The sequence below is a fragment of the Cydia pomonella genome, chromosome 11 (assembly GCF_033807575.1).
Source record: "Cydia pomonella isolate Wapato2018A chromosome 11, ilCydPomo1, whole genome shotgun sequence".
Taxonomy (NCBI): Eukaryota; Metazoa; Arthropoda; class Insecta; order Lepidoptera; family Tortricidae; genus Cydia; species Cydia pomonella.
Genome location: NC_084713.1, coordinates 21,950,877 through 22,075,972, shown reverse-complemented (window position 1 = coordinate 22,075,972; position 125,096 = coordinate 21,950,877). Strand labels below are relative to the sequence as shown.

At 39.3% G+C, this 125,096-nt stretch overlaps 4 protein-coding genes and 1 long non-coding RNA gene across 7 annotated transcripts; 3 read left to right on the top strand and 2 right to left on the bottom strand.

Annotated features, from left to right (window-relative positions):
* Positions 1–11,892: 11,892 nt before the first annotated feature.
* On the bottom strand, positions 11,893–29,436 carry LOC133522523 (ubiquitin domain-containing protein 2). The gene is made up of 5 exons (XM_061857885.1): positions 28,924–29,436; positions 28,567–28,847; positions 15,526–15,615; positions 14,393–14,500; positions 11,893–12,360 (listed from the first exon to the last, which is right to left on the bottom strand). Exons 1-5 carry the CDS (start codon positions 29,006–29,008, stop codon positions 12,214–12,216), a joined length of 711 nt encoding a protein of 236 aa, XP_061713869.1. The 5' UTR covers positions 29,009–29,436; the 3' UTR covers positions 11,893–12,213.
* Positions 29,437–29,488: 52 nt separating this feature from the next.
* On the top strand, positions 29,489–30,365 carry LOC133522528 (alpha-ketoglutarate-dependent dioxygenase alkB homolog 6). The gene is made up of 2 exons (XM_061857889.1): positions 29,489–29,634; positions 29,716–30,365. Exons 1-2 carry the CDS (start codon positions 29,602–29,604, stop codon positions 30,355–30,357), a joined length of 675 nt encoding a protein of 224 aa, XP_061713873.1. The 5' UTR covers positions 29,489–29,601; the 3' UTR covers positions 30,358–30,365.
* A 428-nt stretch (positions 30,366–30,793) lies between these two features.
* LOC133522502 (cytosol aminopeptidase-like) lies at positions 30,794–68,320 on the top strand. Its single transcript, XM_061857857.1, has 13 exons — positions 30,794–31,046; positions 33,930–34,042; positions 37,779–37,911; positions 38,806–38,939; positions 39,845–40,007; positions 48,125–48,324; positions 49,092–49,197; positions 50,990–51,097; positions 52,624–52,729; positions 58,163–58,312; positions 60,236–60,309; positions 63,568–63,740; positions 67,162–68,320. Coding segments are annotated over exons 1-13 (1,623 nt in total). The 5' UTR covers positions 30,794–30,884; the 3' UTR covers positions 67,163–68,320.
* A 431-nt stretch (positions 68,321–68,751) lies between these two features.
* On the bottom strand, positions 68,752–113,678 carry LOC133522529 (calmodulin). 3 transcript variants are annotated; one of them, XM_061857891.1, is made up of 4 exons: positions 113,401–113,678; positions 101,981–102,155; positions 73,177–73,419; positions 68,752–69,624 (listed from the first exon to the last, which is right to left on the bottom strand). In XM_061857891.1, the coding sequence occupies exons 1-4, from the start codon at positions 113,401–113,403 to the stop codon at positions 69,596–69,598; spliced, it is 450 nt and encodes a 149-aa protein (XP_061713875.1). In that variant the 5' UTR covers positions 113,404–113,678; the 3' UTR covers positions 68,752–69,595. The 3 variants fall into 3 exon arrangements, with proteins under 3 accessions (XP_061713875.1, XP_061713878.1, XP_061713874.1); XM_061857894.1 differs by lacking the exon at positions 113,401–113,678 and adding an exon at positions 112,840–112,972; XM_061857890.1 differs by lacking the exon at positions 113,401–113,678 and adding an exon at positions 104,077–104,181.
* Positions 89,683–91,286, top strand: LOC133522538 (uncharacterized). Its single transcript, XR_009800068.1, has 2 exons — positions 89,683–90,529; positions 90,853–91,286. It is a non-coding gene; the product is annotated as an uncharacterized LOC133522538 (long non-coding RNA).
* Positions 113,679–125,096: the final 11,418 nt, after the last annotated feature.

The following is a 125,096-nucleotide window of genomic DNA, read 5'->3' as shown; positions in this document are numbered from 1 at the left end:
ACAACTTTCCTCTTAACCTTAGGGACAATGCACGTGGGAGGGTCTGCCATCTTGTGGCCTAATTCGGAAACTTATATTGACACTTTACGCCAAAGCAAGTGTACTCTACAGATCGCGGACGCTCCCTTGCGCGTAGGTTCTGCCATCTCGTGGCCTGAATCGGAAACTTGAACTTGACATTTACAGTTTGCACCAATGAACAAGGTGCTGCCCTCTGCAGTTCATACACGTACACTATACAACCAGTATATATGACAGTACAATTCGCGATTTCCTACCCAGTCAACCTGGTCCGTTTCACCACCTGACAATTCCGTACACGGCGGGAAGATCTCGAGAGATTTTTTTTTAAGAAATATGAACCTTATGTCATTCTATTTTAAGTTCAAATTTCTTCAATTTTAAATCTCGAGTTACCAATTTCTTCCCGCCGTCTACCGAATTGTCGCCTGACATTGACAATTCATTGCACATTACTGGCCTAGCAAGTAAACATTGACGCTAATATATGTACCGTCGTTACTCAGAAATATACAATAAATAAGAAATATTACGCAAAATTCTGCGTAGGGGGCGCCACTAGCACAAACAGTAAACAAACCGCCTTGATGCATCAATGTCATAATCATTCTTAACAAAAGATCTGTGAAATTTTGACAAAGTTTACGGCATAGTATTTATAAGTTACTCTATGGTTTAAGATACGTGCTAGTGCTGTACTCTGGCGGCAGAACGTTGCAGTAATACTCTCTATTGTCAGTGTCAATAGTACCAATTTTATACTAAAAATAACAGATTTATCGGGTAAATTGGGAACAAATCGAAGTGATATTTTAGTATTTGATATTTAAAAACAGAGCTTATTTATATGAATTTTACAACAGAATTAGCTATAAGGTGTATTCGGATAATTCCCAAAAGGGACTCTTATTATGATGGGAATTTGGGTAATTTTAATTTGATTTTCGGAATTATTCGACACACGAAATTACCCCAATACACCTTAGAGGTACTTAGGCCTGTTCATCGAGTTTACAGTATACGTGTCTCCCTCTAAATAATAAACTTGTCCTTTTTTGACGCAAAATATAATCGAATATTTAAATCTTGAACTTGTACAGTGGCGCCACAGGCGGCTAGCAATGGTACTAAAATTAAAGTCATATTACAATTGCAATGTTATTTTGTACGTAAACGTGTGCAAACCATTTAGAATGAGACGCTTTTTACATTTACACGAGTTATTTGATGACGGATATAATTTTAGACCCAAAAAAATATTTTTTTCTAAATTATTAGTTTAGTGCGTCCATAGTTAGTTTTTTTAGCATTAGTATTTTTATTGAAAAACACTTGGAAAATAAATCACGGCAGGTATCTGTAACGATTATAAATCATATAGTCATACATATACGATAATGTCGATAATTTACGTTCTTTCATAAGTAATAGTAACTGATTTTTCAAACGCGTTTTTCAAATAAATTACATGTCAGGATTACTTGCTAAAAAAACGAATTATAAACTAAGATTCATTGATTGAATAAGACAAGTAATGTCTAAGACAAAAAAAAACTTAGACATCTCTACAATCAAGAATTTTTTGCTGGTAATTTAGAAAACTTTTTGTACGACAATATTTTTTTTTACTCAAACGGCGGTGTATGAAAGCTTAAATACATGGAACATATACAATCCTTATTATTACTTCATAGTGAATTTGTTATCTATCTATCTACATCTATATTAAATACCGGCTTAATCCAAACCTATGTATTATTGATATTTGGAGGTAAGATAATTATTGAATATGAAGAAAATTAAAGGGGGTACAGAAATTTTAATTACATAATTAGCCAAGCGGACACCATATTAAATCGTTTTAAAATCCTTAATACTAAAATGACAGTTCTATTGGTTTTACTACAATCATCCTAATTTACTATCATTTTTTTACTAATAATGACCAGAGATCGGACAAATTTGCGTCATTGCTCGCAATAATGTGGACATGACTCCAAAATTAATCAAATATGTAATCATTTAATTAGTTTCATACTTGACTTAAATTTTAATTCCTAGTCAATAAATACCAGAGTTTGTTAAAGTATAGATTTATTAAAGAAAATAATCAGTATTTTTTCCAAATTTTCTGCAGTCAGTCTATTTCTTTTTACATCAAAAATATACTTAAGTGCTGAAAAACTCCGCTCGCACTCCACTGATGTTAATGGGGCAAACTTAAGTAGTTTTATAGGAATATTATTATTCCAGTATAATTCAGAGTTTATTTTCTGTTCCTTGTTTAGTTTATCCCGATTTTGAGGTTATCGCCCACAACTTAGAACAGAAAATAAACTCTGAATCATACTGGAATAATAATATTCCTATAAAACTACTTAAGTTTGCCCCATTAACATCAGTGGAGTGCGAGCGGAGTTTTTCAGAACTTAAGTATATTTTTGATGTAAAAAGAAATAGACTGACTGCAGAAAATTTGGAAAAAATACTGATTATTTTCTTTAATAAATCTACACTTTAACAAACTTTTGTATTTATTGACTAGGAATTAAAATTTAAGTCAAGTAAGAAATTAATTAAATTATTACATATTTGATTAATTTTGGAGTCATGTCCACATTATTGCGAGCAATGACGCAAATTTGTCCTATCTCTGATAATGACAGATGGATCTGGCAAATCGGAACAGTCGAACTGCCATTAAGTGTCCGGGATATAAAACAGACCTTGCGTCGTTTACATAAAGTTCATAATGTTAAAAATTAACATCGGAGTGGGATCTTGGCATGTGCTCATGCATTTTTGACGTTCCACGGTTAAAGGTACCTTATGGCGGTTGGCGCTTACGTTGCGTAGCACCGCATTAATAATTGAGTATTGGAGCGTCGTTGATAAGGCTCGAAACCGGTTTTAAAAATTGTCTTGTATGCATATAAGTCGATCCCAACAAGGCCTAGTTTATCCTCTGGGTTGGAAGGTCAGATGGCAGTCGCTTTCGTAAAAACTAGTGCCTACGCCACATCTTGGGATTAGTTGTCAAGCGGACCCCAGGCTCCCATGAGCCGTGGCAAAATGCCGGGACAACGCGAGGAAGAAGAGAAGATAAGCATATAAGTCGATGAAGTCTTCAGTTTGACATGAAATGTTTCTATTATTTCGATATTTATTCCTTGATTACATACTGTTTTAGAAGCACGTATTTTCAATGTTATCCTGCTATAAAAAAAAAAAAAAAAAAAAAAAAAAAAAAAAAAAAACGACAGTATTTCCCATGTAGTTCCCCTATGTCACAAAAATAACGGTCAATACCGGTTTATTTCGGTCTTACTCTGAACTTTCATAAGAACGCGAACGTTTCAAGGACTTTATAGTAACCTAAATAAACCGGTTTATTCCACGAGCGACGAGACGGCTGGCCGGCCCAATAGTGTGCTATGTAAACAAAGACACAGAAAACGGTTTTTACAAGCTTTTATTTACTTTCACCTGACCTTTGTCTGTTTGTAATCAAATCTTGCAAGTAAAATTTGACCCACTTCCCGGTTTCCGATGAAGCTGAAAATTTACATACATATGTAAGTCGGGTGACAATGCAATATTATGGTACCATCGAGATGATGGTACAGGAGGTGGCCATAGGAACTATGTGATAAAACAACGTAACCTAATTGTGTTTGGGGTTTTTAGAATTGTCTCGATGAGTATTAGTTACTTGTGGAAAGAAAAGTACAGTCAGCGATAAACGCTTGTACCAAAAATGAAATATTTGCCAAAAACGTATTATTGTTCTAAACCGATTAATCTGACAAGAACTTTATGGAAATGTTCTCCTAAAAACCGGTATAAAAATAACGGTTTTACGAACGAAACGGAAATAAAAAGGTTTTGCACCAAGTCCATAATAACGGTTTGGAAATTTAACCGGTTTCCTAGCCTTGGTCGTTAATAATAGCGCAAGCGCCAACCACCATAAGGTACCTTTACCCGTGTGGAACGTCACTATTTGAAATGAGTACCGAATGTAAATAAATATAAGGTTTGTATTCCATTCTACTACGTGTCAAAAAGGAGTGGTTTACAAACTCAAATTTATAATGATAGTAAAATTAAAGGATTTGTGGCGTTACGCTTGGCTATACACATTTAGCACCATGCAATATTCTGTACAGTATAACCATAAATAAAGAAATACTAAGAAACCGAATACAATACTAAAGCCGCAAAATATTAAGTAGATGATCTCATTCGGCACCATACGTACTAAAGGCGGTTTTAGACTTATTTAAACCAAATGTAGGGAAATGTTACGCGGGTGTAAGCTCGTTAAAACAAATATAGGGAAATGTAACGCGGGTGTATGCTCGTAAAAACCAAAGGTAGGAAAAAGTAACGCGGGTGTAAACTCGTAAATAAAATGTAGGGAAATGTAATGCGGGTGTAAGCTCGTAAAAACCAAATGTAGGGAAATGTAATGCGGGTGTAAGCTCGTAAAAACCAAATGTAGGGAAATTTAATGCGGGTGTAATCTCGTAAAAAACAAATATAGGGAAATGTAACGCGGGTGTAAGCTCGTAAAAACCAAATGTAGGGAAAAGTAACGCGCGGGTATGCACGGAAAAATTAAATGTAGGGAAATGTTACGCGGGTGTAAGCTCGTAAAAACCAAATGTAGGGAAATGTAACGCTGGTGTCTTGTGCCGTAAAAACGACCGCATACACGCAGAGAAATACACCGCCCCACCCTTTAAATTGACTTTCAAACGCATAACAAAATTGTACAGATGTAGTGCATAATTGTTTTCCATCGTATTTTCTTAGAAACGTTTATATTTGTCATGCTGCTTCAGTCAGCGTCAGCACTTTTTGTACCGAGACTGACTGAAATAGCAAGACACGTTCGTACGTTGTGAAAATACGATGGAAAATAATAATGAACTACATCTGTACGGGACGTACAGCGCCATCTAGTTTATCTTTGAAACTTGCTGCTACAATATTATTTTACTCGCCTTAGTATTTACTTCTCTATGGTATGACAATAAAACCCTGAAGATATGGCGAATCTGTCGAGTTTTTTTATTGCATATCTAAACTATTCAGGTTAACGTACGGATTTAAAGTATGTAAAGTCAATGTTCGCATACGTATATACATACCAACTACATAAGCGGTTGGGCGAGTACTTTAAAATTGATTATTTATATGTGACTTTAAAAAATACATACATATGTGAGGGTTACTGGTAACGAAACATGGCGGAATTCAACAATATTTGAAGTCACTATTCATCGTCATATAAATAAAAAGGTGCATTGGGATAGCTTCTCAAAAGTTACCCCAATCCCAATATATAGTAAAATAAGAATTTAGTCAACGGACATTTCTGTATCTGAGAACTGGATAATAACGAATAACTATTAAATTAAAATTATTAAAAAAACTCCCTTCCCATTTAAACCAAAAATAAAAAAAATATGCCAAAAATTTCTTACACCATTTTGGAAAAGAGTCGACTCTTCAATCTGCTAGATCGATTTTTACTAAACATAGCTAAGAACCACCGCAAGGAAACGTTAAAAACGCATCGAAATCGGTCCATCCGTTTGAGACCTACGATGCCACAGTCAGACAGACATTGTCGTCAAACGTATAATACCCCTCGGGGACAAAACCCTACACGAAAAATAAAAATGAATAGATATTACGGCAAAGTTTCTTCAATCGTTTTTCGAGACATTTATATCATAAAATGTACAAAGTATTTTGTTCACATGTCAATGAATAGTGACATAATTATAATCTTAGTATAAAATCTTATATATTGTTATTCTGTATTAAGCCTCTTCCCTTTCTCTATGATATAGTCATATGAATACAACTTTAACCTAACAATTTATAGCTAGATATTAAAATTTCACTTATTATAATTTTATATAATCTAAACCATCAACTTAAAATTTAGAATATTGATTAATTATATGTAATGTTAGCATGTCCACTTTACCGAAAATCATCTCGTTTACACTACATTACTTTGGGATAGTTCTAGACGACAACCATGCTTACAACGATTTTTAATTCATAGACCATAAATTAATTATAAAATGGCTGTAAATCTTTTTAATAACAGTATATATTTGTTACAGTCAAGAATTACCCCAAAACACTTTAGAAGAGGACTGTAATATTCGATAAAGTTAGCACACTAATTTTAATTAAAATTTGGACGTTTGTAAAGTGTGTGTTAATATGGCTACGGAGCATGCAACATAAATTGAAATATGAAATGCGTCTAAAATATTAACTATCACTGTTAATGGCCAAGTTTTGGTATAATGTAGAAAAAATATGATTAGATTATCGATAACATGCCAGTCTTGACATCCAGAAGCCATAGATAATATCGATATTAAGATACAACGATTAATCGATCTACAGGAGTCTACTGTTTACCAGTTCGCCGGACGATATCGGCCTGTCAGTTATTCGCAAAAGCTGACCATCGCGAATAACTGAGAGCCAACTGGTAATCAGTGAGCCCCATTAAGTAAGATAGCGATAAAATAACGTATACAAATATTATGTACCTGCATTTTTTTTTGTTAGACATGTTATCTATACTCAGTTTTTCGATGTCATACACTGAAATATAATTTGTACTAATATTGAATATTTTTAATAGGCGAGGGCATAGAGTCAAAAATATCTAAATACGACCCTATACTACTAAGAATAGTCCTATTTGGTTATTTCACGTTGTTATTGTTTCTATCCCTTGACTAATTTCAAAATAAACAGTATTGTGACAAAGTGACGAAATTTAAATAAAATAAAACCTGTCACTTTAAGAAGCTATAATTTAAAAAGCTATAATAAATAATATCATTGGGTGATTTTAAAAGCTTTCAACTTGCCATTTGTACATAACACTTTAGTCGGCTAACACACACTATACATATAAATAAATATACAAATATTTGTACGAATCACAACAATACATAAAATGTTGTTTCAAAATGTCAGCCATAAATAATAGATGACCTATTTTAAGATTTTTATTGGTCATTTAGGCGCTATTTTTCTTAAGTTACCATTAAAAGCGCCTTACGCGGTTATCACACTGTTGCACCGCACGCCCCTACGGTGTGTAAGCGAAACAGCAATGTCCCTTTCGCACACCGGAGCGGCGTGCGGATCGCATCCAATGTGAAGACTGCCTTAATTTAGAGATCATTGCTCGTTAACAGTTAATCAAAATATTGTATTAAAACAAACATTGTATTTTTTAAGTTAGTTACAATTTAAATAATTAGGAAATCTTCGACAGCTATATGTTGCATTGGGGTAAGTTCAAAAGCGGGACAATATTGAAAACGGCAAATATCTATAAACCAGTACCCCTAGTGTAACTTTGATCGACATCATAACGTGACGAACGCGTTTGCGTTAAGTCTCATTTTGTATAGGATTTTGAGTTTCCAAAACGTCCCGCTTGGCGCGCTCTTTCTAAATCCAATACAAAATGAGACTAAACGCAAACGCGTACGTCACGTTTCGAAATCGAATTTATTTACACTAGGGGTACAGAAGCACTTCATACTGCACCGAGTACAAAGGCATCTTGCTTACTGTTGCCCGTAAAAAGTATGATACATATTTTCGTCTATAAAAATTCTATTCCCAAATTGCATCTAGCCTGAACCAAGTAATAGGAATTAGTTGACGTTCATTATATATTTACCTTCCATATTTACAATCGTTACAAAGTTAATAAATTAATATCGATACATATACAATATGATTATTTCACAGTATTAAAATTTATTAAGTCTATTATATTTAGAATTGCTGCAATTTATAGAGTGGCAGTTTATCTTAATATACAATTCACATTTAAACTTTGTTTTATATCTCAAATATAGTCTGTCAATCAACTTTGTCAGTAGAAAAAGGCGCGAAATTCAAATTTTATATGGGATAAACTTTACGCGTCTACATTTTTAAATTTCCGCTTTTTTCTACTGACGGAAATGGTTTCACAGACTATAGAATAACTATTAAATTAAAAATTTAAAAACCCCTTACGCATAAAAATGCCTTACATAATTTTAGAAGAGTGCTGATACTCTTCAAACTGCTGGATCGATTTTCATCAAACATAGCTAAGAATCACCGCAAGGAAACTTGCTTTCACGTTAAAAAACCGCATCGAAATCGGTCCATCCGTTTGAGAGCTACGATGCCACAGACAAATACACTGACAAAAATATTAATATTACACCCCTGTTTTTTGCGCCGGGGGTTAAATACCAGATTTGGTAATATAATAGATCGGGCAATGAAATTATCAATCTAATGTCTGAAATATAAACCCATTGTTTTATATTTTATAATATTGGGGCTTCAGCGTTACGTATAGGCGACGGCGTATCTGAACAGAGTCCTAATTAAATTCAAAAAATTTATTCGATCCCTAGCGTTTCCGAAGAAAAAGTGGTTTACTCACTTACTTTTGAGGTTCGAAAAAGTCTAATCTAAAAAAAACGGGGTATAGTAACAGTGTGGAAACGGCACCAAAAATGTCTAGTTCCTATTAAAATATGAAATTTAGAATGGCACATCCACACTTTTTGCCATGCCTTGGTGTAATTCCTATTATAGTAACATCGAGTTGTTCTGATGATGGAGACAGGAGGTGGCCATAGGGACTATGTGATGAGACAACGCAGCCAAATTGTGTATGGGATTTAGAATTGTCTCGATAAGCACTGTGTTAAAAAAAAAACCAAAATAAATACCAAAAAGTTCCTTTTTGGTACAATCTTATTTATAAATCTTAGTGTGAATTGCCTCAGGACTTAGGTTTGAACTTATTAATGTGAAAACTTCTTTTTTTTGTACTATCTGCCTGTCTATTTTTCCCCAATAAAGAAAATAAAATGTATGTACACAGTTGGCATATATTAGACGAATTCCATTGAAAATAAAATAGATAAATAATTGACGTATAACTCGTCAAGTCCGATTCGCTCATGAACAGCATTTTTTTTTTAATTTTGAAGACCTAATAAATAATCTGACTCTAAGCACAATTTAAATTAATAAGTGTTCTATATCAACAAACATTCAGGCCTCTGGTGACATTCATCCACAGAAGTAGACATAAATACATTATCAACATGCTTGTAACGTTCCAATGCAAAAGAACCCAAGGGGCCCTTTTGCCTTGAATAGACACAAATTGTATTTACGTACATACGTAATAATCCCTTTTGTACAAAGGAATTAAAAATATATATACACCGTGGGCTGATAAAACCCGACAGATTTTAAAGGTGTATTCTTGACCGCATTTAGAGACTAAAATGTGATACAAAATTTCCTGAAATCGGTCTTGTTTTAGAGATAATGACAATTTTTGTAAAAAAATGTTTCTGTAATAACTTAGTGAAAAACGCATTTTTGGGTGCGACGCTGCCACTATGCTATGTGACTTGGTTTAGATATACCTGTTGGCAGACATAAAAGTTTTATAAGAAACTCGCAATTTTTTGTGTAAATAAACAAAACTTTAGTTATTCGTTGTGACTAATTAGTTTTCTTTTCGCCAAGATGTAAGAAGAAATAACGTGTCGTATGAAGAAAAAGTAAAAAATTTTTTTGTGTCAGATAATTTTTTTTTTTTGCCGAATTTTCCTAAACCTTATATAAAATTTTTTGCTCCTCATGACTACAGGAATGCGTGGTTAAAATCTGTCGGGTTTTACCAGCCCACGGTGTATAATTATGAAATACTAGTTATTTTATGAAGAAAAAAAAAAACAAATTCAGTCAAATGTAGGTATTAATCATTATGCTTTCAAATGCTATGTAATTATATAGAGGTTGTTTTTTTATATACGTAGCCATACTTTGTATGGTAACAAAGCAGGTCATATAATGAAAAACTGCTGCTATGGGGCTAACTCCGAAAAACTCTAAAAGACATCTGTCAATATTTTCTGCGACACGATTTTTTATCACGGTTTCGGGAGTTGGTAACATAGTAAAAGTATACAAGTGCCTACATATGTACAGTCAACCAATTTGAATCCTAGGCCACTATAGAACCTTGTCGCTTTAACTAGTCTATACATGACACGCATCACTCAATAAGCACTGTCGTAGAAGTCATTATGACATGGTTCTATAGTGGCCTAGGAATCAAATTGGTTGACCGTACCTCTCAGAGAATGGCTATACATATCGAAAAACCCTGAAGCATATAGTCTTACGAATTTTTACAAGTCTTCAAAATAGTACTTAACATTTTGAACGCCACGCCTATCGTACGCGGCGCGTAATCGTGAACCTTGTCGGTACGCATGAAGGTTGATATTGGGCTGTAGCCGCGCGCGTCATATGACGTCTTTGGCGGTCAAAAGGTTAAAACTGTTGGTTATCACAATAGTCTAGTATCCCAACCTGTATTGCCAAGAAAATTTACGATATATCACTTCAAAGTAGATTGCCATTCGATAATAGGTCATAACACTTTGAGATAAGATGACAAATAACCACCTGGGGCCGTCGCCTACATGACAATCATTTATCGACAAACGCCAATGGAGAAAAGAGTATCGGGATGACGGAATACGAACAAAAGTCATGTGATTTACATATACATATTGTCACACGGTTAGGCCCGAAAAATAATTTGTTTTGAGCTTCAAAAGATATTTTTCATAAGTCTAAAAATCACAAATTTTGCCTTAACAATTTGCCATGATAAATTACACATAATATATACTGTCAACGTACTATTTATTTACAAGGTTTATGACAAATTGTATAGGCAAAAAGTTGTGATATATACAGTACCGTAATTTTTTATATAAGCTTTTTAGTCTAGCTAATTAGCTCACGAAATAGGCAGAAATCAAAACTACGAAACAGTTCCATCGATATATTTGTGACCGCAGCCGGCAAAACGTCCCTCTTCGTCGCTTGCCATAAGGACGCCTTGTCAGGTTATTCGTATAAAGATAAAAGTAAATCTCGTCCTTATGGCAAGCGACAACGTAGGACGTATTGCCGGCCGCGGTCACATTTGTGCAAAAATTAAAAGTGTATTGCACTCCGGTTTTCCACTCGGCCAAATTTAAGACATCTTCGTGAATAAAAAATTGTTCTGAAAAAAAAAATACAAATGGTAACATGACTAAGATGGCTCAAAATTTGGCAGTGAAACCGTTTAAATGGCGCCCTAGAATTGAAAATTAACGTAAGGCTAACAAACAGTGAAGTTACAGTAGCCAGAATTATTGAACGTGTATGGCCAGCCAATTTTCACATTATTCGTTACACCAATCTTACATGCGTCTTACAAAATGTAATTTTAAACGGTTGGCGCATGCGTTTAAAAACCACTAGTTTTTCTAAAGCATTTATCTTCATCCCTACTTTTTCTAGAAGTTCTTCATAATGATTGGTTAAAATAAATACGCGTTTATTTGCAATGGTTTTTAAACGCATAGCTTGTAAATTCGCTTGTAATATCAACATTGAAGTTATAAATCCTGGGCACGAAATTAAAATTATTTAAGCTCTTTTCATAATCTTATATCACCTAAGATTTGAATTTTTTTATTTTAACATCTTATCGTGTAAATGGCGGTACATGTTATGAAAATATTCAGCACAATAAGCTTTCACAGTTTCTTAAATCATACTAGATATTTTCGTAAACTATACAATATCATTTACTGATTTCAACACACTAAATCGACCTTTCGCAACATAAGCGGTAGACTTTATATCTAGGTCCAATGTTGGTAAAAAGTTATCGCCGTCAGCTTCGGGTAGGTTGAAGGCTTGGCCGCGTGAAGCTGTAATTTTTACTAAGTAAAGATGTAATATGAGACTAAAACTGGTTAATAACGCAGATTCAGTCTCAAAATCCAGCTATTTCTATTAAAAAAACTTCGCGCAATTTTACCAACTACCTGACATAAGTGTACCTGTCAGTTAAATCTGTCGAGTGTTAACTTAGTCAGCATCAAATATACAGTAACAGCCAAAGTGGGAAATTAACAGACCTTTGATACCATAGAAATAAACCCGATATATCGTCCACTTTACCGTATTTGATGGTGAGTGTACATGTAGTCCGGGAGTGTGGGAGCCCTACCTCGTCGAGCCGGGAGCAGCAGACTAGCTGGGCGGCGGCGGCGCGGCGCTGACGATGACCTGCACCACGTAGCCCGGCGTGACGCCCGCCTCCTCCACCAGCAGCCGGTCGCCCAGCAGCTTGCCGCCGTAGAACCAGCGCTGGCGCCACGGCTCTATGTCTTCTTGAGCCTGGGAGGAAAATATAATACTATTTTTCCTACTCCTATACTGTTATCTGTCATTTATGCATTCATTAACACGAATATAAGAGCATACATAAAAGGTTTCAAGAAAAGTCTATATTGTCTATTCCTCATAAAAGCTCTTGTGCTTTTATAAGCTATAACGTTACTGCGATTAATGGCTACCAACCTAACAAAACCAAAACGAATACAGTTTTAAACTAAGTGCATTGCTGCCAACTTACAAAATATTCATTTGGTTGCATAGTAAAAATAATTACTTCATAAGTCAGAAACACGCATGTGACACCCGTAATATAGCAACACCCATAGGCTACGAAGACCGCTTAGCGTTGCTTGTTAGTCTCCGTAGGCTACGGTGGCCAAAATTGAAAAAAAACTGTCCAAAAATTTAATTTAGCAAGTAGCAAGTACCAGGGCCTCATGAGTTACGAGGAGGTGTCGCCGACCGGCCGGCCGCGGCCCGGGGCGGGCCGGGCGCGGAACAAGGTATGCTCGCGCGTCTTGGCTATATACTTTTGCTTTGTTTACCTAAATTAAGATTTATTTTTGTTGACTCGTAGGAAAAATATTGTATGCAACGTTGTATAAGTAGGTCAAAAAATGCTCGTGGCGTATTCCTTTACAATGTTCGCCTACGCCTTCGGCTCCGGCTCACATTGTAACTCACGCCACTCGCCTTTTTTGACCCTTCTTATACAACTGTTGCATAAAATACTATTATACAATCGTGATATAATAGAGAGCTTTTCAGTCGAGTACCGTGTTTTGGCAACGAAGCTTGCTGAGTTGCCAAAGTCAAGTACGAGATTGAAAAGCTTGATTATATCACCATTATATACAATATTTTTTTTACGAGTCAATAAAAATAATACTTTAAACTAATAAAAACATAAATAAAACAAGCCAAAAGTATCGCGAGCAGCCGCGATACCTTCATACTCGTACGCGCCCGGCCGCCGGGACCCGGCGGGGTGGTCGGCGACACCTTCTCGTAACTCATGAGGCCCTGGTACTTGCTCCTTGCTAAATTCAATTTTTAGACAGTTTTTTCTTGATTTTGGCCACCGCAGCCTATGGAGACTAACAAGCAATGGTAAGCGGTTTTCGTAGTCTATGGATGTTGCTATATTAAAGGTGTCACATGTGCGTTTAAGACTTACGAAGCAATTGTTTCTACTTTACAACCTAAAATATGTAAATAATTAATTTGAGCTATCGTTTTGTTTCGTCCTCTTGACCGCGGCGAGCTGTGATTGGGCTATTTCATTATAGTTGACTAAACCGTTTCGAAATGAATATTATAGTTGAGTTGGGAGCCCATACATGAAAAGTACCCAATTACAATTTGGTGTACGAAATCTTAATTCAATCATTACAGTCGACGAATAGAAAAATAATGTTTTGACATAAATTACATTTTTGATACAATCTTTTTAACTGTACTTTTCTTTCAACAGCAACTAATATTCACCGAGACTTTCAACAAACACAATTAAGTTGCGTTGTTTTATCAAAGAGTTCATATGGCGACCTCCTGTGTCCATCATCAGATCAGCTCGATGATACCATAATATTGCATTGTCACCCAACTTACATGTATGTAAAGTTTCAGTTCAATCGGATAACGGGAAGTGGGTCTAATTTAGCTTGCAAGATTTGACCCAAACATACATACAAACTTTGCAAGTTAAATAAAAGCTTGTAAAAACTGGGCAAGTGCGACTCAGACTCGCGCCCCAGGAGTTCCGGTCTTACATCACGCAATCATTTACAAAGTTTAGGGTTCCGTACCAAAAAGGTACAAAAAAACCCTTATGTTGCGACTCTGTCTGTCCGTCTGTCTTTCACATTGCTAAATATCTCGAGAACTACTTACGCTATTGATTTAAAATTTGGAGTATATAAGAAGAGCTCAAATTAAACATTATAAAACATTTTTTTTTCTATAGTGAAAAATGGAATTATGAAGGAAAATATGGAATAAATACCATTGCCCGCTCCTTGTATGTACTTACGTGTAGTTTGTTCTTGCACTGCGCTATGCTGTGCCTGGCGGTGGCTGCGAGAGTCACGTCGCGACATGTGTGCGAGAGACGCAAGCGCAGAGCCACCTCCGCGCCGCCCTGCAAACAGAAAGTGACACATTTTAACAGTATATTACGTAAACAAGGATTTAAGAGGCTGTCAATACCTAAAGCGCGCACACTGTCTATTTGTATTGGAGTAAATGAGATAGCACTGTCGCATGTTACTGGGCCTGGGCAAGGGAATAATAAGAAAAATATTTAAATAAAAAAAAGTGGATTATTAGTGTAATATTTTACTCAACAGCGGTTTAGATATAAATGTTTTGAAATTGTAATTTTAAGACCAATCTTTGCAATTATTTTCTATCGAGCCGATTTCGTTCAATCGTGTATCGAGTACAACCACGGTCTTTGAAATATAATTAATATGAACATATATTTTTCTTACTAGACTAAAACAAATAGTCTTTCTTAAAAAACTGTTTAAGTAACATCAATTTCAAGGACATTGGGTGTTGACAGCCTCTTAACAGCAGAGTGTGATAGAATCAAGCGCGCGAAGTGGAGTCTTGCTAACCAATGATCATCTCAACTGCAACGCAGAGCATATAAGGCAAATCGAAGTCATTACACTTTTTTTAACACTACGTACCGACGTAGCCACCGGGCCACACTATGAGTAGGGTCTAGTGTTGTTTGCCTGCGGTTTTCTGTAAGGTGGAGGTACTTCCCCAGTTGGGCTCTGCTCTAAATCTGGAATGACATCCGCTGTGCTGTGCCCTACCACACAAAGCGAGAACCAATTCACAGTGCCCATACCTCTCTTTAAAATAGGTACGCCATTCAGTATGTAACCGCTTCAACCATGTACATTCAACCGCAGAGATACTCCCTGCATAATTGCATACAGAGTTTGCATGCACATTGAAAATATTTACAAAATTTCTATAAGAATAAACATGTGGTTTTTTAGAAAGGCCGATTTCCGATTGCCACTCGATTATGTTTAAAAAAGTGAGCGAGGCGAGTCCGTTTAGTAACACAAGGCAGGTAATACTAGAACAACCTAAGTAAGTCTTTATTCATTGAAATGTAATTTAGGAATTAGAGGAAATACTGACCTCCACTGGCTCCGACCACTCTGCGGGGGAGTCGCGCCCGCTCGCCTCCTTCACCATGTTTATGGGGGGCGACAGGCAATAGATCGGGACCTGAAGATAAACAGGATGGTTTTTAATTCAAAGATGTAATAAGTCCCCAGCCCGCTTTTAAACTTATACATTTAAGCTCAAACTCAAACATTTAAGTATTTAGAAAATAAGTTGTTACAAATGTGTAGCTATAAAATACAATTACGAATATCGATTCAATGAAATATTATAATTAGAGCTTAAAGAAGTATGCAGTATCGCTTTGGGCCAGCGAGGTAATGTCACTATAATTAACAATAGTTAAGAATCAATAAATTAATTAATCTAAACAAAATGTAAAAAACAAAATTGTATGATATAAATAGTAATGCAAATAAAATTAATTTTAAAATCAAAATTTAAAAAACGTCTAAATAGGTATTAATACATTAAGATATCACATTTGAAAAAAATTCACTCATACAAAACAGCGGTTGAGATATACAGTCTACACGCCCAATCTCCAAGTCATAAGAGATCTGTGCCCAGCATTAGGGATTTAATATATTCGGCCTATGCCCCTCCGACTGAAGGGTAAAATTTATAAAGCCATCATAAGACCTGTCGTCATGTATGGATCAGAGTGTTGGGCCCTAAAAGTGACGGATGAAAAGAGATTGCACGTAGCGGAAATGAGAATGTTAAGATGGATGTGTGGTGTTACAATAATGGATAGGATAAGGAATGAGTATATAAGAGGAAGCCTGAAAGTTGCACCCATAATAGATAAAGTAAGAGCGAATCGCCTAGCGTGGTATGGGCATGTGATGCGGAGGGATGAAAGTCATGTGACGAGAAAGGTATTACGAATGAATGTGGAGGGATGGAACGGGAGAGGAAAACCTAGAAAAAGGTGGATGGATTGTGTGAGAGATGACATGAAACGAACGCGAGTGAATGATGAGATGACGGGTGACAGAAAGATATGGAAGAAAAAGACATGCTGCGCCGACCCCAAATGAATGGGATAAGGGCAAGCGAATGATGATGATGATGCCGAATAATTATTGTAATTTTAAGACGTAAATAAATAAATAAAACCGATAGTTCTATGGTGGAGGCGGATCTGCGCGAGCTTCGAGTCGACATCTGGCGAGAGGTCGCACAGGACCGAGAAAAGTGGCGCTGCGCTGTCTTGTGTCGGAGGCCAAGTCTCATTTTGGGTCGCTGAGCCAACGGAGTAAGTAAGTAGTAGTAGTGATAGTTCTATTGGAAGTATTAGAATGAATTAAATTATTTTCAGAAAATATTTTACTTTACTGTTCTACCTTAGGGATGGCTAGAGGGCGCCGTAAGCCTTCAGTAAGAAATGCGTATACTTGGAGAAATTCGACAAATGCCGCCGTGACCCCGGTGGCTGAGTGGCTCAGGCACCTGCCGCGATAGCAGAGGGCGTTGGTTCGATTCCAGCCTGGGGCACTGGAGGCCTTGGTCACTTTTTCTTATAGTCTGTATCTTTAGGTATTTAAAAAAAGGTAAACAAACAATTTGTACATTTTCGGGTAGTTTTAATATTTATTGGTTAACCAACCAAATACAAAACCGCCTGGATCTGTCACTGAACGACCTGACTTTAAACCTACATTATTTGATCATGTAATGTTTTCATCTACCCTCAGCTGCCTTAAGGAGCCATTTGAGGGTAGATTTTGTTTACCTTTTTTTAAATACCTAAAGATACAGACTATAGTATATGACATTTATTTCAGTTTATAATTCGGTAGTTTTCTAAAACACGAAAAACTAGTTCAACACGGAAGACCTGTGGATCTATATTCCAATCCGCCTATATGCGAGCGTAAAAACATTTGAGATTAATTAAACGTTGAACTCTATTGGCGTTCACAAACGTCTGTCAAATCTAACAAGACGCTGATAATTGTTCATCGTCATTTGACATTGTATTTGCTAGAAAGAGACAAAATTCAACACAGGTTTGCAAGTTTTATGAATAAAGGTCCGACCATAACGCTGCTTAAACTACGGAACCCTAGAATCGGGGCACCGTTGCGCAACCGAAGCCAATGACCTCGTGTTTGGCCAGAATACCCCTCACCGCACCACCCGCTGCAAAATATCGGACGAGCAGAACAATGCGTTCGAAATAGAATTTCGGTCCGTCTAGCAACTCGAGTTACCCCGCACTGACTATACGGACGAGAGAGGGGTAATGGTAGGAACCTAGGCGGGAAGGCTTATTTTTTTATGAATTGAGGCATAATATTATGAATTTGCAAAAAGAAAGAAAACCGTATCATTTTATAGTGTTTTGTGAGAAAGATTGTAAAGTTTCATATATTTTCGATAATAGTTGCAGTAGCAATAAGGATACAACGGAAAAAAAATAGGGATGACTTCAAGATTTTTTTTCTTCGCTTATTTAAATTAAAATAGATTTTCAGAAAAACCATATTATTTCTCATATCCTGTAGATTGTTATATATATATTTCTGATCAGAAAGTGTCATATTTAATATAAAAAATGGTTCACAGTAACTCAGTTTTACGGTATTTTGAAGGAGGAGGAGCCTTAAAAACCGGACAAGTGCGAGTCGGACTCGCCCACCGAGGGTTCCGTACTTTTTAGTATTTGTTGTTATAGCGGCAACAGAAATATATCATCTGTGAAAATTTCAACTGTCTAGCTATCACGGTTCATGAGATACAGCCTGGTGACAGACGGACGAACGGACGGACGGACAGCGGAGTCTTAGTAATAGGGTCCCGTTTTACCCTTTCGGTACGGAACCCTAACAACGGTGACGCTGCGGAATCGCAGTGACGTGCATCGTAAACGCACGTCAACGTCAACGGTACGCTTACGATGCGTCACTGCGATTCCGTAACGTCAGCTTTTTTTAAGCAGCGGTGTGGCCGGACCTTTAGGAAGTAGGTAAGTCATATATTCAATTTATCAAAATCAATAACACCTACGACAAAATTATTTGTACGGCTGACCTGAAAATGGAATATATAAGAGACGTAATCATAAATAATAGAATGAGGGTCACCCACACATTGTCTAGGTAGTAGGTAATGGCAACACAGACAATACCAAACGAGGTTGGTCGATTTTATAAAAATAGATGAGAATATATTTTACAATATTTGTTAGATTTTTTTATTGTTTCATGCTAACCAATATTGTAAAAAATATTCTCATTTATAATCTTTAGATTTTTTCTTTTTCATACAAATTTAATATTATTTTCAATGTACGCTCACATCAGTGTGTTTGACGTTGCTTGTCACGCTTTAAACGTAACAAAATTCGCAATACATTGCGTCTTAGAATTAACTTCAATGTTTAATAAAAATTAAAACATAAGTTATTTTTACAAGTTTCTGAACAAATGTTGGTGAGTTTGAGGAGTACAGCCTACAGTTTAATTTATTGCTCCTGTTGCAGGAAACACCCCGTATTATATTGATCCTAGATAAAAGTGTTTCAAATGTTTTTTGTATACAATTTTATGAAGATTATTTACGTTTAAGATATTTTTTGCTATGGGCCACCGTTTACGTGGTATTTACGAAAAACTAAAAAAAACTTGAAAATTGATTATAATTAACTTTCCCGTTTTGATATCTTTTTAAATATTGATCCTAGCGAAAAGTGTTCCACATGTTTCATATTTAATTATTCATGTATAAGATTTTTTTTAGCTATAAGTTATTCTTTACAAATTATTTTACAAATTATTAATTATTAACGATAAACTAAAAAAAGGAACCTTAGAATTGATTAAAATAAACTTTCCCTCTTCAATATTTTAAATATTGATCCTTGTGAAAAGTGGACTGAATCATTTTTGTAGAACATTTTGTGTAAATTATGTACGTTTAACAACCTTTGTTTTGCTATTGGCCACCGTTTACGAGTTATTTACGAAAATATAAAACTTACCACAGAATTGATTTTAACAAAACTTCCCGCTTTTGTATCATTTTAAATATTGATCATAGCGAAAAATAATACGGTATTTCTTGTATATTATATAGATTATTTGCGTATAAGAAAATTATTTAGCTATGGGCCACCGTTTACGAGTTATTTACGAAAAACTAAAAAGGGACCTTTAAACTTTATCTACAACTATGCCAAATTTCGCTTATACATAAATTATTTCCTCCGATTTTCCTTTGTGTGGTGGCCTATTAGGTCGGGTAAAGGAGTCCCGCATTTTATACCCAAGTCCCGCAATTTGATCGCAAATGTACCGCAAATCTGTGCACTAAGGTTGGCAACCCTACTTCGGACCGTTAACATCTGCTGAGGATGCCTCGTAGAGAGGCGAAACACGTGTCGAGTCTTGTACTTTCGGTGGTGGATTGTTATTTTTATTTGCGTAAGTATTTATTTTTGCGGTGGGAGGGCGGGAACATTAATTGCATGTAAAAATACGCAAGTAAGTATAACGGGTTAGCACTGATTGACTAGCACGTTATCTTTTCAGGGACTAGCTAAGTAATATTTTTTGTTTCAATTAAGATGGATTTCCGCAAAGTAACGCCTGATTCTATTCATTACGCAAATAAAATTCGAACCCTGGAACTATGAATACACACTGAGAACATTTTAGAAAGTCGAATTATAAGTTATATTAAGTATTAAAGTCAGGATGGGAATAGTAAGCGATCCGCGTGATCGCCACAATGAGTCACCGCCGTCACACAAATTATCTCGAATCGATACCCGATCACATTCGTTCACCACAATCATTTCTATTACTCTGTTATTATACGTAATTGAGCAGAATACTTAGCTCGATGATAATAATGTCGGTTATAGTAATGTTGACCTAATATCATGAACTTTTCTCACTCCACCAGCCCACATAACACAAACACCTACGTAATATGGGCAAAACAGATAGCCCCATATGCAGAGCGTGCATGGAAGCAAAGGAAACAACAAAACATATTCTCCTAGATTGTAAACAGGTGGAAGTATACAGGAGCAGATACCTAGGGAATTAGGGACTCCGTGCACACTAAAGGAGGTAGTTAGCAACCTGAAGACATTGCTAGGTGGTTGGAGGAGCTGGGGTGGTAAGAGTACCTCGTTTTCCACGCAGCATAGGCACAATGGTTGTTGATTTGCGGAAAATGGCCACCAAATCTAACTAACTTCACCAGCCCTTTAAAAACCTGTAAACCTTGATCGAAGCACCCGGATCCCTTTGTTCGACATAATTATTGAAAGTCATTATGTAATGATAGCCACATTATCATTAGTCATAACTCTGAAACCGTTTACTTTTCCGGAATTTCCTTAGGTTATCCTATAGATAGGTTAGGTTTGTTTTATGGCAATCCTGAAAAGTAACGCGCTTCTGAAAAAAAAAAAACAAATTATGACTAGCGAAAATGCGGACAAACAATACAGTATGACTTCAAACTTTATGGGAAACAAGAGACCCCGAAGCACCATATCATACTACTCGTATCCACATACTGTTCGGTCAAGGGATTTAATTTCAGTTCCATTTTGTACCTTGTACCAGTGACCCAGTGACTTTTGGACCCGGGTACGTCCTTAAACTACTTCCAAAAGAGAGGTATGGGCATTGTGAATGTCATCTCGCTTTGTGTGGTAGGGCACAGCACAGCGGATGTCATTGCAGATCTAGAGCAGAGCCCAACTGGGGAAGTACCTCCACCTTACAGAAAACCGCAGCCAAAATAACACTAGACCCTACTCATAGTGTTGTGTTCCTGCCGGTGAGTAAGGTTGCCAGAGCTCAACGAGGGGAGGGGGAGGTTGGTGTATTAGGGTTGGCAACGCGCATGTAACTCCTCAGGACTTGCAGGCGTACATAGGCTATGGAGACTGCTTACCATCAGGCGGGCCGTATCTGCCAAGGTCCCAAATGTAGTAGACCTAGTAGTAGTTTTTTTTTTATACAGGAGGCAAACGAACAGACGAATCGCCTGATGTTAGGCAATTACCGTCGCTCATGGACATCTGCAACACCAGAGGGATTTCAATTGCGTTGCCGACCTTTAAGATGTGAGTACGCTCTTTCCTTGAAGGTTTGAAGGTCGTATCGGTCCGGAAATACTGCAGGCGACAGTTCATTCTACAGTTTAGCTGTGCGAGGCAGGATGTTTCTGGAGAAACGGATTTTCAAGCAAAAATGTACTCTTCTACAATAGGTTAAAGTCGTAAAACATTCGCTAAATGTAAATAGCCAAATAGAGGTTATTTTGACATCTTTTTAACCGACTACAAAAAAGGAGGAGGTTCTCAACTCGACTGTTTTTTTTTGTATGTATGTTACTCGATATCTCCGAGAATCGTGAACCGATTTTCAAAATTATTTTGTTTAATCGAACGGGTATAACCCCGAGATGGTCCCGTTGGCACCAAGTCGGGGTCTGATGATGGGATCTTGGAGAAATCGAGGGAACTCTTGAAATGTTATAGGTACATGTATGGCGCTTTTGGTAACATTTGAAGTCGGTTTTATTTTTTGTTAAAAAAAAAATATTCTAGTGAAGATACAACCGTCCCTGTTTGTGAGCAATAAGTAAACATTGTTTATCGCAAAAACAACTAGTCTAACTAGTTATAAATTATAATCATTTGTTTATAGTTAATTAATTACCATTTAAAAACGAGGTATTAGAATAAGTCACCCTTGAAAAATATATGAATACTTACGCTTGAAGCTGAAGAGTTTTATTTAGGGGAAAAAAATGATTACAGGAGATAATTAACTTTTTACAAAGAATTACAAAAGATAACGTGGAAAGAATGAAGTCTTATCGCTTTTACTGCACTATTAAAATTGCTGGGCAGTTCATATGGCCGATCACAAAAGGGCATAAATTTAGTAAGGAATTTTATTCTCTATGGGGGGAAGCGGTGGTGGCCGAGTGGATATGACGTCCGACTTTCAATCCGCAGGTCGTGGGTTCAAATCCTGGCTCGTACCAATGAGTTTTTCGGAACTTATGTACGAAATGTCATTTGATATTTACCACTAGCTTTTCGGTGAAGGAAAACATTGTGAGGAAACCTGCACACATCTGCGAAGAAATTCAACAAAGGTGTATGTGGAGTCCCCAATCCGCATTGGGCTAGCGTGGGGACTATAGCCCGAGCCCTCTTGCACATGAGAGGAGGCCTGTGCCCAGCAGTGGGACGTATATAGGCTGAATTATTATATTATTATATAGGGGGGCAGATCCCCCCTTTTGGCGACGCCCCTGTCGTCTCTTTTAATGGCCGCATCAGTGAAAAGGCAACCTTAGATTCAGGCAGGCAAATAGTGACGGATCCTTTGTTCTATGGTAAAAGGTGTGTTACGGACGTTACGGCATATTTGATCATTTTGGCTGTCACATCTATTAGATATGCTGACTCTACAAGATTATAAATAAATAAATAAAATAAAATAAAATGTTATTTATTCAGGTATTAACCCATTAAATTACAATAAAGCAACAATACAATAAAATAAAATATACAATTAAAATATACAATTAAAATTAAGACTAAAAAAAATAAAAAATTAAAAAAATAAATTAAAATTAAGTATATATAAATATACTGTCTGTACAACTCGCAACAGAGAAAAAAAACACTCTCAACAGACATCTCAAGGTAATGAAAATAAATAGAGACGCCTCCTGTCCACACTGTGGTAAGGAGGAAACTAGCTTCCACCTACTAGCAGAATGTATCATGTACGCGGCACTGCGATATAATAATACATTCGGTAGAGACTCACTAAAAGAAAACGAACTAAAGGACGTCGAACTTAAAGATATCCTTCTGTTCTGCAGGAAAACAAGAAGATTTGAGGAGATTGGTATGGGAATGCCGCCGGGACAGTAACCTGCAGCTCCAACTTCAGGGAACTGGGCTGAATGAACGCAACACGCGATCGACAGCCCGCCTGCTTCCGGCCGGGCGTCCCTACACTACATCTACATCTACATATATAAATATAGGTACATACGAATACACGGAGTAAATCTTAGTTAAAGGGTCTTAAACGAGATAAGAAACGTGTTACGTATTCATATCGATAAATACAGATATTGATGGGTACAAAGATTAATATATTGAATATATTAGAGCTGTTATTCAATTTTATTTTGCATTCTGACGTATTTTCGCGCATAAAGTAAAAGACCTAAGCATACTCATTCTTGTGGTACAAAATACCACATTGGTAGCAAACAAGCATACAGCTCGCCTGATAGTACGCGGATACCGTAGTACCCGGACATTAGCAAACCAGGGATGTCACATCAAATGGGATTCAAAAAGCTATTCTTCCCTATTAATATCCAATTCAAATCAATGGCGACGAAATGTTTAGATATTTATGAGCTTGACTGCATCATGAGTCAATTGAGTGTCAATGACTTATGTCACAACAATGGCGCAGACCGCTTTAAAAGGATACAGGATGTTATACTAATGGAACCCCAATGATGGATTTAAATACCTACCAAACACAATAAGCCTCTTCTTCCTCGCGTTGTCCCGGCATATTGCCACGGCTCATGGGAGCCTGGGGTCCGCTTGACAACTAATCCCAAGATATGGCGTAGGCACTAGTTTTTACGAAAGCGACTGCCATCTGACCTTCCAACCCAGAGGGTAAACTAGGCCTTGTTGGGATTAGTCCGGTTTCCTCACGATGTTTTCCTTCACCGAAAAGCGACTGGTAAATATCAAATGATATTTCGTACATAAGTTCCGAAAATCTCATTGGTACGAGTAGGGATTTGAATCCGCGACCTCCGGATTGCAAGTCGCACGCTCTTACCGCTAGGCCACCAGCGCTTCCTAAAAACGTAAAACGGGACCCTATAACTAAGACTCCGCTGTCCGTCTGTCACCAGGCTGTATCTCATGAACCGTGATAGCTAGACAGTTGAAATTTTCACAGATGATTGTATTTCTGTGCCGCTATAACAACAAATACTACAAAGTACGAACCCTCGGCGACCGAGTCCTACTCGCATTTGTCCAGTGTTTTATGACATAGGAGGCAAACGAGCTAGAGAATCAACTGATGGTAAGTAATAACCGTCGCCCATGGACACCTGTAACACTAGAGGGGTTGCAAGTGATTTGCCAGCCAAGATGGAATTACAATTACATTAATCTTTTCTTGAAGGTGTAGTTTAGTGAAACTACATCAAGCTATGCTTTTGAATCCCAATTAAAATGACAGTTTGGCCAACCTCCCATCATCCTGCTTTTTTTTTACTTCATAAGGATGTTGGTTCAAAACCCTGATGTGAATCGCTTTGCAATAAAGGAAACCCTTTTCAGGAACTGGAAGTAGGGTTGCAAATATTAGGATGAATGCCATTGCAATAGGGAGTATTACTGACGACCAGTTTGGCCTAGTGGGTAGTGACCCTGCCTACGAAGCCGATGGTCCCGGGTTCAAATCCTGGTAAGGGCATTTATTCGTGTGATGAGCATGGATATTTGTTCCTGAGTCATGGGTGTTTTCTATGTATTTAAGTATTTATAAATATTTATATATTATATATAATGCTTTGCCCATTGACATAAGACGTGCTCAATCCCTACCCATTTTTAAAACACGTCTAAAAGAACACTATTTATCTCTCTCTTAGTCATGCTCCTTACACTCATATCTTTTTCTTACCTGGTCGTTATTTTTCTCTTGCTTGATTACTCATTATGTATTTATGTATTTTGTGTAGGTATATGTAGTGTATTATTGTTGCCTATATAATATATGTAGTTTATGTAGTTTATTTCTCATTGTTTGTAGTTTCTATTTACTTATTTTATAAACTTTACACTTATGTGGTTTTGCACTGCCCAATAACTTTATTTCTAGCTACTGAATCGCTATCTGAAGGTTGTCTGGAAGAGATCGCTTTTTAGCGATAAGCCCGCCTGTTGTTACCTACTTACTTATGTCCTTTTTTTTTGTTTGTAACATGTATGTTTCTTTGTAGTGCACAATAAAGTATTTTATTATTATTATTATATATATCGTTGTCTAAGTACCCTCTGTGGGACTTAGTCAATTTGTGTACTGATGTCCTATAATATTTATTTATTTATTTACTGCTATGTTCTGCTACCAGAGAGCAGCACTACCACACATTTTATAACATATCATAGAATAATTCATACATACTATGCTTTAAACATTTTTTGAGTTTTTGCCATGACATTGATACAGAGACCTACCGCGAAAGGCGCTCTCCCTCGAAAGGTATGCCCTCAGTATATGCTAGAGGCGCCCCCTACATAGTTTTCAGTGATATCCCCTATTAATTTACATATTTGTTGGTAAAATAGAAAAAAAGGTAGATTGGCTTCGAAATTTTAAAACTCCAGACAGAGACTTTTATATTTTTACACAATATTTTTCAGTATAATTTTCCTTATAATATCAAAGTGTTATTATTTACTTAGCCAACAAGTGTGTGTTATCTACACAGGATTTAAACTGCAAGTAATTGCTAATTAAATATGTTATTTAAGTATTATTTTCTAACTATGTGAGTAAACATTTATATTTTATATGTACACCCACAGTCAGAAGTATGGAAACACGGTTGTTTTCCTTAATTTTCTGTCTTTGTTTTATAATTGTAACCTAAAATTTACATTAAGCAACCACAGAAGGTAAAAAATATTCGCTAAATATCAAAACATCCTAAAAAGTTGTCAAAAACAAAAAAATAAATTAGTAAAAAGTAACATAATTACGAGTATACCCTTTTAATTGCTTTCAAAAATGTTGAACGGCAAATATTTGAAAATGTTCTACTATTATATTTACCATTTTGTTTGTAATGAGTAGTATATATTACATCGCTTAAAAATCACACTTTTCTATTAAAATATAAGCTTGTTTCCATACTTTTGGCCTTGGGTGTATGTACATCTCCATGTGGTATTAAGATCGATCTTAGTTTTTTCAAAAGATTAAAAAAAGGAGTACACAGGTTTTTAGCTGTAGTTTTTTGCTGACCTGCATCTTGCGCTACTCCAAGTATGGACTCGCGGGCGAGAACATAACTCATGCTAGACGGAATGGGGTCAATAACTTAAACCCATTCTTGAGAGAAGATCACACTCTACCCAGCAGCGTGGTGCTTATAGGTGATGATTTTTCTCTAAGCTAGGGGTTCCAAATCTTTTTCAGTCCGTGGCTCAGTTAGTTTAAAATTTAGTGGCCAGTAAGGCCAACCTAGCCAGGCTATTCGAAGTAGATAAGCTACATTGTGAGGAGGTTTACCCCACGGCACCCTCTTTACTGTCTATGGCCCACCAGGGTGCCAGGCGCAGTTCGGGAACCCTCTAAGCAATTGCACCTAAAATTTTTTTACAAGTGGTATCACTCCATTGTCCTTGCAATCATTGAAGGCAGTGTATTGAGCAAGGGAAGAATGTATCATCTGCGCCATGCTATATGGGGATGTGATTTGTGATTATTTTCTGTCAAACATTGTTTTTAGTAAACAGTGAGAATTCTGTACAATACCATTATCTAATCTGTGCTTTAGAACTCTATTTTTTTATTTCTATTGTTTATCGAATTCACTGCCAACGTTTTCGTAGCGCTACACGCGTAGCCGATTCTAGCGTTTTCCCGCTTTGTAGAGGAAAGCGACTACGAACAGAGCGCCTGCCAAGCGGGTTCCCGGCACTCAATATGTTATACTGTTATACCTTCATAATATGTATCAGTTACATAGGTAGCTACATATCAATGGTGGGTTGCACTATACATAATTGAAATCTCATTAGTAATAAATGAATAGTGTCCTCCTAAAGAGCACTTGACAACACAAAGACTTCTGGCAATCATTCACCGCATCCTTAGCTACTTTGGTCAAGTTACGCGCAGGGAAGACAATGCCATGGAGAGGCTGGTTATTCAGGAAAGAGTGGACAGCACAAGGCCCCGATTGCGGCTCTCAATGCGCTGGACCGACCAAGTAAAAGCTCTCATCGGGTCACCTTCATATGTGTGCCATGACCATGACTACTCTGATAAGAGTATTCAACTGAGAAGAAGATGAAGAATCAGCTTATCATACATGGAAATACAAACTACGTATGATTGCATCGTTTTGGTGCATCAGGTCCAAGACCCATTACAGAAACAAACTAGAAAAAGAATGATCTGTATGCACTTCTGATATTTAATCCAGGATAAAAATAAAAATTGCATAATTCATAGCAATGTAATAATTAATTAAGTATAATAAAGAAAAGGTTTCTACCAAAAAGGTATTAATTTTTTGATGTTTTATAAGGATTACAACTTACTGGAATATCAAGGACAGTAAAAATATTGTCATATTATAAGTTGGGCAAGTTTTGACCTTAAAAAGTGAATGTCAGTCATATAATTGCATATTACTAGAAATTATATGTTTTCAATGTTAGCATCACCATTAACATTATTTAACATAAATTAAGATGTTACCCTTGAGTAGTTTTCATGGCAAGTTCAACCAGAATTGTTTACATGATCGGTTTAATTCAACAAAACATTAGATATCAATGGTTTAAGCATAGTTTAAGTGTGTGAACTTGTAAATACCTTTTAATTACTTTTATGTACCACTTTTTATGTAAAATAAAGACATAGAATTTAATTGAATAGTAAATCAAACAAATAACCATAGAAATTGTGTTTTGCACTCTCAAAATAGTAATAATATGTTGCACAATAGAAATACTAGCAAGGTTATATATTCATAATAAATTTCTATTCATAACTGACCTAGATCAATTAGGTTCACATTTCTCCTGTAGACATAGCAAAAGATAAGGGGTATTCTTTTTCTATTAACATTTAAAATCATTACTTATATGGACACAAGCTGTTAATGTCCATAAGAGATCTGTTTTAAAATCTGTGTATGACCCTACACTGGCTTCTCACACTGTCAGATCCACTATCACTACCCAAAATGAGATAAAAATATTAGACTCACCTGATATCTAGTCCCCCACTCATCATAGCACTCTGTGAGATAGCCATTAGGCACGGATACACTAGCGCCGTCCAGGATCGCCTGTGCCAGCTGGAAATCCATAGCCTCCGCCGCCACGGCCGCAGCTCGCAGTGCATCCCATATCTCCTTCCGACCCTCAAATGCAGGCGCCGTGTCCCAAAACTCGTCCCGCTTACTCCGCAGCTGGCCCTCCGTGAGCGGCACGTCCGATTTCCACCTGATCGTCTCATGGCACAGCGACTGGTTCTTCCTTAAACCACCTAAAAGAATGCCTCCGTTTAGTCACAGTTCACACCACGCATTAGCCGTCACCACGGCGACAGAACTACTACCGACCGGAATTAGGCCGAGACACGGTGCCCGAAGACTCCTCGCCCACGGGCCCGCTTCTGCTCCTAGTTATTCCGATGCAGCCGCCCATTTTGATCACATTCTACAATAGCCCATTTAACAAATATTTACAAAAAAATATTAACAAATAACATTTTATCTTCTACTGTCAAAGGACTATAGCTGTATTGGTTTTGTTATTGCACCGGGTATTTGTTTTATAAATTATGCAATATGAACAGTATCATTATGATCTAATATTTATAATACTAAATTTCATGTCTCATTTCTTGAATCAAATCATATTAAATATCATACTACACTTTCTTTTATTGATTTTTTTTTAATTTTTGATAAATCTAAACGCACCATCAACGAATGATGTTAATATTAATACGAAACCGATATACAAATTCATTAGTAACGATAAAAATAATATGTAAATTCTAATGGCGAAATATCAATGGCCGTAGAAATTAGCATCTCAAAATCACATTTTTTTTATGCAATTTTAGACGGAATTGACATGAAAATAATGGCAACTCAAAATATGACATGTGTTTGACATTGACAATTTAAACCTGTCGATTGTGTTTTGTGTTGTGTTCAATTTTATCTAATTTTGGGATGGTTTTAGTAATTATTAATTTGATTGATTATACGGTTTAATTTAGTATATGAAATATGCATATCAAAGAACAGCACAAGATTACATCGGTAATGGATCTCAGTTTTACATATAAATGCGAAAACAATGTATAAAATACATAAAAGTCATCAAAACTTATCTCGTTCCAGGCTCCTCCAACCGCTTACTATATATCCGAATTCATATCAGAGGATGAAGAAAAGTCTATACTGTCAAATATCTACGCGTCGCCGAAGCCAAAATGGACGCAGCTTAGTAACAGAAGACTTCAAAACTGGGGCGGAATTCCACACAGCAAGGGCATGATCGCGGAGACAATTCCAACATGGCTGGATTCCTGCTTACAGACCATTCATAATTTGAACGTCATGGGAGGACACAGACCTAACCATGTTTTAGTGAATGAATATTTAGCTGGGCAAGGAATAATGCCACATCTAGATGGTTCTTTATTCTACCCAACTATAACAACTATATCTGTGGGTTCTCACACTGTTTTGAAGTTCTTAGAACCATGTGAAGGTTCTGAAATGACTTCAAGACCTGTGTTCTCATTCCTATTGGAACCTAGAAGCTTATTAGTTCTTCAAGACAAGCTTTTTAGTCATTATTTACATTGTATTGAGGAGGTCTATGAGGATACTTTGGATGATTCAGTCATAAATTTAGGGCTGTGTTCTGACAGATATGGTAAAGGATCAAAAGTCAAAAGGGACACAAGGATATCACTGACAATTAGACATGTGCCTAAAACTAGTGCTTTTAAAATTAATATTGGAAATAAAAGATAACATTTTGATATCTCATTTTATTAAGTTTTCACACAATTGTAACCTTATTTGTTGAACTTGGTTATACTTTGATCAATTATATTTTAATTCTAAGAATTTATTAAGGTGAGTTCATTTCCATTTTCAACTTATCCATCATTTTATTTTTAAAAGCCAATCCAATGTATATGTAGTTGTAAAACCAAGTTTATTTACTTTTATTTAAATCTATCATTACTTATGTTACTGTAATATTTAACTGAAATTGTACCATTTCACGTAAAAAAAAAGTTAGTATTTTATACATTTTTGAATAATTTAATACCACAAATTGCACTATATTATCACTCAAATACATATGGAAAACATTGTTATCATTAATATTATTTATTTGTATAATATTGAATCATCCTCCATGCTCCCCTTCTAGATTCAAAATTACAAAAACATAAATCACCATTCCCCAAAATCTAGTTGGCTTAATTTTCTTGCTATACACAATGTGTATTTAACTTTTAATTTACATTATTTTTGTATATTTTTTTGTCATGGGCTTGTCTAAATTATTGTTTAGTTCTAGATATTTGCGGAATGGGGTGGGTTACTTGGGCCGAAGGCTGTTGGCCTCCGAAGCCAGCCACTCACCTTGTGAAAGCGGTGGTCATAAGGAATTGGGAACAAGTGGAGGCAGTGCAGGCGCCGTCAATTTGGTAAGGAATCTTGGCATATTAACAATACCAATATTATGGGCACTATGAATGTCATCTCGCTTTGTGTGGTAGGACTGGTAGGGCACAGCACAGCGGATGTCATTCCAGATCTAAGGCAGAGCCCAACTGGGGAAGTACCTTCACCTTACAGAAAACTGCAGCCAAATAACACTAGACTCATAGTGTTATGTTGCCAGAGCTCAACAAGTGTTAGGGTCGGCAACGGGCATGTAACATGTCTGGAGTTGCAGGCATCCATAGGCTACGGAGACTGTTGGTCATCAGGCGGGCCATATGCTTGTTTGCCACCAACGTAGTATAAAAAAAACAAAAATATTCATATTCATTACTCGTTAGGGAGAATACATGCCTTCATAGCCTGCGTTGACATTTAAGTAGGTGCTCATTCAAATTTAAATTACATTTTTATATAAGGGATAAATACTTGTTCACATACCTTTGTCCACCAATGGGGCCCTAAGCGCTAAAACAACCAGTGGTGGAAACCCAAACCGTAGCCAAATGGCAAAAAACGGAACCCTTATAGATTCGTCATGTCCGTCTGTCTGTCTGAATATGTCACAGCCACTTTTTTCCGAAACTATAAGAGCTATACTGTTCAAACTTGGTAAGTAGATGTATTCTATGAACCGTATTAAGATTTTTACACAAAAATAGAAAAAAAACAAAAAAAATTGGGGGTTCCCCATACTTAGAACTGAAACTCAAATTTTTTTTTTCATCAAACCCATAGGTACGTGTGGGGTATCTATGGATAGGTTTTCAAAAATGATATTGAAATTTCTAATATCATTTTTTTTTCTCAACTGAATAGTTTGCGCGAGAGACACTTCCAAAGTGGTAAAATGTGTCCCCCCCCTGTAACTTCTGAAATAAGAGAATGATAATACTAAAAAAAAATATATGATGTACATTACCATGAAAACTTCCACCGAAAATTGATTTGAACGAGATCTAATAAGTAGTTTTTTTTAATACGTCATAAAAAAAATATAGGTCTTCAGAAATGATATTGAGGTTTCTAATATAATTTTATTCTAAACTGACTAGTTTGCGCGAGAGACACTTCCAAAGTGGTAAAATGTGTTTCCCCCCACCCCTGTAACTTCTAAAATAAGAGAATAATAAAACTAAAAAAATATATGATATACATTATCATGCAAGCTTGCACCGAAAATTGGTTTGAACGAGATCTAATAAGTAGTTTTTTTTAATATGTCATAAATGGCACGGAACCGAACCCTTCATGGGCGAGTCCGACTCGCACTTGGCCGCTTTTTTGTTGCTATTTGTCATGACTTTAGTTTTGCTGTAGTTCATTTCTAGTCCAACTTTTTTACTCTCTATATTTATTGTCTTGTACTAACCGTACTAAATATTAAATGAATACTGAAATAGTCCCACTTATAGGTATAAGAAGTACCTTCTATGATCTGAGGTTCCATTGGACTGAAGCTATAATTTTAAAAGAATGAATGAAAAAGAGTAAAGACGGTGCCTAGCGTCAATTTTTACTTGTTAGACCAGTAATGTATGGTGAATAGTTCAAATATCAAACATTTATTCAGCAAATAGGCCACAGGTACAAAATAAAAAATAAACAGAAGGTCTGTTCCCGCCGTTCTTGAAAATACATACCTAAACTTGCCCGACTCACTAGGGTTCCTTATGTATTAATTTCGAATTTAAAAAAAGAGTAGGTAATATAAGTTTACAGACATACATTAGTACATTACGATACAAGTGCGAAAAATAGGAAATTCAAAACGAGTGGCGATAAATTAAAACACGACCGAAGGGAGTGTTTTAAATCGACACGAGTTGCGAATTACCTATTCGCACATGTATCGTACAACGTTTTACAGTACATATGGCCCTTTAAATGTTCGACACAGTAACGTAATATGCTAATTTACGCACTAGTGCGAAAAAATAGCACCATATGTACTGTAAACATCTTATCATGTTTACATTCCTTAGAGACTGCATTTTGACGTACAGTCAACCAATTTGAATCCTAGGCCACTATAGAACCTTTGTCGCTTTAACTACTCTATACATGACATGCATCACTCAATAAGCACTGTCGTAGAAGTCATTATGACATGGTTCTATAGTGGCCTAGGAATCAAATTGGTTGACCGTACATGATAGTAGGTACCTACGTAGCGGCGGGGATGTCAAGTGAGCAACGCGCACACAGCCCGACTAAGCTCTGCCCGAGAGTGCCCGAGAACGCCTGTAAATGTAACGTCTGTGTGCGTGCGGCGAAAATGGCACTTTGTACTGAGCGAACTCTCTGGTCCGGCGCGCGTCGCTGCTATTTACTTTGTGCCACAGAGGCACTTTTACATGTCCATTTTTACAAATAATAAAAATTACAAAAGACAATTACTAATATGGAATCGATCAAATAATACATACTTTATTAGAGATGTATACTGTCATAAAAAAATAAAACGAACAAATATTGAAATTCTTTAGAGATGTATTAGTCTGTAAGTGTCAGAGATAAAATATAAATAAAAACATTAGATTATCCTTAGGGCCGGTACAGACGGACTGCAACTTGTATGGGAACTGCACGTCGACGTTGCAGTTGGAGTGCAGTCGGCATGCAGTTCCCATACAAGTTGTAGTCGGGTTGCAGTCCGTCTGTATCGGCCCTTAGAGATGTAGAGGGTCTCCAAGACTTTAATTCTTATCTAAATAATTAAAAGACAAGAAATTAAATCAGACAAGAACCTTATGAAGTGTTTCACGTTAATGCCAAGTTGCTGTCAGTTGACAATATGACAATTGTCACATGTGAAACTGGGGCCCAAGATATGTATGTGTGAATTGCTTGTGTTTTGGTTTCAGAAAGCGGCAGTATGCGGCGTGTATACGGATAAAGACGGCCGGTTTGAGCTGACTGACTTCGCTAAGGAAGTCGATGCGGGGAGCAGTAATAAGCTCACCCAGCATCTTAACGTGTAAGGCCTGCCATATTTTAACGCGTAGAGCTTGTGCTATTACAAGAAATAGGTATTTAAGGCCACTCCACGCGTCTCTCGAGCGTCGGCGTCTAGTCAACTCTCTGGGCTATAACCCCGAAAATCGAAATTCGTCAATTGCGGGCATTTTTTTCTGTAGGTAACTCTAATCACGTCTTAGTGAGAGTAAAGAGGAAAATCCCCGCAATTTGCGAATTTCGATTTTTCGCGGTAGGCCCCCAGCTGCTCGACGCAACGTTGGTGCAACTGCGCATCGACGCCATTTTTCATAGCGCTGACTAGACGCTGACGCTCAAGGTGGTCCTTAATTCTAACTTCTATCTTAAATCCGCTTTCTTGTTCCGTAACAACGATTCATGAACGAAAATGAGTTGATCTGCATTTAAAAATCTTCTTCCTCGCGTTGTCCCGGCATTTTGCCACGGCTAATGGGAGCCTGCGGTCCGCTTGACAACTAATCCCAAGATTTGGCGTAGGCAGTAGTTTTTACGAAAGCGACTGCCATCTGACCTTCCAACCCAGAGGGTAAACTAGGCCTGGTTGGGATTAGTCCGGTTTCCTCACGATGTTTTCCTTCACTGAAAAGCGACTGGTAAATATCAAATGATATTTCGTACATAAGTTCTGTAAAACTCATTGGTACGAGCCGGGGCTTGAACCCGCGACCTTCGGATTGCAAGTCGCACGCTCTTACCGCTAGGCCACCAGCGCTTCCATTAAAAATATTGGTCATTTTTCTAGGACTCGAAGACAACTTAACACCGAATTTTGACAATACTAAAGTGGTATTCATATCATTGACATATATCTAAGAACGTGCCTTTCGGGCAATAAGAATGGGGCCAGTACAGCGGTGTCACGCACACGAATTCGAGTCAATCGTGCAGTCTAACGCCACAACGCATTGGTTGATGAGTTCGCATCGCGCGCGCGATTGGTCGCAACTAGTTGCGTTAGACTGCACGATTGGCTCGAATTCGTGAGTGACACCACTGAAGTAGCACCAGTTCTTAGTGGACGTAAGGCGTACTTACATATACAAGGTGCCCGTGAGCATTGCGAGACATTTTAGCTAAGCATTCCTGGTAATATTTAGAAACTAAAATGTCATATAAAATTTTCTGGATTAGGCCTAGTTTCAGAGATAATTAAATGTTTTTCCAAATCATTCTTTCGCCATAAGTCGGTACAAAACACATTTTTGACTGCGGTATTGCCACTTTGAGATCTAGTCTGGACATACCTATTGATTGACATCGAAAAATTAAAAAAATGTATTCGAGAGGCTACCCCCAAATAAAAAAAAAACTTTTTAGTTAATTTTAGGTTATGTGTTTATCAATAAAAATTACATTTTATGTACAGGAGTGTTCAAAAAAAGGGAAAAAAAAAAAAAAAAAACTTTTTTTGTCGAATTTCACAAAAAATCATAAAACATTTTTTGCTTCTGTTGCCATCAGGAATGCACCGTTAAAATCTCTCGCAATGCTCACGAGCACCTTGTATGTCAATTATCCATATAATATAAAAAAATACAAGTTTCTAAGTTAGTCCTGTAGCGTGTTTATTGTGTATGGTAATTGATAAAGCCATATAAAAACTCTGTATATTACAAAGCTTTTATTTAACTTGACCTGTGGTGGCAGCATGGTTCCAGTTTTATCGCCTGGCACTATGCCCGTCACTTTCGCACTTACATACTTGTTAGAACGTGACAGGCATGGTGACAAATAAGGTCCGACCGAGAACGCTTTTTTTGTCTCGGCCGAGACCGAGACCGAGACCGAGATTCAATTGGATTCTCGGCCGAGACCGAGACCGAGAATTTATAAAATAGAAAAAAAAGACGAATTTTGCACCAAAAATGTTTTATAATTGAAATTCAACGATTTATCAGAAAAAAGTTATCATAATCAATCCTTAACGCTATTAAATATGTAGTATTTTTAGGGTTCCGTAGCCAAAATGGCAAAAATGTAACCCTTATAGTTTCGTCATGTCCTTATGTCTGTATGTCTGTGCGTACGTCACAGCCATTTTACTCAAAAACTATACGATATATTTTATAACCTTTGGAACGTAGGTGTACATGTATTGTGTAAGTCGCTTCTTAGTTTCGAAAAAAGAATTGTAAAATATATTTTCAAATATATACTTCATATAAACGTAACAAAAATTAAAAAAACATGTGGCTCATCATTAGATAGGTATTTAAAAATACATAGAGGTTGCTAAAAACGTTTTTTTGATTAAGTAACTTTTGGAAATAATCGCTCCAAAAAAATTGTGTGATCCCCTCTAACTTTTGACGACGACAGGTCTGGCCTAATGGGTAGTGACCCTGCCTATGAAGCCGATGGTCCCGGGTTCAAATCCTGGTAAGGGCATTTATTCGTGTGATGAGCATGGATATTTGTTCCTCAGTCATGGGTGTTTTCTATGCATTTAAGTATTTATAAATATTTATATATTATATATATCGTTGTCTAAGTACCCTCAACACAAGCCTTATTGAGCTTACTGTGGGACTTAGTCCATTTTTTGTAATAATGTCCTATAATATTTATTTATTTTGAACTGGGAGAGCAAAACCATTTAAAAATATCTAAATAATAAAGCTTAATAAGCAAATAATTTTTCAGGAAAATTATTTTGAATATGGTCGGTTAAGACATTTAAGAGTCATAAAAAAACTGATCTTCTTATTAAAACGACGAAAGTGCCACTAACGGCTTTTTGTATTGTATGAAGGTACGGAACCTACCATTATGGGTCTGACACACACTTGGCCGGTTTTCAGTACGGATGTGGACAAAGAGAGGTACAAATAACAATAATCAAAATAAAGAGTTCTATATTATAACCAAAATATCCGCCACAGGTGTCGTTTTGTACTTACCTACTGCTTTGCGTTTTGCCGTTAACACAAATATATTCAGTATCAAAATATCCAGTGTCATCTTCTACTCACAACAAAAAACATCCCGATAACAATATACACTTATTTATTCATCAATAACCACAAAACGAAAAGACCCAAATGAACTAGTCATTACTTGCAACCGCGCCTCTCCGATCCCAACACTTAGTATTTGATAAGTAATTGGCTTAAAATGTGGGTACGAAACCAATCAAAATCACAAAAAACGTCACACCGAGCGGGCGATGCAACCAACGGGTGGCTAAGAAACGGGCGCACGTGCGGGGAAAATTCAAATTCACCAATGATAACTTATTGCCTATTCTCGGTCTCGGCAAGAATCTCGGCCCATTTTGGCCGAGAGCCGAGACCGAGATCTCGGCTCGATTTTTGGCCGAGAATGCCGAGACCGAGACCGAGACCGAGATCTCGGTCGGACCTTAGTGACAAATGATAAAGAACCGACCATAGCCCTACTGTTAGTATGTATGGGACAAATCGTGCAGGATAAATTTGACCCACTTCCCGGTTTCCGATGAAGCGGAAAATTTGCATGTAAGTCGGGTGACAATGCAATATTATGGTACCATCAAGTTGATCTGATGATGTAGACAGGAGGTAGCCATAGGAAGTCTGTGATAAAACAACGCAACCTAATTGTGTTTGGGGTTTTTAGAATTGTCTCGATGAGTATTAGTTTCCTGTGGGAAAAAAAGTACAGTCAGCGATAAAAGCTTGTACCAAAAATGAAATTTTTGCCAAAAACTTATCATATTGTCTTGTTTTGTTATATAGGCTGGGTCCTGAATTTAAAGTGGGGCAAGCGATCGTGGTGTCAGACGTAGGCGAGTATGAGGCCGTCGCTCTCACCAGCTTCGGGCCCAAGGACGCCGGCGAGGATGAACTTGAAGGTCTTCACGAGGGGAAGGTATGGATAAAGATCGTTTATCTTTCAATCGTTATGCATATGACAATGCACTTGCGATTGTTAAAATGGAAACCTATTGTAACAGTTAGCTACAACTTGTCTGTTGTTTCATTTGCGAAACTAATTTTACCGAAATCGTTTTTTACGCGTTGGTACATATTTATTACGATGGAGTTGTAGATGAGACTGCTACATAATGAAAGGCATTAAAATATGAGCGTGGGTTTAAGAAACGAACGATGTGAAGTGAGTAGTTTCAGTAACGGCATGTTATTGCCGGCTTTGGGGCATCGTTGCTCTCTGACGGAACTCGCGGATATGTGGTGGCGTTTCCGAAATATCTTTATCGTTCATTTTACTTGAAAGTTTTGCTATAGTTGAGTACCTAGTTCAAAAAAAAAACCACAATAAATTAATGTTATACTTTCAAACGAATTCAAAGGTTATCTGTACGTCAAATGGCGGTAAAAGAAAACTTTTTTCACCATTCATCCGTATTTTTTAAAAATTCAGAGACAAACTAGAGTCGGGGGCCGATTGCCGTATCTTTCGATACCAACTAACATGCAAGATTTGTCAAAGTTGTTTGAAATTGACATTTCATTTCGAATAAAAAGTCATCTCGACTGAAATCAGAATAGAGGTCAAATCAAATTGTTTTTTTTTTCTCAGATATGTTCTAAATTGGAATGTAATTAAAATATCGATTTCGATATTATTATTACGCAATAATAACATTTTCACAGATAAGAAATTTGTTGTAACGAAACAGTGTATCTTAATACTGACCGTTATTTGCTTATTTTCAAAGCATCATAACTCTATGACGTATCATAAACACTCGTTTATGATACGTGTGTAGGTGACATGTAATACCTGTGTGTATTATTGCAGGAGAACGTGCGCTGGGGCATAGGCGCCGGACATAAAGTCCTGAATCCATACGGTTTTGCAAATCGGCAGATGTTCTACGACGTGGGCCTGCACCCGGACGCCACCGGTGAGAGCTTCACGCTCGCCGAGTGGAAGTAAGTTAATTACTATACACTAGTGTTCTAATCTGTCGCTTCACCTTTTAATATAGACCGGCGTTTTTTAGTCTGTGGTCGGGACGGGACCACAGCTTAAAAATCTTATTGTTTTTAATCTGTGGTCACAGCGCCTCTTACCATAGAAAGTTTTACGAGCTGGCTGAATTGCAAACCATATACCAGTGTTTTAATCTGTCGCTTTCGTCTCTTACTATAGACCAGTGTTTTTTAGTCTGTGGTCGCCTGTACCATGGGAATACTCTGAAAACTTTCTGATACCTTCGTATGGCTTTTTTAACGCCACATCTGCCGCCAAATAAGAAAATCTCATTCCGATATAATCAACCGGCAAACCGTCAGTCCACCTGGTTGGATGGTTAGTTTTTTTTCCTTAACTGACTACCCTCTTATTCCTCTTAGGGATAAGTGCGCCTTTTGTACTACACAATTGTTTTATCTGATGTAACCAATATTTCTTTTTTTTTTCGTATAATAAAGTGTCTACTTACTAACATACAACGTGCCCTGTTTGTTGGTTAGCAATCTAACTTTTTGAGGTCATACCGGCCGACGACATAGCCATAACTAGTTTTCATTGTTCGAGTAAATCACAAAATATGAAAATATGCACCAGATAACAATCAATCACCATGGAATCAACAGATGTCTGTTAAGATACTTGCAAAGGAATCCATACCTACAGGGTACTTCCCGTGAACTCAGAATCTTGAAATTTGGTACGAAGCAACGTCTTATAGCACAGATAAATGAAAAATTTCGAAAACCGTAAATTTGTGTACGGAACCCTCGGTGCGCGAGTCCGACTCGCATTTGGCCGGTTATTTTTTAACTGAGCTAAGCTAATAAATATAATCTATTCAGTATTGTGTTTAAAATGACAGGTTCGACAAGTTCCGACACCGTCCGCCTCTCCCGCCGGCGGGTCGACCCGCGATCGACTCCGATGAAGCGCAGATTGGAATAATTCGAGGCCAGGCTCAAAACTGGGCGAGATATTTATCAGACATGCCTGCCAACAAAATGACTCCCACTGATGTTGCACAGGTAATGACTTATATGTATCTTATGTTATGTACGATAAGTTCCGACACCGTCCGCCTCTTCTGGAATCGACATCAATGAAGCGAAGATTGGAATAATTCGAGGCCAGGCTCAAAACTGGGCGAGATGTCTGTCAGACATTGTCGCGTTATTATTTTTTCCACCGAGCTAGGATAAAATAATACAACGATTAGATACAATTAACTACTTTATTATGCACGACTAACAGGTCGCGGATCTACAAAAATTACCTACGTTGAACAGTCTGTAAAATTAAACCTACGATTATATTCACACCCTTGGAATTCCGCACAACAACACTTCCCTTGTATGTGGGTACGCGCAGCCGGTGGTAGGTGCAATTGCAGGTAGCAACGCAGACACGGCGGCACGAGCGGGCGAGCTGATAAGCGTCGTAATGTTGTAGGCACTTCCCGCCAATCGGGATTTTGACAAAATGTCCGGATTCAGGTACCGTATCCCTCAAATGCCAACAGCCGGAATTGTGTTCCCAAAAGTGGGGAAATAACAAAAACACAAAGTTTCACTTCCACAAAGTGACTACGTTTAACAAATATGGAATACAGATATTATAAAAATTATCATAAAATCCGGGGAATTTAAAAGGTATGTGCACGAACACAGACACCGCGAAAACGCGACGCGGCCAGAGGTCTGTGTGACATTTTGTCGAATGCCAGCAAGCGGCCGGCTAGGATGCCGGGGGAATAGCGGTCCGACGAGTGGACGACCAATCATACGCGGTTGCTCCTGCTATTACCTTATTTGGAGCGCGAGTGTAGCTCATACCGGTTGCTAAGTGCTTCTGTTATGGGTGCGTTCTGAGACAGCGTAGAACTATTAATTTTATTATTTATTTTGACTTCAGTATGTTATTAATTAGTTAATAACGCTACAGATTCCGCCCGCCTCTCCAGGATTTTAGTTATCTCTCAATAAAAGTAAAATCCGGTTCTTGTAGTGCTGATACTACTGCCAGAAACTATTAACACATCTAACCTTGGTTAGTCCATTTTAGGTCCTTAATATGCCAAAGTCCCAGATCATTGCCATATTTATCTTGCAAGCGATAAATAAGTGGTGATTTTTTTTCTGTGACCTTGCACTCAACGAATTTGGGTGCTAACTTTTTACAAAAAAAACCATCCTTATCACTTTGGTAAAAGGTTCGCTTCCAGACCGTGTCGTTAATATAAAATTCAGATCGTTTTCGCCGTAAATTATATCTTGTTGTGTTTTTGACAAACGCATCATAAAGAGATGTTTGTACTTCGTTAAACACATTAGAAAGGTAACCTATATTATCACAATATACATCCCTAGGAAGGAATATTATTTCGTCATCCAAGTTTGGGTTGACGTAATGAGAACCACACGTAACTAATTCTCTTCCGTGAACAATGAAGGAGGGTGTATAACGAGTAGTTTCGTTTGTAGAATTGTTCATAGCAAACTGTATTTTTCGTAATTTGGTATCCCATGTTCTATGATCATCTTCAATAAAAGATGATATGCAGGTAACAATCGTCTTATTATACCTCTCCACAGTGTTCACCTGCGGACAGTATTTAGCCGTGAAAAATATGTTTGGAACTTTGTAATGGACGAATAGGTTATTAAGACTTTTAGAAATGAACTGGCTACCGTTGTCTAAAAGAATAGTCTGCGGAACACCATGCACTAAAAACCATTCCTCCTCAAGAATCTTAACAACAGAAGCAGCCGTCGCTTTACGAAGTGGAAACATCATGCAGTACTTTGAAAAGCAACAAACAATTACAAAGAGAAAAGTGTTTTGCTTCCGGCTTCTTGGCAGAGGTCCGATAAAATCGATTGAAATCATTTGCATCGGTCTAGAACACTGTTTAGGTCGACCCATTTCACCCAGAGTGGTATGATTAGGCGATTTAATAGCCAAACAAGTCGAGCATTTAGACACAAAAGACACAACATCCGCATGCATGTTTGGCCAGAAGTAGCATAGGGCCAGACGTAAGTACGTTTTATGAATGCCTAAGTGGCCGCCAGTAGGTTCACAGTGATAGTCATGAATGGCTTTTTCACGTAGTTCGTCAGGTACTACTTCTTTCCAGGCAAACTCAGATGTCAACGGAAAGCGATTTTTTGATAACCGAAACAAGGTGTTGTTGATAACTTTGAAATTAGGTAAGCATATGGGATTATTAAGGCAAGTGTTATATTTATCTTTGTACCAGTTATCTGCAGTTGAACTAAAAGAGTTAGCGGTGGAAATACTGTCGATAGGTGGGAGTCTCGATAATGCGTCCGGGATAATGTTATCAGAACCCTTACGGTGCTTTACTATAAAATCAAAACAAGATAATCTTATGCACCAACGGGCCAATCTACCGGTTGGGTTATCAAGGGTAAGGAACCATTTTAGAGCTGAGTGGTCTGTGTAAACAGTGAAAGTCTTACCATTGTCCAAGTAACAACGCCAGTGTTCCAACGCTGTTAAGACTGCAAGGGTCTCTTTCTCCGTTATACTATAGTTCTTTTCAGCTCCCGACAAGGCTCTGCTCATATAAGCAACTGGTCTTTCTTTACCGTCTTGTGTTTGTGTTAGCATAGCTCCTATCCCATAACTACTAGCATCTGCATGAACTTCGAATGCCAGCTGGAAATTTGGACAAGCTAGGACAGGTGCTGTAACTAAGCATTTTTTAAGATTCTTAAACGAGGCGTCCGCTTCTGGCGACCAGCTAAAAGGCGGTGCTTTCTTTTTATTCGAAGTAAGTTTATTCAGTGGGCCTGCTAAAGTGCTAAAGTTGGGTACAAACCTGCGATACCACGACGCTGTTCCCAAGAATCGTTGTAAATCTTTTTTACAAGTCGGAACGGGAAAATTTTCAATCGCGGCCACCTTATCGGAGTCAGTTCGTAGCCCTTGAGAGTCGACTACGTATCCAAGATATTTAAGTTGACTACGGAAGAACTGACATTTGTCGATATTTATCGTCAAGTTTGCGGACTTTAATTTGTCAAGGACGCGAGTCAATAGTGATATATGTTCTTCAAAGGTAGTGCTAACCAAAATAATATCGTCAAGATAGGCAAATACTTTTAAATCAAATTCGGGACCAAACATCATATCTACCAGGCGTTGTTGCGTAGCCGGGGCGTTAGTTAGCCCGAAAGCGGTAGTTTTGAAACGAAATGTACCACGGCCGGGGACGTAAAACGAAGTCTTATCCCTATCTTTTTCAACAATGGGTACCTGCCAGAAAGCTTTTGAAAGATCGACACTAGAGAGGTACTTCGCGTCTCGTAGATTATCTAAAATCTCTGACATATAGGGCAGATTATACGCGTCCTTCTTAGTGACCGAATTTAGCTTTCTACTGTCGAGACAAAATCGAGGTTCTCCGTTCTTTTTCCTAACAATTAGCACTGGGGACTGCCACGCACTTTCAGACGGCTCGATAACGTCAAGGGCTAACATTTCATCCACCTGCTCAGTTAGGATGCGTTGCTTTTCAGGGGACATGCGATAGTAACGTTGCCTGATGGGCGGTGCATCACCTGTATCGATGTGGTGGGAAATCAAAGAAGTTCGACCCAGTCCCCTTACGGTCGTGGATTGTTGTTTAAACAAATCAATAATGTTTTGAACTTTATCACGCTGCGTGCTATCCATGCTTTCTAAACCCATAATATGGGTGGTTGTATCAATACTGTCAAGTAAAACCCGCGAGGAATTAGTAGTCTGAAGAATGTCAATAGTGCCAATTAAATTGGGACATAACTCAAATTTCCTCCAAAAGTCCAGTCCTAGAATTAAGGGATTTGTCACCGACGGAACAACATAAGCGGTTATCATATGCACTGTATTGTTGAATTCAATAGGCAACAACATATAGCCAATGCAATCTAAGATGTGACCACCGGCAGCCTCAAACTTTTCAGAGTGATCCGTATGTAGGGTCAGATTCAAGTCTAATAGTTCTTTGTGCGCATTACTACCCAGAATAGTTGCCGCAGCACCTGAATCTAAGAGACCGACAGCATTATTATTGTCAATTTTTATTTGAATGTAGGCCCTGTTATCACCACTGGGTTTAGTTTTCAGAACTGAAGCGACCTTGTAAACACAAAAGAAATTTTTAACGACTTTTAACCAGTCATTCCATTCAGATCTATCGAAATTACAAGACCCAGATGCACTACAATTCTGATTGACTAGTTTTTTGGAAGGCTGGAAGATGGTTTTTGGCAATCTGGACAGTCGTAGAAACGGACGTCAGGTCGACCACAACGGAAACACAAGATAGTCCGTTCGGCCTTACAATTCCTTAGAGAGTGAGAGTCATCCCTACAACGTGGGCAAAATTTATTTTTTGTTGTAACAGCATGCACGGGCTTGGGGCTGCCTTCATTCTGGGAACCACTTAAATATGACGAGGACTTGTTACCGGTGGACGCAAAAGGTTTAAAGAAACGGTTTGAACTGCTCGAGTGCGAGTAAGCGAAATCCGGCGCCATAGTATCCTGTGTCACTCGTGGTGGTTCACGGAAATGAGAGAGGCGGGATTGAATATTTTCATAATTTTTGCAAAGCAAGCGTAAGGTGTCAATGTCCGCAACGGACTGCACGGATGACAATACTGCGGCATAGCAAGGCCTAATATTGTGTAATAGAATCTCCAGTTTTTCAGCCTCTGTAGGTTGTTTATCTAGTTGTGAGAACATGCCGGCCATAATAGCTAAATAGACAGTAATGTTCTCGCGCTCGCCCTGTGTTCGAGCTCTTATCTCCTCGCGAAAAAAATAATCGTAATTTGGTCGGCTAAAATCTTCCTTCAAGCGCTTACAAACAACCTCCCAAGAAGAAACCTGATCCTTGATACCACGGAACCAATGAAGAGCATCGTCACTGAATATTTCTGTAGCAAAAGAGAGTATCTTGGATCCAGGAATAGAACGGGCCGAAGTAAATTCATCGACTCTCTTTATAAAAGCTCGAACACAAGTCTTTCCATTATATTTTAGTTTAGATAACTCTGTAAGAAACCCTTTATCGCAAGAAACAGAGATAACTCTTCCTTCAAGGGGGACGGAATCTGAGAAAGCACTAGCAGACGACAATGGTTGGGAAACTGGTTCAAGGTTATCCAAGTTCGCGCCTATGTCCTCGGACTTATTAACGCTGTTATTGAGATTTTGAACAAGTTCAGGTGATAGCGAAGTATCGATACGGCCCAGTCTAAACGTTATATGTTTGTGCAGATTCTTTGCTCGTGCAAGCTTATTTTTATCAAAGGTGGCCGAGATTTGTTTTACCATATCCTCCAGACGCAGCAACGATTCATCGACCCCCGAAATATCAGTCTTGGAATCAAATGGTGACTCTAAAATATCGTCAGAAGGTAATAAGGGGGCAAGTTTTACTATTTGCTTTCGCAGCCCCTCAACAGTTGCAGAAGGGGTTTCGCCGCGAATAGCTACCTCATAAGTGAGTTCGGGCTTCTGTAGCGAGAGAAACTTAATTTCGGACATTTTGATTTTTGGATAAGTGTGAATAAAAAAACCTAGCACTCCGTTCTGTTACAGTAGTATATTAGTTGATGAGCTGTATTTAAAAGGGGAAAAAATAATGTTACGGAAGAAATAGATCAAGAATGAATAGAGAATGAGAAAATGAAATGAAATAATGATGCGCAACCAAAAAGAAAAAAAATAAGAGAAAAACAGATAAAAAGCCAAATTAGTGTATAGAGTGTTTACAAAGGCAAAATAAGGGTCAAAAACGTTATTGTTGCAATGACTTAATAAACTACTCCACTCTATACCCTAATTATTCAACACAAATTGCAACAAAAAAAAAAAACCTTAAAATACAACTTCACAATTCTACAACGCACACACGCAAACCAAGCGTGAATCCCAAGTGAAAAAGTATTTATTAAAGAGTAATAATTATGTAGGAATACAGAACTGTTCAACTTCCACGCTATGGGCGCCACTGTCGCGTTATTATTTTTTCCACCGAGCTAGGATAAAATAATACAACGATTAGATACAATTAACTACTTTATTATGCACGACTAACAGGTCGCGGATCTACAAAAATTACCTACGTTGAACAGTCTGTAAAATTAAACCTACGATTATATTCACACCCTTGGAATTCCGCACAACAACACTTCCCTTGTATGTGGGTACGCGCAGCCGGTGGTAGGTGCAATTGCAGGTAGCAACGCAGACACGGCGGCACGAGCGGGCGAGCTGATAAGCGTCGTAATGTTGTAGGCACTTCCCGCCAATCGGGATTTTGACAAAATGTCCGGATTCAGGTACCGTATCCCTCAAATGCCAACAGCCGGAATTGTGTTCCCAAAAGTGGGGAAATAACAAAAACACAAAGTTTCACTTCCACAAAGTGACTACGTTTAACAAATATGGAATACAGATATTATAAAAATTATCATAAAATCCGGGGAATTTAAAAGGTATGTGCACGAACACAGACACCGCGAAAACGCGACGCGGCCAGAGGTCTGTGTGACATTTTGTCGAATGCCAGCAAGCGGCCGGCTAGGATGCCGGGGGAATAGCGGTCCGACGAGTGGACGACCAATCATACGCGGTTGCTCCTGCTATTACCTTATTTGGAGCGCGAGTGTAGCTCATACCGGTTGCTAAGTGCTTCTGTTATGGGTGCGTTCTGAGACAGCGTAGAACTATTAATTTTATTATTTATTTTGACTTCAGTATGTTATTAATTAGTTAATAACGCTACAACATGCCTGCCAACAATATGACTCGCACTGATGTCGCACAGGTAATGACTTATATGTATCTTATCTTATGTTCGACAAGTTCCGACACCGTCCGCCTCTTCCGCCGGTGGGTCAACCTGTGATCGACACCGATGAAGCGCAGATTGGAATAATTAGAGGCCAGGCCCAAAACTGGGCGCGATATCTATCAGACATGCCTGCAAACAAAATGACTCCCAATCATGTTGCACAGGTAATGACTTATATGTATCTTATCTTATGTATCTTATGTTATGTACGATAAGTTCCGACAGCGTCCGCCTCTTCTGGAATCGACATCAATGAAGCGAAGATTGGAATAATTCGAGGCCAGGCTCAAAACTGGGCGAGGTATCTGTCAGATATGCCTGCCAACAATATGACTCGCAATGATGTCGCACAGGTAATGACTTATATGTATCTTATCTTATGTTCGACAAGTTCCGACACCGTCCGACTCTTCCGCGGGTGGGTCAACCCGCGATCGTCATCGATGAAGCGTAGATTGGGATAATTCGAGGTCAGGCCTAAAACTGGGCGCGATATTTATCAGACATGCCTGCAAACAAAATGACTCCCACTGATGTCGCACAGGTAATGACTAATATGTATCTTATCGTATGTTCGACAAGTTCCGACACCGATCGCCTCTTCCGCCGGTGGGTCAACCCGCAATCGTCATCGATGAAGCGTAGATTGGGATAATTCGAGGTCAGGCCTAAAACTGGGCGCGATATTTATCAGACATGCCTGCAAACAAAATGACTCCCACTGATGTCGCACAGGTAATGACTAATATGTATCTTATCGTATGTTCGACAAGTTCCGACACCGATCGCCTCTTCCGCCGGTGGGTCAACCCGCGATCGACACCGATGAAGTGAAGATGGGACAGATTCGATTTCAATTTTCATTGTACTTTTAAGTGCCCGGCGGACACACTTTCGACTATTTGGGAGCTAGCAGACGAGTATTTTCTTTTCTGAATCTACATATAAATTGCTAAATGTTGCTACAAGTCTCATCTTTGTATCAGATGACGAAAATTCCACTTTTTTTTTTAAGGCGTAGTACTTTTTTCGTGCTTTCTGCCAATTCAAGTTTTTATACTATTTTTTCCAAACTTAACATCACTTTTATAAACGTGTGCCATGGGGCTTATCCTTGTTACTATACTTTGGGGCTATACTGTTTTCCTGGAGCCAGCCGGGGCCAGGAGGGGGGAGGGGGGAGGGGGGTTGGCTATCTCCCCCCTGGATCTGCCCTTGCTTTCATAAGCTTTACAACCCAAACAATAAAATTGACTAACCTCTCTTTCAGCAAGCAATAGATGTGCTATGCCCGCTAGGAGTCAGAGTAACTGCCCACGAGAAGAGCTGGATTGAAGCAAATAATATGCAAGCGTTCCTGACCGTAGCGAGGGGTTCCTGCGAACCCCCCATCTTCCTAGAATGCGAGTACAAAGGGCTGGATAGCGGCAATGTTATCTTGATGGCGGCTAAAGGCGTTACTTTCGATAGGTAAGCTAACATGTATGCTTTGCTTACCGTATCTAGGCGTTCCTGCAAAGCCCCCATCTTTCTGGAGTGCAAGTGCAAAGCCCTGGATAGCGGTAATGTCATTCTGATGGCTTAACATGCAAGCCTTTCTCACGGTAGCCAGGGGTTAATGCGTACCCCCAATATTCCTCGAGTGCGAGTACAAAGGCCTGGATAGTCGATAGTTAAGGTAAGATGTACGCTTTCCTTATTGTAGCGAGGGGTTCCTGCGAACCCCCCATATAGTATACAGGCTTGGACAGTAACACTGTTATTCTCATGGCGGCTAAATGATATACATTTGATAGGTAAGCTAATGTTAGGGATTCCTGCGAACTCCCTATATTTCTGGAGTGCGAGTGCAAAGGATTTTGTCAGCTAAAGGCGTTACCTCGGGTAAAATAACATGCACTTTCATTTTAGTAAAGGGTTCCTGCGAACCCCTCATACTCATCTCTCTAGGGTGCTAGTGTCGACTAAAGACTATAAAGGCCACGTCGAGCTGATCTGATGATGGAGACAGGAGGTGGTGATAAACTCTGTGATAAAATAACGCAATATAATGGTGTTTGGAGTTTTTAGAAATGTCTTGATGAGTACTTGAAAAGTAGTCAGCGTTAAAAGCTAAGCTAACCACAAATGAAATTTTAGCCAAAAACATTTCGATTTTCTATTGTCAATATTGGTTTGCCAGACTAGATGCATGTTTTTAATTTGTACGTAAAGCAGCCTCTACGTGTTTGTTGTAGCGGCGGCCTCTGCCTCAAGAAGCCGTCGGATATGATCGAGAACAGAGGGAGTATGGCGGGCGCCGCTGCTGCGCTCGGTGCGATACGGGCTTTAGCTGAGCTCAAGGTACAGCACAAGACACTATCAAAATTTACTTTATACCAACCAGATCGGTGTATTTCCATCTGTCCCCGAAGGGAACACATGGGAATAGGTTTATTACCACCTGTCCCCGCCGGGCACAAATGGGAAATATACCTGATATTCTATGCCCTAACTTAAGTTTGTATTTAACCTTTTCGCCGCCATTGACCATATAAAGTCAGTACAGTCACGTCTGAAAATATCGATACGAAAAATGTGCCAAAATTATGTATGCACTACCTTAATATTTTGGCAATAAAGTCGTGTATACATAATTTTGACACTTTTTTCGTATCGATATTTGCAGACGAGACCGTACATTTGTGCCCCACACGCCCCGACTGGATAAGGGTTGTTTACGTGCAATTTTTGACATTTGATGACACTTTATTACGTCATTTACTTGGCAGCGACAAGGTTAATTAGTTAATTACATAGACATTTGGGTCAAAACCCTTTTCGATGTCTTGTTTCTGACCACTCGGTCACACTTGTATTGGTGGCTTATATCAAATAAATAAAAAACCGGCCAAGTGCGAGTCGGACTCGCGCACGATGGGTTCCGTACCATTATCTATAAAAACTTTAATATTTATTTTATTCCGTTTTTAGGGTTCCGTAGTCAACTAGGAACTCTTATAGTTTCGCTATGTCCGTCTGTCTGTCTGTCAGAGGCTTTGCTCCGAAATTTGTGAAAAATGTGTGTGTAAAATGGGGGGGGCCTCTAACTTTTGAACCATAGGTCAAAAAAATATGAAAAAAATGTTGGAAGTAGAGCTTAAAAAAGACATTAAATGAAAACTATAGCGGATATGATCAGTTTAGCTGTTTTTGAGTTATCGCAAAAAGTTTCCCCTTCATAGTAAAAAGACGTACATGCACCCAAAGTTCATCCCTTGGTTAACAATCTACCATACTTTAAGCTCCAGTTTAGCTTATTGTGACGGAAGAGTAACTATGGAACCCTACTCTGAGCGTGGCCCGACATGCTGTTGGCCGGTTTATTTGTATTTGTTGTTACTCCGTCACATTATTTGGGGACAAAAACAAAACAAGGAAAATAATTTCGACCCATTTCATTGTTGTCATCAAACATATTTTACCATATTTTTGCCAAAAATATTAAATGCTAATTATGTTTTTAAAGTTATTGGAGGTCACCTAAGACGATTTCCGCTTAGCAGTACGGGATCAAGTACTTGCGTTGGTAACATATCTCAACTTAGAAATATGTTTGCTCAATGTTTTCTTTGCCGAATTTTCAATTGACCGAACCCATTATTTTTTCAAAAACAGTTAAATTTTCCAAAATTTTTAAAAAGGGCACCTGTTTAAACCTTTTTTGTAAGGTAAGTTAGATTAGTGACCCCTCTAAAAAATTCAACGGTTTTTAGAAACAAGTGCGAGTCGGACTCGCACAGGAAGGGTTCCGTACCATTATCTATAAAAACGGTCACCCATCCAAGTACTGACCCCGCCCGACGTTGCTTAACTTCGGTGATTGGATGAGAACCTCGAGATTGGAAATAAATATTTATTTTATTCTGTTTTTAGTATTTGTTGTTATAGCGGCAACAGAAATACACAATCTGTAGAAATTTCAACTGGCTAACTATCACGGTTCATGAGATACAGCCTGGTGACGGACGGACGGACAGCGGAGTCTCAGTAATAGGGTCCCGTTTGACCCTATGGGTACGGAACCCTAAAATATTCGGGGTTAAAATTTTCGGAGATGAGACATGTAACAAAACAGCTGCGTCGTACGTTACAGGCAAAAGTGAACGTGACATTAGTGGTCCCTCTCTGCGAGAACATGATCTCAGGCCAGTGCATGAAAGTCGGCGACATCGTACCCGCGCTCAACGGGCTCAACATACAGGTATAGTCGTTTGTTTCGTAGCTGGCCCCGGCGGCTAATCCTTTGTCTATACTCTGTATCTTTCGGTAATATAAGTGTTTTCAATTTTAATCTTAGTAATGTACAGTTGCAAAGATGGTTTTGGTAGTATGTATAATTGTTTTTTATTTTTTTTGTGTGTAAGCGGTGGTGGCCGAGTGGATATGACGTCCGACTTTCAATCCGGAGGTCGTGGGTTCAAATCCTGGCTCGTACCAATGAGTTTTTCGGAACTTATGTACGAAATGTCATTTGATATTTACCACTAGCTTTTCGGTGAAGGAAAACATCGTGAGGAAACCTGCATACATCTGCGAAGAAATTCAAAGGTGTATGTGAAGTCCCCAATCCGCATTGGGCTAGCGTGGGGACTATAGCCCGAGCCCTCTCGCGCATGAGAGGAGGCCTGTGCCCAGCAGTGGGACGTATATAGGCTGAATTATTATTATTCTTATTATTATTATTTGTATGTCTTTCCATATCTCGGGACCATGGGGCCCCGGACCTTTGGGAGGCATGCGTGGGGCCGAAGCCAACAGCGCAGAGGCCCTTTTAGACAATTTTGATGTTGTTATTATTATTATTATTTTGCGTTCCTTTTTATGTTTGGTTCTTTGTCTGTTTTCTGTTGCGTTGGCGTATGTGCCGCCACTATCATAGTTTTGAGTCAGGTCTCCACTGAAAACCAGCGGCATTATGCTGAGTGAGGATCCTATTTTAGCGTCCAATGTTTTTCTTTCTCTGTATGTTCTTTCTTTTTTCCAAATGTAACGTGTTGTGGCGTTAAATAAATGTATTTTCTTTCTTTCTTTCTTCTATTTAAATAAAAGCAAACAAAATCTACCCTCAAATGGCAGTTGAGGGCAGATAAAAACATTACATGATCAAATAATGTAGGTTAAAGTCAGGTTCAGTGGCAGATCCAGGCGGTTCTGTATTTGGTTTAACCAATAAATGTTATAAGTACCCGAAAATGTACAAATTGTTTGTTTACTTTTATTTACCTGCAAAAGAAGGGTCGTATAATTCTTATTGGCACCTGAGCGCGGGCTAGTCCAACGCTTTTAGGGTGCGGCAACGCGCATGTAACTCCTCTGCATATATGACCGGTTTGACCTAGTGGGTAGTGACCCTGCCTACGAAGCTGATGGTCCCGGGTTCAAATCCTGGTAAGGGCATTTATTCGTGTCATGAACATGGATATTTGTTCCTGAGTCATGGCTGTTTTCTATGTATTTAAGTATTTATAAATATTTATATATTATATATATCGTTGTCTAAGTACCCTCAACACAAGCCTTATTGAGCTTACTGTGGGACTTAGTCAATTTGTGTAATAATGTCCTATAATATTTATTTATATTTTATTATTATATATAAAAAAAAATTAAAACTAAACACTATTTAGGTGACAAAACGGCGTGGCTCCGTTGAATCGTCTGCTCTCGTGTCTGCTTCGGCAGATTGAAATGATTAAAACTATGTAACTTGTTACTGGAATTGTGCAGATCGAAGACACGGACATGGAGGGCCGGCTGATGCTGGCCGACGCGCTGGTGTACGGACAGGCCAAGTACCGGCCCTACACCGTGGTCGATGTCGCCACATTTACACGTAAGTTGCCCATCCTGTATACTCATCCTGTATATAGGTGGACGCTGGTGTACGGACAGGCCAAGTACCGGCCCTACACCGTGGTCGATGTCGCCACATTTACACGTAAGTTGCCCATCCTGTATACTCATCCTGTATATAGGTGGACGCTGGTGTACGGACAGGCCAAGTACCGGCCCTACACCGTGGTCGATGTCGCCACATTTACACGTAAGTTGCCCACGCTGTATAGTCACTCTGTATATAGGTGAACGCTGGTGTATGGACAGGCCAAGTACCGGCCCTACACCGTGGTCGATGTCGCCACATTTACACGTAAGTTGCCCACCCTGTATACTCACCCTGTATATAGGTGGACGCTGGTGTACGGACAGGCCAAGTACCGGCCCTACACCGTGGTCGATGTCGCCACATTTACACGTAAGTTGCCCACCCTGTATACTCACCCTGTATATAGGTGGACGCTGGTGTACGGACAGGCCAAGTACCGGCCCTACACCGTGGTCGATGTCGCCACATTTACACGTAAGTTGCCCACCCTGTATACTCACCCTGTATATAGGTGGACGCTGGTGTAGGGACAGGCCAAGTACCGGCCCTACACCGTGGTCGATGTCGCCACATTTACACGTAAGTTGCCCATCCTGTATACTCATCCTGTATATAGGTGGACGCTGGTGTACGGACAGGCCAAGTACCGGCCCTACACCGTGGTCGATGTCGCCACATTTACACGTAAGTTGCCCATCCTGTATACTCATCCTGTATATAGGTGGACGCTGGTGTACGGACAGGCCAAGTACCGGCCCTACACCGTGGTCGATGTCGCCACATTTACACGTAAGTTGCCCACGCTGTATAGTCACTCTGTATATAGGTGAACGCTGGTGTATGGACAGGCCAAGTACCGGCCCTACACCGTGGTCGATGTCGCCACATTTACACGTAAGTTGCCCACCCTGTATACTCACCCTGTATATAGGTGGACGCTGGTGTACGGACAGGCCAAGTACCGGCCCTACACCGTGGTCGATGTCGCCACATTTACACGTAAGTTGCCCACCCTGTATACTCACCCTGTATATAGGTGGACGCTGGTGTACGGACAGGCCAAGTACCGGCCCTACACCGTGGTCGATGTCGCCACATTTACACGTAAGTTGCCCACCCTGTATACTCACCCTGTATATAGGTGGACGCTGGTGTAGGGACAGGCCAAGTACCGGCCCTACACCGTGGTCGATGTCGCCACATTTACACGTAAGTTGCCCACCCTGTATACTCACCCTGTATATAGGTGGACGCTGGTGTACGGACAGGCCAAGTACCGGCCCTACACCGTGGTCGATGGCGCCACATTTACACGTAAGTTGCCCATCCTGTATACTCACCCTGTATATAGGTGGACGCTGGTGTACGGACAGGCCAAGTACCGGCCCTACACCGTGGTCGATGTCGCCACATTTACACGTAAGTTGCTCACGCTGTATACTCATCCTGTATATTGGTGGACGCTGGTGTACGGACAGGCCAAGTACCGGCCCTACACCGTGGTCGATGTCGCCACATTTACACGTAAGTTGCCCACGCTGTATACTCATCCTGTATATTGGTGGACGCTGGTGTACGGACAGGCCAAGTACCGGCCCTACACCGTGGTCGATGTCGCCACATTTACACGTAAGTTGCCCACGCTGTATATTCATCCTGTATATTGGTGGACGCTGGTGTACGGACAGGCCAAGTACCGGCCCTACACCGTGGTCGATGTCGCCACATTTACACGTAAGTTGCCCACGCTGTATACTCATCCTGTATATTGGTGGACGCTGGTGTACGGACAGGCCAAGTACCGGCCCTACACCGTGGTCGATGTCGCCACATTTACACGTAAGTTGCCCACGCTGTATATTCATCCTGTATATTGGTGGACGCTGGTGTACGGACAGGCCAAGTACCGGCCCTACACCGTGGTCGATGTCGCCACATTTACACGTAAGTTGCCCACGCTGTATACTCATCCTGTATATTGGTGGACGCTGGTGTACGGACAGGCCAAGTACCGGCCCTACACCGTGGTCGATGTCGCCACATTTACACGTAAGTTGCCCACGCTGTATACTCATCCTGTATATTGGTGGACGCTGGTGTACGGACAGGCCAAGTACCGGCCCTACACCGTGGTCGATGTCGCCACATTTACACGTAAGTTGCCCACGCTGTATACTCACCCTGTATACAGGTGGACGCTGGTGTACGGGCAGGCCAAGTACCGGCCCTACACCGTGGTCGATGTCGCCACATTTACACGTAAGTTGCCCATCCTGTATACTCACCCTGTATGTTGGTGGACGCTGGTGTACGGGCAGGCCAAGTACCGGCCCTACACCGTGGTCGATGTCGCCACATTTACACGTAAGTTGCCCACCCTGTATACTAACCCTGTATATAGGTGGACGCTGGTGTACGGGCAGGCCAAGTACCGGCCCTACACCGTGGTCGATGTCGCCACATTTACACGTAAGTTGCCCACCCTGTATACTCACCCTGTATATAGGTGGACGCTGGTGTACGGACAGGCCAAGTACCGGCCCTACACCGTGGTCGATGTCGCCACATTTACACGTAAGTTGCCCACCCTGTATACTCACCCTGTATATAGGTGGACGCTGGTGTACGGGCAGGCCAAGTACCGGCCCTACACCGTGGTCGATGTCGCCACATTTACACGTAAGTTGCCCACGCTGTATAGTCACCCTGTATATAGGTGGACGCTGGTGTACGGGCAGGCCAAGTACCGGCCCTACACCGTGGTCGATGTCGCCACATTTACACGTAAGTTGCCCACGCTGTATACTCACCCTGTATATAGGTGGACGCTGGTGTACGGACCTATACTATGGTCAATGTGGCGTGACCATCAGGATTTGACATACCTACACATAGGACTAACAGGTAAAACATGCTGGCGCCATCTATACTTCGACCGGCAAACCCTATTCCAAATGTACCAATCTCTGACGATCAAATACAATAGGGAATAAACTGCGTAGGGGGCGCCACTACCACAATCCGTCACAATCTTAGGGTCATCGAAGGTCGAGTTAAGGAACGCAATCTCCTGCAGAACTTATGCAAAAGCGTCCAGCTGTCAGCTATAAATAATAGTTCCAAATCTCTCCAGAGTAGCGTTAGAGTAGCTAAGAACCTAGGCGTTGTTGACGGAGTGAAGTGCGCTGTCTATGATTTGATTTTTTTTTCAAGTATTCTAGATATTGTAGCACCTATTTAAGGTTTTTGATGACACTTTTTGGTATATGGAGATTCCATTCCTTATCTCCACCTTCCGTACTTAGGGTATACCGCGAGGCAAGAAAATCGATTTTGTTATGTAACCTCCTTATAGTCCCTATTGCACATTGGACCGATAAAGAGACAGATAACTTAATTTTGATGTTCGCGTTTCCCAGTAGGCCCTTTGTAAACAAACAGCCTTGATGCATCAGTGTCATATTTTATTATCTGTGAAAACTTGTCAAAACCAGTTTAAGCACGGTTGCGGATGGTAGAGGTAAGGAAATAAATCTCCATGTACCAAAAAGTGTCTTGAAAAAACCTTAAATAGGTAGCGCTACAATACCTAGAATACTTGAACAAAAAAATCAAATCATAGACAGCGCACTTTACTCCGTTAATAGCGCCTAGGTTCTTAGCTACCCTAGCGCTACTCTGGAGAGATTTGGAACTATTATTTATAGCTAACAGCTGGACACTTTAGCAACAGTTCTACCATAAGAGATGTCACTCCTCTTAATTCCACACTCCATAAGCCACAGTATGTATAAGTTACTCTATAGTTTGCGATAGATGCTACTGTTGCACTCTGGCGGCAGAACGTTGCAGTAATATTTGACAGTGCGATCGCATTTTACTATAATTCGATTTTATTACTCGTCGATTGTAATCGTTGAATTAAGATAACTGTAATTGGGTACTTTTCATGTATGGGTTCCCAACTTAACTATAATATTCATTTCGAAACGGTTTAGTCAACTATAATGAAATTGACCAATCACAGCTCGCGGCGGTCAAGAGGATGCGTGCATGCGTGTTTCTGACTTATGAAGCAATTGTTTCTACTATGCAACCAAATAAAAGTTTTGTAAGGTGGCTGCAATGCACTAAGTTTGAAACTGTATTTTGATTTTGTTAAGTTGGTAGCCATTAACCCCTGGAACGCCGAACCGTCAAACATGCTTGTACCCGTCAGATGCCTAGTGCCGGATTCGTCCCATCCCCCTCAAACGCCGGATAGGCTCGCGTATGTGCACCCGTTGACTGCCGCAACATAAACTGCATTAAAATGCAAGTAATATAAAACTCTATTTGTAAGGGTTTAGATCTCAAAATTGTAAAAAATATGATGGAATAAATTTGGTGACTGATAACGCACAAGGCAGTTGAAACAGTTTGTACAGATCCGGGACTAAGCATTTGACGGGTACAAAAATTGAAGACCCTCCGGCAATTGACAGGACTGGGACGGATCAGGCACTAGGCGTCCCAAGGGTTAATCGCAGTAACGTTATAGCGATTTTAAAGCACAAGTGCTGTTATGAGGATTAGACAATATAGACTTTTCTTCAAACCTTTTATACACCGTGTTTTTATTGAATTTCGTTAATTTCGGGGTATTGGTAAGTACGTTTAAGGAAACTAGATGGCATAGTTAATTTAAAAAAATAATATATTTTTTTTGTTTTTTTTTTTACTGTTTTGTATTTTTATAAAAAGTAACTAAATGTTGCATATAGCCTTGTTGTAACACGGGCATTACATTTAACTCCACCAAACAATTGAAAACTGAATCAAACAATTGAATTTCGTTAATTTCGGGGTATCGGTAAGTACGTTTAAGGAAACTAGATGGCATAGTTAATTTAAAAAAATAATATATTTTTTTTGTTTTTTTTTTTACTGTTTTTATTTTTATAAAAAGTAACTAAATGTTGCATATAGCCTTGTTGTAACACGGGCATTACATTTAACTCCACCAAACAATTGAAAACTGTGACATATCAATGTCATTTCGAACGTCGATTGTCCGAGATAGTACTTACGTTTAGTAGCAAGTGTATGAACTCGCACTAAACACTAATTAATAAGTAAACAGGCCCTAAGGCAAGTGTACACGCTCGTAAGGGCCTTATAAGATAAAAATTAATGAATGATTATCTCCGAAATGGAGTTAATTAGAATATCGGGGTCTTTGAGGAAGATACTTAATTTAAGCTCAGGAATGCACCCTCGAAATTAACGCAAATCAAAAAAACACGGTGTATATGTTCTTATATTCGTGGTCATGAATATATAAATGACAGATAACAGTAGAGGAGTAGGAAAAATAGTATATTGAACGAGCTGCCGTTCCAGACGGCATCAAGCTGGCGACGGGCGGCGGCTGCTACGGCTGCTTCGCCAACCGGGAGTGGCTGTGGGCGGGCGCGCGCCGCGCGGGCGCCGCGGCGGGCGACCGGCCCTGGCGCTTCCCGCTGTGGGACTACTACCGGCGGCAGATCGTGGGTGCGTTACATAATGCACTCATTTTTAGGGTCCCGTAGTCAACTGGGAACCCTTGTAGTTTCGCCATGTCCGTCTGTCTGTCTGTCCGAGGCTTTGCTCCGTGGTCGTTAGTGCTAGAAAGCTGAAATTTGGCATGGATATATAAATCAATACAGCCGACAAAGTCGTCCAATAAAATCTAATTTTTTTTTGTTTAGGGTACCTCCCCTACACTTACTTACCTACACGTAAAGTGGGGATATATTTTTTTTACTTCATCCCTACAGTGTGGGATAACATTTGAAAGGTCTTTTAAAACTAATAGGGGTCTTCAACAATCATTTTTTGATAAAAAGAATATATTCGGAGATAATCGCTCCGAAAGAAAAAAAAATGTGTGTGTCTCCGCCTCTAACTTTTGAACCATAGGTCCAAAAAATATGAAAAAAATCGTGGAAGTAGAGCTTAAGAAAGACATTAAATGAAAACTATAGCGGACATGATCAGTTTAGCTGTTTTTGAGTTATCGCAAAAAGTTTTCCCTTCATAGTAAAAAGACGTAATATCCACAGTTCATCCCTAATAATCTATACTTTTAGCTTATTATGACGGAAAAGTACAGAACCCTACTCTGAGCATGGCCCGACATGCACTTAGCCGGTTTTTTGATCCTATATTCGTTAGGCCAGATAACTTATATCTGTATTAAAAATCAACTTCATAGTTTTATATATGTAAATAAATATTATAAGACATACACAGATTGACTAAGTCCCACGCCTAAGCTCGAGAAGGCTTTGTTGTGGGTACCCAGACAATGATATACAAGGTGCCCGTGAGCATTGCGAGAGATTTTAACGGTGCATTCCTGATGGCAACAGGAGCAAAAAATGGTAGGTATGACTTTTTGTGAAATTCGACAAAAAAAAATTTTTTTCCTTTTTTTTAACACTCCTGTACATAAAACGTAATTTTTATTGATAAACACATAGCCTAAAATTAACTAAAAAGTTTTTTTATTTGGGGGCAGCCTCTCGAATACATTTTTTAATTTTTCGATGTCAATCAATAGGTATGTCCAGACTAGACCTCAAAGTGGCAATACCGCACTCAAAAATGTGTTTTGTACCGACTTATGGCGAAACAATGATTTCGAAAAACATTTAATTATCTCTGAAACTAGGCCTAATCCAGTAAATTTTATATGACATTTTAGTTTCTAAATATTACCAGGAATGCTTAGTTAAAACGTCTCGCAATGCTCACGGGCACCTTGTATATAATATACAAATACTTAAATAGATATAAAACACTCACCCAACACATGGGAACACAGATTATATAATATAAATTAATTCAAATTGTATATTTTTTAAGAGTAGCTCTTTTTTTTTTAGGTAAACAAACATTCACTACAAGAGAGGCTTAAATATAAAGTATTTTAAACACTGTTTACAGTATGTGTGACCAACACTGTTCACCACTTATTAATTAAGTACAATTAGTTAGATTATTCGGAGCATTTTTTTTACAAGTTTTACAACACTGGAGCTTAAGGCTCCGGGAGGCATTGACATTGATAAATTCATGAAGAAGATAAAATAATCTTTAACGCTTTACGTTAATATTGAATACTTACTATTTTTTTCGCTTCATATCAGTAGATGTTACATTTAGTTATTGTCTCTAAGTACATCTATTACAAGTTTAGTAGTAATCTTTAGGACATTCAAGGCCACCCCACACTAGCGTGTTTTGAGCGTCGGCGTCTAGTCAGCGCTATGGAAAATGGCGTCGCTGCGCAGTTGCGTCAACGTAGCGTGCAGCAGCCATAGAGTTGACTACACGCCGACGCTCGGGAGACGCTAGCGTGGGGTGGCCCTCAATCCTGGCGCGTCTGGAAAATTTAAGGCAACTATTATAAATAGTTTATCTGTATTTCAGACGATCCTTCCGTGGACTTAAGAAATCGAGGTTCAGGAAAAGCAACTCCCTGCATCGGCGCAGCTTTTCTACAGGTATTTCCTTTATTAGGACAGTCAAGATATTAAATATCGATACGGACAAAGTACCAAAAATATGTATACACGACCTTATTGCCCATACATTAAAGTAGTGTGTACATATTTTTGGCACTTTGTCCGTGTCGATATTTAATAACTTGACTGAACTACGGACAGATTTGATTTGATGATATTATGGAGGCATTGAACAGTCAAGGGGGCTGTATGACTCGAGTAAGTCGCAGATGATGACTTGATAAGTAAGATGGTGACTTGGTACATACTAGTTATGTATTCTGTAGCATTAGTTTATGAGACTGCTAGTTTAACAGCCCAGACGCGGTTTATTTATTTAGTATAAATTTTATTTTGACACTTGGAGAGACTTTACACCTCCAAATTTCATTAGTACTCTGACATTGGGGACCTTTTACATCTCCAGATTTAATGTGTTTTTAACCATAGAGACTATACATCTCTATTGTATTGTATTAATTATTTATTTTAAGATTATTATAATGTAATGTTTACCCAGGTATTGGCTGTTGTATTTATAAATGTTGTTATGTATTTTTCATGTCACTATATGATGTTACTATAAATGTTGTATTGACTTGTAAAAGAGCCCTTGAGGCCTACTTGCAGAATAAATTTTTGAAAGTAAAGTAACGTATGTAATAAGTAAAGTTTTATACCATTTTTTTTTCTGAGTCAAACAATTAATGTATAGAATCGGGCATTACTTTGCGGAAATCCATATTGATTAAAACAAAAAATATTTACGATGCCCGTTAGATGGCGCCACTTTTTGATATTTAAGAAACACATATTAGTGAAAGAACAAGGATCAAAGTCAAATGGCGTTCTAAAAGTTTTATCAATTATAGTCAAAAATATTAAATTATAAACTTCAGTATTTTAAAAGTTTATGCTACTTGGTTTGTATGTATAAGCAAAGAGAATTAAGATGACCAAGAGTGCTCACTTTATATTATACAACGGTTTTGTTACCAAAAAAATACTATAGGGACCGTGCGCGTTGGAGGGTCTGCCATCTTGTGGTCTGAATCGGAACCATAAACGGGCACATTTACACGTCAAGTGTATTCTTGTGCATAGTAGGTTCTGCCATCTTGTGGGCTCCATCGGAACAATAAACATCACATTTACGCTTCGCGCTAAAAATCTGACAGCTCCTGTGCTGCCTCCTACAGTTCATGCACGCTCCCTATTATTTTCGTAGTATACATTGAGCATTAGTCTTTTTGTTTGTCGCGACATCTACTGTCGAGTAGCAGTACTGAGAGTTCCGCTACTTGACGCTAGATGTAGACTACGAAAATAATAGTATATTTTGCTTACTGTGGGACTTAGTCAATTTGTGTAATAATGTCCTATAATATTTATTTATTTTATTTTATTTTTGCTAACAAAACCGTTGTATGGAGTGAGCACTCTTTGTCTTCTTAATTCTCTTTGGTATAGGTGACATAATTAAAAAAAAAACTAATCAGTTCACAATCCATAACTCCCGCGGGAACAACAATATAGGCCCTTGTCCTTCAGTTCACCTGCTCATGCACAATAGGATGTTTTTCGAGCAAGTGTGATGAAATAGTACATTACGATACAAGTGCGAAAAATAGGAAATTCAAAACGAGTGGCGATAAATTAAAACACGACCGAAGGGAGACACGAATTGCGAATTTCGTATTCGCACATGTATCGTACAATGTTTTACAGTACATATGGCCCTTTAAATGTTCGACACAGGAACGTAATATGCTAATTTACGCACAAGTGCGGAAAAGGAGCACCATATGTACTGTAAAAGTAATTTTATACAACTTCATACCTCATACATTGATATAGGTATATCGAGGCGATAAATCGTGTCATTACCGTGGTCAACGACTTGAAACATGAAAACGCCCATTATAACTTAACTAGCCCTTTCTAGTACTTTTTTTTAATTCAGGAGAAAACTAAAATACCTATCCAATATGACGACCAGTTTGGCCTAGTGGGTAGTGACCCTGCCTACGAAGCCGATGGTCCCGGGTTCAAATCCTGGTAATGGCATTTATTCGTGTGATGAGCACGGATATTTGTCCCTGAGTCATGGGTGTTTTCTATGTATTTAAGTATTTATAAATATTTATATATTATATATATCGTTGTCTAAGTACCCTCAACACGAGCCTTATTGAGCTTACTGTGGGACTTAGTCAATTTGTGTAATCTTCTTCTTCTTCTTCCTCGCGTTGTCCCGGCATTTTGTCACGGCTCATGGGAGCCTGGGGTCCGCTTGACAACTAATCCCAAGATTTGGCGTAGGCACTAATTTTTACGAAAGCGACTGCCATCTGACCTTCCAACCCAGAGGGTAAACTAGGCCTTGTTGGGATTAGTCCGGTTTCCTCACGATGTTTTCCTTCACCGAAAAGCAACTGGTAAATATCAAATGATATTTCGTACATAAGTTCCGAAAAACTCATCGGTACGAGCCGGGGTTTGAACCCGCGACCTCCGGATTGCAATTTGTGTAATAATGTCCTATAATATTTATTTATTTTCCTACTCCTCTACTGTTATCTGTCATTTATGCATTCATTAACACGAATATAAGAACATACATAAAAGATTTCAAGAAAAGTCTATATTGTCTATTTCTCATAAAAGCTCTTGTGCTTTTAATCGCTATAACGTTACTGCGATTAATGGCTACCAACCTAACAAAACCAAAACGAATACAGTTTTAAACTAAGTGCATTGCTGCCAACTTACAAAATATTCATTTGGTTGCATAGTAAAAATAATTACTTCATAAGTCAGAAACACGCATGTGACACCCGTAATATAGCAACACCCATAGACTACGAAGACCGCTTAGCGTTGCTTGTTAGTTTCCGTAGGCTACGGTAGCCAAAATTGAGATAAAACTGTCTAAAAAATTAATTTAGCAAGTAGCAAGTACCAGGGCCTCATGAGTTACGAGGAGGTGTCGCCGACCGGCCGGCCGCGGCCCGGGGCGGGCCGGGCGCGGAACAAGGTACGCTCGCGCGTCTTGGCTATATACTTTTGCTGTAATTTGTTTACCTAAATTAAGATTTATTTTTGTTGACTCGTAGGAAAAATATTGTATGCAACGTTGTATAAGTAGGTCAAAAAATTCTCGTGGCGTAACTCACGCCACTCGCCTTTTTTGACCCTTCTTATACAACTGTTGCATAAAATACTATTAATATAGATAAATAACTATCCTTTTTTCAGCAATTCGTCTGCGCCAACTGGCTCCACTTTGACATAACGGGCGTGGGCAAGCTGGCGCACGCCGCGCCGCCGTACCTGCGCGCCGCGCGCATGAGCGGCCGCCCCACGCGCGCGCTGGCGCTCACTCTCATGAACATAGCCGCGCACGACGAGTGCCAGACCGACACCCATTAGTATGTAGACACTATGTATATCTTTTTCTAACGCCCAGGGGCCCATTTCTCGAATCTTATACTGAATTTGAATTTTTAATTTAACTCCTCATGTAAATAATTATGTAAATATTTCTACGCCGATGCATGCCGGCAGAATATGCTGATCTAATACCTTCTACTAAACAACAGTGTATTTACCATATTCTTGGAAATAAAGTATTGAATTGAATTGATAGTCTAATATTATCATGGTAACCCATTCGACTTGACAGTTCGTGCGCTGATAGTAGTCTAATACCATTCGAGAAATGACCCCCGCATTAGTCTAATATTATTAGTGGGTTGCTATGGTTACCCATACAATTTCTCAATTCATGGACTAAAATATAAGTCTAATGTCGAAAGTCGTCAAAAAATGGGCCCCTGCATCGCTATTTCTGCATCTTTCTGAAGGTTACCTGCATTGTGAAACATCTAGTTGACAGTCAGACCAGAGTAACGCAATAGGGAACGTGCATTAACTGTAGAGGGCAGCACAGGAGCCTCCTGTTTATTGGTGCGAAGTGTAAATGTCTGGTTTAAGCTTCCAATGAAGCCCACAAGATGACAGACCCATTTTAGGGACCCTAAAAAATTCATAAAAAAGCATTTTTTTTTTTTTTACTTAATAGGTAACTTATTGTTGGTGCAATAAAGAATATTTACTTACTTATAAATCATTGTGATTAATGTGAAAATAACTACTTAAATAAAAATCTAAAAATAATAACTTGATATTTTTGGATTTCATACAAAGTTGAAAAATTTCAAAGTGGTTGAGCACCCCCTTGTAGTTGAGATAAGGTTACAAAACTTGGCGTATTTTATCAACATAATAACTTAATAAGTAACAAAATAAGACAGTGCACCTTCTTCTACCTAGCTTGATTTTTTCCCAGCTGCCATATTCGAACAATGATTTTTGTTATTATTTTACTTTGTTACACTTAATAACTTAATCATTTGTGATCCGAATGTGTCCAAACATTCATGTTAAATTTATTTTATTTTGTGCTATTACTATCGTGTATATCAGTATGCCTCACCAAACCCAAAGCACGAAGTCAATTGTGCTATCAATAACTTAAAACAAGACTATTAGTTCATTTTATACGAGTAATTTGTCGCATTCCCAGGAACACTTAATGATTGATAGCCAGTGTTCAGAGTAAAAATCTTTTACAGTACATATGGGGCTACTTTATAGCACTAGTGCGAGAAGTAGCATATTACGTTACTGTGTCGAACATTTAAAGAGCCATATGTACTGTAAAACGTTGTACGATACATGTGCGAATAGGTAATTCGCAACTCGTGTCGATTTAAAACACTCCCTTCGGTCGTGTTTTAATTTATCGCCACTCGTTTCGAATTTCCTATTTTTCGCACTTGTATCGTAATGTACTAATCCAAAAAGTTTAAAAAAATGTTATTTAAGATAACATTCAATAGAATTACTTTTGCGAACCAACTCGCCACATTTGAGTCATGTCCATTCATGTTCATATTAAGTTTAGGTATGGTTAAAAAGTCTTTTTACTATGAAGGGAAAACTTTTTGCGATAACTCAAAAACAGCTAAACTGATCATGTCCGCTATAGTTTTCATTTAATGTCTTTCTTAAGCTCTAGTAATGTACTAATCCAAAAAGTTTAAAAAAATGTTATTTAAGATAACATTCAATAGAATTACTTTTGCGAACCAACTCGCCACATTTGAGTCATGTCCATTCATGTTCATATTAAGTTTAGGTATGGTTAAAAAGTCTTTTTACTATGAAGGGAAAACTTTTTGCGATAACTCAAAAACAGCTAAACTGATCATGTCCGCTATAGTTTTCATTTAATGTCTTTCTTAAGCTCTACTTCCACGATTTTTTTCATATTTTTTGGACCTATGGTTCAAAAGTTAGAGGGGGGGGGACACATTTTTTTTTCTTTCGGATTGAATATCTCCGAATATATTCACTTTATCAAAAAATGTTTCTTGAAAACCCCTATTAGTTTTGAAAGACCTTTCCAACGATACCCCACAATCTAGGGTTGAGGCGAAAAAAAAAATTCACCCCCACTTTACGTGTAGGGGAGGTACCCTAAAAAAAATTAAATTTTTAGATTTTATTGTACGACTTTGTCGGCTTTATTGATTTATATATCCATGCCAAATTTCAGCTTTCTAGCACTAACGACCACGGAGCAAAGCCTCGGACAGACAGACAGACAGACAGACAGACGGACATGGCGAAACTATAAGGGTTCCGTTTTATGCCATTTGGCTACGGAACCCTAAAAAAGCGGCCAAGTGCGAGTCGGACTCGCGCACGAAGGGTTCCGTACCATTATTTATAAAAAAGGCAAAAAAAATATGTTTGTTGTATGGGAGCCCAACTTAAATATTTATTTTATTGTTTTTAGTATTTGTTATAGCGGCAACAGAAATACATCTGTGAAAATTTCAACTGTCTAGCTATCACGGTTCATGAGATACAGCCTGGTGATAGACGGACGGACAGCGAAGTCTCAGTAATAGGGTCCCGTTTGACCCTTTGGGTACGGAACCCTCAAAAATGACAGCGAATTGAAGTTTTTCATACAAAACTTGTTTTGATCTATTACGTTTGTATTATAAATAGCAGTGGCAGCTTGGTTCCATTTTTATCGCTTGTCACTATGCCCGTCACGTTCGCGCTTACTTGTTAGAACGTGACAGGCATGGTGACAAATGATAAAGAGCCAGCCGACCATCTTAGTCCTACTGGATATATATAAACTATTACAGCAGCGGTATCATGGTCCCATTTTTATCACCTGTCATGCGTCACTTTCGCACTTACATACTTGTTTCAGTAAACTGCTTTAAAAGTGATAAAAAATATTAAACAAGTACCAAAACAACCTTATAGCACTAGTGCGAAAATTAGCATATTACGTTACTGTGTCGAACATTTAAAGGGCCATATGTACTGTAAAACGTTGTACGATACATGTGCGAATAGGTAATTCGCAACTCGTGTCGATTTAAAACACTCCCTTCGGTCGTGTTTTAATTTATCGCCACTCGTTTCGAATATCCTCTTGTATCGTAATGTACTATTAAATAATAATTATTGATTAATGCACTCTATATTTCTACAGTTTTATTAGTATTGAAAGCTAACCAAATTATGGTGGTTACTACTGGGAAAAAAAAAACCCACCTTTTACCACTGGTAAATTCCCAGTAGTTACCACCAAACCGAGTTGGTGGTAACTAGTGGGAATAACCCGAAACGACATGGTTATATATTTACCTTAGTGGCTTAGGAATCAAATTGGTTGACTGTAACTTTTAATGTCAAACACTAGAGTAATGTTTTATGTAGGAATATTGTCTTTCACTAAAGGTATATTTTGTTTCACAGGATTCGGGAGTACACAAGCAAGCTTCGTTTGTCAACACACTCTTCTAGGACGGATATTTTGTATTGTATATGTAACTTGACGCCGTGATGTGTGAATGGCTATTAAAAATAATATAGTTGTCTTACTATGTGCATTTTAAATATGATTTCTAGCTCGACTCAAAAGCATAGCCTACGTTAGTCTGCTCGATTTTTTTCTACTACGTTGGTGACAAGCTAGCATACGGCCCGTTTGATGGTAAGCGGTCTCAGTAGCATATTTTCGCTAGTTTCTAACAGCAAGTCCGTAAGTGCCTTGATATTTTTGATAGACATAAGGTAGAAGTGCTAGTGCTCGACACTGCACTAGTACTCGACATGGGCACTTTATGTCAAAGTGACAAGGAATAAGTTCGAATACAGAAAAATCTTCGTTGTTCAAATTTAACCTATATTTCCATGAAATAAAGTACCTATGTCGGTGACTAGTGCAGCGTCGAGCACTAGTACTTCTACCTTACTCGATGTAGACTTCGGAAATTTTAACTTAACGACCTTTACACTGAAAGCTTAGTTTTGAATTGCCGAACCTGCCGAGGCCAGGTGGTGGGCGAGAGTCAGGATTGCAGGTGTACCTAAATAAAAATAATTAAAAAGCGTTCCATATTTTTGTGCCTAATTGATACTATTTAGTACCTCCTTTAAAAATAGTAAAATAAGTAAAACTTGGAAATCACAAATAAAATGGCTTAATTTAAAATAGAATATGAAGGTACAAAAATTTGATTGTTATAGAATTTATTAATAATAGCGGGATCATTGCGTCATAAAATACACCCGCCATTCTGACTGTCAGAATGGCGGGTGTATCGTTTTTTTGGTAATAACTTAGTACCGGGAGGTACTAATACAAATTAGGTACAAAAATATGGTGTTTTGATGTTTATTTTTATTTATGCTCACCAGTTTAGCCAGTCACTTGCAGTTCGAACCGACGAAAACGTCGAGCAAACTGGTACGTACACTACAACATTATTTCTAGCAAGACCTTATAAACCTTTTCACACACCACGACAAGTGTTTACTAGTTGTACTCTCAGGGATCGGACAATGACAACACACGTTACAGCCATTCAGAATGTAATTGTTTTATGCAATAAATATAATTTGGAAATACTAACAGAGTGTTACTTCATTACATAGATTTGAGAAATGTACACATGACAGTCTACAATAAGTACAGTTTCGTGTTCTATTTAGAGGTATATAGAAAAAGGTCTAGTGATCAGGAGGCCGACTAGTGTTTGTAACTTACAGATACTAAAATGACAGGTGGATGTCAAATTTACAATGTGATCTTAAGTCAAATAGTGATATTTATGATAATTTATTTTCTATTTCGCAGAACCTTTAACTGCAAATAACGTATATTTTCGATTAAGACGTAAATACACCTTTTGAGATTACTATCGATTATACATCACTATTTATGCAATGTAAAAAACAGGCAAGACTGGATAGTCATTTCAGTATCTGAAAATTATAAACAAGGTTATCTGTATAGGTAATAGGCGAAATCATTTGAACCCGGTCAGAAATGAAACACCGATGCTTATTGACCTAAAAATGAAGAAACATTTATTTTCAGTATGTCTTTTGTATAATTTAATAACAGAATGAGTCAAGTGTGTCGAGAGGATAACAGAGCGGAGTTTCCATTTCGATAGAATAAGTTTCACCAACAATAGAAATATAATATTTATCAAGTCATTTACAGTTACAAATGCAGTACCAATAAATCTAATTTCGTTTACCGAGTTAGTTAAATTTAAACATTTATTATGATCGCGAACGCACAGGGAGCCGAGCGCTCGCCGCTACGGACTTACGGGCACAGTATAGTATATTTTTTTGGGATTTTTTAGTTTTTATTCATCACGTACTTTATAAATATCTCATACTTGAAAAAAAAAATGACATTAAAATGTATCGGGTGCGGCGACACAGCCGGCCGCAACAAGCACGCAGCAGGCACGCACGCGGCGGCCGGCGTGCACGCGTGCCGCACGCCGCACGCACGCTGCACGCGCGCCGCACGCACGCCACACGCACGCCGCACGCACGCCACGAGCGAGCCGCACGCACGCCACACGCAGCCGCCGCTACCATCACATTGCGACGTTTCACACCTATTCGTTTCCCTTTGTACCGCTACAGTTAAAATTGTTTCTTACATAGTAAAATTAACGGAATAGTTTAAAATCTAAATAAAGAGGAGGCGGAGGCGCCGGCGCGCCGCGCCTGCGTAAATAACATTCGACTGAAACGATGTCAATTATTAAATTTATCGCAAACACTAGAGAAATGCAGGTCCGATACGATGGTAATATTGTGTGTCATGAAACAAAATGTATATTTGAATTCTCTGCTTTTTACACACACACTAGCCGGCGGCTCACTTCGACGTCATCATGGTGACGAATTCTGAAAACAAACAAACATTGCATCAGTGGAGGCGGACTTGAAGGCCGAGCGGTGTGGCGAGGCATGTTAGTACGAATAATTAAACACGACAGATAAATTAACCGATACGATTTGAGATGCACTAGAAGGGCCGCTAAGGACAGTCCGATAGATAGATAATATAGTTTCAAACCCTTCGGATGGACAGTGACGACAGGTGTGCTGATGTACGAAACGAACAACATACAGACCGGTAACATTCGCCTGGTCATGCCACTACGGGGTCGGGAGAAATACCACCCTCCGTGGTATTTCCACAACTAAACGCTATACAGGTATTAGACACATGCACCAGTATTAACAGAAAAACGTCCTAAATTTCCCAACGTAGAAATTCGATTGTATCTTTGTCGATAACTTATTTAGGGCATTTTCACTTAAATGGGTACCATTAACTGCCGGTTAGAAATAGTCACAAAACTGCCGATCCATGTCAAAACTCATACAATTGTCAGGAAAGTGACAAACTTGACACAACACACACAACTTATATTGCGCTTCAGGGTTCATTTAGACGGTGCGAGAAGTCGCAGAGTTTCATCACATTGCGGTAGTTGAACGGTCGGCTGAAATGGATGTAACCTCAATAGTCCGAAATGTAACTACATTCGCGCGCCGTCTAAATGAGCCTTTTAAGTATAAGATGAAATGAAAATGCCCAGAACGTCTTTGCACTAGTTTAATAATTTGTCAGAACACGATGGAAGCGTGAGGGCTCTACACGATGGCCCAGCGTAGGCCAGTCCAAGGGACGCAGCTATGCGGTGAAATGAGATAGCAATATCACTTGCTCCCTCTAACGCATAAATGCGTCCCTAGGACTGGCCTACGCTGGGCCATCATGTAGAGGAGCCATGAAAGGTTAATCCCCAAAGATAAAGCGACCATCATTATTCACAATCGCCAAAGTTACAATCGACTCTAGTAAAATCCAGAGCCAGCAACAGATACGGTTGCCGGATCGTGTGTGAGGACCCAAGAGTGAGATGCGGGTGGGCGGGGCAGCTAACAGGGTGAAGGAACAGTAAGATCAAACCATTCAGAACAGGTAGGTACCTATTGTCGTAGGCCGTACTACAAGGTATATCACAGCGTTATTGTCGGTTAGTTACGAGGGGGTTTGGTCGGCGGCTCGCGAGAATACGAGTTTGGCGAGGGCATGGAAGTCTGCAAGAGAGAAACCAGCTGTAGCTTGGCCCGCCCGAGTACTACAGGCAACATCAACTAGCGGAATACCACGGAACTACGCATTCTTAAGGGATTTCTACAGACTTTAAAATAATTTTGTACACAACGAAACTACTAACAATATATGATACGTTCTTATGGCTTAGCAGATCATCGTGTTAAATGTTTTTCCGGGTTTCGTCGTGTAGAATATTATTGCATGATATACTACGCTCTTGCAATCGACGCTGGCTTAGTTTTAGTCTAACGCTTCAAATTAGTAAAAACTCGCGAATAAAAAGCGAAAAACAAAAACTACTCAACTTGTTTACCTAACCACGAATACAGATTAAAGGACGAAAATGAATTGAAAATTTAAAATCTTGACCTTACGACTTTTATCACGCGGCAAGGCAGATTCGAATTCGCGATGTTGCTTTTGGGTCTGAAAACTGCGTCAAATTTTGCTCATACGGTGTTATTCGCCGCGACTCGACGTGTACTCCCGTCCGCGTTGTTGACATGCAGCCGGCACATCCACGTGACGTTGGCGCGCGCCCAAACGCAACGCTTTTTTATAATCGCAGAAACATTACACTGTATCCATGCAGCGCTCGTCTTACCCGTATACATGTCGCGTTCTTTGTTACATGTCTGCGCTTACTTGTTTGAGTTTTTGTGATGCTACAGCGATTTCGTGACGGTCTAGAGGTTTCTGATTATACGCAATATCGCGCAACCCACGAAGGATCATGACATTCACGACGGCCATATTTACAGCATCAACGTTCCTCTGAACTTAATGACGGTGTGTAAGCGCTCGGGTAATTTACGAGTATCAAAGAACGGATTTGGATTATTTAAAAATGGAGGTTCGTAAATCACGAGTATCATAAACGTTGGAAGCGAGTAAACTTTTCGCGGGAGGAAATTTATCGAGTCTGGAGTGGCAATAGCTCCACCACAGGGTTAGTGCGCGGCATGCGGGGAGCCTAGAGGGTGGTATTCTCCTAGCTTACACATACTATGACCATTTATACATGTTGCTGAGCCAAAAAGACAATCTTCATTGTACCAACTTTAACGAATCACTTTGGCTCAGCATCGGGACCAAGGCTTGTCGCCAGAGACATTCCTCAGTGTGGGAGGATCCTCAACAGCCAAAATATTGTTTTTGAATCGCGCATACGAGTAAAGGGAGGGCTGTAATATTTCTACAGTACTATTTCAATTGAAGGTTCTGGACATCTTTCGCACAAACATTGATGACATTGACAAACATAAACAATACATTCTTTGACATAACAAATGGCTACATGGACTTAAATAAAGCGAGAACATAATCATAGATTTTGGTACGGTATGAATGTGGCATGATGTGACGCGTTGTCAGTGAAGTGCCAGCATCTTAGATGCTCTTATGTATTGTGTTTACAAAGCCATTTCTACGATATTTTCATTCATGTATAGGCAGGTACAATGTCATCTGTTTCAGTATCCGTAACTTTTTCTATTTGTAAAACGAAAGTCCTGTATTGTTTGTATTATGAGTTTTTCTTTAGTAGTGCACAATAAAGAATTTTATTATTATTATTATTAAAGATATGGATACTTCATTTACAAAGATAATGACCTACTTTATGACTGTTTAAGATGACCAGAGCTCTTCCTTCAGTGGCGTGGTAATCTAAAGTGTAAATTTCTCAAAAATCAACACGCCACTGAACGCACCAAATCCGAAGGGTGTTGATTTCACTTGTCGCAACATCGTGCTGTATCCCCCCATAAAGTCAATTTTGTTGTCAATGAAACTATGATTTCTTAAACTGGTGGATTATCACTTGTATCACTATCGCACAATTTCATTGATATGTACCCAATTCTTACAATTTAAGCAGAAGGTGCAGCACGATCTTTCAGAGCTCAAGTGAAGAGTGGAATTCATACGCTTACACAAGCTTTCCTTAAATGCTTTGTTATTTCAACTCGCTCTCAATCAACAGTAGTTTATGGTTTTACAATTACGACGTTTAATTTCAGATTAAGTGTTTCCAGTGAGACCAAATAGCAGAAAGCTTGTGCTAGTTTTGCTGTTGCAGGGTGTACTCCTGGTACGTTTTCTGAACTGGAACTAGGAATTGCCAGTTCTTGCCATGCAAAAACAGTACCGGGAGCATTCCTTATTCCAGAGCGGTCTCCAAACTTTTGAACTGAGAGCCAGGCATCCGCTTCCTTTTCACGGGCCGAATTGCATGGAATTTGTCATTGTTTCGGGAGTTTGAAGATAGCTGCCCTAATCCTGTTGCATATTATCCTACGACCCACACTGCAGTTGGAGCTACGTACCCTCGTAATTGACCTGGCCGTCGCCGTCGATGTCGGCCTCGCGGATCATCTCGTCGACCTCCTCGTCCGTCAGCTTCTCGCCGAGGTTGGTCATGACGTGGCGCAGCTCGGCCGCGGATATGAACCCGTTGCCGTCCTTGTCGAACACGCGGAACGCCTCGCGGATCTCCTCCTCGCTGTCCGTGTCTTTCATCTTGCGAGCCATCATTGTGAGGAACTCGGGGAAGTCTATCGTGCCGTTGCCTGGAAACGATAAAAGTTAAGGATTAGTTTCAAAATTCGTTAAACACTACTATTTTTTATTAAAGCATATACGTCTGCAAGCGATACTACACTTCTTTAAATTAAGTGAAAAAATTGCCTTTGCTTCCTCTGGTTTAATAAAATATAGTACCATTAAATACGCTAAAAAGTTTGCTATGGTTACCAATAGAAATCTTTTCTGATTTAGTCTAGGTTTGCCTATGAAGCTTATGGACCCGGGTTCGAATCTCGGTAAAGGAATTACTCAAAAGTGATCAATACTAATAGATATTAAACCTTTTTTATACGTTTTTTACCTAGCCAATACTACTATGGCGCTTCGTCAATTTGTGTAAGAATGTCCAATACTATTTATTACTTTTTAAACTATAAAAGCCGTTTGGAAGAAATATTAGTAAGAAATTCACGCGTTTGTCCCACAATATATCTGTATCAGTAAATTGAAACGGACATATAGACTATAAATTTAATGAGCCATTAGACGTTATGGTATTAGGAGTCTTTCTTTTTCGTTTTAATATATTCCTCCCCCTTCAAGTCAGACAGTAATAACAAGTTTTAGTTGTAGCGTGACTCACGTCAAGTTATTTAGTATCAATTATTTCCATTGAAATAATATTAAAACAATTTCATGTATACAGCCTTGGAGTTTCACTTGGAACGATTTATTCACATATGCCCACCGGAAATCGTACCTAAAGAAGGGGCCTGTATGACTAAGACAGTGTGTTGACTGACATCATCTAATGTGGTTCCGCATATCATTGCATACCTAAAACCTAACCTCATTCATAAAACTTAGCATACCTCTCTTAAATTATTTCTCTTTCTAACAAACACAGATGTCACAATGACAAATGGACAAACAATTATCAAGGTCATGTTAAATTTGACCGACGTTTACAAATAAAGCCATAATTTTACGTAAACCCACAGTCCGTAAAATAGTCAAAATCTTAAAACGTTATTTTGTCAAGAACACCCAAGGAGAGCGTTGCTCGTAAGCGATGGCGTAATACTAATTAGTACTCATTAATCAATCCGCATGTTAATATCATCAGCAGCATCGAAATTCACGGAGCCAACCTTGGCACCTGGCATAATGGAATATTTTCTCATACGGTAAATATTATTCCTAGAGCTAGCTTTGTTTACGCGAACGAAGGATATGAGAGAGCTTAATTGACGATCCAAAAATAAATTCGAATAAAAATGGAAACATAGAAGGGAAGTAGTTAATCATGATAAAGATGAAAGAATTCGAAAGAAATAAGGTGACATACGATGGGTTTATGCAATCAGGCGTGATGGAGGCAAACGATAGATTAGTGTCTCAATAGATCCCGACGCAATCGGTTAGACCATTTGAATTGGGGCAGGCCTATTGTTTAATAAACAACGATAGCACTTATATCTTTAATGAAAACGGGAAACAATAATACTCTGAAATGTCGACATTTCTGCAGCAAATCGCTTTAATGCCGACGATTCCGGGAAACAATATAGATGCCCCGATGGGCATCAAGGAAACAATAGGTTTCTGGAACGTCACGAGTTATATTTACGGCGCAATAAAGACTTATGAAGGCGTATGATTCGAATTGCCCATAAATGCGCCATGAAAATATATACATGCGACTATGTAAGCTTTAGCGTTGGGCTAAAAGGAGTAGTTTTGGCAAAGACGAGCGTTTTGCACAAAGCATGTTGGTATCGTGGTGACATCATTGCCGGCCGTTGATTAAATCATCCGCACAGTAACGGCCGAAATTCGGGCGAACATGGCGCGTTTGCTGTGTCACTGTTATCAGCATTAACACATCCATAAAACTTGTCGAGGGCGCGGCTATTAAAAAATTCCGCGCTGAAATGTTTGGACAACACACGGTGGACAAACAATCTGCGACGCGCGTTGCATTTTTAAACAGCGTTAACATAAGGGAAAATGACCAGATTGGGAGCGTTATTTTTACGGTTACAGTCTCGACAAGGATGGAATTTAGATTCCGTCTCGGATAAGCCCACGGATTTGCATCCGGTGTAAGGCGTATGTTTGAATAATTCACAGTAGTAACAATAGGTGGGGAGCGTGATCCGCACGACCGCATCTCGGCGAATCCGCGAAATAGAATAATTTACCAGCTAGATCGCGAGGGATTTAGACGCTCATTAAAATACTAACATTGCTTAGTAAGTTTGTAACAAATATGTAAGAGGATTAATTATCTAAACTGCCTATCCTAAGATATTATTGATCCTGCCTATTTCGCTATTCAATCGGTTCACTTCAATCATCACTTTTTACATTATATTGATTCCGGTAAGTTAATTTCCGCAGTTTTCTGCTCTACAAAATCGGTTTCTCGTTTATTGTATACATGTAGATTCTTGCATAACACTAAGGGGATCGTAACTGGCGATATCAGGGTGAACGCTCCAATCAATGTGCAAAAATAAGTTGGAGTTAAGTTTGGCGCGTCTAATTGTGGGTTAACCTTTGCGAGGTGGACCGCGGGGCTATTTATACCGGCCGCGTGATACGAACTTTCGAGAATGCAGCCGCATTCCGGCCACTTGTTCTAGCACCTGGGCCCGGATCATTTGTCAACGCGCTCTTTTAGCCAGATGCAATGGTTATTATCATCCGTACACAAACAATACTACAGTAATAGAAGGGAACACCCACGGATGACCTGTGGGCCCAAACATCCACTACCATTGGGTCGCGGCGAAGATGGCAAGACGAGCTTGACGTCTTTAGACATTTCCAGATTTCACAGGACAGGGCTGGATGGCTAGGATAGGCCTTTGCAGTGGGTGACTATGGGCTCGTTAATAAACAACACCCTTTCTTTCTTTGAAATCTATTTACTTGAAGATCAGTATCAATTGCACAATGAAAATGTTTAAGAAGCTTAATGCAAACGCGGAAGGAAAAAACTTGATACTAGCTTGTTTTTGCCAATTTCGTCGCGTCGTCTGTTTTGACAATCACGACCTCGGCAAGAGGCTATCATAATTACCGAACCGGAGCCTGACATCTTTAGCAGTATCATTTCGCATCAGGGGAGATTTGGGATGGGAGTAAGGATGAAGCTAAACCAATCCCAGTATATAACTTTATTATTCCGCGCGCGGAAAGAAACTATCAATCGAGTTATTTCTGGGTGAAGTTCATTGGCATTTACGCTGAACACAATAGGTGATTCCGAGTTCCCGAGGATATGGCGTTGCCATTTAAGGGTGGCGGGAGGTGGCACATGAGTAATAGTATTTCCTTGGACACCTGAAATACCAGAGGGGTTAAGATGGGAGTAGGTACGCTCTTTTATTGATGGTTCGGAAATGCCGCGGGCGATATGCCGCAAGGAACTTACACTCGAAACGATGCGTATGCAGACATGTCGTGTGCATAAAAACGATTTCTCTAGTATAGTGTCCCCCCCCTAATATAGTGTTTTTAAGGGTGGTGGGCGGACGAACGGAGTCGCCTTGAACTAAGAACGTTTGTTGTTTTTGCACCGTTTCCCACAGCTTGGAAACTCTGTGTTATTAATAACAAACACCACATTGTATTGTTTAGCAAAATGTTTATGAAAAACCCGTTGAGTCAAGGACAGGGCAGTTTTAAGGAAACTTGTTTGAGGAATTCCCACCGGGTGTATTGGATCGGGTGAGGATAATGGGATCATAGACGAGTGAACAAACAGGATAAATAAACAGTCAACGCAAATTATTACACGCTGTGAATAACATATTGTTTTATGTCATAATATTTGATTCTCATGTAGTCGAGCTCATTATGACTCTTTGGAAGGGTACCTAATACTGCAAACTTAATTGTAATATTTACGAAAGTTCGAAATTTCCTAATGTTCGGCTTAAGGCATATGCTTCGAAATCTGATGGCGCTGACCTCAATTTTAGTTGTACGTTTAAGCTATTAAATAATTCGTGTGTAATTTTGGTACAGTAGAGTTCACAAACATCTTTACAACCTTTTTGTCACTGTCTTAGAGGCTTGTCAATATATTTTTGGAACGTTGCCTTGTAAAGATGTTTTTAGACTCGACCGTACCGCCCCTAAACAAGAAAATGCACTTAAAACGTATAACAAGAAAATACTAGAATAAAAGCTATTCGATTGATTGACATCGTAGCCGTGTCTATGTCTGTACGTACCACAACTGTGAACTGACAATTCTTCAACCTTATCACCAACACATAAGGTTCACCGATGGCCAGTTACAAGTACAAGTAACATCGCTGTACGTACGTAGGTCGAAGTGTTTGTAGGCCGCGGACTCGCTTGGCTTCCCCTGGTCGATACTGCGTGAATAACGTAGGCCGGGTGAGGCTTCAATTCTGTACAATCTCATTATTGTACCTTATTTAGTTGATGACCGTCTTACTTTCTTCTGTTGCTAATTTGTCACAGATGTCTTCTTTAGAATGTATTGATGCAGTCCTGGTTTAAATAGTACGTAGAAAGTCTTCAGCTTAATACGAATAATCACGTGCTACGCCATTTAACGCCGGTGCAACCTGTTTTTATATATTTTTTACTTATTTTACCGCTTAAATAAAACGTGTTTTTGGCGTGGTCTCTTCAGAATCTTCTTAAGCAGGTTTTACTGCACTGTACAGTCAGCATCAGATAAATCATGAATCTTGATTTTTCGTCTATCATGATTCATGATAGACGAAAAGGTGTAATGAATTCATGATATATTTGGCCACTTTGGCTGTGTCTAGGAGTAGGAGTGAAAACTATTTATAAGTTTTCACTCCCACAGATATATGTATCTAAATATTTTGACCAAATCAATTTTGATCGTGATATCGTCGTAAATCTGGCGAGAGTCAATTAAAATGGCGACGAAGCGGTCCGCCGCAATCAAACCGACAATCTAAAAGCAATTCTCTAAACACACGGTTTCGGGGAAAGTTTGATTCGCTACTGGACTATTCCCGCCGCATACTAAGCATTCAACTCGAAACTAACCAATGAACCGTAATGTCTGACTTTTAATTCGATGAATATGCGTATACTGACATGGACGGAGTATACAAAGACTAAGCTCTTAGTATATTTTTGACTTGAACTGGCAGTTATTACATTACCCTATATATATACAATTGCCGGCTACTAAATAAAAGCGGCACAATACACGTGGGATCATTTTTAAGCTGTAGTTAGACTCTCATAGTTTATCTAGTTCATTGTACTGGCTTGAATGAGGCGATCGCTTGCCTGCCTCCAAAACGATTCGAATATTTCGTACACAGGTATATAACGTTTGCATCTAAATTGACGTAGGGTCTATGTACTCGGTTTGATCATACGCCGTTACGCCTACGCGCGCATTATCACGGCTACAAGGAGAGATGAACTCACTCTCATTGTCTTCAAAAATACATTATACAGCAGAGTTTATGCCATGAGCCAGGTTAAGATTTATTGTTAATGAGATTAATGCTAATGAACTGCGTATTATCAAAAGCAGCTATTAAATTGTACTTACGCGAGTTTAAAGATGCTCTTTGGGTTTAGGAATACTTCGTTTATATTATTAGTTAGATTAAATGATACTGTATAATCAAAGTTACCTCAATCCGAAGAATTGTTTTTTATATCGGCAGGTAATTAATTTCAAAATTACTTAACCTTTCATAATATGTGTGGTGGTCGAAAATTGGGGGTTCAAACTTCGTTTGTGCTGTATATATGTAGGTGTTAAGCAGAAAAAAATGCAAAAAAATTACTATAACTTCGGTTCGAATCCTTATTATACGCAGATAAGAAGTTAGTTAAATACTAAATCTGACTGTTTATCTAGATGATTGTTTTAAAACAAAATCCAAAAAATATACTGTAAGTAAAATGTTTTAGGCTACATATTCAGGGCAACATGAAACAATAGTCTCCGCTTCAGCAAGCACGTAATGTGAACGGCTATAGTATACATAAGCTACGTGTATTTTGCACATAATGTGGTATACAAGGCCGCAATGACTCAACATAGCGTCAGCGCACACTCCTTATAAGACTGGCAATTAGATGAGCGAATACCAGATTAAAACGCCACCTATATAACCATTAATTGCTGTAAGACGCCAGACTAATGAATCTTAATTATTGATTTGAAAATATAACAATAGATTTGGCTAGAGCGAACGGAAGAACTTCTAAGCGGGCAAGCGGAGGTGATCGCTCGCGTTATGCGTCGAATTTACGACTGAACCACATCAAAGCAAGCTCCAGCAATGGAGATAAGACCGCTCAAGTCTCCATGTTGTAAGAATAAACACATCAAATTAAGTAGACGGTGCTCCGACAAGCGATTACGAGTACACGAGTCTGGTCCACGCGATCGCGACTGGCGTTTCGCCAAAAGGAATATGCAAATTCATTTGCAATCTGCGACTCCAGACGCTGCGCTTTGCTCAGTGTCAACAATGTTTATCGAGGATTATCTCCAAACTTCCATGCGAATCGTCGAGCCAACTTGCAAAACATTCCCTTTATTTAACGGAACATTCGCTTCAATTAGAATGAATTCCGTCCGAACGCTCCCTCGAATTACGAATCAATTCGATTAGTATGCGTCGGTTGTCGCCAAAGCCCCAGTCCAAATAGTCTGTTGGAGTAATTTGGTGCGTGATTCAGTTTCTCAAAGGGCACTCCGGGAGCAATTAGGACAAACAATGGGTCAGCTATCTAGGCGAGCTCACGGGGGCGATGCGACAATCCGATGGCCCGATAAATAGCTTGGCGGCGGGCCAAATCCTAACCATTAACACTACAGTTTGCCCGCTGACGGCTACACTTGGTGTAACTGATGTTAATGTGTTATATGAAATTACTGCGGACGCTTCAATGGGTTCGAAGGCTTCGTTTACGTGTGCTAGTTCATTACCGCATTGCGGTTTTGCTTCGCCACAATGTCTATTTAAATGATCGCTTCTGGTTACTTTGAACATGAGCGAGGAATGTTACTCCAAGTTCCACGTTGTCACTTTTAGTTTATCTGTTCATTCGCCCGCTGCTTGACTGATTTATACCATCGTAGTCGACATGAACCAAAAGCGTTTACGAATTTCTCAGCCCTACACAATTAGCGAATAAATATGTATTCTTTTAAAATTACATATTTGATGCAAGCTTTTATTTTTTCATCTGTACTTTTCTTTCAACATGAAACTAACACTCCTCGATACAATTCTAAAAAACTCAAACACAATTAGGTTGAGTTGTTTGGCCATGGCTCCTGTGTCCATGGACATTAAGATCAGCAGATGATGCATCATTAGATCAGCCAAATTACATGTATATGAAGTTTCAGCTCAATCGAATAAAGCGGATTGGGTCTAATTTAGCTTGCATGATTTGACCCGAACATACATACATATAAGCATTGCAAGTAAAATTATTAAAGTCGAGAGCAAACATGATAGTGTAACCGTTACAATGTAACAAATAAGGTAAATTATTGTAGAAGGAAATAGCCTGTTGACTAGCTGGCACTAATTGGACCTGAAAAATAGTGGAGGCATGAAGCCACGAGGAAAACAAATGGTCAGAGCAAATGACGGCATCGGCGCGAATAACAATGGCGATGAAAGGTCAGCCCTTGACGCATGCCCCCATAAACCCGGAGCAGATTGACTGAGATTTTTTATGAGAGGCGAAAAGCTATTACTTTGTGGAAGCACGGAGCGGAGAGACTAGTACGGAAATCGTTTTAGTGTCTATCTGGATAGGCATCAATGTTTGTGTACGTTTCTAAGGGCAGTCCCTTACGTAGCACAATACACCGGCATTTTGAAGTTTCCTTTACCAGGTTGCTAAAGGAACTGAAATTCTGTAGTCATCTGCCGACGCGGGGCGAATTTTTACTAAAATGTTTTTGTTTTAATTAATTTTACAATATACTACCTATTCATGATTCTAGTCTTTCTAGTCTATGTTAATAGAAAATACATTTTATTTTATTTTATCAAAGCTATGGCTCACCCGGTCTTGTCATAGCCCTATGTATGTTTTGCATGGTAGGTTTTATGAAATTGTACACTTCAACATTTTACTTTAAGTCTGTTACTAACGATTTATATGGGCCATGCCTGAATTAAATGATTATATACATAATTTAATTTAATTTGATAAATACTATTCGGGGTGAGATGGTGCGTGGTCATTCTGTATGAAATACTATTAAGTCAGACCGAGATAACTCTGAAGCAATTTTTAATGCACAGACGTGCAAGTGTTATTTAATCGTCATAATTTCATAGAAATTTGACGTTTAAAACAGCTGTGCTATAAAAATTGCTGCGGAGTTATCTTGGTCTGACTACTTATTTTCCTAGGCATTTTGCGCAAGTTGAAAACCATCGTGCCCATTTTGCGTGAATTCTATTAGACCATGGATCGGCAAACTTTTTGCTAGCTGCAGTAAAAAACAGCTTCCGGCATATCAAAGAGCTAATACAATGTTTGATATGGACTCCTGTGTTCCTTAGTCAAAAATTTGGGAAAGTAGAAGAGCCGTGTGATTGAAGTTGTTTAACCTTAAGGTTCTTTCATTTAAAAGGAAATTGTCCAGGTGCGTTAAAAAGCGAGGCCTGGCGTGAGAAAGCGGCGCGCGGTCCGAGCGCGATCGATCGCGAGTTGCTTGACCGACAACCTATTTCCATTGTGATCCCAGATTAGAAGCATAAACAGGCGCAAGCGTTGCTGTTCGTAAATCACGGAGATATACGCGTGACATGAGTCTATCAAAAGACCTGATCTACGGCAGACTGCCTAGTATGAAAGGCTGGACATATATGTAAATATGTTTAAATATTTCTGCAGCAAAGAATTGCGTATTGCCTAAATAAGATAAGCAAATCGTCTAACGCTCCGATTCAAAGACTGATTAATACATGTTTAAGATCTTTCAAAGATCGATAACTAAACGACGTCAAAATTGATGTTAATTTCGATTCCGCTGTGAACCCAATAGGATCTATCTACGATATTTCTAACGTCAAAGCGAGATTGGTTGCCCGAATCGAGCTGCTTCTGTCAATTATACGACATACAAACGATATCTAATTGAGAACTTATCGTTATCGTATTTTATTCTTCGAATCGGGCTTTAAACGTCTTCAACACGTTTCAAGGCCGGCCAGACGCATTTGGCAGTATTTTGCCTACATTTTCTACAACACGTCTACAAGTTGTTAGTACCTAAACTAGTCCGATTAGCCCTAGATCGATATCAGTTTCCATTATAACAAACCCGTTAACTTTCTAAGTGAAAAGGTAGAAAATTGTAAACTCGGTCAACCCGCTACGAGTGTCGATCGATATGTTCCCGACTTGAGTAATGGGGGGTCGATTCAGGTCAATCGAGTCAGAGTGGATCGCGTCGACTCGGCGCAGTCAGCCTAATTGGCGTAGGTAGTGCACACACACCTGCGGGCTATTTGCATTTTTATGCAGGCGATTGAGCTATGAATGGAGCTGCTGTCGTATTAGCATGGTTAATCGAAGTAGATTTAAATAGTGTTTAGATTATATCGAAACGAATTGAGCAAATCGGTTTACTGAATTTGGCGTGAATGTAATGAACTAAACATCACGTCTATCATCCTGTGAGTGACTACTTGATATCCAGATTTCGGCGTGCACGCATAGATAATTTTGTTATTCGATACATACATGTTTGCATTGATTGACTGACCTGTAGCAATAGCATATGTAAATATACATATTATGTTCGCAAAAATATGTTTGTTTAGCAAGTTTATGATAAGGTTGTCAACCTTATTTCCTTTTCTTCTTTTATGACAGTTGCGTGAAATCTACAAATCTAACAACTACTCGTACATTCAGTTGAACAAGGCCTTAGAAACTGTCACGGCTCATGGGAGCCTGGGGTCTGCTTGGCAACTAATCCCGAGAGTTGGCGGAGGCAGTAGTTTTAACAAAGTGACTGCCATCTGACCTTCCAACCCAGAGGTAAACTATGCCTTATTGGGATTAGTCCGGTTTCCTCACGACGTTTTCCTTCACCGAAAATCTACTGGTAAATATCAAATGATATTTCGTACATAAGTTCCGAAAAACTCATTGGTCATACGAAACGGAGTTTGAACCCGCGACCTCCGGATTGCAAGTCGCACGCTCTTACCGCTAGAAAGCTAATATTTTGCTTAAAAATCAATCGACTTAACTATGAATTGCGCTAGTACGTTAGCGAGCTCAGGTGAACGTAGAAAAATCTAAGCGGATTTCAGGATTTTTCGTCAACGCCACGTTTTAAAGTTTACATTTCCGCTCAGAAATCCAATGCATGGCGAGAGGATTACGCCGAGCACGGCTGCAGAGGGTATTACCATTTGTGCCACTTGGCTCGAATGACCAGTGTAGCATGACCGAAAGAGACCTATGCTTAAAGGAACCTTCATACTGGTTCGGAGCTCGGTAAGCGTCTGGAAGCACCTCGAGAGTGCTTGAGCCACGTGCCTGTATTGATCGCCTGCCCCTCCCTACACAGTCCACGAATCCTTGTTTCCCGAGTCACGGTCTCGTGCTTTATCACCTCGTTACGAGATATCTGCGTTGAGACAGCCCGTTACTGAACTCATTATTACGTCGTGTTTTTACTTTAGCTTGTACGTTTTATTAGACGTCTCCAGTCATAAAGGTGGCGACTGACTTGTAACATTTCGGTGTAATGTAACGTGATACAACCCGAGCATTACAACAGTCAGTGCAGCGAGCCGAGCCGCTCGACGCGAGCACCGCGTGCTCCACTCGGCTGTCGGTTTTTACGCGAATCCCTTTGAGTGTTACAAAGGTGGCGACTGACTTGTAACGATCGCCGTGAACGATACATTACAAGCAAATGTTACAAGTCAGTCGCCACCTTAAGAGTTGAGCTCAATCAACGGATTCGTTGGTGTCGTTTAAGCGTCACTTATGTGTATGACAATGGGCAGCCGATTCGCTTCTACTATATCATTAGCGGCGAAGGTCGTGGGATTTATTAGGAGTTTAAGCCGAAGAGCCCAGTCAGCTGTCGAAGCCGGTTTAACGTCCCGTCCCGCGGGATCCACAAATAGCGCCGGGCCGCGCATCGCGAGTGAACGACTTCTTATCGCGCGCAGTGACATCACCGCAAGAACCTTGCCAACTAGGGGACAGGGACTTATAGAAAAAAGAGAAACATTCGGCGGAAATAGCGCTTCGTCGCAGTAAATCTCGGATAAAGTTAACCCGTCGGATCTGGCCCTATTCCGCAGCTAACATCCAGGATTCTCAGCTGCGCAGAGCGGTTCAGCGTTCGCGTAAAACTGCACTCGAAACGCCATAAAACGCTGCAGGGGTCAATGAAACTTGCCTGCAACTGGGCCTCTGCGGAAATCGGTCAGTGGGAGTAGGACGCCAACGCGAAGCGCCGGGCGAAATTCAAAAAATCATCGATTGTTAACGTGACCAAAATAAATAGTGTGACGTCGCCGGTTGTGTGAAAGTCAAACTGACTTTGTCGGTATTGCACTGGCGCTTTCTAGACGACATCATTTGTCACGTTCCGGCGACAGAATACGTCCGCCTGGACATCTGAGAACCTACCGCAAGAATAAAAAATCGAGATTTCGTTATCTGCATTTCATTCATACTTACATTCGAATGATAGAGAGGCAAACAGACGGGACGAATGAAATGAATAGTTCGCGGTAGGTCTTCTGGACAACGGGTGATCGTTCGCGCCAACTATAGCGAACGCAAATTGCTTGACATTAGGCAATACCGATAGTTTGCAAATCCGATAACAATAATGTGGCGGCGATGTTTTATTAAATAAATTGTGGGCGCGATTTGGCACGGGAGTAGGGAACTATCTCTGGGAACATTAAATAATTACAAGACATTGATTACCAGTGGAAGTTTGCCCGAGGCAATATTTATCGTCCAATATTAACTCATCGAAGCGTTATCGCAAGTAGTATTCGACGGAGCAAAGTTCTCTGCAAGAAAGCAATTTGCCAGCTTGAACGAATCTCAGCAACAGCAATTTAGATTTACCTGTTTAATTAAACTCTATTCGGAGACGCTTTACGACTCGACTTAAAAACTCGCTGCACACGAAGCAAATAAAAGAGAGAGGGCCTACCGCGAACCACGTTCGACGTGTTGCCTCTCTGTCGCACTTGTAAATTCGTACGTAAGCGTGACAGGGAGGCAACACGTCGAACGTAGTTCGCGGTAGGCCCTCAGGACGCCGCCCGCCGCAGGTAGGTGTGACACAACTATATACGTAATTACAGCGGTTTTCCCTGAATCTACGGATACAAGACTACGAGTAATTGAGCGCTTGGAATTGGATCTAGCTCGGTGTTGGAGTCGGTGAGGTGAAACTAGTATTCTTTCTACATTATCAAAGCCTATGTTGTAGGTGTAGGTCAATTAGTTTAAACCGCTCGAGTACGGCATCCTGTGGAGGTTTTTCTTAAACTATTTAGTAGCTTGGGTAGGCAATCTTTCTACAAACGGTTTTTCAGTTACTACCAGCATGCTATTTTAATTAGTTGTAATATTTCAATGAACAGAAACGAAAAGGTTCCACAATCTTTCTTAAATATCCAAGTCAAGCTTGTGAGATGACTGGAAACACAAACCAAAAGCAACGAAATCTGAGATAATATGTATACCAATGGGAATTAAAATCTCATAGTTCTCGCAATGATACATACTTCTCCAGTGCGAGTATTGTAAGCTGTCCCAAGCCTAGGTAAGTGCAGAACAATCATAATACAAAACTCTTATAAGGAAAGTATTAGGTTATGTTCATGTCTTTCACCTTAGCAGCAGAAGTTAACTGAACTCCGACATTTAGTATAATATTGCATCCAGTCAGCCTAACGTTGATAAGGCGGACCGGATAACGGTGTTATCGCGGCAACGAATTTACTGCAATCCGCAGGAAACGGCTTTACACACCAACGGACCGACGAGACCTTTTACAATCGCATTTTCACTGATTTTCAGAGATATCGAATACCTGAAGGTCATCTAAACACCAGGTCTGTTTCACACCACGCTAACAATAGTCGCCTGAATTGATAATTCACCGTACATTGTTGTACAACAAGTAAGCATTGTCGCTATGTACTGTTATTACTTATCAACCCAGCGATGGCAGCATTTTTTCATTTTTCATTTTTTATAGGACATTATTAGTATTATTACACAAATTGACTAAGTCCCACAGTAAGCTCAATAAGGCTTGTGTTGAGGGTACTTAGACAACGATATATATAATATATAAATACTTAAATACATAGAAAACACCCATGACTCAGGAACAAATAGCCATGCTCATCACACGAATAAATGCCCTTACCAGGATTTGAACCCGGGACCATCAGCTTCGTAGGCAGGGTCACTACCCACTAGGCCAAACCGGTCGTCAAAAAGCATGGTTCCATTTTTATCGCCTGTCGCTATGCCCGTCACTTTCGCACTTACATACTCGTTAGAACGTGACAAGGTGTGGCGAGTTGGCGACAAATGATAAAGAGATCGAACATCTTAACCCTACAGAAGTGTACAAAAAATTGACAGTGGCAAGGCAACTCAATTGGGTTGACAACTGTCAAAAGTTTTGATAGATGGCTGCAGCATTTTAGATTGTACCCGTCTCTAGTATTTGTTCTATGGGATTTGGCTTAAAGCATCTAGACAGTTTTCCTAAGATTGACAGGTAAGGCTGCGGCTCCATTGAGGCGGAGACGAGCGGAGCTGAGAGGAGACGTGTGGGGATCGACCAATCGTATTACATGAAATCCACATTTCGTCTCCGCTCCGCTTCAATGGAAACAGTCAAACGGAGACGAGCGGAGCTGAGAGGAGACGTGTGGGGATCGACCAATCGTATTACATGAAATCCACATCTCGTCTCCGCTCCGCTTCAATGGAAACAGTAAAGCGGAGACGGGCGGAGCTGAGAGGAGACGTGTGGGGATTGACCAATCATATTACGTGAAATCCACATCTCGTCTCCGCTCCGCTCCGATTCAATGGAAATAGTCAAGCGGAGACGAGCTGAGCGGAGAGGAGACGTGTAATCACGGGCCCAGAGGGGCGAAGCAGAGTGGAGGGGCGGGATTCTAATCGAGCCGCACAGTCAGTTGGACCGCTAGCGTCACCGATACTACACACCTGCGCACGATTCACAATGGGTGACGAATTGTTCATCGAAAGTGTCAAAAAGTACCCATGTTTGTGGAACACTCAACTTACTACTTACAAGTGTAATGATACGAAGGATGCAGCGTGGCCACAGTTTTCACAGCTCTGCTCCACTCAGCTCCGCTCGTCTCCGCCTCAGTGGAATCACGTACCTCTTTTCACAGCTCTGCTCCTCTCAGCCCCGCTCGTCTCCGCCTCAGTGGAATCACGTACCTCTTTTCACAGCTCTGCTCCTCTCAGCTCCGCTCGTCTCCGCCTCAGTGGAATCACATACCTCTTTTCACAGCTCTGCTCCTCTCAGCTCCGCTCGTCTCCGCCTCAATGGAGCCGCAGCCTAAAACCTATGCTGGCGTGATCTGTAATGTAAAATACTTCGACCGGCCAACCCTATTGTGTGGTGAAACTGGTGAAACCGATGAGAGAAGACCCTCCATCTTACCGGTCCACACGAGCCGAGAAAGGTGGTTCGCGCAGCACGATCAAAATGTATAGACTTGAATGCGACTGTTTGAATGGACACTTGCCACCCCGCTCGCCGCGTGCGTCCAGCCCGCAGCCTAAAGCAGTTTCTTCACTGAATTGCGCTTGGCTCGCGATTGGTCCAAGCATTAAACACAGCTAAAAAGCGAACACACCATTGGCGCGTCCGATGTGCTCCGAGCGTGCCATATTACGTGAAGGTTGACGTTAGTTTTCGCTATCAAACATCGGTTTTGTTGGACAGTGAGAATTCTGTACGTATAAATAGTACAATTTATTAAGTGCCTAGGTCGACGTTTGGAGGGCTTCATGCAAATGTCAAAGGCGAAGGTGATTCTACCCTTGTCAAGGCAGAAGCGCATGAGCACTTTAAACGTGTTCGATCATTTTTGAACTGTCAGCTTGGATATGGATGTACTAACCATAAACAGACAAGTATGATATGGATCCTGAATCCTGATCGAATTATTAGTTATATTTTCCATATATTTGATCGATTTTTTTTGCTTTATACAGCACAAACTAGGTTTGTACCCACGATTTTTTACCACCACACACATGAAAGGTTAAAATTCCTACTAATATTATAAAAGAAAAAGTAAAGTTTGTCTATTAACTCTTCACGCTTAAGTGATTTAGATAAAATTTGGAATGGAGATACTTAGTCTCGGGGAAAGCAATAGCATGCTTCATTACGGTAAACATTATTCTACGAAGGCAAAGTCGCGAGCAAAAGTCAATTAGGTTTTATTTTCTATGCCACATTAAATAAAGACAAGTAATGTGTAGGTTGGAACAATAGATTAACAACACTCATCAATTGCGTAGGCGTCTGTTGCAGTTGGCAACAGATATCCTCCAGACAATGTCTACGAGAAAATAACACCACAGAATAAATAAAACTCAAATCAGCAATGTATATTTGGTCTTGGGTCACGGTTTCCCCGGATTTGTCCTAGTTTAGAGGGCGTACGGGGAGGACTTAATTTGTAGGCCGGGTTTAAAAATTTAAAGCCTTAGGCCGCCCGCGACACACGCACAACCTGTTTAAAAAACCTGTAGACATGTCCCGGGTTCTACGTGTGTATATCGTCGCTTAGTACCCATAGTACAAGCTTTGCTTAGTTTGGGGCTAGGTCGATCTGTGTGAGATTGTCCTCAAATATTTATTTATTTATACCAACCGTCTGAGATAATCGTTAGGCCAGCAATAGTAAGTATAGTATACATCACTGTGCGAGTTCATACAGTGTTTGAGCGAGACAACACTACATTATATAACGTAACGATGTCCCACTCGCATACTGGTGCGGAGTGCGGATCCGCATAAATACCTTATACTGAAACGCAGATGAGCGGAGATGAGAAGAGACGTGCGGGAATCAAAGAATAGCAATGGTTGTAATCCAGCGGAGCGGAGGGGAGATTCCCGCACGTCTCCTCTCCGCCTCCGCGAGAAGGCCTAACAATACGAGCGCATACGAAGCATGTTAACGCTCGAAAGCTTACTACTACTTATTATTCATTGCTTCCCCGTCAGGCCGTATTTGTTCATCCTTTCCGCAACTGACGCTTTGCAATTGGCAAGCAATTTTAAACCATATTCCCTGGACAATAAGATTCAAAACTAATAACCTGCAACTGTAAGAATTGTATACCTTATTTCAAAGCATTAAGGTGTCATTTAAATTGGTTTCGTGGAAAAACACGCCACTGTGTAATGTGGTTGACATTAACGAGTTAATGTTATATTATTATGTAAAGCGGACTCTTTTTGTCTACACACAAGATATGGACGTGATTAGTAGGGTTCAGAACCGGGAAATCCCGGTCTCGAAAGTACCGGGAATTCCCGGTTCTTTTGTCAGTAAAATGGAACCGGGAAACCAAATTTGATTCCCGGTTCTTTCGGTACTTTCGGGAATTTTATTTTTATTAAGCGATTCACACTACTATTTACTTATATACTCTTACTTTAATTTTCCACACTTTCTACTATTCAAACATTCAAAACTAACGTGAATAATTCAGCGTTAAAATAAATAACGCGCGAAATTAATGGTGCGCTCGATATTACCAATAACTACCTACACTCGCTCGCTGTTGCTAGGAAGGAAAGTAAGTATATAGTAAGTCAAGAATAGGTAGGTACTCGGAAAGAGATATTATTTTTAAATATTTTTTGGTAAAAAAGTTTAATTTTGTTTTCTTTGAAAAATGTTTAAGATATTTATAAATATTTAAGGAATCTCAGGTGACTGGCTAATTTTTACCATTTTATTGACAGTTAACACTTACTTAAGAACCTAACAAAAACACTGTGATTGATTATAGTCTGATTTATATATAATAACTTACTACTAGGTGTCCGACCATGTGGCCGGCACAATTTGGATAATTGGATAAGCTGGTTCACTGGTGGATAACTCTTCAATAAAACGTTGGATTTAACACAATAGTCTTTTATTTGGACTTTCACATTTTTGAAGCACAATATTTGTGCACTAAAACTAATTTTATTATTTTTAACACAGAGTTATGGCCTTACGCGTGCAGCCATTTTTGATAGAGAGAGCGAGAGCGATGAAACAATTGACACTATCTATGGGCGTGTGGCGCCGTTTGAGATACCAAAAAAAAACTATGTTGACAATAAATCGCAATTACTTATAACGCTTAAACACTAGGTATGAGAATAGAAAATAGTTTAATTTTGTTGCTTTTGAAAAATGTTTAAGATAATTCTAAATGTTTAAGGAATTTAAAATGACTACCTAATTTTGACCATTTTATTGACAGTAAATATTTAAGATCCTAAGAATAACACTGTGATTGACAATAGTCTGATTTATATATAATTACTTACTACTAGGTATGAGAATAGAAAATAGTTTAATTTTGTTTTCTTTAAAAATGTTTAAGATAATTCTAAATGTTAAGGAATCTAAGATGATTGCCTTATTTTTACCCTTTAATTGACAGTAAATACTTACTTTATTACCTAACAATAACATAACACTATGATTAATTATAGTCTGATTTATATATAATTACCTACTACTAGGTATGAGAACAGAAAATAGAAGAAAAAATTTCGAATTAAAGTTACTTGAATACAGAATTTTAGTTTACTTTTGAAGCATAACCCTTGTTTTCTATGACAAAAACTAGCAAGAACCGAAAAAACCGAAAAAACCGGGAAATCCCGGTTCCGTAATACAAAAGTACCGAAATTCCCGGTTCTCAAAAAGAATACCGGTTCCGAAAACACTAGTGATTAGGCTCTAGAAATGATAATTACCATGAAAAATTGGCTTGACAGAGGTTACGTCTAGAACGAATAACTCAACTTTTCGGGTTTTTTGATATTTTAGTTAGTAGGTATGTTAGTAATTTACATAAGCAGTAGTGAACTTAAGTTTCAAGTTTTTTTCCCACTCTATTTTTTGCGCCCATATGTATACCTACGCTCCTTATAGCTAGTTCTTATAGCGATGGAATTTTGGGTCACGCAAATTGCTCTTTATAATTTTATATGCATTTCTGACTTGTATCCCCTTCTACTCGTACTAGTGTCCAACTAAAACCTTCGGCTGAAACATGATTTTTTTGCCGAAAACTGCCGAAATACAAACTTTGGTCGGATATTACGGAAAATACAGTTTCGGCAAGGAAAGGTTCGGTCATTTTTGACTAAAAATAAACCTTCTGTCAGACACTTTCTCACAAAATATTCCTTGTTTCATTACTCGTAACATAAGTAAACAGCAACACACATAGCTGACCTATTGTAGACCTAATCTCGTTGCAATAAGGCTTCTAAACGCTCAGTTGTTAACTGTCAACGATGGCTCCTACATAATATTGCATTGTTTACTGCACACGACGTGTGTGGCACTGTGAGGGTGTTAACACCGTCCCAGTTGCCACATAGTAAACATTAACGCTGAAAACATTGCCAACTGCGACCAAGATAATGGATTTGCATGGTTAAGCCATGAAAATGTTCCACGGCGGTCATGAAATAAAAAATAACTATCACTATCCTACGCCAATTTTATGAAAAACATCTTTTAAAAAATACAAGAATTTCTTACATCATTTTAGAAAACTGCTCGATCGATTTTTATGAAACTTAGCTAAGAACCACCGCAAGGAAACTCGCTGTCACGTAATAAAAAACCGCATCCAAAAAGGTCTATCCGTTTGAGAGCTACGATGCTACAAACAGACACAGATAGACATTGGCGTCAAACGTATAACACTCCTCTTTTTGTGTCGGAGTTTAAAAACAGGTGGAAAACTTCAAAAGAAAAGTTTTATATGGCATGATCCAGTTTACGTACTAATATCACAACACATTATAAATAAATAAATATTATAGGGATATTCTTACACAAATTGACTAAGTCCTATGGTAAGCCAAGAAGGCTTGTGTTGTGGGTACTCAGACAACGATATATATAAAATATACAAGTACTTAAATACATCGAAAACATTCATGACTCAGGAACTGTGCAACACAATTTTTTTATTAATATTATATTATATATAATACATGTTTTTTTTTTTTTTGGGTAGGTGTTATAATTATAACTATAACATTTATTAGTAAACCAACCAAATACAAAACCACCTGGTTCTGTCACTGAACGACCTGACAACCTACATTATTTGATCATGTAATGTTTTCATCTACCCTCAACTGGGTTAAGGATCCATTTGAGGGTAGATTTTGTTTACTTTTATTTAAATACCTACATATACAGAGTATAGGGGAGAATCAACTTTTTAGCGTCACTCGTTGCCATGGTTACGATTAGTTGTCCAGGGGACAAAAGTTCATTGAAATACTGATTTTATGGTACTTAAATGTATTAAACTTGCGTTTTTGTGGTCGTTATAACCAATGTCCATAATGGGCCCCCTACTAAGCATGTTAATAGAACGGCATACAACGTCTCTTCAAACAAACTGTGCCACTGTTGTCCCTTGGACAACGGGACAGGATAACAAAACAAAAAAAGTTGATTCACCCATAGGCCAGTACCCCTAGTGTAAATAAATTCGATTTCGAAACGTGACGTACGCGTTTGCGTTTAGTCTCATTTTGTATTGGATTTAGAAAGAGCGCGCCAAGCGGGACGTTTTGGAAACTCAAAATCCTATACAAAATGAGACTTAACGCAAACGCGTTCGTCACGTTATGATGTCGATCAAATTTACACTAGAGGTACAGACCGGTATCATAATGATACAAGGAACATGTTGAAACCTGACCGTAATAATCCATGACATACGCCAACTACGTACCCACGCCAGTTTAACTTGCCACAATTAATTACGTCCACTGGTGTTATGTGCATCGACAGTTGTAATTGTCTTGTTAATTAGTCACACCACGAACTATATTTAGATGTGATGTGCATACAGAACGTATAGAAACGAACGCCAGTTACGGAAAGAGAGACCTAAGCCCTCCTACGTGTACACGTTCAACGCAGCTGGCCAACTTCAGGCCGGCGCCCCACTGCTGCGCACGCTACATCCACGGCCCACGGTTTAATACAAACCGTGGGCAAGCCCACGAAATTTTGTATAGGAACGTGGGTCGTGTACATAGCGTGCGCAGCAGTGGGGCGCCGGCCTTATTGTCACGCGTGCAATAGAGTATTTAAGAGCAAGTTCGGCCTGGCCAGCCACATTAGGGCTCATGCTAGACAACGTCCATAATATATTTATTTGGGGTCGCCGTCATCGAAAACGATGAGGAGGACTATATATATATAGAAACGATTACGGTTAATGTGGCATAACACTTAAAGGTATAAGATTAAATAATACGATACTGTTGTACGTATATTACGCGGGTAATAATAGTAATGTAATGTAATAGGTTATGTTTTGTTTGGCAACAAACGTCAACTAAGCGTTGTGTTTCTGTTTCACTCTAACATGCTGAATTCTGTATCTTTGCATCCTGCTCACACTTGTTTAAAACGAAGTTAGCTGGTTAAAACCACAGATAACTATTCTCTGGATAAAAAAGGAATGAAAAATTGAAATTCTTTAACCAACAAATAAACAGTCAGTTATTTTTATCGGTGGGATAACTATTCGGCGATTTATCTGGGAATTGAAAAATCGGCCCTTAAGCGGATAGATAACTGACCACTTATATCTCATATTACTCATAGTGTTGTTAGGCACTTGAGTCTGTTGGTCTAAATTGAAATAATTCGACTCGTTTTGACATTTTGCTAAAAAACTTTCGAGAAACAGAATCTCCTTAGGCAGAACTGTTGCAAAAGTGCCCAGCTTTCAGTTATAAATAATAGTTCAAAATCTCTCCAGACTAGCGCTAGAGTAGCTAAGAACCTAGGCGTTGTTACGGAGTGAAGTGAGCTGTCTATGATTAGATTTTTTTCTCAAGTATCCTAGGTATTGTAGCGCCACCTATTTATGGTTTTTTGTCGGACACTTTTTGGTATATGGAGATTCTGTTCCTTGCCTCTACCTTCCATACTTTCGAGTCTTAAGCTCCGACTCGAGCCGTTAATCGAGTCTTTTTAAACGCAACTCAAAAGCGCTCGACTGATTCGAGCCTCCGAATGAAGACTCCATCAACAATTTTATGTTTTATACAGATAGCTTGCTGTTGTAATCAGTAAAGAAAATAATCGGTATTGTATGATTAGTTTTCCAGGATTTTATTTGAAAACAATGACTTTTTTATCGATAGTTCTCTGAAAAGGACTCAAGTTTCTACAAGACTCGGGGTCTCTAACAAGTTGCAAGGAACTCGAGTTTGACAAAATGAAAATGCAGTACCGTTTTAAAATTTCCGTATATATAAGGACCCGATATCATTTCTTATGAGTGCAAGCAGATAATTTAAAACGAAACGGGCACAAATATGTGCTCGGTGACGTATTATTTAAACTTTATTGCACGATATAAAATTGTACAAATGGCGGAGTTAATGCCTTAAGGCATTCTCTACCAGTCAACCATTGGGTCAAACAGTTAGTGCAGGATTGTACGCAACAAGAGGGAATATGAAACGCAAATCAAGTAATTCTAAACAATATAACAATATCTTATTTCATTGACATTCACGTCTTCACTCATATAAAATGTCAGTGACACTTTTTTTTTTATACCACGACGGTGGCAAACAAGCATACGGCCCGCCTGATGGTAAGCAGTCACCGCAGCCTATGGACGCCTGCAACTACAGAGGTGTTACATGCGCGTTGCCGACCCTTTAAAAACCTGTACACTACTGTCAATGTATCTACTGTACTGTCTGTCACAGACTACTGTCTGTGACAGACTACTGTCTGTCAACCCACACATCTTTACCCAATTGCTTTATCGTAGGTATTATATTTTATTCATTTCTATATATCAAGGGCGAAGGACGATCAACACATTCAGACAGGTCGTTAATGATGATATGAGAATATATTTGTAAATAAATAACATGCGTAGTATGTGTCAGCTGTCCTGGTAAGCTTAATGGGCTCTATTAGTCCAAATAATGTCACTAATGAGTTTTAAATTACAGCGACGCTTTTGTATACTACTGAACATAACGCATGCATGCACACTGCAGGTAAATCGATAACGAAAAAACTTGCTCGCGGCGTTTTGAGAATACGCTACCGTGTTGCTCAAAGCCAGGCTACACCAAACGTATATATATAGGTATGGAGCAAGGGTGTAGATGTGCACGTGTAGACGCCGATTGTGACATATGGAGTTATATGTAAGATGTCACATCGCGTCGTGCCCTATGATTATTTTACGACTATGCTGTTAATACTTATTACTTACATAGACCCCATTACTTGATTTACAAATGTAATGTTTACAAAAATAACAAAAATTTCTGGGCCGAAATTTAGCTGCAGAGGATAATAACCAAGAAAATCGTTATTTAATGTCGTTTTCAATGTTCAAAATCTTTTTAAGTATGTAGGGTAAGTATACACTAATTACAATTAGCATAAAATAAAGATTTCCTTACCTAACGTAATAGAAACGGCATATCGTTATGGCCTTATAGGTATTCATTAACCCCCTTATTCATAAACGTGTACTAAAGTTACGATGCCGCTAATAATCGTGTCCCTTTCCATCATACCAATACGCCGGAAAGGGACAAACGATGATTAGCGGCATCGTAACTTTAGCACACGTTTATGAATAAACGGGTATGTGAATATATATTTTAGTCAGTTTTTATTTTATTTAGAGCTAATAGCGGGACGATTTGGACGCATTCTACCCGGATTGGTGGGAAAATACAAACAGGCTCGAGTGGAGGAAAAGGCCTTTGCCCAGCAAAAAATGAGTTATAATCAGTCAAACACCAGGCCACCTCGTGCCAACAATGTACATATGGCAAAATATTTACAGCAGCGCTGAGCAGAGCCGCCTGATAAGGCGTATCACGGTATGCTTACTACGGCAAACTACGGTATCAGTTCCTGCATTAATAATATTTACCGTGGCGAGCCGACTCGGTGTGTTGATGGTGGATTTTTTTCCTGATATGACCGAGAAACTTTCACATTTGGAAAATTACGAAGATTTATTGGACTAAGAATGTATGTAATCTAGTCGGACTTTTTATTGTACAATCGCCAGAATCGCTTGAACGCCTTGCAGGTAGGCAGTAGGCAGGTAGTAAGTGATTTTTTTTTTAATGGCGCGAGCGCAGGCGATTGTACCTAACTACATTTTATAATCTGACCTAATGTAAGTTTTTTGTATTGTATGTGTATTTTCCTTTTCGGAAAACTGTAAGGTGTACCAAAAACTAGTAAAACTATCAAAAACGAGTGAATTGATTAATATGCTTTATTATATGTATATACTTAAATTAAATTGACCAATTGGCAAAAAACAACAATTGACGACCGAATCCTACTTTTGTGACAAAGTTGTATTGAAATGACAAATCAATCCGACAAATTGGGGCAACCGAATTGTCATTTTATCTGGGAAAAAAACAATTTAGTTTACAAGTGTGTACGTTTGCTACTGTCTCGATATACAAATATAGCGGTAGGATGTCAAGCAATATGATCTCTCGTGACAAATATACCTATAAACTAGGTATAAACTGCGCAGTAAAATATTTTATTACGTTTAGTTTCAAACATTAAGTATCACGTAGAGGTTCAACAGCACGGTTTTATTCATGTTTGGTTAGCCGCCAAATCAATATTTGTGTAGTGTCACGTGATTGCAGTCACATGGGAGTGTCACACGCGTGTTTATTTAAGGGCTCCTCTACACGATGGCCCAGCGTAGGCCAGTCCAAGGGACGCAGCTATGCGGTGAAATGAGATAGCAATATCACTTGCTCCCTCTAACGCATAAATGCGTCCCTAGGACTGGCCTACGCTGGGCCATAATGTAGAGGAGCCATAATATTTTTAAACAATAAAAGACAATTATTATCTTCATAACAATAAAAGAAACACATTTTTCGAAAATGTAAACTCGCCTATGCGTAGTCGATTTCTTTGGAATTTATTAACAAGCGGAAACGTTTGCGAGCGATACTCCAAATTTTATATTAAAGGAAAAAATGGAAAAAGTTACGCTTCCGGCAGGACTTGAACCCGCAACGTCCGCAATCCGTGCGCTGCTCTTAACCGAGATTTACGAGGTCCTGGTAGGCTTCCGTAGCTCAATTGGTTAAGAGCAACGGATTGCGGAGGTTGCGGGTTCAAGTCTTGCCGGAAGAGTAACTTTTTCCATTTTTTCCTTAAATAAAATTTTTTATACCAACTTTTTTTGACGTCGGCGAAATATGTAGCTAAATGTCAACCAGGGTATTCAGATTTAATAGATTGACTGGAAATTGAAACCTAAGTAATTCACGGGTACGGTGGAATTAACGATACAAGAAGAGCTACGAGCATACAAAACAAGTGATGTGACACCCTACTAACAATTGCGAACATTACAAACTGCTTGTGCAGTTTTGCTTCAGGCATCTGGTGTAATTCGGCCTTTGTTGAAAACTAGTTTAGCGAGATTCATAAAAACGCTTGCTTCTTAACAAACAGGAATAATAAGTCAACGACAAAACTAGACTTCCAAAGCAAGATAGCTCTTAAGCCTTAAGCATAAGGTCAATTATGGCTTGGTCTAAACTTTTCTCATGATTTGAGAAAGGCAGATGCGAAACCGTTGGACCCTTGACAATGAGAACATTCGATATTCGCAGGGGAACTAAATAAAGGAATAAATATTTGGAGCCAAGACGGTTTGCCGCCATTTTTGACGTACAAAACAGCTGAAATTGGGACACAAATAGTAAAGACGAGAAATGTATTCATGACGTACACACTGGTATTTAAGGTTTTAAATATATAGATATATAGTCCTCATCGTTTTCGATGACGGCGACCCTAAATAAACATTATGGACGTTGTCTAGCATGAGCCCTATGTTGCTGGCCAGTCCGAACTTGCTCTTAAAGGCCAGGCCACACCGGTTGCGTGTGCGTAGACGTGCACGTGCGCGTGCGCGTCCCGTTGCGTTGTAAACTAAGAATTCTCATAAGATATGACACACCGCTTGCGTGACGTGCGCGTGACGTACGCGTGCGCGTGAGCTGCACGCATTGCAGCTCCGACGAGACAAACCGGCTGCGTGCTGCGTGCACGCATGCACGCAGCGGAGCGGCAACGTCGCTTCGTTGCGTGCAGTGATGACGTTGTATTTACCGGCGTTCCCTATGAGAGGGCGAACCGAGCAGGTTCGGACACGCACAGCTCGGTGCTGCGCGTGTATTTACAAGTCGGCCGGTGCGTGTGGTAGATTTTATAATGGATTAAGAAAGAATGGTCGCATTAAGAATGTTTGCAGTGCAAAACCTTCGTCGCCGATCAAAATATCTTTTTCCATTGATTTCGTGAACTCGCACCCTTTTAGATTTCGCAGGAGTATTTTGTGATAAAAAGTAAGAGGAGTGCTTCCTCTTCATCCGACTAACTACTATCGAACATTGTTAGTTGTCTAGAGGCTAGGGCATCATAGTACGCAAATGGCGGCGGATCTGCACGCAGAGCGGCAGCGTGCGCTTGCGTGACGTGTACAGCACCCTGCGTGGCGTGCGCTGCGTGACGTGCGCGGGACCCGGTGTGACAGGGGTGCTGTGCACGTCTACGCTTACGTCGACGCACACGTGCTGCGCACGCAAGCGGTGTGGCTATACTTTATTGCACGCGTGACAATAAAGTTGGCCAGCTGCGTTGAACGTGTACACGTAAGAGGACTTAGGTCTCTTTTTCCGTAACTGGCGTTTTATGTATAGGCTAGGTTTTAAATATGAAGATAATGATACCGCTTGATAATTATTATTGATTATCTGATAATTATCGGATAGGTATCAGTTTTGATATTCCAGATACTGAAATAACACATGAATTGTCCAATTAATCTGCTTTTGTACCGTCGCCATGAGATATAGGGAGCGTACATAAACTGTAGGCGGCAGCACAGGAGACGCCAGATTTTTGGCGCGAGGTCTAAATGTGGAGTTTATGCTTCCAATGTAGCCCACAAGATGGCAGAACCTAATGCACAAGAAAAGGAACACCGCGAAAATCGAAATTTCGTTAACTGCCTTTTTATTTTTTTTATACTACGTCGGTGGCAAACAAGCATACGGCCTGCCTGATGGTAAGCAGTCTCCGTAGCCTACGTACGCCTGCAACTTATTTTATTGCACGAATATGGAAGAGCGATAGACATATAACGAAATTTCAATGTTCGTTTTTCCTACAGCGAACTTAGGCGTTTTTCCTCAGGACCAGAATTAACTAACTTGACAAATGATTGTTAAATTGACAACTAGTTGTCAAGTAGGTATAGGCATTAGCAATTATCGTGTTGATAAGCAATCTTGCGATGAAGGACGTCTACGGAGGTATCGAACACTTCACTGGCATTAACACCACTAATAGCCAATCTTAACACGAGAAAACTGCCTGTAAATATTATAGCATAAACCAGTCAAACTCAATTGCTCAAAGGTTAACTGGAAGAGATCCCTTAAAGGGATAAGTTCGCCTTTGTACAGTCAAGGTATTAAATATCGACGCGGACAAAGTGCCAAAAATATGCACACTACTTTAATGTATGGGCAATAAGGTCGTGTATACATATTTTTGGCACTTTGTCCGTGTCGATATTTAATACCATGACTGTACAAAGGCGAACTTATCCCTTTAAGGGATCTCTTATGGGAAATTAGGATCACGATTGCATTCATTTTATCACAAGATTAAATTAATCCTATATAAGGTATGTTAAATATATCTCACGCTACACGTGTTTTCACAGCCAAGGTCATTAGACACGCTATACGTGTACACTCAAGGTCATAAAAATGAGTATACATTCCTATAATGCGTGGTAATGGTAACCATGACTAAAATTCTATGGCAAAACGAATGCGACGCGTCCTTAGAGTTCCATAACATGTCATTTTAACTACTTATTTGACAGATGTTTGGGCGAATCAACTTTTTGGCCGAGTTTTGAGTCTCTTGCGTTACTCAAAATGTCTCTAGAGTTACCAAGATATCGGGCTTCATTTCCTTATTGAAGTTGATAATTTATTTCATAGTTTCTGTTTATTAGGTTTAGCTGTTGGAGCCTTGAATGTTTCAGCATACACCATAAACTGACACAGCAAAGCCATTATTTTAAAGTGAAAATTTACGACGTTTAAAGGCAGGTACCGTTACCGGTAACGGTACCGGTTCCCAATACTTCTCTGATATTCTAGAACGATATTTAGGTAAGGACAATGAGTTATCAGATTAGCTAATTGGAATGCAATAATATACATCTTTTTTTACTTTATTAATTTGTATGAAAACTTATACCGGTATTCAATCCCCGTTTAAAGCTAGTGGACAGATTTGCGTCGGACAAGTTGAGTATAGACAGCAAAAACATCATTTGGCAACATGATAGGAATATTTACTTCACAATAAATCGATTAAGCACTATCATATCGTATTTGAGTCATTCATAAGTGTTTAACATTAACACCACGTACGGTGAAGTACGTACTGAGAATCGTATTGGTGACGCTATCTTAAGACGCGATAAAGATCGGAATATAAAATAAAGTATGTAAGTAGGTAAGGTAGGTAATAAATTGTTAAGAAGTAGTTAGGTAAGCAACCTATCGACGGTTAACGCTGCCTTAACTCTCACACTGCTCTCAAAACCATTGACAAATGAACCACTGTTCATGATACTAGAATTTTATTAATTTACTCGGAAATTGCATGTTTTTATGTAAAGACTCTTTCTTAAAAACGATAAATTTTTCATAAGCGCATCACGTGTTGAGCTGTGATCGTGATAGTTGGTCTTACCTGCATCAACCTAGTTAATCATGTCTTGTAACATAGCCTCTGTGTGGTTATCGGTTGCACCGTACCGAGCTGTGGTCGTGACGTTTGTAGGTACTTACAGTCCGCGTTGACTGTCTTGTTCGGCCTCTGTAGGGTTCTATCCTAGCGAGCCATTAACCGTAACGACTTGTGCCCGTGACAGAAGTTGTGCTTCACCGTCCGCGTCAACCTCGTTGAGCATGTCTTGTTTACTCGGCCTCTGCGGGGTTCTGTCCTAGGGAACGCTTACATCCATAGCTATTGATTATTTTACTCACCATCCGCGTTGACGTCGTTGATTAGTCTTGTTTGGCCTGTGTGGGGTTTTGTCCTAGCGAGCAAGATTGTGCCGAGCTATACTCGTGATAGAACTCACCGTCCGCGTCGACCTCGTTGATCATGTCTTGTAACTCGGCCTCTGTGGGGTTCTGTCCTAGGGAGCGCATGACCGTGCCGAGCTCTTTGGTCGTGATGGTGCCGTCGCCATCCTTGTCGAACAGTGAGAACGCCTCCTTGAACTCGGCGATCTGTTCTTCTGTTAGCTGGTCAGCCTGGAAAATTAAGATAATATTAGGATTATTCCACTATTTATGTTTAGTGTTGTGTATTCAATAAGGTCAGTTTAAATCTTGTGAGCTTGTGAGACCACATATGTTTGGTAACAGTTAATGCAAGTGCTCAATCATATGACACACTTAAAATAGAAGAGGCCTAGGCTAAGCAGTAGACTAGAACAGGCTGATATACTCTCCCGGCCGGTTTCGACCACGGCGACTGTTTCATCTCCGTCGAATACGTTCGTGTGCTCGCAAGTGGCTCGCGTAGCCGATTTTATTTGCGAAGACCCGTGCACACGACGGGCAAGAAAGCAAGAACGATGTACTTAATCTGAGATTATTTTGATTTTTTGATTTCTTTTTTAAACTACTTATTTGATAAAGTCATAGAAAAACTACTAAGTAGATGATGTGATGACGAAGAATACCTTAGGAAATCTGTTAAATTGTCTATTTTACAAACGCTCATGTCAAAATGACAAATAGCAACAAACAATTATCACCGGCTTTTAAATTTGACAGAAATCACTACACCTTATAAAACAAAGCCCCTGCCGCGTCTGTCTGTATGTATGTTCGCGATAAACTCAAAAACTACTGAACGGATTTTCATGCGGATTATAGGGTATTGTGTATAATAATATTAATATTATGTGTATAATTTGTTAAGGTTTTGAGTAACCCGTGCGAAGCCAGGACAGGTCGCTAGTTTATGAAGAAGGCCAAAATGAGCAACCATATTGCTGACATTAAAATATAAAACGAACAGTCAAAATTACGGTAAACAGTTGAACTTCCCAGACCATTAACAATTTTCAGTTTTCCTTATAGAGAATTACCACATCAACGTTAACAGGTAATTAAATCTGCTGCATGAACATTCCAAGAAAAACCAAGACGAAAGCAATTAATACCAAGACAATGACATTATTCAAGGCGATCGCAGATAACGAACACTTGAGAATCTTAATTGATTTCCAGATTAAAATCCGATGACATCTACTGATATAACAACAGGAAAAAAATTGTCCTTTCGGACACACACTCATCCTACGGAATAAAGGTAAAATATTATTTAAATCAGTGACAAGTACTATGACGTTTACCATAATCATAGATTGATTATACTAGACAAGTAAATAAATAAATAAATAAATATTATAGGATATTATTACACAAATTGACTAAGTCCCACAGTAAGCTCAATAAGGCTTGTGTTGAGGGTACTTAGACAACGATATATATAATATATAAATAATTATAAATACTTAAATACATAGAAAACACCCATGACTCAGGAACAAATATCCATGCTCATCACACGAATAAATGCCCTTACCAGGATTTGAACCCGGGACCATCGGCTTCATAGGCAGGGTCACTACCCACTAGGTCGTCACAAGTAATATCCAAATCAAACTTAATGTAGATGGCGCTGTACGGCTGTTCTAACACCGGTTGTCAAGGTCAATGTTTGACAATTCAGTTACAATAGAACATTTGACGAGATACATCTTTATCAGCTGTGACACTACACGATTTTTTCCAGTTTACATATTTGACGTATGTGTTTGCGGTCAAAAACCGCGAGTTCAAACCTCGGTCGCGCCGAATACAGCAGAAAAAACCGTTCTCGACCAAAATGCAAAACAAAAATTCAGTCAGACAAACCTTATATCCAAGACTCCGAAAACCGTCCGTCATTTTAAAAACATAGCCCTGTTTCGTACAACAGTTTCCTTATACCAATGTCAACGATTTAATATACCCCAATGACGTCCGTAGACTGCGAATTTTCTTCTCATAAATGGGTCCTAAATTATGGTGATATTTTCAAAATAACGGGCGTTTTTCCGAGCCTTACCACACAGATGAGAGGTTAATAAACACAATATAAGTACTGAAAAATACATACAACCATGACGACCATCGCTAGGACCGGAGTATTCGAAACAGACCGACCAGCGACAGCCAGCTATCTGATAAGAACCAGATAACAGTGGTAATTACAACACGTCACACTGCGGCGTTTGATAGCGGGTACTGCATCGTTATTAAGAGGCCTTATTCCTACAGACGAGCGTATTTTGTAAAATGCTTCCTTTTTCATTCAAGATTACGACGTAACTATTAGTATTTATTCAAAAACTGATAACGTACTTAAATAATCGTTTCCTAAACTAGGGGCTCCAACAGTTCAAATTTTCATTTTCTTTTTTAAACCTCTTTTTAATGAGGTTTTTTGGGAGTCTTTTCCAAATTTTGCAGTGAGATGTGGCGTTTCGGTTCTCAATTTTGCTATAAACAAGAATCATTTGGTACATGAATGACTACAATTTGATTCAACATATCTCGTACGAGGGGCTGGAATGATTAACAATCGAAGATTCATTTGAAAAAACTGATAAAATACCTTCCGAGTTTTCTTCATTTTTTTTGCGAAAACAGGGTTTTATTATATTTTATTTCCGCAAATTGTACGCATATTTTGCTTTAAAAATAATATTATTGCAAACTGTAACTTTATGTTAACCTATAAAAAAAAAATCGTGACTATGGGACCTACATTGCCGTAAATTTATATTTTTTTAAAACACGTATAAATCACACAGCAGCGACGCCCCGCTCTCAGTCCGCGCGGAGCGCGCTTAGAGGACGGACCTGTGCTCGATTGTCAGGCATTCGTTGCGATCGTAATCAGCTACGGAGTTCCGAGAAGTGCTATATACTGCGATTAGAAAATCTTAATAAAAGTTCATTTTTTACAGTATGCCTAACAGACTCGCTTATTGATGGATTTTCAGTGTTACTTTTTTTTTAATACTAAGTCGGTGGCAAACAAGCATACGGCCCGCATATGTACGCCTGCAACTCCAGAGGAGTTACATGCGCGTTGCCGACCCTAACCCCCTCCCACCCCTCGTTGAGCTCTGGCAACCTTACTCACCGGCAGGAACACAACACTATGAGTAAGGTCTAGTGTTATTTGGCTGCGATTTTCTGAAAAACGCATTTTCACTTGAAATTACGTTAGGGTTTGCATTATTATTTTTGACCCGGATGAAGTCCAAGTTCTCATGATGGAGTCAGGAGTTGGTCACCAGAACTCCTAATCTACTAATTATAATCCCATCGTGTTTGGGCTCAAAAGATTTGCCCTGACGAACACCATCGATCTAGATGAGGTCCAGGGTCTCATGATGGAGTCAGGAGTTGGTCACTAGAACTCCTAATCTACTCATTATAATTCCATCGTGTTTGGGCTCAACAGAGTTGCCCTAACGAGCACCTTCAATCTAGATGAGGTCCAGGGTCTCATGATGGAGTCAGGAGCTGGTCACCAGAACTCCTAATCTACTCATCATAACTCCATCGTGTTTGGGTTCAATAGAGTTGCCCTGACGAGCACCATCAATCTAGATGAGGTCCAGGGTCTCATGATGGAGTCAGGAGCTGGTCACCAGAACTCCTAATCTACTCATCATAACTCCATCGTGTTTGGGCTCAATAGATTTGCCCTGATGAACACCATCGATCTAGATGAGGCCCAGGGTCTCATGATGGAGTCAGGAGTTGGTCACCAGAACTCCTAAACTACTCATCATAACCTCATCGTGTTCGGGCTCAATAGATTTGCCCTGACGAGCATCAACAATCTAGATAAAGTCCAGGGTCTCATGATGGAGTCAGGAGCTGGTCACCAGAACTCCAAATCTACTCATCATAACTCCATCGTGTTTGGGTTCAATAGAGTTGCCCTGACGAGCACCATCAATCTAGATGAGGTCCAGGGTCTCATGATGGAGTCAGGAGCTGGTCACCAGAACTCCTAATCTACTCATCATAACTCCATCGTGTTTGGGCTCAATAGATTTGCCCTGATGAACACCATCGATCTAGATGAGGCCCAGGGTCTCATGATGGAGTCAGTAGTTGGTCACCAGAACTCCTAATCTACTCATCATAACCTCATCGTGTTCGGGCTCAATAGATTCGCCCTGACGAGCATCATCAATCTAGATAAAGTCCAGGGTCTCATGATGGAGTCAGGAGTTGGTCACTAGAACTCCTAATCTACTCATTATAATTCCAACGTGTTTGGGCTCAAAAGATTTGCCCTGATGAGCACCATCGATCTAGATGAGGTCCAGGGTCTCATGATGGAGTCAGGACTTCAGGAGTTGGTCACCAGAACTCCTAATCTACTCATCATAACTCCATCGTGTTTGGGCTCAAAAGATTTGCCCTGACGAGTACCATCGATCTAGATTAAGTCGAGGGTCTCATGATGGACTCAGTAGTTGGTCACCAGAACTCCTAATCTATTCATCATAATTGTAATTTGATGGTGCTTGTCGGAGTAAATCTATTGAGCCCAAACACGATGGAGTTATGATAAATAGATTACGAGTTCTGGTGACCAACTCCTGACTCCATCATGAGACCCTGGACTTCATCTAGATCGATGGTACTCGTCAGGGCAAATCTTTTGAGCCCAAACACGATGGAATTATAATGAGTAGATTAGGAGTTCTGGTGACCAACTCCTGACTCCATCATGAGACCCTGGACTTCATCTAGATCGATGGTACTCGTCAGAGCAAATCTTTTGAGCCCAAACACGATGGAATTATAATGAGTAGATTAGGAGTTCTAGTGACCAACTCCTGACTCCATCATGAGACCCTGAACATCATCTAGATTGATGGTGCTCGTGAGGGCAAATCTATTGAGCCCAAACACGATGGAGTTATGATGAGTAGATTAGGAATTATGGTGACCAACTCCTGACTCCATCATGAGACCCTGGACTTCATCTAGATCGATGGTACTCGTCAGGGCAAATCTTTTGAGCCCAAACACGATGGAATTATAATGAGTAGATTAGGAGTTCTGGTGACCACCTCCTGACTCCATCATGAGACCCTGGACTTCATTTAGATCGATGGTACTCGTCAGGGCAAATCTATTGAGCTCAAATACGATGGAATAATAATGAGTAGATTAGGAGTTCTAGTGACCTACTCCTGACTCCATCATGAGACCCTGGACTTCATCTAGATTGATGGTGCTCATCAGGGTAAATCTATTGAGCCCAAACTCGATGGAGTTATGATGAGTAGATTAGGAGTTCTGGGGAGTTCTGGTGACCAACTCCTGACTCCGTCATGAGACCCTGGACCTCATCTAGATCGATGGTGTTCGTCAGGGCAAATCTTTTGAGCCCAAGCACGATGGAATTATAATGAGTAGATTAGGAGTTCTGGTGACCAACTCCTGACTCCATCATAAGAACCTGGATGGACTTCATTCGGGTCAAAAATAATAATACAAACCCTAACGTGATTTCAAATAACACTGAAACTCTATAGCACTAATGTGCGGAAACGATTGGCATCTTGACTAGGCAGCATGGGTGCGTAGCCACCATGCCAATCGATACGACAACGAAACACTATCTGTCTCTCTCTCGTACTAATATGCACAAACGATTGGCATCTTGGCTGGGCAGCATGGGTGCGTAGCCAACATGCCAAACGTTTACGATACGACAAGGAAACACTATCTGTCTCTCTATCGCACTAATATGCGCAATCGATTGGCTTCTTGGCTAGGTATCATGGGTGCGTAGCCAACATGCCAATCGTTTACGATACGACAACGAAACATTACTCTCTCTCTATCGCACTAATATACGCAAACGATTGGTATTTTGGCTAGGCACTAAGCAAGTGTGTGGCCAACATGCCAATCGTTTACAATACGACAACGAAACACTATCTGTCTCTCTATCGCACTAATATACTTTATTTATACCTGCAGTCATTTACTAACTTCTTCATTTTCCATTGGTGTGAAAGAGACAGAATAAAGAGCAAGGGTTATAGTACACTCTGTAGTCTGTACACTTAGTAGTAGTGTACATAAAAAAAAACTACTGTGCATATACAATAAAATAAAGAGTGCCCATATGATATCATATGACACTAAAATTAATGTTGCTTGAAATTATATTGAAAACTATCAAGATTATTCTAGTCTGCATTGAAACGCGCGTCGCGTTGCCGGCGCTCGCGTACCGAGCGCCAACGCCATCTATCGAGCGTTATTTCGTGAAATCGGAGAACGCTCCAAGGATTAAGGGCTCTTAACATTATCGTGTTTTATAATATATTTGATAATTTTGATATGAACAGGATTGGGTTGCGAATTACAGTGAATAAGTAGTAGGTTTATATTTAAGTATTTCTTGACAAACATTTCATTTTTGATATAAGCTCATCTCATTCTCATTAACAGTTTGAACGCTTTATGTCATAAACACTAACATCACTCGGACGCCAAGATCCCGGGCGCAAGGGAGCTAATGTAAACCTTATTCGAAAGTGTGAAGGTTACTTTGACAGCGTCCGCCATAACACCTATAGTTGTCCTTGGCGCGGTGGGCACGACTAGTAACGACGCCCTTAGGTGTTCTTGACGTTCAAAAGGTTAAGTTAGGTAATTTAGGCAATTAATTTGATTCAATTCAATCATTTATTTCAGACATAATAAGCCCATATTATGTGTCAGTAATACAATAAAATGAATCTTCAATCAAGTAAAATATACGTTCACGTAAAAATAATTTAAGACGCTGTTATTTTGTCTGTAGAATTGACGGAGAAATATCAATTCAAAACTTGCCAAAAACGGATTATTTTCATACAAAGACCCAGAAGAGCTCAAACTTAACGAGGTAGATTTTTTTTATTACAGATATATGTGTCTATATGTCACCGGTTTTACATAAGTAGATAAGGTATTGCAAATTTCAACTCAATGAAATACCAACAAGTGGTTAAAAATTGGCACAATTTAAACACAACCTAACTTTCATATAACTCTTCTTCCACGCGTTGTCGCCGCATTTTTGCCACGGCTCATGGGAGCCTGGGGTCCGCTTGACAACTAATTCCCAGAATTGGCGTAGGCACTAGTTTTTACGAAAGCGACTGCCATCTGACCTTTCAACCCAGGTGGTAAATTTTAATATATGTAAACAAAAAAAAAATATGGAAGCTTGTAAAAATATTAGTAAATCAACCATACTAAAAACCATACCTTATTCTTACCTCATTATGTTTCAAACTATGATGTAGCTAAATTGATTAGGTATTATTAGAGTTGAGCTAACAATTATTTTAATTTAGTTAGCAAAAAATAATATTTTTGTAGGTAATTGTGATAGGGAAGTAGGTATACACACAATAATATTACCTAATCAAAATGTTTGGCTTTATTAATTTTGAGGAAAAAATATGTACCTTACCTAGTCGCAATATAAAATGAGTTCCTCATTTTAATAGTAACTAGGAAATTCATTGTGAATATTGCATTATTGAGCTCAGGCTACATTAAATAATTGCCAGTAGGTATGTAAATGACTTAAAGGAAAAACAGTTATCCCCTAAAACAAATTGCACATTTTAAAGGAAATAAGTTTTTGATATAAACTTCATTTTAGGTACAATCTTTTATCGCTGACTGTACTTTTCTTACCATGGGCAACAATACTCATCGAGACAATTCTAAAAACCTCAAACACAATTAGGTTGCGATGTTTTATCACAGACTTCCTATGGCCATCTCCTGTCTCCATCATCAGATCCGCTCGATGGTACCATAATAATGCATTGTAAAATTTCAGCTCAATCGGAAATTGCGAAGTGGGTCAAATTTAGCTTCCTAGTTTTAACCCACATTAACTTACAAACTTACATACGTTCAATAAAAGCTTTTAGCCGCGATTTATAAATATGTAAAAATATTTTAAACGGCTGTTAAATTAATCGTATTATTTAATTTTAAACATAAACAAAAATGTTATATTATAAATGTCAGGATTTTAATAGTAAAACTAATTTTGCTACTAGGTTTGTATGAAAAGGTGACATAATAAAAAAAAAAAGTTATAGCTTTTTTTCACAATCCATAACTCCCGCGGGAACAAAATAGGCTTTTGTCCTTCAGTACACCTGCATGAAATAAGAACTTTTTCGAGCAAGTGTGATGAAAAGAACATTAAACATCAAGTAAGGAAAACAGTTGAAATATTATTGTGTAAACACAAGTTATTAATCATGGTTAATAATAAATAATAATTCAGCCTATATACGTCCCACTGCTGGGGACAGGCCTCCTCTCATGTGCGAGAGGGCTCGGGCTATAATCCCCACGCTAGCCCAATGCGGATTGGGGACTTCACATACACCTTTGAATTTCTTCGCAGAAGTATGCAGGTTTCCTCACGATGTTTTCCTTCACCGAAAAGCTAGTGGTAAATATCAAATGATATTTCGTACATAAGTTCCGAAAAACATCATGGTAATCATGGTTATTTACTAAAAAATAGGAATATCATTTATCCTCCTATTTTTTTGCCATAATTTACAATACGGAAATGGCCTAACGGAAAATACTTTTTGTATATACCTATCGGCACATTAAATTAAGTGGTTATGATTTTTACATAGTGGACAAATATAGGTATTAAGTGCTAAGGTATACTCAAGAGAATATGGTATGGGAGTCTGACGCCACTTTTTGATATTTAATCAGTGAAAGAATAAGGATCAAAGTCAAATGGTGTTCTGAAAGTTTTAATCATGTGTCGAAAGATGGCAGTAAATTTACTGTGGCTACAAAGTTTTCTTTGACAATCCACCTCTATTTCAAATTCTCTTTGCTATGACTAGCAACATGGTAAAAAACAAGAGATCATTATTATTATCTTGAAATTATAATCTTTATTCAGTGTAACAACTTAAAATTCAAATCTTTCATAAAACGAGACCACTGTCAAGAGAAAACAAAATTCAATACAGTTTGTCAATTATATGACAAAACTATTACCACACATTTAGAGTTCCAAATGGCCGAAGACCATCTGGACACCCTACGTCCCGCTGGAGAGATGAAGTGCAAAAAGACCTTAGCAAATTCAGCGCCGTCAACTGGACAGAAATGGCTTTGGACCGAGAAGCATGGCGGCTTTGGTGTCGGAAGCCAAGATCCACTTTGAAAGACACAAGACGGATTGAAAGTGACAGACACCATTTTATCATGCTGTCACATAAACAAGAACAACCATCATATTCATACTAGGCAGATTGTTGTATGAGAATAGTAACAGTGTAGTAAGATTGAATGATATTTGTATCATAAATCAATGACAGACAGATTTTCTAAACAAAAAATACCACTAGGTATACAGATTACGCATTAGTGCAATTGCAACTAACAGGTAGCTCTTGTCAGGTAGCTTTTATTTTGTTTTGGTGGCTTAGTGTTTTAATCTACAGTTACCTCAGAAATGGGCATTTAACTCTTTATGGAGTATTACATGCCAAAAATGACCACCCTACAACATCATATTTTTGTATTTTTTCTTATGCAGAATTTTTAGGACTTAAAGGCAATGAGACTTGAATCGTGTGTTTTCTTTTTAAGATAAAGATATTTTATTATTCAAGTAGGCATATTACAACTCTCATAATATATGTATATAAGAACAAATTTCATATGGTTGAATCATGAATATATATTTTGGTATATTACGATATCTTATAGCGAGCCATCTTAAGATAGCTTGGTACAATATGATATATTTAGTCTCCTTCACAATGTAGGTGCTAGACAGACAGCGATATATATTTTGATTTAATTGGCGTGTGTGGTGCTTAGCTATACTATAAGATATCTGTTGGTATCTAATGGTATATTCGTATATGTCTGTGATGGGCTATAGTATAACCCAACTACAGATACAATATTCACTCCTTTTTGGATGTGGGTTAACCTCTTGTCAGTGCATGATAAGGTTCCTGATCAAATCTTACCATCTGTTAGCATTATTGTCAAAAATGTTTTTCTCTGCTTTAAAACACTACTGAAGTTTGAACACACAATTTTTGACCATCACACATATGAAAGATTAAAAATATTGCCTGTATCACTCTAGAGGTGCAATGACTTGAATGAGACCTTATCCATTAAAACCAACACAGCAGGTTACACACTACAGTGAATTTAACATGACAGCGATACCAACCCTTAAAGCCAAAAGGCTTTGATGACTAAAAAGACAGAATTGTCGAACACTCCCCTAATACAAAAACTTCACAACTAAATCACAAGGAGTAGAATTATCAGTCCAACAATTACAATCATCAAGAATCATTGTTAGCACAACAAAAACTAGCTTTATCCGACTCTCACGACTGCCATGAATGCATAACAATCCTCTGCGACCTTCCCATAACAATGCACTGATATGCTTTGAATACATTTACTTGTAAATAAGAATATGCCATCAATAGCCTAGCAAAGTTGTAAGTAGGAAACTTCAACCAATTCTACATATCGGCTTGTAATATGAAACAAGTTTCCAAATAAGCTGACTTTATACTGACAAAACAAGTTTACCTTGGATTGCAAGTTTAATGACCATAATTTAGGGATTGTTATGGGTTTTTAAGAGTAAAATATGGACGTGGAACTATCAACGGCTTTCCATGACAGAGAACGCTCCAGACAATACGTAACGGTTTGGTATAGTGGCAGGAAACCGGCCGCCTCGCATGACAACCAAACGTCAACGCAATTAACCACAAAACAACTTTTCCATAAACATTACCATTGTTCAGAGCCGCGGCTCGCTCGGACGACGAAGATACACAGCAGAACTAGTTTTAATAACGAATTGCGTATGAAAATATCGGTTGGAACAGTGCTAGCGATGAGTCAACGGGCGTTTTGACAGTTGGGCCGTCCGATCGATCCGCCGCTAGGGCGCGACGCAGCCTCGTAGATTCTTGCATGGAACCACTTGTTTCACACCGCGAACGCCATATTAGAGCTTCTGTTGACCAGCTTTGACAGAGTGCGACGTCACGACACCGGCACCACCTACGGAACTATGGCGACGGTTCTCGAGACAGTAACGGTCGTTCGCGGACTAAAGTCCCGGATTCCTGACCGGGCCAGGCCTCCCGTTCGCTCCAGACCGGCTCCCGAACCGGCCGCCAGCCCGGCGAAATCAGCGATCCGCAATGCGGTAAAAAACGGCCGTCACAATAATGGAGGCCGTCATCACTATAAACACCGATACACCACATCCCCGAAATATACCCTTATCCTGGTGCGGAAAGATCCCCCGAATTCACTTTATACACCTCCGAACGAAAATAACACTCACCATTGTAGATTAACTTGGATTATCTGGAGCTACACTAAAAAAATCACAGACTACGCCGCAAAAGCGACCGCACGGACCGACGGTTGAAACGATACTGCCGCCCCCTTTCGCGCGAGCGGCTGCGCCGAGAAACTCCCGACGGCGCGCTCCGAACTCGGCCGCGAATCGTTCGGAATATCGTATTCGATTCACCGTATTTTCATATCCGATTTCTGAGGAATCGTTCGCACTGCACTATCACTATAGTAGTTTTCTTTCAGATGCGGGTCTTGCGAACGTGGAAGTCCATGTCTCGGGACGCACGGCACGGGATTAGTTTTGATCCGCAAAGGATAGTCGGTTTTATATCGGGCGGGTGCGGGTCGGACGGGCGAGCGGCGCGCGCCGATCGGCCGGGGCGCACCTGCAATGCGTCACTGCGGGCTCGAGCGGGACGTGCGGCAGCGAGTGCCGAGCGCCAGCGCGGGACCTCCGCCGGCAGCGACGACGGCGGCAAGCCCGGCCCGAGCTGCCCTACTTCCGCGGGACGAGGGCGCGCCGCAGTGAGCTAACGAGATAACGCACCGCCACCGGCGCGCCGAGGCCTGCACCCTGCGCCCTGCAGCCGGCCGAGGCCGACATTACATCTCCATTAATGCCGCGCCGTATGTTACGACTGTTATGACGCCGCGTTTCCACTCAATCAATTACTCGTAAAGCTTTTGTCGCGCATCATAATATATTATTATACCCTCATCTAATGAATAAAATTGTAAGCCGACGCAACGGCACCCTTGGCTGCCGATTGATATCACCCTTGAAAGCTTATTTTGGCAGTTTTCTTAGACATGTTTACATGCTTAAATTATACCGATGTTCAATATTACTTACAGATAAGGTTAAGGAGTCCTCTTATAAAATATATCCCAAAGGAATCTGCTTTATGTCACGTTTTATTCAACGTGAAACTTAGATACTTACCTCACGTGCGGGTCGTAATTCTTAACTTGGAAACTTCCCTACATACGGTATAAATACGTACATCATTTTACTTACCTACCCTTCGCTACTCAGAGCCCGCATATCTTTGTGACGGTCATCAACTCATCAGAGGGCCTACCGCGAACATTGAAGTTCGCAAATTTCGGGCATCTTTCTCTTATATCTTCTGGAGTAAAAGATCCTCAGCATTTGTGAAATGACATATGAAAATTTAAAAATAACGGATACCATCGTTGATATGCAAACGTTAGCGCACATGTTTTATAAAGATGAAAGGAAAGGAAGTTGTAGAGATTCTTAAAGCGCTACACACATCCAGAATCCTAAATCCTAAAGATGTATTAACCCCGTTTAGCAAGTAAGCATTGTAGTCTGACTGCATTAAGTTTTTACCGTATTTTAATTACTTCATTGTTACATTTCTAAATAAAAAATGTATTGAAATATCAAAAAACTTCGAAAAACATTTAAAATTGTCAGTTACTCCATACAGAAATAAACTGTCATACGGCTCGTCAAGTCGTCATTGGCCGCGTCAAGAATAGGATTTTTTTTAAAGATCCTATTTAGGTTCCAGTTAGGGCGACTGAATTAAGTAACGTGTATAAAAGCGTAATATTTGTATTAATAAATGTAGTTTACTTTATTTCAAATTGATTTGAACCGACTACTACAAATAATCGATAAGTCAATAAATCAAGTTTAACTCAATCGATATTTTACAACTCTATTGACACTTAATGACGTTATTTATTTATAACCGCCATTTGTTTTGTTTATTGGTGTTACTGATAGTGCCCTCTGTCGGCGAGTAGAAATAACTGGTATTGACAGATGCAGATTAATTTTACTATTCACCAATAGATGACTCTTGTAACAAGATACGTTTTATGTTTCTGGTATTCATTATTAAACTTTTAATTAAATCATTATACAACTTTCGTTTTTAGAATTCGTAATTGTAAACAAGATTTTTCTTATTACTAGGTCTTACGTCACATACAAAGTTTTATTACTTACAGTGCCCAAAAGACAAGCTAAAGAGTTATTATTATTATTATTAATTTTGGAAGAGGTTTAAATATGAGAAAAAAAAAATGGAACCGCACAGCGACATGTATCAGCTGTCAGAGTCGAGTCACTATTTTTTTACTTCACTTACCTACACCACTTTTACCAATTTCTCTTGGCTGCGAATCCAGTCGGGAATTTATTTTTTAAAGACACCACCTCGTTCTCTTTACAATTCAAAAGCTCTTGTTTTATATACCACGTCGGTGGCAAACAAGCATAAGGCCCGCCTGATGGTAAGCAGTCACCGTAGTCTATGGACGCCTGCAACTCCAGAGGAGTTACATGCGCGTTGCCGACCCTTGAAAAACCTGTACACTCCTTTACGTGGACGTAGGGCTACGGTAAATGTGAGCACCATAAGAGATTTCTATACCCAACATTTGAGAGAAAAAGTTTAACTTAAGTACCGTTCAATATTTGAAACATAGTATCGCAATAGTGGTGTAGGCCGCAGCCGAACAATTTAGCGCTGCACGAAAGGCATTCCACCATATTGGAATTCCTAGCTTTTATACACCGACATAATGTATTATGTAGGACAGAGACAAGTTCGTTTAAGAACGTTCAATCGACAGTCTCGTAGTATATATTCCTATGTGTCCCCGCCCCACATGACCGCTGCCATACATAAGGCGGGGACAAATAGGAATTCACGAGTCTCGCAGCTTAGCAGGAATATATGATCATTGTCAAGAGGGCGCTGTTATTCTCATGTCAAGTCAAGTCAAGTCAGTGGCGTAGCGTGCCTTGGCGGGGCCCCGTATAAAAATTTGTTTGGGGGCCCTTAGGAAGGGTAAAGATTTCTCACAAAAACGCACGTTCGGGGCCCCCGTGGCCCGGTATAATTGATACGGCAGATACGGCGGTAGCTACGCCCCTGAGTCAAGTCAAAATATTCTTTATTCAAATAGGCCTAGCAACAAGCACTTTTAAATCGTCAAATTTTACAAATATATTCTCTAATCTAATGTGTGGGACAGTTCAGTTTAGTATGAAAAATTGAATTCCAATGAAATTCCGCAATATGGCGCGTGATATATTATTGGTCAGGCTTTAATACGTGACCGTAACCGGCATAGTGGGGCAAAGTGGGACGACTTTGTCGCTTGCCATAAGGACGAGATTTACTTGTATTTTTATACGTTTAACCTGTCAAGGCGTCCAAGCTACAAAGTGGGACGTTTTGCCGGTTTCGGTTACATAATGTACACGTACCTATTGTTTTGTATACACAATTTTGATTTCTTCACACCATAATCATTTACAGTAATATACTTAGCTAACAGTATAAAGATACTTTATTTTCCAAGTAGGCATATTACAATACGCTTATGAACATCAAATAAAGTATTTAATTTTGCAACTAGTTTTGACTGAGAAACTCAGTTAAAATTCGATTTAACCAAGGCATTTAGGAAAACTTATAAGCCCATTTATGCAACTCCTCAAATTGCACACACACACATTTTTCTTCACAGGTTTCGTCACGATGTTTTATTCGATCGAAAAGTAGAAAAAATGAGAACTATTGTTAGGCAAGCCAATTCTGTCAGTAGAAAAAGGCGGCAAATATTAAAAAATGTAGTCGCGAAGATAAAAAAATTGAATGTCGCGCCTTTACCTACTGAAAAAGTGGGTTTGCCAGAGTATACTTCTGCAGATAGACTATCTATATATGAGCACCACTTGCACCATCTCACTAACCCGTGGTTAAACCGTTAACCCAGTGTCAAATTGTACAGGTAACCGTGGTAACTCCAAGTTTAACAGGTTAACCCCGGGTTAGTGGGATGGTGCAAGTAGCCGTGATCCGAGTTACGCCTGATTTTGAAACCTCGGCCTCCGCTTGCGCCTCGAGCAGTCTTCATTATATCTTAGTCTCTGATGTAGACATTCCTCTAAGACGTGAGGCAGTGTGATATTCACGATACATTGATAGCTATGTTTGGAAAGTTTAGACACGCGTCCAGGCCTGCAGCGATGTATTAAATAAAATTTATTCGTGTATGTAATTTTATTTTCCCCTGACGCACGTGACACGCCTTCAAATACGGCACTGGATATAATAGAAACACAGATCACTTCAGGCTTGTACAGACGTTGCAAAAATTGTGATTCGTTGCTAAAATATGTCAAACCTAGTAACAGTGTGCAGAAAATGATACTTGTCTGCTCTAGAGCACTGTACTTTCTAAGTAGGTTTTTTTACGATAAACTTAAAATTTTGGTTAAAATGGATTTGTTGTACAATTTCCATTCTGATAATTAACTTCCCATTTCATAAATAACGATATTGTTACCTAAATTGATAATTAAAAGTACCCTCAAGAAATACTACTGAAGTTTATGTAGCTGTGTTTTTGAAATGCACAAATGTATTTTACTTTCCTCGTGTTAGAAATGAAAAGTAGAGTTTTAACTCAGGTGAAAAGCACCATTTCAGTCTCGGACTATTGACGCTCTCACTCCGTTCGAGCGCTAAACTACCACGGCAGAAATTAGTGCCTTTCATCCCTTGGTTACAATCTAAATATGTATTCATAACTTCTCCTCGTCTAATTTCTTTGCATTACAATTTCTAGCAAAGAAAACAGACGAATTAAATAATGTCAATTTTCATGTTATTTCAGGATATCGTTCTAAAATGAGATGGCGGCGGCGGCGACATAGAGGTAATAGTATAGAGATGAAATGGCAGTACCGGGAGATGACCGTACGAGATGCTCTTATGGAATTTTCAGTAGGAGTAGCAGAGAAAGCGCTATTATTGTTTGTCCTTGTCACAGTCTCATTTTTTTTATTCCCCAGCGTTAATTTTTGTATATTTATGGAGGGCAACAAATAACCCGACCAAATTACGTTGGTTGTTTTTGGTATGTTGTCAGGAATGTTAAACCGCGTTTATAATTTTGTCGCATTGCGTATGATCTGTCCCTCACGGGCGCACGCGTATAGCACATCTATTGGATCCTACAATCTATGAAAAGCGAGGTATGAGCAATGTCATCTCGCTTTGTGGGGTAGGGCACAGCACAGCGGATGTCATTCCAGGTCTAGATCAGAGCCCAACTCGTGAATACCTCCACCTTACAGAATACCGCAGCCAAATAACACTATAAACCCTACTCATAGTGTCGTGTTTCCAGAGCTCAACTACGGTGCAGAGTGTTAGAATCGACAACGCGCAGGTAAAGTACCATCAGGCGGGCTGTATGCTTGTTTATCACCGACGTAGTATAAAAACAAGATACGGAGTCTATGATCCATAGACTATGGAAGTGAACACGACTAAAAGAAAGTATTTGAATAACCATAATGAATGTTGCAGACGACGAAGTTTTTCAGCACTAGATATCCCTCGGGCTCGGCCAAGTTTGATATTGAATCAGATGAATGTTTGCGAAGATTTGGGCCTTTGTGGCCTACCGTTGGGAGTTTTGGAGGAATTGCTTGGATTATTAAAGTAAAAATATTTATAACTTTTTTCAGGTGAAATAGATTTGAAAAACAGCTTATTTTAGCTTTTGTTTAACTTATTAAAACAAAAATTACACTTTGCTTATCCGCAAAAGAATAACGTGCTAGTCAATCAGTGTTAACCCGTTAATTGTATGTAAAAATACGCAAGTAAGTATAACGGGTTAGCACTGATTGACTAGCAATCTAGCACGTTATTCTTTCGCGGATAAGCAAATTAGTATTCTTTTTTAATTAGTATGGATTTCCGCAAAGTAACGCCTGATTCTATTTATTATTATTTTTTACTTGCAATGTAATTGATTCTATATAGGTATTATTATTATTTTTACGTGCACATATGTTTATACGGGTCAAATCTTGCAAGATTTGACCACTTCCCGGTTTCCGATGAAGCTGAAAATTTGTAAATACATGTAAGTCGGGTGACAATGCAATATTATGGTGCCATCGAGCTGATCTGATGATGGAGACGGGAGGTGAGACTAATTGTGTTTGGGGTTTTTAGAATTGTCTCGATGAGTATTAGTTGCCTGTGGAAAGAAAAGTACAGTCAGCGATAAAAGTAGTACCAACATAGTAACAAGTGCAGAAAATGGAACGATGAAATGATGATGATGATGGATGATGGAATGGATGGGTGGTGATCCATCATCCGTGTGATGGAATGATGGGGGGAATGCTAGGGTCGGCAACGCGCATGTGACTCCTCTGGAGTTGCAGGCGTACATAGGCTACGGAGACTGCTTACCATCAGGCGGGCCGTATGCTTGTTTGCCACCGACGTAGTATTAAAAAAAATAGGAAATTCGCAACGAGTGGTGATAAACTAATTTACGAAACGAATTGAAACGAATTTACTAATATTCGACACGAGTTGCGAATTACCTATTCGCACGTATATCCTACATCGTTTTACAGTACATATGGCTCTTTAAAGTTTCGATATATACACGGAAAGTGCTCATTCCCGTACGGGTGCGGAAAAGAGCATCATAAAGTATTGTAAATGTACTTTTTTTTGTCAAAAACCTATTTTACTCAATAGTAAGACATCATATAGTTTTGAAAAGTTCTATTCTGTACCCCTAGTGTAGTGTGTACCCCTGTAAATTCGATTTTGAAACGTGACGTACGCGTTTGCGTTTAGTCTCATTTTGTATTGGATTTAGAAAGAGCGCGCCAAGCGGGACGTTTTGGAAACTCAAAATCCTATACAAAATGAGACTTAACGCAAACGCGTTCGTCACATTATGATGTCGATAAAATTTACACTAGGGGTACCTACAAATCCGGCCATTTGCATTCCCTCGACACACCCATGCTTATAAGGTGCATTAGGGTAACTTCGAAAGTAGGGTAAAAAAATGGCAAATATGTATAAAACCAGAAGCACTACATACTGAGTCTATATATGTATGATACCTAAATTATATTTATGATACATTTGACGACCAGTTTGGCCTAGTGGGTAGTGACCCTGCCTACGAAGCTGATGGTCCCGGGTTCAAATCCTGGTAAGGGCATGTATTTGTGTGATGAGCATGGATATTTGTTCCTGAGTCATGGGTGTTTTCTATGTATTTAAGTATTTATAAATATTTATATATTATATATATCGTTGTCTAAGTACCCTCAACACAAGCCTTATTGAGCTTACTGTGGAACTTAGTCAATTTGTGTAATAATGTCCTATAATATTTATTTTAAATCTAGTTACGAAAAACACTAAGAACTCTAGAACTAAACTAGCTTCCAGAACGTTCCGAAACAGAATAACCTCGTAATTAAAGTACTTGTTTACTTTGCGAACCGGTGAAGATGCACACTGCGGAAGCGGCGCGTCGACAATAAATATGCAAATTTGATCCCAAATTGTGGAAAAATATTGGGGAAAAATTTACCAATAATATCCTAGACATCTTATTTCCGGTGGAATTCTCGAATATTCCAATAAGCCGGATTGGCTGCGGAAGCTGCCTTACTAACCTAACATATATATTTCGTCCCAAATATGTATAAAACCAGAAGCACTACATACTTTAGCAACATTAGCATTACCGCTATTATGCTTACTGTTTTTTTATATATTAAATCAGTGGCAAACAAACACACGCCCGCCTGATGGTAAGCAGTCTCCATAGCCTATGGACTCCTGCAACTCCAGATGTGTTACATGCGCGATGCCGAGCCTAACACTCTGCACCCCCTTTGAGCTCTGACGACTTTACTTACTGGCAGGAACACAACACTATGAGTAGGGTATAGTGTTTTAAGCTACGCTTTTCAGTAAGATGGAGGTACTTTCCCAGTTGAGCTCTGATCTAGAACTGGAACTGGACTGTTGCTACTGTTTATCTATATATTTGCCATTTTCTAAATTACCCCGCTTTCGAAGTTAACCCAATGCACAATGTACTAAGTAGCAGTTTACAATATGAGAATATGTTTTGGCAATTCCATAGTTCTGATGGCCAAGTCTGTTAGTGAGGGCTCGCGGCCAAATGGTCGCTGGCAGCGTGGCCGGGAGCCGCGCCAGACAAACGATCAAATTCGTTTTAGACTAACACTGTTTCTCTGGCCCTATTTCTTGAACGGGGCGGTATGAACAGACAATCTGACGTTTTGAAACTGATATGATACGATTAAACGCATTTATTAGTAGATGGACAGACGGACAGATGGACACGACGACACTATACGGGTTCTGTTTTTGGGGTCTTTGCATAGGTACAGTCAGCATCAATAGTAGCGGATGAAACAACGCGCCAAAAGTATCTGATATTCCGGATAACTTTTCTAAATATAGATAAATCACCTTCAAAAGAATATCTTTTACAGGCTAAATTGTCTACATATAGAACCATCAACTTTTGTTAAGCTGTATTATGGTAGATACTTTTGAAACCTTGTTTGATCCGCTCCTTTTGATGCTGACTGTACATAGGTACCTAAAAAGTTACGCATATTAGAGAGCTTTTATTTATTAAACAGTTTTACTTATTACATTTAGTCAGGTTGTTAACGGCTAAAGCTTTTCAATCATCTCTATTTCGAGCGGTTCTTATCCACTTTGGCGGGAAATCGTCTTCTATCTTTCGACCCCTTTTCATCATTATCATCATCTTTTTATCTTCCAGTCACCCACTGCTGAGCACAGGCCTCTCTTCGTGCACCTACGCCGCTTATTCCGGTCCTAGGCTAGTCTCATCCAGAAGTGTCCCGCGATTTTTCGAATTTCATGTCCCCTCTACTGCATAAAAAGTTACGCATACGGATCCCTAAGGTCATAAAGTTAAGTAGCCCTGTGTTCTACGCCTCACAGACGCCCACGTACGGGCACGTACAAATTAGTATTTATATACCTATTTACGTAAAGTCGAGGGTGTGTCGACCTTCGTTCCACTAGGCGGTTCACACGCTTTCCAATTTACACAGAACTAACACGGTAGACAGGTGTCTGTACCTACACTGTAAATGTATATGTTAATGTGTAATGTTATTAATAAATAAATATATATATATGTTATATTTTATCAAGACATATCTAAACATAAAACTAATTAAAAACGAAACCTAAATGTATCAGACCTGCTAGCATGAGTTGCGTCACAAAACTAATAGTTTTACCGACTGTGTCTACGTCTAGATATCTGACAGTTTTAAAGGATACATTTATTTCCTGAAATCATTTTAAATTTATTCTCCCTTTGCGACTTAAAATGCTTTTATTATTTTGTCTAACTTTTCTAGAAATTTATTTTGCTTTCTTAAAAAGCTAATTTTTACATGAGAAATGGATTCTTATTTAAAAAGACCTACGCAGCCCAAGCCGCGGGCACAGGCTAGTCATGTATATAATATTCGGTGGCACCATCCATGCCTGCTATACGCTAATTCCAGCTTTTTGCCTTCGGACTCCAGGAGAAATGGTTTCTTATTTAAAGAGACCTGGCAAACGACCGGGAAAGAGACTGGAGAAGCCATCATGCCTGGCATCAACGGAAAGCTCACAAGGGCGCTCCTTCAACTAGGGAAGCACCAACCAGTGTCATAACAGGTCATGGACTATTTAACAAACATCTTTTTATAACAGGTGGTGCTGGAATGCAGCGGAGTGGCCCCATACAGGGCAAAACATCTCGGATCCCCAAGAGACCTCCCCGAGGTTAGGGGAACTCGGAATCTCTCAACATCAAAGGTTTGATAGGATTCCTCGAGAAGTTGGACTGAGAGTAGCCACCTATATGCCTATTTTGCGCGACAGGGGGCGCAAAATAGGCGCCAGTCGTCGAATTGCGGAAAATCGCCCGTATTACAATACACAAAGGACCTATGCCGCCAAAGTCGCGGGCACAGGCTAGTCATGTAATATTCGATGGCACGCATGTCTCGCGATCGTTTGACTGATTGGCGTCACCGGCCGCGCCTGTAACTACGCTAATTCTAGCTTTCTGCCTAATTGGTGCATGTTATATTTACTACACGTGGACATTTACGAAATATGGAGTTGAACTAGCAGCAACAGCATTTTGGCGTAAAATAGCTGACGCGACAACGCCATTTAATAGTTGTACAGGTTGTTATAAAAGTGGTGAACTTCTTGAGCAACTTCACTCTGTCCCTGCACGTAGTGCACGCTTACTGCGATCCCTCGACTCTTTCCGTTATCCTCGAGCCACGGTGACACGCCACAAAGACAACTATAATTTATAACAAGCCACTGGGTTTTACAAGCCATTACGGGGTCAAAGGAGTCTTGCCCAAGATGGGAAATTCTAACACCTCTTGACTCTTGTCGAATGTTTGGCGAAGATTCTTCGCAGAGGACGAAGCGACAGTAAGTAAAACACCTAATGTGTGAATACGCCCTCGCCAGATAGAGAATGACTTTGAGGTTATCTAGAACCAAAGGAATTCAAAGCATTACCCTTGAACTCCATTGTCCGATACATGGAGTTGGTCGAAAACGCTCTAGAGTAAGGAAAATGATAATCTTAAGGACGTGCTTGCATAAAACACCCCAATAGGTCGAAGTGTACCCTCACGCAAGGGCCTCGAAATTATAAGGTAAGATAAGATAAGTTTGCAAAAAGTGACAGACAGGGACATGGCGAACATATGGTGAGTTCATATTCATATTCACATTTATTTATTGCAACCATATTTATGGTATTATAGATATTACAAAGTCCGGGTGCACACATGGACCCTGTGGGGGCATGGTTTCGAGTCTGATATATTTTGGCGTCGCGGCCACATTTTTTTATATTTTTTTTTTATTACACATAGTAACATTTTATAAATCAAGTGACCATTAATTACTGTAATTATTCATTTCTGTATACACATCTACGAAGCGAAGCTCGTGCTACATGCATGTGAGAGTTGCGGAATGTTTCCAAATCTTGGATAAAATTTCAGAGTTTCATGAAAATTTTACAAAAAAACAAAAGTAACTCATTTTGGAATTGGAAAATTTCAATTCCTTTACAAAACTATAATCAGTTCCAGAAAATTAACCAAGTAGTATTTTCACAATTTCGAATACATTCCTACGTCACATCTACTGATAATCCGAGCTAATCCTTGTTTAGCGAAGGGCTTTTTCATTTCAGGCAAAGTGACATTTTATAATACCCTTGATAACAAAAGAAAAACCAAATTAGAATCAACCTTAATCCCGTCACGGTGTTTTGAGATCCCTTGGTTCCATAATTATAACCATACTTTTCCTTATCAGTATAATTCCATGCTATCCCGCTAGGACCAGGATCTGGAACTTGGCCCATAAATCCGTTGCTCTACACGGTTCCTCCATTAGTTACTGGGGCGTTACTTTTAACAAAGATTCGTTGGTTGTGAAAGATGTGTAAACTCTAAGAACTGGTGTCTCTGTGAAGTGCGAGGTCAAAGCCGCCATTTTGATAAAAAATAAACAATCTGAAACTACATCAAAAAGTCTATGTAGGTAATTATTTTTTTAAAACAAATTTTGTACTAAGCGTTTGTGAGTGATATTACTAATTTTTTAACTATTAGAAATGGAAAAAATCGCCCCTTCGATAGGATGACAATCGCTGATTGAAAACACCAATAAAAACTTAAGACGCTGTGTTCATATTCCTCTCTCACTCTCACTGAGCTCAAGCGTGAAAGAGATG

Coding starts and splice junctions, on each gene's coding strand:
- LOC133522523 (XM_061857885.1), bottom strand. CDS start 29,008: ATGGGCGGCTGCATCGGAATAACTAGGAGCAGAAGCGGGCCCGTGGGC. Junction 28,848..28,923: donor CGTGTCTCGGCCTAATTCCG/GTCGGTAGTAGT, acceptor GCATTCTTTTAG/GTGGTTTAAGGAAGAACCAG. Junction 15,616..28,566: donor AGTGGGGGACTAGATATCAG/GTGAGTCTAATA, acceptor GTTTATCTTCAG/GTCCCGATCTATTGCCTGTC.
- LOC133522528 (XM_061857889.1), top strand. CDS start 29,602: ATGCATATCAAAGAACAGCACAAGATTACATCG. Junction 29,635..29,715: donor AACAGCACAAGATTACATCG/GTAATGGATCTC, acceptor ATCTCGTTCCAG/GCTCCTCCAACCGCTTACTA.
- LOC133522502 (XM_061857857.1), top strand. CDS start 30,885: ATGGGCTTGTCTAAATTATTGTTTAGTTCTAGATATTTGCGGAATGGG. Junction 38,940..39,844: donor TTCACGCTCGCCGAGTGGAA/GTAAGTTAATTA, acceptor TTAAAATGACAG/GTTCGACAAGTTCCGACACC. Junction 48,325..49,091: donor AAAGGCGTTACTTTCGATAG/GTAAGCTAACAT, acceptor TGTTTGTTGTAG/CGGCGGCCTCTGCCTCAAGA.
- LOC133522529 (XM_061857890.1), bottom strand. Junction 73,420..101,980: donor CAACGAGGTCGACGCGGACG/GTGAGTTCTATC, acceptor TATCGTTTCCAG/GCAACGGCACGATAGACTTC. Junction 69,625..73,176: donor CGGCCAGGTCAATTACGAGG/GTACGTAGCTCC, acceptor GTTTGTTTTCAG/AATTCGTCACCATGATGACG.